The sequence below is a fragment of the Pongo pygmaeus genome, chromosome 16 (genome assembly GCF_028885625.2).
Source record: "Pongo pygmaeus isolate AG05252 chromosome 16, NHGRI_mPonPyg2-v2.0_pri, whole genome shotgun sequence".
Classification (NCBI taxonomy): domain Eukaryota; kingdom Metazoa; phylum Chordata; class Mammalia; order Primates; family Hominidae; genus Pongo; species Pongo pygmaeus.
In genome coordinates, this window is record NC_072389.2 from 95646001 (window position 1) to 95787631 (window position 141631).

General features: G+C 49.9%; 2 protein-coding genes and 1 non-coding gene across 8 annotated transcripts; 2 read left to right on the forward strand and 1 right to left on the reverse strand.

The window, feature by feature from the left end:
• Nucleotides 1-3901: 3901 nt before the first annotated feature.
• On the forward strand, nt 3902-84869 carry ZNF710 (zinc finger protein 710). 6 transcript variants are annotated; one of them, XM_063652933.1, is made up of 6 exons: nt 3902-4402; nt 69760-71245; nt 75735-75926; nt 76772-76946; nt 77279-77339; nt 82343-82449. In XM_063652933.1, the coding sequence occupies exons 2-5, from the start codon at nt 69788-69790 to the stop codon at nt 77305-77307; spliced, it is 1854 nt and encodes a 617-aa protein (XP_063509003.1). In that variant the 5' UTR covers nt 3902-4402; nt 69760-69787; the 3' UTR covers nt 77308-77339; nt 82343-82449. The 6 variants fall into 6 exon arrangements, with proteins under 6 accessions (XP_063509003.1, XP_063509002.1, XP_063509004.1 ...); XM_063652931.1 differs by lacking the exon at nt 77279-77339 and adding an exon at nt 62541-62855 and having other exon boundaries at nt 3904-4402; nt 82343-84869; XM_063652932.1 differs by lacking the exon at nt 82343-82449 and having other exon boundaries at nt 77279-77687.
• On the forward strand, nt 79085-79147 carry LOC129014774 (U7 small nuclear RNA). Its single transcript, XR_008494310.1, has one exon. It is a non-coding gene; the product is annotated as a U7 small nuclear RNA (small nuclear RNA).
• Nucleotides 84870-86631: 1762 nt separating the features above from the next.
• On the reverse strand, nt 86632-105074 carry IDH2 (isocitrate dehydrogenase (NADP(+)) 2). The gene is made up of 11 exons (XM_054450401.2): nt 104812-105074; nt 94124-94215; nt 93059-93224; nt 91175-91335; nt 90946-91089; nt 90080-90216; nt 89753-89904; nt 87929-88041; nt 87655-87752; nt 87470-87562; nt 86632-87007 (listed from the first exon to the last, which is right to left on the reverse strand). Exons 1-11 carry the CDS (start codon nt 104924-104926, stop codon nt 86920-86922), a joined length of 1359 nt encoding a protein of 452 aa, XP_054306376.1. The 5' UTR covers nt 104927-105074; the 3' UTR covers nt 86632-86919.
• Nucleotides 105075-141631: the final 36557 nt, after the last annotated feature.

Below are 141631 nucleotides of genomic sequence, written 5' to 3' on the forward strand. Positions count from 1 at the left end.
TTGCTTGAACCTAGGAGTTCGAGACCAGCCTGGGCAACATAGCGAGACCCAGTCTGTACCAAAAAATAAAAATAAAAAATACAGCCGAGCATGGTGGCACACAAATGTAACCCTAGTTACTTGGGAGGCTGAGGTGGGAAGATGGCTTGAGCCCAGAAGTTCGAGGCTGCAGTGAGCTATGATCATGCCACTGTAATCCAACCTGGGTGACAGAGCAAGACCCTGTATCCAAAGAAGAATGTGGATGTTTACAGACCAGAAGATAATTTATGACATATACCGGGTGAAAGTAGTTGCAATTCAGTAGGTGTAGTGTTATGCCATTTTTGTTAATTTTGTAAAAATAACATGCTTATACATAGTCACCATTTGTTTAATGATATTGACTTTGTACAGTTTTATTATTGTGTGCACTTAAATGTAGCTACTAGGATATAAAATGTCCAAGGATATACACCAAAATATGTCTCTAGATAGGGTTCGTTTTCGAATTCTTTCACAATGAACTTGGGTTGTAAAGAAATAATAGAGGGCCGGGCGCAGTGGCTCATGCCTGTAATCCTAGCACTTTGGGAGGCCAAGGCAGGCAGATCCCCTGAGGTCAGGAGTTTGAGACCAGCCTGGTCAACAGGGCAAAACCCTGTCTCTACTAAAAATAAAAAAAATTAGCTGGGTGTGGTGGCACATGCCTGTAATCCCAGCTACTTGAGAGGCTGAGGCAAGAGAATCGCTTGAACCCAGGAGGCGGAGGTTGCAGTGAGCCAAGATCGTGCCACTGCACTCCAGCATGGGTGACAGAGCGAGACTCCCACTCACAAAAGAAATAATAGAAGTGTAAAATGTTTACAAAGCAGGAACTGGAGCTGTGGTATCTGCCTGGATCCTTGAGGGCATTTGGCTGGTGCCAAGTTCATGTGCAGGTCACTTGGAGAACCAATAATCCAACCAAAGGACTAAGAGGTTTGGGGAGCTTTAAATCACGTTGTGGAGAAGTCAATAATCACCCCCTATCCCTCCCCTGCTCCTCCAGTGCAAACTTCTGTGATTACTTCTCTCTCCTGAGCAAACATAGCCAGGTGCCTGCTCCCAGGGGCCTTCCTGGATTTCATGAGGCCCATCCTCTCCTGATTCCTATTTGTTCCTCAAGCAGGCTACAACTCTGCTGATCAGGCTGGGCCTTGGTAACCAGTCATCAAGCTCTGGTCATGTTCCTGAGAAGCCACCTGGCCATCTTGATCGGATGTGGTGTTCACCAATCCCAGCCACCCACTGGGACACTGGTCATCTTTGAAGGAATGCTTCCCCCTCAGCCAGCTCATCGTGTTTCTGGTGTGGTGAGTCACTCTAGTTTCAGCCCTGAACGTAATCTTATTTCCAGGTCATTGGGGCACTACCCAGTCACTCCCTGATTTGTAGTAATAGTAAATAAAAGCTACCAGGGATTGGTGCTTATGTACCGGACACCATGCTAGGTGTGGGGTTTGAGCCTCACAACAAACTGTGAAGCAGGTATTTTTATCCCTATTTTACACAAAAGTTAGAGAGGTTGACTTGCCCAGGAACATGCAGCAGGTAAGCCTGGGCCCTTAAACTAAGACACTGTCTCTGCAATCCACAGGTCTTCTTACCTGCATTTTATATGTCCCGAAATTAAGTCTAAGTTATTCACTGAAGTTATGTTATTCATTTACATTCATGAAGTTAGCAAGTGGGAGGGGCTAAAATCTGAACATTTCCCTGACACCCTCCCCTTTTTCCCACTTGTGCTCTATCCTCACTCTCCCCCCACCCACTTGTATCCTAAGCTGCAGTAAACACTTCAACTCTTGACAGTTCTAAGAACCTGTAATAATGTGCTGTCTTGCCCTGGGGCCTTTGGACAGACTGTTCTCTGCCATGCATTTGGCTAGCACAGCCTAATCTAGACACAACCTCCTCCAGGAAGCCATACCTGACCACCTTAGTCCAAGCACCCTCTTAGGAGCTTTCTTGGTTCACAAGATCTTGCCTGTATCGCATGGCACTGAGGTTGCCTGTCTTCTTTTCTTGCTCCTTCGCCTGCAAAGCCAAAGGCCAAAGCAAGGACTGCGTCTTGCTGATGATTCGGTCCTTAGCAGCCAGCACCTTAGCCGGCACAGGGTAGGTACTCAGTAAGCATTTGTTAAATGAATGCTTGGCTCTAAGAGCTGCATTCTGCTTTTTTGGAGGATACAGCTTGGGTGTACTAAGTGGGAGGGTGCAAGTGATGACGGAAATGTGGCTTCCCGCAGGACCTGGGCAAAGCCTCTAGGGTCATTGGGGGCTCAGGGTGCTGATGTTAAAAAACCATGGTGTCCTTGTTGAACCAAACTCTCAGGCTACTGTTTTCTCACTCCTAGTCAGAGACAAATGTGTTCTGAGTGACTGGAGTCATAGCTCGGAGCACCAGGAGCTGGTTTAGGGTGGGGCGAGGGGCCGTGGCCTTGGGGCTCTCGTTTCTAAAGGCCCAGGGCTCAGGGCTGGGGGGAGGGGTGAGGAGTGGCAGGTCCTGTCCCCGGGAGGCTGCAGTCACTGGGGGAGAGACAATGGGGCTCAGCATCTGCTCCTCCCTGGGAGAAGGGACCCTTCAGTGAAAAGCCAGGGAGAGCAGGGAAGTGTGGGAGGAATTGATGAGGAGAAGGGGTGGAGCCAAGGAGATGCAGCCGGGAGGAAGGAAGGGAAGGGAAGGAAGGGAAGAGGGAGGGGAGAGGATCCAGGCTTTCCTTCCTCCCGGTGACCTGGTCCTGAGCCGCAGCTTCCCCTGCATTGTTCCCTGCGTTTGCTCTCGGGGCCCACCGAGACCTCAGGTTTCTCCTCCTGGCTGCAGCCCCAGTCCGAGGGCCCGGCATCCAGCAGGTGCTCAATACTTACTTGGGAAAATGAGAAATGTGACCAACTTTGCTCTGGGAACTTTCCCCCGTCTTCTCCCCACTCCTCCGGAGAACCCGAGGACAGAGCAGGTCTTGGGAGCACGCCCGGGCGCCCCATGAATAATTGACCTTTCCTGGCGGCACTGCCCGGCTCTGTCCGAGGGCTCCGGACCCGCCCTGCGTTGGAGTCGAGAAACGGCTCGGAGTGGCGGGTGTCCTGGAGGTTGGAGGCCTGCTGTCCGGCCTGCGCCGGAGCTGGAGCTGGAGGGCGGCGAGGCTGTGCCAAACCCCGCGGCGCCTCAGGGAGCCGAGAGGGACCTGACGGCCGCGCTGCCAGCGACCACGCCTCGGCGCCCCCCAGCAGTGCGCCCCGGGGCCAAGGACCAGGCCCTGGGCTCGGGGACCCCGCCAGCCCGCCGATCCCAGCAGCTGCCCTGAGCCCCTTCTCCACTCGGGCCCTGGCGCTCGGAGCCCGCGCCGCTCCCTCGAGTCAGGCCGTCCAGGGCTCTGCTAACAGCTGTTTAAAGGCTTTTGCTGTTCAGTGCTCTGCGGGGATGTTTGTTCCAAGCCCATCTGCCTACTTTAAAAATACATAAGTGAAGCACACACACCCAGCTTGCCACCTCTGGCTGGGGAGGGGGCGGGCTCGGCGGCCCTCGCTCGCACTTCGGAAGGAACCGGCACCCAGGAGCCGCACCCGTGCCCCCACACCCCCACCGGCTCTCCCCTCCAGAGGACGCCCCTGGCTTCCCTTGAGGGGGGCGGGGCGCAGGGCCCCCGGGCCCCCTTTGTACCGGACAGGGCCGGGCCCCCCATTTCCAAGCGATGTCTGCCTCTCCCCTCTCCCCCGCTTCAGTTAATCTTTGTTCCCCTTTTCTGCTGAGAGGAGAAAAAAAGAGAGAGAAAGAAAGAAAAGAAGGAAAAAAGGCGTGACTTGATTTTCAAACGAAACTCCCACAGCAAACAAAACCCTTTTAGAGAAATAAGAAAGGAGGAAGAAGGAAGAAAAGAGGGAAGAAAAAAACAGGAGAAAGAAAACCCTTCAGGCTTTCAATTCGAGTGGGAGAGCTGAACCGAAAGAAAGAGAAAGAAAGGAAGAAAAATCCTCTGCGGTAGAAAGAGAAAAGAAAACTTGGGCTGACAAGAGGGGGGTGTTGGGGGTGGAAGGAAGTGAGAAAACAAAAGAGAGATAAAAGGGCTGCTTTTCTGTCTCTCTCTTCCTCTGCGAGCTGGCTTAGGAGGAGCTGTTTTGCATCCCTTCACGTCAGCCCTGCCTCATTCCCTTCTTCCAGGGAGGGAGAGAGCGCGAGCGAGAGAGCGAGCGAGAGGAGGGGGGAGAGAGAGAGAGAAAGAGAGGAGCCGGAGGGAGGGCGGCAGGAGCAGGCGGCGGGCGCGCGTGGAGGCGGGCGGCGGGCGCACAGCAGCAGCCCGGGCGGTGGGCAGCCAGGAGCCCCCGGCCCGGCCCGGCCCGGCCCGCCGAGGGCCCCAGCGCAGGAGCCGCGCCCGGACCCAGGGTGAGTGTCCCGCGCGGCCCCCCGCCCCAGCCCCAGCCCCGCAGCCCCGCGCTGCCGGCCGGCGGGGGCGCGGGGGGCGCGGGGGTGGGTCGCTGCGGCCGCGGCCGACCCGCCCCCCGCCTCTCCCTGGGGACGGCCGCGCGCAGGCCCGCGCCGCGCTGCAAACATGTCGTCTTTTCCTTTCACTTCCACATTCCCTCATGCCGGAGAGCTGGAGGGAGAGAGGGAGAGCCGGGGAAAGAGGGAGAGATGGCGTCTGGGGGTGGGGGGGAGGGAGAGGAGGGGGAGGGGGAAGGGAGAGGGAGGGAGCGAGCGAAAGAGGGCGAGAGGGAGGAGAGCGCGCGAATGAGAGAGAGAGAGAGAGAGAGAGAGGCAAAAATGAAAGGAAAGCGTCGCGGCGGCGGCGGCGGCGGCGCGGGAGGCCCGGGAGGCGACGGTGCCGGAGGCTCTCGGGCCCGCACGTGGGTGTCCCGGTGCTGGGTGCGCTCCCCCCACACCCGGCCCGGGACTCAAAGTTTCACCCCCTCGCCGCCCCGCCCCTACGGCTGCCCACAAACTTTATTCTCGGAGCGGGTGGGGTTGCTGCGCGTCCCAGCCGGCCGGGGGTGGGGGAAAGCTGAGCGCGCCGCTGGCGGGGCTGGGGGCGTCCCTGAGGGCCACTGGCCGCCGCACGCTGGGCGCCGCGGGACCTCCGCCCGGACAGCGTCGGGGCGCCGCGGGCCGGGGACCCAGGACCGGCGCTCGCTGGCTGGGGCCGTGGGGGTGGGGGTGGGGGTGGCGGGCGGGGTCCCTACGGCCCGTCTTGAGCCTCCCGCGGCTCAGCCCCCCTTCCTCCTTGTCGCCCTCTCTCCGTCTTCTCGCGGTCATTTTCCTAATTGGATGGAGCTGTGGGGCGTGATCACCGGCGTCAGATCGGGGCCCTCAGGCTACCAGGTGGGCGCGCGGGCTCGGGGACCGACGGGGCAGCCCCAGCCTCCCCACCCTAGGCGCGCAGATCCCGCAGATCCGGCCCTTGGGCCACCGCCCCCTTCACCGCGGACTTGCTAACTAGTGCGTATCGGGTTTTTTTTTTCCAACTTGCCTTTTAAGATGACTTTTATGGGCGCTGCAACTGCTTCCCTCCAGTCTAAGCTGTAGTTTGGAAAGATTTAAGAGGCCAGGGAGGTGCTTGTGTGGATTTTAACCAACCTGAAAGGGTCATTCATGTATCTAGGCTTTGCGAGACGGTTAGGGCAAGGCGTAGCAGTATCCTGGGTGCCTTTTCTTTTTTCTTTTTTTTTTTCTTTTTTTTTTTTTTGATATGGAGTCTTGCTTTGTCGCCCAGACTGGAGTGCAGTGGCGCGATCTCGGCTCACTGCAGCCTCCGCCTCCCGGGTTCAAGCGATTCTCCTGCCTCAGCCTCCCCAGTAGCTGGGACTACAGGCGCACGCACCACGCCCGTTTAATTTTTAATTATTTTTAGGAGAGACGGGGTTTCACCATATTGGCCAGGCTGGTCTCAAACTCCTGACCTCGTGATCCGCCCGCCCCGGCCTCCCTAAGTGCTGGGATCACAAGGACTCTTCGATGTACTCGTCCAGCCGGGTCTGAGAGAGGCCTGGCGGGCAATCCAGTAAGGGACCAACGTCATGGCCCACCCTGGAGCTGCAGGCCGAGTGCCCACCTGCAAAGGGCACCCTGAGCACCTTTCTTGCTGTGCAAAATGGAAACTCCCGGCCGGTATCGACCTGCAGGGTACATAACTAGTCCCTGTGGGCATCTGGGAAATTCACAAAACTCCCCCACAGGTGTGCGGAGAAGGACTTTGTGCTCTTGGGGGTCACTCAGCCAGCTTTGAAACTGCCCTCTCAGTCCTGCATTTGTACACGTGTAAGTAAAACCAGTCAAAGTTCATTTCTGCCAAGTAGAGGGCTGGGGGTCTGTGTCCCTATTGCATCTTCACCAGGGGGCCTAGAGAACCAATGGGGCCACGTGGGAAAAGGGAAGAAGAAAACCGTTCTTAACTCATTAGATAAGAGAGAATGTATTCCTAATGTGATCAAAGCCGATGGGGCGATCTGGTTTTGACTTCTGAAAACCTAGAGTGGCCATTCCTTTCTCATTTGTTTTAAAGAGAATGTTATTTTCTATACTTTCTCAGTGGTTTTATCAGCTGACCCTCAGGCCTGGGTAACTGTGCTGGGTACCTGCCAGTCTCGGAGCAGAACCTCTGATCGGTCATCTGTAGTTCCAGAGAGGTGTCCACCTGGTGCCCCAGTGACCTTCTGGAGCTGGCTTTCCTGCATGAGGGCCATGGGGATAGAGCTGCTTTCTTTTGGGTAGGGGGACTTGGATGTTTGGGTCACATTTTCTTTCTCCAGCCTGGCCTGGTTGCCTGTGTCTTGGTGGAGGGGGCTGCAGTGAGTTGAAGTGGGACCCAGGCTCACTTGCTTGTCTTCTCAGAGCTGATACCTGGGTGAGTCCTCAGCCCACGGTGTGTGGTCAGCGGGCCATTTTTTCAGGGCTTGGGTCATTTCCATTCCAACCAGGCATTTCCTACCAGGGAGACTTATTTTAGGCTCACTGTCTAGAGACAAGGAGACAGACAAGGTCTGGAATGGTTTTTGAGTTGGAGGAAGGGAGACTAATGGGACCACCAGAGATTTTGCACTTCTATTTTAGGTTTGCCTTGTGGCCCAGAGATATTTCTAGCAGAGTTGTGTTTGGAAAGAAGCACAACTTCTTTCTAGAAGGGAGTAAATAAATAAATAAAGGAGGAGTCCAGCGCATCTTGGAGAAGACAAGTGAAGTCAGCTCCCTGGCCCCACCAGTGCTGATGCTTGGCGCAGGCTCATCATCTGGCTTGCTGACCCCTCCCATACCCCTGTTCCTCAGGCCTAGCCAGGGCCTAGCCTAGGGCAGGACTCATTGTGTTGAAATAAGGAATCTGTGAATGTGCTGGGTCTGCTGTTAATGGTGGTTGCTCCGAGCCCTTTGACTTCAAAGCTGGACAAAGGCCTTAGAGATTGTCTGAAAGCAACTGAGGCAGGAAGAAAGCTCTGTACCCAGGATTACCCAGTAAGTGGCAGAGCCAGCACTCAAACCTGAGCTTTCAGAGCCTGTTCCCAGTGCCGTTTCTACAAGGCCACTATCTCTGCTGCTGCTGGGGATCCCGAATCAAGCTCACTTCAAAGAATGTAGCTATGAGAGCATGAAACCGTGGGCTCACGCTGCACACGAGATGGGTAAATGGAGCGCCTCATTTTCCAGATGTGTTACACAAACTATGCTGGAGGATGTGACTGGCCAGTGAGACAACTAGGGGGAACTGGGTGATTCAGGCTGTTTCAACATTGACTTCTTCAAAGTCCAACAATCAGAGAAGCAGTTTAGTCATCGGGATTTTCTCACATCACACCATTTTTTGATCTGGAATGCTTTCTTCGTACTTTGACTTGCATGTGATTTATTTAGGATTGGTCAGGAGAGAAGAAAAGGAATGTAAGGACCCAAGACCTGAACTGATCTCCATCTGTGGGTTAAATGTACTAGAACGTTTGTGAGGGTAGACGTCTTTGCTTTGTTCGTTGCGGAGCCCCTGTGCCTAGAATAGGGTCTGATCTATAGTGGGCCCTCAGTAGATACTTGCTGAATGAATGTACTGGACATTAGGGAAAGGATTTGCCTCCCAGAAGGAACCCATGAATGACACAGGCAGGGACAGGGAGATGATTGATGGGAGCTGCAGAGTTGTGCTTTGAGTCATTGCTTCAAAAAAGCTCCAGACAGGTGAGGCAGGAGGGGGCTGGGAAGAGAGGATCCTGAATGGGGTGGAGCCCCTGGGTGGAGACTTGTGCAAAACAATAGGTTTTTTTAGACTTTTTTTTTTTTTCTTTTTTTGAGATGGAGTCTTGCTCTTTCACCAGGCTGGAGTGCAGTGGCGCGATCTCAGCTCACTGCAACCTTCGCCTCCTGGCTTCAAGTGATTCTCCTGCCTCAGCCTCCTGAGTAGCTGGGACTACAGGCGTGCGCCACTACACCCAGCCTAATTTTTATATTTTTAGTAGAGACGGGGTTTCACCGGGTTGGCCAGGATGGTCTCGATCTCTTGACCTCATGATCCGCCCGCCTCGGCCTCCCAAAGTGCTGGGATTACAGGCGTGAGCCACTGCACCCGGACTAAAACAATAGGTTTTTAATTGGACTCAGGATATAGGGAGAATAATAATAATGTGTCTTAGGCCAGAATTATGCTACGTGCTTTGTGTATTTGTCTCTCTTAGTCCTTGCAGGTGCTGGCTCTTGCATTCTTATCCTCATTTGGCAGAGGAGTTAAATAACTTGTGCAAGGGCACAGAGCTGGTATCTAAACCCAGGCTGTCTAACTTCAAACTTTGCCTCCCAGGAACGATGATGTGGTCATATATCTCTGCCCATGCCAAAGAGTTGGGCGTTCAGCACTTTGGGGTTCCTTGGAAGGACAGCAGCAGAAAAACTAAAGAAGAAATTGTGGGTCTGCAGCAGAGGGAGGCTGGTCAGGGAATGTGCCTGAAGAGGGTTCACCCAGTGAGGCCTATAAGGGAATGCTTATTTTAGGGGCCTAACTGTTCCTCAAGCAGAGTGGCTATTGTGAGGTCAGGGCTGTTTTGCACTTGATAAAGATGTAGGAGATCTTTTTATGGGCAAAGATTGCTTTTCAGCTTAAAGTTTAGTTGGCATATATTTGAAACTAGTGGGAATTTTAAAGCTAAGAAATGTCCTTGTTGGCCTTGATACCACCAGAGGCTGTTTCCCACATGAGTAAACATTACCTGCCTGCTCCAGGATGCTGGCCCAGCCTGTTCCAGACCACAGCAGCTCCTCGTTCATTGGCAGTCTGTGATGTGCTAGACACTGTGCAGGTCCCGTCCTCGTGAAGCTTGCAGTCTCCCTGGGAGGCAGGCATTAAACTAATAATTACACAAATACTCTTTAATTACAGTTGTTATAAATGCTTCAAAGGAAAAAGTACAGAGGCATAGAAGCCAGTAATCATGGAGAGGGGGAGGGGAGGCTTTCCTGAAAAAAGGACATTTAAATAGCCACCTGCAGTGTGGATGAAGAGACTTTAACCAGGGTGGTACAGTTCATTAACCTTGATGTGAACCTTGCGACTCCATATGTGGTCCATGGACCAGCATCAGCGTTACCTGGTAGTGAGTTAGAGATGCAGAGCCCTGGGCTCCTCAGCAAACCTACTGGATCTGCATTTTAATTCACATGCATGGTAATGTCTGTAAAGCACTGATGGACTCAAAAGTACTGAAATGAGAGGTTCTCAGCTTTGCTGGTAGCTCATTGGGTGACGCTGGGAAAGTCACCCGGGGTGACTTCTCTGATCTTTGGCTTTTTCCAGTTTGTGCTGTCTCCCCGCTTGTTGAGGGTGACCCACCCCTGTGTTGCTGTTGATGGAGACCCTGCAGACACTAGTCCATGCTCTGGTCTGACTTCCGTAAGCACTGAAGATGGGCTGAGCCATCAGAGTTTTTGATAAGGATCAGCATAATTCCCTAAAAGCGTGTGGAGCTGCACACAGAGATTGTCTTAAGGTGACCCTGGGAGGATTTGGCCTGAAGCAAGAGAAAAACTGGCAAGGGTCAAAAGGGCTTTGGGGAAGAAAGGTGTAATGTTTCTGCCAAAAGCGGAACCTAAAACGGGGAGAGAGAGGCACCTGCTCAGTAGTTCCATGCATGGGAACATAATACTTTTAAGAATTGCCTCAGAGTTTTATCCCTGAGACCTTCACATCACTATAGAGAATACCAGACGGTTGAAATCGGGGGTCCTGGACTCTAGTAGTGTGTGGGTGGGCTTCGAGGGTCGGGGTACTTGAAACTGTGCAGAAGGTTACATGTGTGCACTTTTCTGGGAAGAGGACCCATAGCTTTCACTGGCCTCAAGGGAGATTGCGGCTCTAAGAATTTATCAAATGCCTTACTGGACTAACCTCACCCAACTCTCTTGTTACACAGCACATACAATATGCCAGGCATAGTTGTAAGCACTTTATACATACTGTTAGCTCATTTAGGTTGAGTACCTTTCTGGAGGTCACAGATCTAGTAAGCCTCAGAGCCAGGATTAGAACCCAGGCACTGGGGTCCCAGAGTCGCTGGTTGCAAAGCCTACCCTAGTAACAGGGCAAGCAGGACTAGGGACGAGCTCTTTTTGGTAGCACAGATGAAGAGGCTTACCCCCACCCCCACTTTATAAGTAAACATCTCCCCAGTTGTTCATGTAAAACATAGAAAGGATTTTCCCAAGGAAGCACCTTGTGAATAGCTCCAGGTTGCCAGGCTAGCCCGTGAAAGCCTGTATCACTATTGGGCCTAACTCATGCTTATTTGCAAAGAAAATAATTAGAAAACAAAACTGCTGCCACACCAAAGGCTAAATTAAAAATTCTAGAATTGGAAAGAAGACACTTGAAGAATTGCACCCTTAAATCAGGGAGGTAAGGTGGCAACAGGAAATTGGGGTAGATTCTGAAAGGGAGGGATTAAAGGATGTTACAGCCAAAGCACAGCCAAATATATGTTGAATCAGCAGCTTCAAAAGGTAAAACAACTGTTTTTTATTACCTACTAATTAATGTGTATAGCTCACAGACCTGACCCTTCCCCCATCCCTAGTGCCTACCCCAAGTACAGAGGCCTTTTGTCTTTTCTCTCATTCATTTTGTGTTATTTGAATTTTTATCCAGTATGTATTATCTTTATTTTATATATATATATATATATATATAGATATATATATGAAGTAAAAGAACTATTAGAAGTGGGTTGGAGGCCGGGCACAGTGGCTCATGCCTGTAATCACAGGACTTTGGGAGGCCCAGGCAGGAGGATCGCTTGAGCCCAGGAGTTTGAGAACAGCCTGGGCAACATAGTGAGACCAAGTTTTGTAAATCAGTCAGTGGCATGTGTAGCTGTAGTCCCAGCTACTTAAGAGACTGAGGTGGGAGGATCACTTGAGCCTAGGAGGTTGAGGCTGCAGTGAGCTGTGATGGCGTCAGTGTACTCCAGCCTGAAAACCCTGTCTCAAAAAAAAAAGAAAAGAAGTGGGTTGGTCTCTTTCGCAATCACCATTGTAAAGGATTTTCTGATATTAAATACATATGCTCTATTGTGTGTTTATTTCTGGGAGAACTAAGAAATCTGTTGGAAATGTGAGGATTTTTAGTGTAGTCGGAAGCTGAGAATAAGTGATCATATTGTGACCCAACTATTTTCCTTTTCTTCTTTCCCTGCCCCCAGCATGTTATGTATATGGAATTGAAATGAAGTTAGAATGGTCACTACAGAAAGCAGGAATGTCCGCCCTCCGCATTTAAATGGGAAACTATAACTTTTGTGATAACTCTTGGTTATGTGTGGTTTTGTCTTCTGGATGGTTCCTGAAATGCCATCCTGGACCCCATCCCATTCTCAGTGGGACAGCAAGGATATGGGCTTCCAGACTGGGAAGGCTGTCCTGCACGTGTTTGGTAAAAGACAATGGCTAAACTTGGGGCACATCAGAATGTCCTCACAAGGACCAAGTCCAAGCTGGCCCCTTGAGAAGCATCAGGTACCCTTTGGAAGCTGGTAGTGCTGGTCAGTTTAATCTCACTCTGTGATGTCTGATACTCGGGCCCTGGGCTCACAAGCCATCACTTCCCATCATGGCTGCATTCTCTAGCTGCAAATCACAAGACCGTTTGTAGACTTGCCATTACCCAGAAGCAGGTCATCTCTGAAACTCAGAACTCTGCCTGTCCTCCCACTACACAGCACTCCTTGAAGCAGCCCTGCCCACCCCTTCCCCAACCTGGGAAATCTGTGCCCACTTCCCTGGTCCATTCCCCATGTGCCCACCATCAGCCCCACTGCTTGTTCCTCTGTGTCCTGCCCTGGCTTCCTCCCTAGGTCTGGGCACCCCACATCTTCCTATGCCTTAATTCTCTACAGCTAAAGTCACACCTCTCTCTCCCTCCCCAACCCCAACCTGTGTCACTTCTCTTTACCCTAGGATTTCACAAAGAAGAGTCCACTCTGTCCTGACTTCCTCTCTCCCCCTCTTCTCCTTGCCAGCTCAACAACAGTGGAGCGTTTCACCCCAGCCCACTCTCACTCCAGCTGGCTCTCCTAGAGGTCCCTGGCCACCTACTCATGCCCAGTGGCCCATCTTATGTGACTTCCTCTTACCTGACTTCTCCATAGCAGTTATTGTCATGAATAGTCTCCTCCACCTTGGGTCTGGCTTATCACTCTGGGTCCTTTCGCTACCTCTCTCATCTGTTTTTTTGTACCATTCTTTCCTCTTGCTATGCCTTGGTGCCTTGGCCACAGTTCATTGCTACTTGCTTACCTACCATGGCTGTGGTTTCAGCCTGTATAGGACTCTTGGCCTATGATCCCTGTCCTCATGTCTCCTGTAGACAGCCTGGGGCTGGATTTCCTTTTGTTTTTAATCTAGTCTGATATCTCTGCTCTTTAACCAGAGAGTTCAAGCCATTTGCATTTGTTATGGTTTTGGAAATAGATGGATTTCTTTTTTTTGAGACAGGGTCTCACTCTGTCACCCAGGCTGGAGTGCAGTGGCGGATCTCAGCTCACTGCAACCTCTGCCTCCTAGGCTCAAGTGATCCTCCCACCTCAGCCTCCCAAGTAGCTGGGACCACAGGCATGCACCACCACAGCTGGCTAATTTTTATTTTTTTTATTTTTTGTAGAGATGGGGTTTTTCCATGTTGCCTAGGCTGGTCTTGAACCCTGAGCTCAGGCTATCCACCTGCCTCGGCCTCCCAAAGTGCTGGGATTACAGTGTGAGCCACCGCACCTGGCCAAAACAGGACACAGATTTCTTTCTACCATCGTATTTGGTGTTTTCTAGGTGTTCTTTTTCTGATTCTTCTGTTCATTCTTTTGAATTGATTGAAAGATTTTTTTCTTTCCTTCAGTCCGTTTTTTCTCTCCTTCAGTCCGTTTTTTCTCTACTGCTTTGAAACTCATATACTCTTTAAAATTTTTTTTATTTTTAGAGAAAGGATCTTGCTCTGTCACCCAGGTGGGAGTGTAGTGGCAGGATCATAGCTTACTGTAACCTTGATTTACTGGGCTCAAGTAATTCTCTTTCCTCAGCCTCCTGAGTAGTTGGTCTTGAATTTGAACTTCTGTTTTTTATTGTTGTTGTTGTTGTTTTTTTTTTGAGACGGAGTCTCACTCTGTTGCCCAGGCTGGAGTGCAATGGTGCAATCTCGACTCACTGCAACCTCTGCCTCCCGGGTTCAAGTGATTCTCCTGCCTCGGCCTCCCAAATAGCTGGGATTACAGGCATGTGCCACCATGCCTGGCTAATCTTTGTATTTTAGTAGAGACAGGGTTTCACCATGTTGCCCAGGCTGGTCTTGAACTCCTGACCTCACATGATCCACCCGCCTCGGCCTCCCAAAGTGCTGGTATTACAGGCATGAGCCACTGTGCCCAGCCTAGCCTCCTGAGTAGTTGGGACTACAGGCACGGAACCACCACTCCTGGCTGGTTTTATTTTTTAGAGGCAGGTTCTGTTTATGTTGCCCAGGCTGGTCTCAAACTCCTGGCCTCAAGCCCTGCTCCTGCCACGGCCTCCCAGAGTGTTGGGATTACAGGTGTGAGCCACCATGCCCGGCCTGAAACGCAGACTGTGTAATGTTCAGTTGGTGTCTATATTTTTTTCAAACAATGTAAAGACCTTAGAATGCTTTATATAAAGTCACCACTGTCCCTCCCCACATTCCATTGTCATACAATGGTTTATGTTTCTGTCTTTAATCCCACAAATTGGACTCTAATTTTAATGTTATATACATTTAATCTTTTGTTTTTATTTTCCACATATTTACCTTTTACTCACATTTTCCCTTTCATCTCAGGTCTTCTTTCTGGGATCAGAACATCATGTGGCAAAGGTCTTTTAGTCATAAGCTTTCAGTGTCCGTTTGGCTGAAATCTTATTTCATCCTTATTCTTTTTTTTTCTTCATCTTTTTTTTAGCCTAGAATATGTATAATAATGGCTTCATCCTTACTCTTAAAAGATAGTTTTGCTGGGTATAAAACATTAGCCTGACCATTATTTTCTCAGTATTTACAGGCATCATTCCACTGTCTTCAGGCTTTCATTGTTGATGTTAAGAAGCTGGGGGCTGGGCGTGGTGGCTCATGCCTGTAACCCCAGCACTTTGGGAGGCCGAGGCAGGTGGATCATGAGGTCAAGAGATTGCAACCATCCTGGCCAACATGGTGAAACCCTGTTTCTACTAAAAATACAAAAATGAGCTGAGTGTGGTGGCGTGTGCCTGTAGTCCCAGCTACTCAGGAGGCTGAGGCAGGAGAATCGCTTGAACCCGGGAGGTGGAGGTTGCAGTGAGCCGAGATGGTGCTACTGCATTCCAGCCTGGCAACAGAGGGAGACTCCGTCTCAAAAAAAAAGAAAAAAAGAAAAAAGTTGGTAGCCCAAGTATTGTTCCCTTAGGTAAATTCTTCTCTGTGGGTGTTTTGTGTGTGCATTTTTTTTTTTCTTTTTTTTGTAGTCTTGCTCTGTCTCCCAGGCTGGAGTGCAGTGGCACAATCTCGGCTCACTGCAAGCTCTGCCCCCCGGGTTCATGCCATTCCCCTGGACTACAGGCACCCGCCACCACACCCAGCTGATTTTTTGTATTTTTAGTAGAGACGGGGTTTCACTGTGTTAGCCAGGATAGTCTCGATCCCCCGACCTCGTGATCCACCTGCCTCGGCCTCCCAAAGTGCTGGGATTACAGGCATGAGCCTCCATGCCTGGCCAACTTTTTCATTTTTAATCTTTTTTTATTCCGGGTGTTTTCAGGGTAATTTTTTTTCCATGAACAGAGCAATGAAGGGGTAATTTCTTGTTTTCTAGTTCACTAATTCTCTCTTTAGTTGTCTTTAATCCCTGTTTAGCCCTTCACTGAGGTATTTTTAATATCAATATTAGCTCGTAGATTTAATATACCTAATGTGTTTTACTCCATTGCAGTTGTTATTTTTGATGCTCATCCACTGAGCTTGTAATTTGAATGATTATTTTTTTTATTTCTGGGTTTCTATTTTATTATTTTTCAAATGTGCTCGGTCTTTTAAAAAACAATCTCTTACTCCTTGTGTTTTTTAATTCCTCACTTTATTTCTTTAATCATATTAAACACGTTTATTTTGTATTCTGTATCCAATAAATCTAGTATCTAAGGTATTTGCAATTATAGTTGTATTGTTTGATGCTTCTGCTCACTTCCACTCGTGAGGGCGTGTTCCTTAGGTGTTCCGTGATTTTTGCTTTTTGTTTGTTTATTTATTTATTTATTCATTTGAGATGGAGTTTCATTCTTGTTGCCCAGGCTGGAGTGCAGTGGCACAATCTCGGCTCACTGCAACCTCCGCCTCCCGGGTTCAAGTGATTCTCCTGACTCAGCCTCCCGAGGAGCTGGGATTACAGATGTCCACCACCGTGCCTGGCTAAGTTTTGTATTTGTAGTAGAGATGGGGTTTCACCATGTTGGCCAGGCTGGTCTCGGACTTCTGACCTCAAGTGATCTGCCCGCCTTGGCCTCCAGAAGTGCTTGTATTACAGGTGTGACTGCTGTGCCTGGCCAGGTGTTGTGTAATTTTTTTATTGCAAGCTTATGTTTATTAGGATTCTATCTGTGAGAATTCTTTGAGGTATAGGATGAGAGTACCTTCTTTCAGGGAGGATGTGTGTTTCCTTCTGCTAGGTACCTGAAGGACCTACAGATGGATTCATTTCTCTATAATTCTTAGCTTGCAGTTTTGACAACCAGAACCTAAACCCACATAAGAGCCTGCCAATGACCACAGATTCTCAGAGGAACCTTTTTTTTTAAAACTCCACCCACAGCTAACACTAAGATTACTTCCTTCCTGAATATATATCACCAGACACTCTCTTTTGTCCCATTGTCGCTTTATTGCCAAATGCCTTCTCTCAATTTTTGGTCAAAGTCCTAATCATTTCAGGCCCAATTTAAAACTCGGTATCTCCTGAGCCTTCCCCACACCATATGTTGCAAAATTATCTGGTCTTTCCACATTCACAGGCCACTGTTGCATTACCTATTAGTCTGAGTATACGCGTTCGGACCCCACACTGGATTCTGAGCTTTTTGAAAGCACAGAGCTGTATCATTTATTTCTGGAGCCCCAGTCCCTGGCTCACTGTTACACAGAATAGTTGTTTCATAGATATTTATTGATCAAATAGAATTTATGGCAAAACCAATACTTCTCTTCTTTTTAAATAGTAACAGAAAAAAAAATCACAAGCCCAAGCACCCCCTGGTCTTGGACAAAGCCAATTTACCTCTTTGGATCTCAGTATCCTTAGCTGTAAAATGAAAGGATGCTCTGAGGTCTCTACTTGTTCTAAGACACTGAGATCCAATGCAGCTGTGTGGCTGTCAGTCACAATACCATGGATCAACTCTTGACTCACAAATTGAATGAAGGGATGGGAGGGCTGTGGTGAGAAAGAGTGTAAGAATTCTGAGGTAACTGGGCATGAGTTGGAAGAGAGGAAGGAGAAGGGACTTCAAGATAGGTTAATATAAAATAAAGATGGCAGAACCAGGCATGATGGTGTGTCCCTATAATCCCAGCTACGCTGGAGGCTGAGATGGGAGGATCAGTTGTACCCGGGAGTTTGAATCCAGGCTGGGAAACATAGTGAGACCCTATCTCTTAAAAAAAAAAAAAAAAAAAGATGGCATTTAAAAAATTATGACCTGGTTTAACTAGATGGCCATCTAAAAAATGAACACATTAAAACAAAATAAATTTCAGTTGGGTTAAAGATGGTAAATATTTTAAAAAATGAACTTGGAGGAAGTACTTTCTAAGAATGACTTGAAACCCAGAAGTCATAAGAGAAAAAATTAATATATTTGACCCTATGCAAGTAAAAAATTTCTTTGTGGCAGAATCCATCATAAAATCAAAGGAGTCTCCCAGTTCTCAAAATTGGGAAAGCATTTTTGCAACACATATCATGGAGCTCATTTCCTTAATATCTAAAGAGTTCCTACAAATCATTAAGAAAAAGACCATCAACCGAATTTTTTTTTTTTTTTTTGAGATGGAGTTTTGCTCTTGTTGCCCAGGCTGAGGTACAATGGCGCGATCTTGCCTCACCGCAGCCTCTGTCTCCCAGGTTCAGGCGATTCTCCTGAGTAGCTGGAATTACAGGCATGCGCCACTACCCCAGCTAATTTTGTATTTTTAGTAGAGATGGGGTTTCTCCATGTTGGTCAAGCTGGTCTTGAACTCTCGACCTCAGGTGATCCACCTGCCTCAGCCTCCCAAAGTGCTGGGATTACAGGCGTGAGCCACCGCGCCCGGTCCATCCACCAAATTTTTAAAGCAGGCTAAAAACACGGACAGTTCACAGAAAAGGTTCTGAACCATCTGAGAATGTGAGAGCCCACTAGCAATGAGAGAAACACAAGTTTTCTGTGGAGATGTGATGGTGGGGAACAGATGCTCTCATAGTTGTTGATAGAAGTGTAAATCAGTGCAACTTTTATGGAGGAAATTCTGGGAATATTTATTAAAATTAAAAGTGCACGAGCAATTCCACTTTTGGAAATTTCTCTTAACAGATAAATTGTACACGTGTGAAATGATGCATTTTTCAAGATAGTTAATTGCATCATTGCTTGTAAAAGGAAAAGAGAAAGGGAACAGCCAGAATGTCCGTCACTAGAGAACTGGTAAATAAATTATCCTGCCACCATACAATGCAATTCTTTTTTTGTTTTTTTTGAGACGGGGTCTTGCTCTTGTCATCCAGGCTGGAGTGCAGTGGCACAGTCACAGCCCACTGCAGCCTCGACCTCCCAGGCTTAAGCGATCCTCCCACCTCAGCTTCCCAGGTAGCTGGGAACACAGGCGCATGCCCGTAAATACTGAGAAAACCCACCCAGCTAATTTTTAAATTTTTTGTAGAGACAAGGTCTCACTATATTGCCCAGGCTGGTCTCAAACTCCTGGACTCAAGCAATCCTCCCGCTTCAGCCTCTGAAAGTGTTGGGATTACAGGTGTGAGTCACCACGCCCAATGCCATAGGATGCAATTCTGTGCAGTTGTAATAAAGAATGGACACGCCCTAGGTACCAATGTACACTATGTACCAACTAAGACATTTTAAGTGAGAAAGAGAGGGATAGAATGCCTGCTTATGCAGTAGCTCTGCAAGGATATCTAGGAGGCTGGTAACAGTGGTTTCCCACAGTCAGGGCAGACTTTTCATGGTGTATCTTTTTCTGTATTTTGAATCTTGTACCTTGTGCACATACTACCTAATAATTTTTTTAAAGAAGGAAAAAAGATGGGTAGAAAGAAAGGAGGGTAGGCGGAGGTGGGGAAGAAGGCTTTCACCTTTGCCCTGCATTTTCACATAGATGATTTCAGTTAATACTCTCCAGAAGCTGGTGCAAGGTTATCATTTTTAGACCAAGAAACTGAAGCTCAGAAGTCTGAAATGACTTGCCCAAGTTCATGGAGAGAATTAGCCTTGGAACCTGGCATTGAATTCAGTCCTGACTCCGAGCCATTGGGCTCATCTCTGTCAGTTTTCTTTTCTTGCTCTCTTATATTTATTTTATTTTTTTGAGACAGAGTCTCACTCTGTCACCCACGCTAGAATGCAGTGGTACAATCATAGCTCACTGCAGCCTCAAACTCCTGGGCTCAAGTGATCCTCCTGCCTCGGCCTCCCAAGTAGCTGGGACTTGGCATGTACCATCATACCTGGCTCATTTTTAAATTTTTTGTAGAGGTGGGGTCTGTGCTGGTCTCAAACTAATGGCCTCAGTGATTCTTCCACCTTGGCTTCCCAACGTGCTGGGATTACAGGCGTGAGCCACTGTGCCTGGCCTCTTGTTTTTTTTGACCAACATTTCATTGGTCAAGGACAAATGGCCGTACACCATAGCCTAGACCCATCTCTGCAAAGGGAGTGACTGTAAAGAAACTTCCACTCCTGTCTCTGCAGCTGGCTTTTGCCTACGGGGCAAAAGCTCAGGCAGTAGGTGGTGAAGGCAAGCCCAGAGCCCAGCCAGCCACATCAGACACTTCGAGGAGGATTACGGATTGGCTCTGCAGTCCTGCCTTTGAAGTTCCCAGCTTTTATCAGAATGTCTGAACCTTAGCGTTATTTCAAGGGAGCTTTTCTTTCTGTATGTAAACTGGCCTCAGGTAGGTGCCAGCTGCTGCCAGGTGCCGAGGGAGCATTTCCTGGCCCCCTAAGCTGGTGCGTTCACTTTGTTTTATGGCAGGGAACTTTTTAGGGGTAAAGGCACTTGGTACTTGGAAGATTCTGGGAGAATAACTTTTTAAATATATTTTTTCTATTCAGAAGTGCCATTGGATGGCATCTCTTTCATTAAAGGGAGGGAGAGGTGCATTTTTATTATTTGTTTCCCAGAACTACCTGTGCTGTTTTTCAAAGTAGGGTATTGACTGCTTCCTCCTTGCTGATGAGAAATGCTGTATGGAGAACAAAGCTGAAAGTGTTGGCCATATATAATACGAGGCTGTAATTTACAGCCTATAGCTTCACCAGGGGAAGAATTTGATGTCTTTAAGAGATACAAAATCATCCAGCTCCAGCTGTCCTTGTGTGTGGTGACATATTTATTTTCTAACTTGGAGTCATCATTCTTTAAGAAAGAGGCAGGGTCCTTTTGTGTTGAGGAGTGCTCTCGGGGGTAGGAAGTTTTCGGGATCTGTGGACCTGAGCGGGCATGTCCAACATCCTGTCACTATACTGCTTGCCATCTTACAAGGGATGCATCCTAATGACCCACCCTGTCCACTTTTGTTTGGTTACTTGGTAGGAGTGTCTTGAACAGCATGGTGCTGTTCCTGTGTAAAGTTTATACTCATCAGTGCCCAGTTGTTTGCAGAATTCGAGAATGGATGGGAAGCACCCAGGAAACGGTTCCCAAATGGACGCATTTTGATATTTGAAATAGACTTTAAAGCTTTTGGCTTTTGATCATAAAGGGACGGGCAACATTGAGACACCTCCCCACTGCTCCTCAGGTTTTCCTGGTGCTTGAATAATTAAGGCCATGCCCTATGGAATCTCCTTCCTTGGGCTCCAGGGCATCTCTCTTAGCAAAGGCTAGCTTCTCACTCACAGTGTGCTGTGAGTGCTCTGGACATCCTACCCAGCATTCTGCTCCATCATCTTCTTGTGTTCTGTCTCCCCCTCCAGAAAAATTTCTGTGTAACATCAGCTGTGTTCTTTTGCTTCAATTACAGAGCTTGTTAGAATTTCTCTTCCAAATCCCTGTTTTGGGACTTTTCTTTTCTTTTCTTTTTTATGAAATGGAGTCTTGCTCTGTCACCCAGACTGGAGGATAGTGGCGTGATCTTGACTCACTGCAACCTCCGCCTCCCAGGTTCAAGCGGTTCGCCTGCCTCAGCCTCCCGAATAGCTGGGATCACAGGCGTGTGCCACCACAGCCAGCTACTTTTTGTATTTTTAGTAGAGCCGGGGTTTCACCATGTTGGCAGGCTGGTCTTGAACTCCTGACTTCAGGTGATCCGCCCACCGTGGCCTCCCAAAGTGCTGAGATTACAGGCGGGAGCCAGCGCGCCCAGCTGGGGTTTTTCTACTGTGGTTGTAAAAATTCATTTCTTGTCGCCATCTAGATTAACAAATCTCAGGTTAGGAACTGGCCTTTTTTCCCCTCCTCTTTGAATTCACTGTCTAAAGAAATGGCCATTGCCCTTTCCCTAAACCAGGACAGAGGTCATGTCTGCTTTGCCTTTTTGCACCTTGGCCCCTGCCTGCCCCTCACCTCCCCACTCCAGCTACAGTGACTGGAAGGGCCCACACAAGAAAGCTGGGCCCTGGATCTTCATGAACGTTGCTGGAGGATGTGTCTCCCTGCTGGTGGCTCTCATTCTTCCTGTGCTCAGTAGGGCCTTCTGGAGGATTCTAATTTCCCTGTCCTGGAAGCCACCTTGAAAATATTCTTAAATATTCTTAGGTGGATTTAAGATGTCTCTGTCTAGTGTTTTTTTGTTTTTGTTTTTGTTTTTGTTTTTTAATCCAGCTCAGATTTGAATGCCCAAGGAATGAACAGTCTCTTGGATCTTGTATCTCTTCCTTTTGTTTTTTAGAAAATAGCTTTTATTGATTTTTTTTCTTGCTACAAAGAGGTTGATGATTATTGCAGAAAATTTAGGGACTATAAGTAGGCAAAAAAGATAAAAACCACCTATAATTATTAATATTTTAGTATATTGTACAGCCCCCCCCAGAATATTTTTCAATTTAAAAAGATGAGATCATACTGTTCGTACCATCTTATTACTTTTTTCTTTCTTTTTTTTTTTTGCTTTTACTTTACAACATGTGATTAAAATTTCCATCAGGTTAAGCAGCCTCCGTCAAGTCACTTTAAAGGGTTGTATAGTTCTTTTGAACAGATGGACTATCATTTATTTAACCAATCTCCTACATTTAGCTTGTTTCCTCTGTTTCTGTCTTGTAAAGAATGCTGTGGTAAACATCCTTGGGTATATTTGCCCACAGACTTGGTTATTTCCTTGGGATACATCTCCAGAAGAGAATCACTGGGCCAAGGACACATTCTAAAGGCTGTTCGTCTAGATGGGTAAATTGCCCCCAGACACATTGTATCTGGGCAGATAGAGAATTTGGATTCTGTATCTGGGCAGATACAGAATTTGGATTCTAACAGAATCCAAACAGAATTTGGATTCTGTTTAGCCAAATACTAACTCCCATTCTTTTAAACATGGTTGTGAGTCTTTCAGACCTCTGTTTCCTAATGTTTCTCACAGGTCATACAGGTTGGCTGAGAGTAAATGGCAAGGAAGGGCCTGACAGACTCCGGGCACAGCTGACCTAGGAAAGGGAGTCTGTCATCCTGGCCCCTCGCTTTACAATGGGAGTGCGAGGGCTGGGCCCAGAGACCCTGTCTTGCCTCCCGTGACCCCAGGAAGCTGCAGGCCTGTGGCTCCCCAGGGTAACCTTCTCTGGTACCAGCCTCTAGGGTGCCCAGGGCAAAGAGCTGGCTTTGAGGATTCCAGAGTCTGTCAGAGAACTTAGGCTGGTCTTTCTTCCAAGAGAATGCTCCTAAACAAACATCCTGCCCTAATCCAGAGACTAGGTTGGTGCTTATGGGGGGCGGTGAGTGGGGGAGCTGAGGATTTCCTGTGCAGGCCTCAGACTCTGGCCCAGGAGTCCAGGCCAAAGAAGTGCCTCTGCCCAGACTTTCAGCCCCTTGAAGCCCAGTTCTTCGTCATCACTTGGTGGGGGGAACAGAGGGAAGTTTGATGGAATTACTGAGGAAGTAGCATTTACGTGGTCTAAATCGGACCTTCCTGTTCCCACTGCTGACCGGCTCTTCCTCCTTTTCCGCTGTCTTCCTCCTGCGTGACAGCGCATTTTTCATGGGGCCTCTGGGGCCCTTCCTGTGGGCTGAGCTTCTTTCTTCCCTTTTCTCTCCTGCCAGGACCTAGACTGGTGCCCACCTTCAGGACTGGGCACATCCAGGCACCTCACTGCTCCTTCCCTCCTCCAGCTCTGCTCCCAACCCCCAGGCCGGGCTGTCCCAGCTGAGGCCCAAGCCCAGCCCACCCTTTCTTCTCAGTTTTGCCAAGAAGGCCATGGGGGCTGGTGGAGGCCCGAGCTGCCTCCCCCCCGGGAGACACAGCATGCCAGCTGCTGCCCGGATGGGTTACAAAAAACAAAAACACAAACCCCAGCCCCTTGAGATGAGGGACGTTTCGGTTTCTGTGAACCTGACGACTCATGTGTGTTGGAAATGAGAGGCGCAGGTTGGGAGAAGGAGGCTGCATGTTTCCCCTGGGGTGGGCTTTGTTTAAATTTTAATATGCTCTTCCTTTTTCTCAAAGTGCCAGCAACGGCTCCCAGCTCCTTTGTCATTTTAGCCCCGTTATCTGTCTGGGGATGAGATCTCTTATCTGCCCAGTCCTCCCTCTCCTCCCTGAATGGCGGGTCCCCCACCTGCCTCCCCGCAACTTGTGACAGTGTTACAGATCTCGTTCTGCAACCTTAAATTCAGACGAAACTTGTCACTTTGCTTCTTTAATCGATTAAGATTTGGGGAAAGCAGGGGTCCATTCGTGATAGTGTTGGACCCACCAAGGGCATGAGTAGTGGGCAACTTTGGACTCCTGTGAGAGAGGGTGTGGCACCCCACCCTTAGCAGCCTGGGGGACGTCAGCTGCAAGGGTGAGGGTTTCAGCTCTGGGTTCCTTGCCACGGAGTCAAACGTTTTCTCCAGTGTGTGTTCAGACTTCTGACCTGGCCCCGCCTTAGCCTTGGGGAGCTCTCTCAACTGCGTCCTTTGTTGGATGGAAACTGCATTAGACACAGAAACACAGAGTTGCTCTTTTCCCCACAGGCAGGTGCAGATCTGAAAGAGCCCCACTGAAGCAGCTCAGAGGCAAGGGGAGGACCTCATCCTTAAGTCACAGGACTCAGGATTAGAGGACCCATGGCTTTCAGCCTCAGCTCGCCATCTCCTAGACCTGATGACCCACAGCCTCCCCGAGCCTTGGTTTCACAGCCTGTGAAATGGGTTCATGAGCCCACTTTTCATAGCTATGCTGTGTGTTTGTATATAACCCATGGTTATCACTATTACCTGTGGACCGTGGTGCCATGAAGTCAGGAGAGAGGCCTGCACCATCCTGAATCCTCTGTTCTCTGAAAAATCTCCCTTTGTTCTCTCTTACTTCCTTCATTCAATCAGCAAACATTTACCAACTACCTACCATGTGCTAAACTCTGTCATATTAAGGTGAATGGCATGGTCTCTCTCCCCAGTGAGCCCCCAGTCCAGAAGGGGTACTAGATATTGCGTATAGACACAAAAGCACAGGAAGTTAGCTCTTCGAATGTGCTGGGGGAAGGGGGCTGCAGGGAAGACTGCTTGGTGGAGGTGGTGTCTAGCTGAGTCCTAGCAGACAAAGGAGGCATGGGGGACCAAGCGTGGTGGCTCACACCTGTAATCCCAGCACTTTGGGAGGCCGAGGCAGGCAGATCACCTGAGGTCAGAAGTTCAAGACCAGGTGAACATAGCAAAACCCGTCTCTACTAAAAATACAAAAATTAGCCGGGCATGGTGGCGCATGCCTGTAAGTCCCAGCTACTTGGGAGGCTGAGGCAGGAGAATCGCTTGAACCAGGGAGGCGGAGGTTGCAGTGAGCCGAGATGGAGCCACTGTACTTCAGGCTGGGTTACAGAGCGAGACTCTGTCTCAAAAAACAAAACAAGGCTGGGTGCAGTGGCTCACGCCTGTAATCCCAGAACTTTGGGAGTCCGAGGCGGGAGAATCACGAGGTCAGGAGTTCAACACCAGCCTGACCAATATGGTGAAACACCATCTCTACTAAAAATACAAAAATTAGCCAGGTGTGGTGGTGCATGCCTGTAATCCCAGCTACTCGGGAGGCCGAGGAAAGAGAATCGCTTGAACCTGGGAGGCGGAGGTTGCAGTGAGCCAAGATTGCGCCACTGCACTCCAGCCTGGGGGACAGAGTGAGACTCCGTCTCAAAAAAACAAAACTAAACTAAAAGGAGGCATGGGGGACTCAAACATGCAAAGGCAGCAAGGGACACACTTGAGGAGTCTGAGGGGGATTGTGGATGAGTGGCAGAAGATGAGCCTGCAGGTATAGGTGGGGACCAACTGAGAATGTGTCAAAAGGCTCGGGCTTCATCCTGAGGCCTGGGAGGCCACTAGTGGGTTCTGAGCAAAGAAACAATATGGCGGATCACTCTGGCATAAGCTGGGAGACTTGGGGCTTGTGTTGTTAAATCCCTATGGGGAAATCCCTTTGGAGAGGTTGACCTGAGAGATGAGAAACCCCTCAGAGGAATACATATGGCACTTTTACTTGAATTCCTTTTCATTTTGCCTAGAATTTCTGCTTTGCACCAGCTGTTTACATATAATTTACAAAAGTACATTAATGGGCTTGGTTGTGTTTCTGAAAACTCACTGAGAAGTAACCCCAAGTAAAATTTTTCCACTGGGGCATGTTCTTCATACATATTTATAGTTACTGAATCCATTTAAGAATGTAGAAAGCTCTTTTGGAATGTTGCAGGAGTACACGACATCTTCAGGTTGGGTTTTCCCCAGTCCTGGCAAGGGGAAGAGAAGGAGAATTAATGTCTGTCAAGTAGCTGCTATAGGCCAGACACTGATCTAGATTCTTTGAATTCAGTGACCCACTGAGAAATAGCATTCCTCTCCCCATTTTACAGACAGGGAAACTGAGGCTTATGAAAGTGGCTGCTTTCCCAAGGCCTCACACCTATAAGGAGTGGTAGTGGGTTTTGAACCCAGATGCGACGAGTCCAAAGCTCACATTCCATGCATTGAATCACTCTGCCACCCAGCTCCTAAGACCTGCTAGAAAATTAAAGCAGGAGCTACAGAGGTGGGTGAGCCACTGGAGAGCCTGGCGGCTTCTAGATAAAAATCAGAGCTAAAACACCGGCTCATTTCCATTCTCCCTGCACAAGTTCTTCTGCTGGCTGACAAACTGGAAGCCAGCCCTTCTTTGGGTAGCACTCTTCCAGAGTGATAGCTGCAAGCTCTTGGCTACATTCTGAGTTGGAGGTTCAGCCCACTGCATGGAGCAGCAGGTAGGAAGTTGGTGCCTGTAGGTGGCATCAAATTGAACATAAACATATTTGCAGGTGAACCAGGCGTGGTGGCTCATGCCTGTAATCCCTGTGACTCAGGTGGCTGAGGCAGGAAGATCCCTTAAGCCCAAGAGTTCAAGGCTGCAGTGAACCATGATCACACCACTGCACACCAGCCTGGGTGACAGAGGGAGACCCCAACTCTATTAAAAGCAAAATAAAACAAAACAATGCTTGGCCAGGCATGGTGGCTCACACCTGTAATCCCAGCACTTTGGGAGGCCAAGGCAGGTATATCATTGAGCTCAGAAGTTCGAGACCAGTCTAGGCAACATGGCAAAACCCAGTCTCTACCAAAAATACAAAAAAAATTAGCTGGACATGCTGGCATACACCTGTAGTCCCAGCTACTCGGGAGGCTAAGATAGGCGGATCACTTGAGCCTGGGAGGTGGAGGTTGCAGTGAGCCGAGATCATGCCACTGCACTGCAGTCTGGGTGACAGAGTGAGACCTTCAAAAAAAAAGCATGCTTGCAGATGACAACCCAGAACACCCAGCCATGGAGTAGGGATGGGGCAAGGGCCACGTTTATAGAGAAAGGTTGTCTGTGGCTCTTTTGCCACACAATGCAACCCTCCTTCCCACCCCTTATCTAAGCCATGCCCAGGCGGCAAGCATTCCCAGAAAACAAGATGCTCCACTGGGGCACTGGGCATCCCAGTATCTCTGCCCATCACTGCAGTTCTTTGGCCCATGCCGTATTTCATTGGCCATCTTAACACATTCCCCCCAGAAAAGGGCACCCCGGTCAGGATGCTCTTCCCCTGACTTTCTAAGAGTGTCTTCCTCCCTCTGACTCCTATGGACCCAGACCCCACCAGACTATGTTGGGGGTGGGAGGATCATTGGATGCCAGTTGAGAGAGCTGATGGCCCCCCACCTGTGCTGCTTCCTCCCGTCTGGTCCAGAGGATTCAGATCCATGAGAATGGGCAGCAGAGAAACAGAGGAGGAAGACCCCAGTGCAAGATGACTCCCAGTAATGGCAGTAGATGTGTGGGAAAGGGAGTGCAGGTGGCTGCAAGGCCGTGGCGCCTGGGCAGTGCGTTCGCCCGTTGCCTGCTGGTGAAATGATGGTTCCCCCAGGAACTACTCTGTCGGTGGCTTCCTTGCCATGCCCCCTCTTCCTCTCATACTTTATCATCTCTGCTGCCTCTCCCTCCACCTCCATCCTTGCTTTCTTCTGAGGGTGGGCAGGTGGCTCTCCCTGCTAGATCAGGCTGCTCCATCTCCCTGGAGTTTTTGGCCACCTCCTCTCCAGAGCTGCCGGTGTTGGGGTGGGTGGCAGGAACCAATAGAACATCCAAGGTGAACATCGGCCACCCTTTCCATTAGCAAAGGCCCGCACCGGGGATTTGGCCAGAGTTCCTCTGAATTCACTTTGTCTCTGGCAGTTGACCTTGGGTTGAAAATGCAGTTTTTTGAGTGGGCTTTAGAGATCATGCTGAGGAAGAATGAAAATAGCCTGCATGGTTGTGTTGCTGTGGTTGGATTTCACTGGCTGTTTTTCATATACCTGTCTTTTCCCTGTGAGAGAAAACTCAGCCATGACAGTAAGCGGGGGAAGCTCATTTGGGAGAAGGGGACGTGGAGGGATGAGGGCAGTTCTCCGGGGCACCCCTGAGAATGAATTTCCTCCTCCAGAGCCAAGGTGACTGGGTCCCTCACAGGGCCAATGTCTTCAGGCATCAACACTCTTTTGGGTCTAAATCCAATTATTCCTCAAGTTCTTCTTGGTGGCTTCCTTCACTCTCTTGCCAGGGGGAGCTTTGCAGAAATACTGTTCCAACAGCAGAGCATGTCTGTGACCATACCTTGGGCAAATACATATTTAAAGAAATCTTATTATTAAAATAGTCAACCTTATGGTTTATGTAGAAAATCTGATAAACACAGACAAGGGTAAAGACAGTACAAATTGCTCCATAATCTCACAAGCTGGAAATTACCAACACCATTTAGTACTTTTGTGTATTTCCTCACAGCCTTTTTCATTGCATATATGTAAATACACTGTATTTTAAACATGGTTACAAGCACATTGAACTTTATATCATTTTTCTTTTTCATTTGACATAACATTATGGCAAACAAAAACTTTAAAAAAGCACATGGGCTTTACAAGTGAGCATATGCTTTGCAAACATTTCTGTCAGCTACCAGTAACCAACTGCAAAAACTCATATTCTACCCAAAACAGAAATTGTGCCAGTCGGGGAGTCCTTTGATCACCATGCAGTAAACCTCGCCAAAATATTGTAAATTTAAACAAACTAAAACCCAACCACTTGAAAAAATTTAAAGCACTTAAACTGCTATTGGTTCAAGGAAGAAATAAAGAATGTACTGACAAATATTTAGAAAGCATTGAAAACTAGAATGCCACATACCCAAACCTATGGGAGACAACTGGCACTATTCTCATAGCCTTAAATGCTTTTATTATTAAAAAGGGAGAGAGAAAAGGCAAATAAACTAAACATTCAGCCTGAGTGCGTAGGAAAAAAAAAGAATAAAAACAGCTCCTAAGGAAAATGAGAGGGGAAAAAATAGTAAAGATAAAGGCGGAAATAAATGAATTAAGAAACAGAAACACAGAGAAATTAGCAAACATATCCAAGAGCTGATTCTGTTTTTAAACAAACAGTAAAGTAGACTAACCCCTGGCAATTCTATTTGAGAAATAAAAGGGAGAAATGAAAAAAAAACAACGAAAAAAACAAAAACAACAACAACAACAAAAACAAGAGAATGAGAAAGGGGACATTGCAATAGATACAGAGGAGATTTTAAAATAATAGAAATTTATGCACAATCATAGGCATAATTTCAAAATCTCAATTAAATGCATGCTTTTCTGAAAAGATATATGTTGCTAATTGAGAAAAAATTTTCAATCCTTATCGAAGCATTGCCCCTCTACCCACCAAAGACACTGGTCCCAAGTGTTTTTGCTAGTTAATTATTTTGAATTTGATAATACTGATAATGCTAAGCTGTTCCATAGCTTAGCAAAAGATGGAGAGCTCTCCAATTCATTCTACAAAGCAAAATAAACCTGATATTAAGCATGGCAAAGAGACTATTTTGAAGCATGAAAATGCTGGGTAGGAAATAGAATTCAATAATATATTAAACAAGTCATCCACCATAACCCAGTGGGGCAGGAGGAAAGAATAGTCAATATTAGGAAAGCTTAATATAGTAACTACGTCATGCTAATGCATTAAAGAAGTAAAACCGTATTGTTTCCAATATGTGCTGGGGAAAAATGATTAAATTGAACAACCATGTCTACCTAATCAATACAGCAAAAAAAGGAACAGAGCGTGCATTCTTAGCATAATAAAAAATATCTATATCAAATCAATAACCAATTCTATAATTAACTTAAACACTAGAGGCATTCTTGTGGAAACCAGTAACAAAATAAGGAGGTCTGCCATCACCATCACTATTTAACATTGCTTTTAACACTCTAGGCAATATGATAATACTGAAACAGAAACATATAAATATTATAAAGAAGGAGTAAAAGTATTAAATAACAGGAAGTACAATTTACCCTCTGCCAAATCTTAGGCTAGGGGTTGATTTCCAAAGTTTAGAACCAATAGCAAAAGACATCAAAAAATTCAACAGATTTGACTACCTTAAAAAATTGTAACTTCTTTTTCTTCTTCTTCTTCTTTTTTTTTTTTTTTTTGGAGACAGAGTCTTGCTCTGTTGCCCAGGCTAGAGTACAGTGGCGAGATCTCAGCTCACTGCAACATCCACCTCCTGTGTTCAAGCGATTCTCCTGCCTCAGCCTCCCCAAGTAGCTGCGATCACAGGCATGCGCCACCAACCCAGCTAATTCTTGTATTTTTAGTAGAGACGGGGTTTCACCATGTTGGTCAGGCTCGTCTCAATCTCCTGACCTTAAATGATCCACCTGCCTCGGCCTCCCAAAGTGCTGGGATTATAGACATGAGCCATGTGCCCAGCCATTGATATTTTTATTCTACCAAGATCCTATATAGATTAGTTTTTAAAAATCAAGATTTAAACTTGAAGGCCTTGCTCATGCCTGTAATACTAGCACTTTGGGAGGCCAAGGCAGGCTGATCATTTGAAGCCAGGAGTTCAAAACCAGCCTGGCCAACATGGCAAAACCCTGTCTCTACTAAAAATACAAAAATTAGCTGGATGTGGTGATGCATGCCAATAGTCCCACCTGCTCGGGAGGCTGAGGCATGAGAAGCACTTGAACCTGGGAGGTTGCAGTTAGCCAAGATTGTGCCACTGTACTCTAGCCTTGGTGACGGAGTGAGACACTGTCTCGGAAAAAAAAAAAAAAAAAAGATTTAAACCTGAAGACAATATACACAGACAATATAATTAGCAAACAAATGCCCGACCTAAAGAAAACGCCGAATGGTAAGCTCCATGAGGCTAGGAACCAGGTCAGTTCTGCGTAACAGATACTATATTGAGTTAATATTTGTTGACTCTATTGAATTAATATTTGTTGAAGAAATTAATGAATGCAGTACAAGTTTTGAAAGTATACCATTTTTAACTTTTTAAATTAGAAGAGTTTTAAAAAGATTTTATTATGAAAGAATTTCAACTATTGAGAAAAATTAAAAGAATATAACAGTAAATACCCATACACCAATGGCTGAGATATAATAGATGTTAACATTTGCCATATTTGCTTCATCTGCACAGGTATATATATTTTTTCCTGAACCATTTTGAAGAAAGTTACAGAGCACACATCATTTCTCCCTTCAATACTTCCGCATACAAATCCTCAGTCACCCAGAACTTAGCAATCTGAATGCAGGGTATGGGAAGCTGCTGCACTGGGCTCCAAGAGTGTCTCTGCAGATTGTCCCAGTCCTTGAGAAGGTATTTAGGAGTCACCGACATGACCTTCTGATATGTATGAGAAAAGAAAACATGCATTTATTGTGTATCATGCCCTGTGCTGAGAGTTTACCAATGGCCTCCTGTTTAAATCCTTTTTACAATTCTGCCCATATTACGGGAAATTGAGGTTCAGAGAGGTTAAGTAACTTGCCCCAGTTGACACAGTGTCATTATTCACCAAGTCCCTTCTGACACCATCAGATTACATAACATTTGCCTCTTCCCTTTATCTTCTCTGTGCATGAATGCATGGAGGTGATTTGTTGGGCAGTGTGGACAGACTGGAAGCAATCTCAATGTCCTCCAGTGCAAGAATTGGCAGGCAAATGGGGATCTGTGTGAATGGTGTGACTATGAACATGGGTGATCGATTACAGACATGCAAAATGGAAAATTGCTTGTGGCATCCAGGTAAGGGAAAACAAGTAGGACACCAGACTGTAGACACTGTGATCAAAACCATATGAAAAACACATGCATGAAGAGGACCGGGAAGAAATACACAAGAAGTGGTTGCATTAGGGTGAGAAGGAGTATTCATGTTTTTCTCATCCATCTTTTTCAAACCTTTTGTAATGGGTGGTTTTATTAATTTTATAATGGAAAATGTTAATTTTAAAGCAATTTATTTACAGTTTAGTAAGCTCATGGCAGGGAAAGGCTGTGCTCTGTTTATTACTGTTACTTTTTGCCAATGCCTGTTCCCATGCCTGGCAATTATAGAGATAATAAATGTGGGTGTGGAACGAGTGCCCACTGGGAAACCTCTCAGAGGACTTTGACCCGGGAACATATTTGCACAGGGTTTCCCTCAGCTGGGGAAGGTTTCTCTGGGAGAGCACCAGCCAGGTGTGTGTCATGGGATATATTTACAGGGTGGTGAGCTCTCCTGGTCCAACCAAAAAGGCCCCAGCAAGGTATAGGGGCCATTCTGGCCATTTGACATCACCAGGGCAGTTAGTGCTGATACAAACCACAAAGAATGAACAAACTCCAACTCAAACGGGAATGGATTTTATGTCATTCTGGGACTTTCAAACTTGATAATAGACCAAGCATGGTGGCTCACACATGGAATCCCAGCACTTTGGGAAACCAAGGTGGGAGGATCGCTTGCGGCCAGGAGATTGAGACCAGCCTGGGAAAGGTAGCAAGACCCAGTCTCTACAAAAAAATGTTTTGTTTTGTTTTGTTTTTGAGACAGAGTCTCAACTCTGTCATCTAGGCTGGAGTGCAGTGGTGTGATCTTGGCTCACTGCAACCTCCACCTCCTGGGTTCCAGTGATTCTCCTGCCTCAGCCTCCCGAGTAGCTGGGATTACAGGCACACGCCACCATGCCCGGCTAATTTTTTTATTTTTAGTAGAGATGGGGTTTCACCGTGTTGGCCAGGCTGGTCTCAAACTCCTGACCTTAGGTGATCCACCCACCTCGGCCTCCCAAAGTGCTGGGATTACAGGCGTGACCCACCGTGCCTGGCCAAAAAACTTTTTAGTAATTAAAAAGATTGAGCTTGATAATCACAATCATATGAGCAGTTATTAAGTGCCAGCCTAAGTGCATTTACAGACATTCTTATTTAGTTTTCACAACAGCCATTAGCATTAGCTATCAGCCAGGCACAGTGGCTCACACCTGCAATCCCAACACTGGGAGGCTGAGGCGGATGGATCGCCTGAGGTCAGGAGTTCGAGACCAGCCGGGCCAACATGGTGAAACCCCGTCTCTACTAAAAATACAAAATTAGCCGGATGTGGTGGTGCACACCTGTGATCCCAGCTATTTGGGAGGCTGAGGCAGGAAAATCGCTGGAACCTGGGAGGCAGAGGTTGCAGTGAGCCAATATCACGCCATTGCATTCCAGCCTGGGCAACAAGAGCGAAACTCCATCTCAAAAAAAAAGAAAGAAAGAAAGAATTAGGTATCAGCTCCATTTTATAGATGAGGAAACTGAGGCACAGAGGAAGGAGGGATGGGTTTCAGGGCCGGTCTTGGTTTTGCCAAGAACTTGACTTTCAGCAAATCGTAAGCCTTCTGGGCTTTCATTTCCTTGTCTCTGAATGATACAGCTGGCAGGAGTTGAGTGCTTATCATGTGCCAGGCCCTGGCCAAACACTCTGAACATGTGCACACAGAGTGTGTGTTAACCAGTGGGGGAGGAGGCACCAAGCAGGCCCATCTGGGTGGGAATATGAAGCCACCTTCCCAACGGGGCAGTCACATATGCCCAGCAGGAAAGGGCTGTATCAGTGCTGCAAAGAGGGTCATTTCAGATTTAAAAAAAAAAAAAATTGGCTGGGCGCAGTGGCTCATGCCTGTAATCCCAGCACTTTGGGAGGCCGAGGCAGGCGGATCTTGAGGTCAGGAGTTTGAGACCATCCTGGCTAACACGGTGAAACCCCGTCTCTACTAAAAAAAAATACAAAAAATTAGCCGGGCCTGGTGGCAGGCGCCTGTAGTCCCACCTACTCAGGAGGCTGAGGCAGGAGAATGGTGTGAACCCAGGAGGTGGAGCTTGCAGTGATCCGAGATCGCACCACTGCACTCCAGCCTGGGTGACAGAGCGAGACTCCGTCTCAAAAACAAAAACAAAAATTGCTTAATGGATTCTTTGGTAACAAATGGTTACCAACAAACACAAAATGGCCTTTTCTTTTTCTTTCTTTAAATAAACATTTGAATTGGAGGCTTAGGCTCATCTCAAGAGGTTGTGGACCCGACAGTTGGTGGTGATGGGTTTTGTTTATAAATGAGAATGATAGTTGTGAGTTTAATCCAACACATTGATTGAAGTGAATGAAAAAGAACACATAAGCTGTGTGAATATAGTGACTAATCATAGACTCTAGGGATTGAAATGTACGCTGGGGGGATCCAGGATGCAGCATCACCCGGGAGCTTATTATTAATAGAAACAAAGTATCTCTCACAGCATCCTAGACCTGCTGAACCAGAATCTGCATTTTAGCAAGATCCCCGGGTGATTCCTCAGCACATTTGAGAAGCAGTGCTCTCATTTGTCCTGTCTCCTTTGAGGAAATCAGAAGACTAGAGAGGTTAAGTGAGGACACACAGGAAGTTCTAAAAAACTGTAACTCTGGTCTCTCAACACCAGGTCTTTGCACAGCCCCTGCCCCATGGGAGAAACCCAGTTGGTTTTGTTTTTGCTTGTTTTGCATTCCCAAGACCAAATCTCGTGAGCCACTGGTCATAGCCCATCTCTCTTGTTTTCATGCAGCGGGGGTATCTTCAGTGGCCACGTCATCTCTTACTCTCTGTTGGGGAGCTTGTTAAAATGCAGTTGCCTGGGTCCAGCCCCAAATCCACTGGATCTGGGTAGGTGAGAACCAAGTGCCTGCACCTTAAAATACCCTCAGGTATTCCTAGGTGCCAGTGTTGTTACGGCCAGCTTGGGCCAACTATGAACTGTTACCGTGGCCTTTTATTCTAAAATTAAACCTGCAGATGCTTGGGCTAGTATAAACTAAAGCCCATTTTCATCTGAAGGAAGCCATCTAGCTACTAACATTATATTGTGTACTGAGTATTGACTGTGAATTTCTGTTTTTTTGAGACGGAGTCTCGCTCTGTCACCCAGGCTGGAGTGCAGTGGCGCGATCTCAGCTCACTGCAACCTCTGGCTCCTGGGTTGAAGCAATTCTCTTGCCCTCAGCCTCCCGAGTAGTTGGGATTACAGGCGCCTGCCATCACGCCTAGCTAATTTTTGTATTTTCAGTAGAGACAGAGTTTTGCCATATTGGCCAGGCTGGTCTCGAGCTCCCAACCTCAGGTGATCCTCCCACCTCGGCCTCCCAAAGGGCTGTGATTATAGGCGTGAGCCACTGGGTCCAGCCACTGTGAATTTCTCATTAACAGAACATTCTCTTTAAACCTTAGCTCCATGGAACTCAGCAGATCACATGTGGTTGAATGTAAATTCCAGGACATTTAAATGTATTATTTTCTATTTTTAAGAGAGAGGAGAGGCAGACTGGATGAACTTGGAAAATTAAATGGCCCCCAAAAAGTAACAATTAAGAATGTGTGTTTGGGGCCAGGCACGGTGGCTCATGCCTGCAATCCCAGCACTTTGGGAGGCCTAGGCAGGAGGATCACTTGAGGTCAGGAGTTCGAGACCAGCCTGGCCAACATGGCAAAACCCCATCTCTACTAAAAATACAAAAATTAGCCGGACATGGTGGTGGGCACCTGTAATCCCAGGTACTTGGGAAGCTGAGGCAGGAGAATTGCTTGAACCCAGGAGGCAGAAGTTGCAGTGAGCTGAGATTGTGCTACTGCACTCCAGCCTGGGCAAGAGTGAGATTCCATCTCAAAAAAAAAAAAAAAAAGAATATGTGTTTGGCCTGTATAGTCTTAGCTATTTGGGAGGCTAAAGCAAGAGGATTCCTTGAGTCCAGGAGTTCAAGGCCAGCGTGGACAACATAGCAAGAACTTGTCTCTAAAAAAAGAAAAAAAAAAGTGAGTGTTTGAAATTTGAGGCTCTGTGACTAGAATTTTCACTTAAGAGGAAATATATTTCTGCATTTAAAATTCTTTAATTTATGAACATTCTTGTGTATTCTTAGGCTAGTGCCCCACAAAAGTATGGGCCATGCACCAGTGCTGTTCTGCACAATGTTAACCAACCAAGAGGAGGAGCTAAACATAGAAAATGGGATTGGTGTTTAGAAACTTCTGTAGTTTGACATTGGCAGGATGACATCCAAATGGGCGATTGGTGGCTTCATCTCGAACAATGTGTGGGCCAGGGTGGGCACCGTTGACCCCACGTGGCAGGACTCAGGACTAAACTGCCTGTTGATGTTAGATCTGAGGGGGATTAAGGATTAAGATGAATCAAACTGACCTTTCACTACAGAGTTTGAGAAGCACTGGGGATGTTAAAGGTGGGAAAAGTTTGCAGCGGGAGGTGTGCTTTTAAGCTTAGGAAGTGGAAAGCAGGAGAAGAGTTGGACAGGCAGAAGTCTTCTCGCTCCCACTTCACCCTCGAGATCCCAACAGGCCAGTTCAGGCAGAAAGGGGTTGGTTCCTAGGCTAGCCGGCTACTCCACGTTGAGCCTTCTGCCTTGTCCCATATGTTCCTTTTTCCTGTTTTTTTAGAGACAGGTTCTCACTCTGTTGCCCAGGCTGGAGTGCAGTGTCTGTTCACAGGCATGATCATAGTTCACTGCAGCCTTGACCTCCTGGGCCCGAGCGATCCTCCCAACTCAGCCTCCCAAGTAGCTGGGACCATAGGCATTCGCTACCATGCCCAGCTTGTCCCGTAGACTTGGTTTGACTCTGGTCACAGAGCCTGTGGAGAAATTCCTTGATTCAAGGCAGAGCAATGTGGTTTAAGAGATGGCCTTCTGAGTCCTGCCTGGCCTGGGTATGGAAACATGGGCGCTACCAGCTGTGCAAGCTTGGCCCACTGACTTTCTTTCTTTGCCCCTCAGAGTTTTAGAAAATGGGAATGGCTGGATGCGGTGGCTCATGCCTGTAATCCCAGCACTTTTGGAGGCCGAGGCAGGCAGATCACTTGAGGTCAGGAGTTCAAGACCAGCTTGGCCAACATGGTGAAACCCTGTCTTTACTAAAAGTACAAAAATTAGCTGGGCATGGTAGCACCTGTAGTCCTAGCTACTCAGGAGGCTGAGGTGGGAGAATCGCTTGAACCCAGGAGGCGGAGGTTGCAGTGAGCTGAGATTGCACCATTGTACTCCAGCCTGGGTGACAGAGTGAGACTCTGTCTCAAAAAAAGAAAACAGGTGAATGACAGTCACTCCTGGAGGGGTTCTTCTGCCAGATATAAACAAGATATCACATGCAAGAGGGTCCACACACGGTCTGCACTCAGGAAAGGGAGGAATTCTTTGTGTTGTTTTGTCTATGTTATTTGAAAAAGTGGATTGCATTGTGGGTCCCCAGGAAGTTGCCAGCTGTCCTTCATGTTTCCACATTCGTGTGTGTGTGTGTGTGTGTGTGTGTGTGTGTGTGTTCTGTGCCTGTGGTGGTGGTGGCCATGGTGTCGGCAGCAGCAGGGTTGTCAGGAAACAACCATCGGTTTCCTGCTGATTAACTCAGTTCCTGGAGGGCCCTCCCTAGCAGCGGGGGAAGCCTGGCAGCTTGGCTGGGGCTCCTCCGGCCTCTGCCTCACCCGCCTGCTCTTCTCACCCCTTCTGAGAGGCCCGCCTGCCCTCCTGCTACCCTAGGGCCCAGGACACCCTTGCAGGCCTTCTGAGCCTTCTTTGTTCTGGCCATGGGTGGGGCACCCAGCTCCACCTGCCTCAGGTTTTGCCTGCAGGTGCATTTCCTTTGCACACCTGGCACCTGTTGGGGACTTAGACCTCTTCCACATCGCCCCAAGGTCGGCCGAAGAGATTTGGATCTTTTGAGTTGCAAGCCCTTAGAAACTATGCTGTCAGGGCCCTCTGTTCACTCAGAGAAAGAGGCTTGATGGCAGGGACCCCAGGGCTTCCCTGCTGGTAGTAAGGGTGTCTGGAGGGCCTCTGCCTTCCGTCATCAGAAGGAGGTTCTAGCAAGGGAAAGAGGCCCGTATAGTACTGGGATTTTGGATCCCTTGAGTGAAGGACCAGGCAGAGAAGGGGAGCACTGCTGGAGGATATGGGGGGCTGGGCCAGGCTGGGCACAGGCACATGGCCATGGTGATTGGCTGCATCTGCCTCATCACTTCACGTGGGGACTTGGCAACCACACAGTGTCCCTGGAGCATGGTGTGGGGGCTGAGACATGAGGCGGTGGTCTTGGTCTCAAACACCTCAGCTTCCGGCTGCTGGGTGTCAGTGACTCTCTGTGGCTTCCTGCCCTGGCTCAGCATTGGCCGTCCGGCCCCTGCAGCAGTGACATCTCCACTCTGGACCCATGAGCCCATCAGCTCTTGGGTGTGGACAGGTTTGCACAGTTGCCCCTGCTGCCTCTGCAGTGAGCTGGCTGCGGAAGGCAGGACTCCCAGGGCTAGGAGGGTATTAGCAGGCTGGCTTTCGGGCCTCAGCACCATCGTGCTTCTTATGTGCTGGGACAGGATCAGGACCATGTTGTGCCTAACATCCGGCAGACCCTGCTAGCTTCTTAAATGATGACACTTGCCAGCACTCACATATCTCATCTGAGTTAGGCCGGGCTCTCTAGCTGGGGTGGGAAGCCCCGCACTTCCTAATACCTGGTGGCTGAGTCAACAACACGGGGACGTGTATTTGGATAGTAAATAGCGATCAGCAGCGGAGCCAGCTCACTGCCTTCCTGCACCCGCCTTCTAGCAAAAATGTCCTCTGGAAAGGTCAGCCAGGACTGGCTACATAATTTTGAGGGCCAGGTGTAAAATGAAAATGCAGGCCCGTTTAAAAATTAGTAAAATTTAAAGAACAGCAGAGCACGAAACCAAATGTGAGCCGTGAGGCCCCGGACAGTGGCACCATTGCATGCCCCCAAGGCAGCCTGGAGTCAGCATTTCCCAGCCTTGTGAAGTCCTGATGCTTCCAAGGGTGGCGGGATTAGGTCCTCTTTGGTAGAAGAGCTGCTTGGCATCCTGAGACACACTCGCCCCATCCAGCCCCACAAGCAGCTTTCTCAAGAGCTGGAGTGAGTTCCACTTCGAAGCGCAAGCACTTCGCCTTCTCCTTTTTGTTCTTCTCTACCCTGTTTGCTTCTTTCTTTGTGAACTCAGAAAGCTTTGAGACTCCCCTCCCATTCCTCCTTCCTTCCCCTCCACTCTTGCCGCCCGCCCCCCACCCCCTCCACCTCTGTTTCTCTCTCCCTCTTTCCCTTGCTTTTATCTGAGGGAACCCCTTCACAGGTTTGCTGTATAACATTTCTCTTCCATTCACTTGGCGCCGTTCAATTTTAATGTTCCTTTGAATGACACCAGGCGAGTGCTCCTTGGGTTTCCGAAGCCTCTCTCTGAAGTGGCTGGAGCCAGCGTCTTCCCCACCGAGGGACGTCCCTTCAGTGGCCTCTGGCTCTGTCCAGATGGTCTCTCCCCATTGGGAGCCTGGAATGAATTCTCATTGTGAGCATTCATCACTCACCACCTCCTCCCCACATTCAGCTGTCAGTCCTACTGGCCGCAGTGGAAAGAAAGCCTGCTCCATTATTTCTAGTGACAGACCTGGCCATCATTCCCAAGGTCTGTGGCTCCCATGCAGGCCTCGAGCTGGGGGTGGGGCGGGGCATGGGAAAGGGTTAAATAGATAAGCCCAAGACACAGTCCTGGCCCCCCTCGTCCTCTTCACACAGGAACCAGAAGGGTCTTCAGCAGCATGCACGGGATCATGTTACTTCCTGTCTTCCCATGCCTGAGAATGGCATCCAGACGTGGCCTTCAAGGCTCTGTCTGCCTCGGTGACCCCATCTCCAGCCACTGTTCCCAGTTCACGTCAGGGAATTCTCTGGCCCTCCTGGAGAGGCAGCCCAGGTTGCTAAAGAGGCACTTCAAGCACATTTCAAAGAATGCAAGAATTCTGGAGAGGTGGAGAGCAGGAGAATAGCACAAGCAGGAGCCAGCTCCAGGGTCAGGCTGGAGATGGGAGGTCGGGCATGGTGGGGAGGACGGGAAGCGGGGCTGGGTTCAAAGCCTGGCTCAGCTTGGAGGACCTGGCAGGGGCTCGGGGTGGGGGTGGAGTGTCTCAATCCTGGTGCACACTGGAGGCATTCGAAGGGCTTTTAAAAATTATCAGAGTTGTTCCAGGTTCATTCCCCGGGTGGCCCACACACTGTTTTTAAGTTTAGCTCTCCAACCCTTCTTCGTGGTCCTCCCCTCCCCTTGGAAGAAAGTCCCTGGTCCAGCCTGGGTGTTGGCATTGGCATTTGCCCTCCCAGGGCCACTGGGACTGGGAATCCCCAGGAGGGCTTTAGAAAGTGTCAGGAACCACTCCGTGCACTGGGGCTTTTCTACACTGATGGGAAGGCTGCCTTGCTCAGTCAGCCCCAGGCCCCTGGACAGAAGGAACTAGGGGAGCACTAAGCACAGGTGTCCCTAGAGAGTCAGCTGGAAGGGACCTAGTTCAGAAGAGGAAACTGAGTCTCAGTCACCAGCGAGTACCACCACCGGTGGTACTCAGAGCTTGGGTAGTAGAGCTTGGGCTTTTCAGCCTTGGACACCACTGGCTAGGGTGGAGTGAGGGCTGAGCTGGAACGCTTCTGAGGAAATGATCTCTGACCCGAGCATGCCACAATTATGAGAGCATCTTCAGCACTCATAAGCATCGCAGGCTGGATCCCTTTCTCTGACCTTTGGATGTGGGGTGCCAGAATCTGTGCTTGGGAGGCCGGGCTTCTGCCCTCAAAGAACTCCGGATCTCGAGGGAGCAGTGGGCCTAAGCATAGAGTATTCTAATACGGTCGCTAGGCTTCCAGAGCTGTAAGAAACAGGCTTGAGCAGGGAGAGACGAATTCCCCGAGGGAGGCCTTGATAAGGAGGTGAAGAGGCAAGTGAGGGTCTGGTGTCTACTCCCCTTTAACCACAGGCCTGGACTTCCAGCCAGGGTGCTGTACCAAAGTGAGTGCTGGGGCCGATAAGTGGTGCCCAGGTACTGATTTCCCCTCGACCCTCAGTCGGCTGGGCTGGGTGGGTCTGTGGATGGTTTGGACCAGCCTTGCCCGATGACCCCAGTGTATGGTCCAAATATGATTTTCTATGTGTGCCATGCAGATCAGGAACACTGTAGCAGGCTCCTCTCTCTATCACCAGTGCATCACTTTTATCATGGAGCAGGTTGGGAAACAAGCCAAAGGCTGGCCCCACAGACACAAAGAATAAGTCACAACTCACCCACGTGGTGTTTTTCCTCCTAACTCTTTAGTTTGAAATTTTCAAACTTGACAGAAAAGTTAAGAACCGTCTTCCAGATTCACTCATTGTTGCCATTTTGCCACGTTTTCTTTATCTCACTCTCTTTCACATGGTTTTGCTGAGTCATTTGAAAGTGAGTTGCAGACAGCCCACCGTTGAGTACGTCAGCAGGTATCTTTCAGGAGTGTGGACTTCCCCATTTGCAATCACGGTGCCATCATCACACCTAAGAAATTACCACTGTCCAATAATATCCAATCTACAACCCATTCATATTTCCCCAGTTGAACTCCAAAAATGTTTTTGTATGGCTGTTTTCCTGATCCAAAAATCTTCATGCATTACATTTGGGTGTTACGTTTCTTTACCTTCTTTTAATCTAGAACAGCCCCCCTGCTCTGTGTGTGTGTGTGTGTGTGTGTGTGTGTGTGTGTGTGTGTGTGTGTGTGTGACATTGGCTTTGAAGAGTCCAGGAAGGCCAGCTCTGTTACACAATAGATTTGTGTAATCGAATATGTTCAGGTTAAGTTTGCATAGTTTCAAAGCTCACCTGATAATTGCTTCATTGTGTCCAGGAAAGTCCTAAGGCAGAGAGGCTATCTCTTTGGCTGTCTGTCCCTGTGTGAGTTGTGGGGTATCTTGTCCAGCCACCCAGAAAAAGCAATGGCTTTGGTAACATGACATGTTATGTATAAAATACTTCCTGCCAGGGGAGGTGGCTCACGCCTAGAATCTCAGCACTTTGGGAGGCCAAGGGGGGTGGATCACTTGAGGCCAGGAGTTCAAGACCAGCCTGGCCAACATAGTGAAACCCCATCTCTACTAAAAATACAAAAATTAGCCAGGTGTGGTGGCAGGCGTCTGTAACCCCAGCTCCTCGGGAGGCTGAGGCAGGAGAATCGCTTGAACCCAGGAGGTGGAGGTTGCAGTGAGCTGAGATCCTGCCACTGCACTCCAGCCTGGGTGGCAGAGCGAGACTGTCTCAAAAAAAAAAGAAAAGTGCTTCGGATGTGTAAAGATGATTTCACCTGATGACTTCACTGGCAGGGCAGATGTTCTCTTCATTTTGTGGGTGGGATTCTGAGAGGTTGAGGCCACGCCCAGGTCCACTATCTTAGGCAAAAATGGACCAGAGCCCTGCCTTGTGACCCACCATGGGGCTCTCTGCAGTGACAGCTGGGAGTCTTGCCCCACGATTGGATGACAGGTGGTCTCACCTCATTTCACTCCTGGATCCAACACATGCTTGGCTGAGTGCTCAACCAAGTATTGAATGTAATCTAATACAGTCCAATCCATCTTGATGACTGCAAGTCATGATTGGGAGCCCTTGGTGCTGAGCTGAGGTATGGAGGTGTCCAAGCTGCTTGCCCCACCCCTAATGGCCCCAAACTGTCACTGGGTCATTTTCAGCCTGCACCCTAGCCAGCCACCATCGTAGCCTCCAGCAGCGAGTGGCACCTCTTTCACGTCCTTGGGTTTCCTCTGCATCTGCCGTGGTCTGGGAAACTGGATAACCACGCTTGTTAGAACTGAGTCCAAAGCCTCCAAGCAAGGTGCACTGTCCCATAGAGAGAAAAGTGCCTGGGACACCAAAGTCCCCTCTTCGAGTCACCCACATCTGTTTCATTCTGGACTCTCAACTTTTTGATATGCTCTGCAATTCTCTAGTCTTTTGGGGGAAATTTGAGGTGGCCAGAGAAGAGATCTCTGGACAAGTGTAATCTTGCTGTCACATATTAGGAAAGACCATAATGTACAGCAGAGGTGCCTGGGGAGGAAACAGTCAGCTCGCGGGTGAGAGCCAGAGCCCGGGGGCACTTTGTGCATGGTGGCCATACTGCTGGATGACCGTGCCAGCTTGGGCTGTGGTTTGGTGAGGTCACCCAGGCCTCAGGCCTGTGCACTGTGGCCACTGCCTCCTCTGCACGTAGATCATGCCGCCTTTGTTGGGGAAGTCGTGTCTGAGGATCTGGTACCCAGATCCCCCAGTCTCCAGGGAGGTGTCTTTAGTGCTCCGGATGGGGTTGTTAAAGCCACATGTGAACACTCCGCAGATTTTCCCTGCAAGGTACAAGCCCTCCAGCCTCTTCCACCCAAATGTGTCACCTTGGGCAGCAGCTCCCTGAATTCTGTTCTTTCTTGAAGGAATTTCTGTTCTCATCAATTCATAAGCCCAGTGCCCCTCTGTTTCTTGGCTCAATGCTCTGGGGAGTTCACAGTGATCCCGATTTGACTTAACAGTGACTCCTTTACCAAGCCTTTTTTGCTTGTTTGCTTGCTTTTAATTTTGTTTTTTTATCAGAGTAATATATGCATCTTTTTTTACATCAAACAATACTGATGGGCTTCTAGTGCTAAAGCAGCAGGCCCCGCCCCACCTCGCTCCCCAACTCCAGCCCTCCAGCTAGTTAACCATTTGCAAACTGCTTACTTCCTCCTTCCTGTTATTTACCTCCATGTTCTGAAATAATATGTTACTCTGATGATTTCTTGATTTATCAATTTTGGACATTATCTTTTGCCTCCATATTGTTGCAAGTAAGGACTCATCTCTCCACCACCCTATCATTCCTCCTCCTCCTCTCTTAGTATTATCATTAGGTCGCAATTTTGGGTTAAGCCCACAGTATAAATACTATTCACTGCTAAACATGGCACTGAACTACGATTACTTCTTTAAAAAAAGAGTTCATTATTGTTTCTGTTGTTCTCACTGCATTACTTTTCTCTGTGCTTCTGATTCCTCCTAATACACCAACAGATTAGGAAAACATCTATTGGATGTTTATCTATTGATTCACTCATCAATTCTATTTTTTTTCTAGACATCTAGGTATCTTGCCAGTTAAATTCTGTTCTTTTCTTTTTGTTTGTTTGTCTGTTTGGTTGGTTTTTAGAGATAGGGTCTCACTCTGTCACCCAAGCTAGAATGCAGCAGCATGATCACAGCTCCAACATCTGCGCTCAAGTGATCTTCCCACCTCAGCCTCCAGAGCAGCTAAGACTACCAGCATGCACCACCATGCTTGGCTATTTTTTTTATTTTTCGTAGAGGTAGGGTCTCACTATATTGCTTAGGCTAGTGTCAAACTCCCAGGCTCAAGCGATCCTCCTCCCTTGGGCTCTCAAAAGTGCTGGGATTATAGGTGTGAGCCACTGGGCCTGGCCACCAGTGAAATTCTTTATATCTTTTTCAAAACAAATGAAAATTTTGTTCACTGTAATATATTAAAATAACTCCATGCCACCTCCTCTGAAAGAACTTCCCTGAACCTCCAGCCTCTCTAAGGCTGCCCCTCCTCTGTTCTTGTTCTAACGCAGCCTTTACACACCAAATTAAAATTGCCTGTTTTCTTGCCTGTTGCTCTCACAACACCATAAGTTCTTAAGGGCAGGACCGAGTCTTGTGCACTGCTATCTCCCTAGGAATGCACAGGAGCTGGCTGGCACATGGTAGGTGCTCAACAAATATTTGTGGGATTTGCCTTTGTCAAATGGAAGCACAACGGTGATTTTCTAGGCTGCTGGTGGCTAGGTTAAATATCTGCCACGTCTCTTTTTTTTTATTTTTTATTTTTATTTTTATTTTTTTTTGAGATAGAGTTTTGCTCTGTTGCCCAGGCTTGAGTGCAGTGGCATGATCTCAGCTCACTGCAATCACTGCATCCCAGGTTCAAGTGATTCTCCTGCCTCAGCCTCCCAGGTAGCTGGGATTACAGGCGCCCACTACCACGTCTGGCTTATTTTTGTATTTTAGTAGAGACAGGGTTTCATCATATTGGCCAGGCTGGCTCGAACTCCTGACCTCAGGTGATCCAGCCGCCTCAGCCTTCCAAAGTGCTGGGATTACAGGCGAGAGCCACCGCGCCCGGCCCCTGTGCCTCTTTGTATTTGCCATGCCCTCCCTTCTCTCCAGCCTCCTTGCTGGGTTCGGAGGCCCTCCTGGGGCCTGTTCCAGCGAAATAACAGCCTTTTCCAGTTTAAGATGGAAAGGAAGAGTTTTCTTTCCCTGATCCATTGTGTCTCCCCCCTACCCCCTCCAGGCAGCATTAGGTTGGCCCCAAGCACCTCAGGGCTCCGGACTGGTCCTTGTCGCTTTATAATCCCAGCCCACACCACTGAGCTCCACACAGACTGAGCGCTCAATAGATGAGTAAGGTTGAGACTCGCTCAATCAATCAATCAATAAACCAATCAGTCTTCCTCCACTCAGCCTCTCTGCTCCCAGGCGTTTCTCATTATCTAGCGTTTGGATGATCAGAAGGTAAAAGGAGCCGCTGCGTAAAGGTGACCCCATTTCAGGTTTCGTCATGACTCGCTAGGTACTGAGAGATAGCAGGAGAAGGGAAGACAAAGAAGGGGGACGGGGAACACTCACCTGTGATCGCAGAGGGACATTTTGGGAGACACTCGGTCACTAGACTGAGGGCTGTGTGTGGGCATTTGCCGGCACGATCTGGTGTGTAACTGAGGCCCAACCAGGAAGGACAGGAAATCTAAATCCAGGTTAGGGCACGTATATTGCGTGCAGTCTTTGGGTCTTGGCTAACTCAGGAAGATGCTGGTCTGCAGTGACCCGTGATGTGAGAACGCGCCTCAACGTCCAAAGAGGCCCTCCCTCGTGAGTGACATAGACCCAACAGCTAGTAGCCTGTAAAAAGAGCCAACCCACCCGCTCACCGTCCTGGAGTGAGGGCCCAGCCTGAGCAGGCGGCGGGCTTCCTTGGAGCAGTCCCTCGAGGGGACAGCCCATCCCAGGGCTGACTCAGAATGCCTTTCACCCCACACATCCACCGGGGACCGAGCACCTCCCGTGTGCAGGCAGCCGGAGAACCGGGTGGACACGGCCCAGGCAGAGTGAGTTGCCACGGCTTTCACCTCCAGCCAGAGCAGCTGCCTCACTGAGAACCCCCTCATCTGCCCCGCTACCTGGTTAAGGGCCCGAGGGCTCTCATAGAGACCTGCGGGCACCCAGAGGTCCGAGCTGCCTTTGGAGACTGAGCCTTGTGCGCAGCATCACAGGCCAGGGCTGTCTCCCTTGGTTCACCCAGGACCCTATGGGAGGAGGCCACAGCCAGGTGGCCAGGGCAGGGAGCAGCCGACCCTGTAATAAAGCTGATGGCTGCCGGCCTGTGGCGCCCCTGGAGAGGGAGCAACTCCCCTTGGGGGTGTAGCCTGTTTTGGGGAAGCCTTTACAGCAGCTCTTTGATGTTTCTCCAGTGGAACTGAATTTATTTTTTGTACTTTTAGGAATTAACTTGCAGTGCTCAGCCTCTCCCTCCCCAGAAAGGAGAGAAGGAGAAAAGAAGAAAGGGTTTGCATTGTCACCGTGATTGGCACCGCCTGTGAATGAGGGGTCACTGCTTCAGGCTGCTCCTTTTCAAGCAGGCCTTTCTCCCCTGCATGCTGCATTCATGCTAGAACATTCTTTCTTTCAAAGCTTCTGTCTTTCTCTCCCCCGCCCTTTGTGTCTCTGCCTTCCTTCCCTTCACTTTTGCCTTTCATTCCGAGCCCTCACCACCTCCCTCGGGCTTCACTCTCTTCTCCCTCTCTTTTTTCCCCTTTTTCTTCTTCTATTCAGTTCCTTTTTTTTCCCTCTTGCCTCTCTCTCTCTCTTTTAAATTTCTTTCTTCTTTTTCCTTTTGAATAGTGCTTCTGTTTTCAAGGGAAGAGACCAGTAGAGAAGTGGGTTTATTTGAGGAAGGGAGAATATGTTTTTTCTCCATTGCTCTAAATGTGTAAAACAACAACAACAACAACAAAAAACCTGTTGAAGACACTGTTTTCTTTTAGGCTCCTGCTTTAAAGAGGGAAGAATGTTTGGGGGTCTCCACCAGCCGTAGGGACCTGTTCGTCACACAAGAGGAGTCCTGAGTGGGTCAGCAGGGATAGGTGACTGAAGGCCTGGGGTGGGACTGGCAGGATCTAGACATGGCCTTGGGATCCTTCCTTTCTGCCTGGCCCAATATGGGGCTCGAGATGAGGGTGAAGGCAGAGGTGGATGTGGTCCCACGGGCCTCCCCACTCTGGTGGAGCCTGGTGTCGCCATTCCCTGCCAAGGCGGGGCTAGGTGGCGTCCGTGTGAACATGACGCAGGGGCTGAGTGTGAGGAAGGGGGCCGGTCCACACGACACAAGCTGGACCAGTGGCTGAGCTGGATAGCCCTCACCAAATAAGGGGCCTGCCACCTTGGGTTTGGCAGCCTGTGTTGACACATCCTTTGTGACAGGGACGCATGTGTCCCACGCATCAGAGGGCTTTTAAAATGTCACCTGGGAGCTATAGAGAATTTTCACTCTGGTTTTCCTAAATTATCCAAACAGAACAGTTTGGTTCTTTCCCTGTAGGCCTCTTTATTTTTCTTTAAACCTGTGGAAACGAACCTCCTCTGAGAGCCGACATACGCTTGTCAATCAGGCATGTGTGTGTGCCTGGTTAGCACATTTACTTTACCTGTTAAGCAGTGGCTCCTCTCCTGTGTGCGTGGGTCAGTGGATAGCACCGCAGCAAGGCCAGCACTTTCTACATCCCCAGGGGCCACCAGTCGCTGTGGCCTGAGGAGTAAAGGTGGCCCTGCCTACTCTTGAGGTGTGTTTATACCTGTGTAGGCCAAACCCCTGCACTGTGTCACACCTCCACGTTACAATCACTGCTCCCTCCTCCGGAGTGCCTTTCTTCTGTTAGTCCGCCTGCTGAACTCCTACACAACCTACAAAACCTCGCTCAGGTGTCACCTCCCCCTTTGACTCCCCCACATAAGACTTAATCACATCTCCCTTTATCCACCTTCTGGGAGTTGTATGTCATAGCTATCAACTCACTAAGGTAATCATCCATTTACTGTGGCTGCTGGAGGGCGGAGACTGTTGTCTTCATCTCTCTAGCTCCTAGGAGAATGGTGTGCTGTCCATGTTTGCCAGGCAGAAAAGCCTTGCAAAACCTCAGTCACTCTACAGTGACCTCAGAGCTTGAGCCTGGTCAACTGGAACAGCAGAAAGAAGCTGGAAATGGCGGATGGCTTCAAGGACGTGAGCCGTGGAGAGGTTAGACAGTGATGGCTGACAGGTTTGCCGTAGGAACCGTTGCGGACCTGGGTAAGGGTGCAGCTCTAGTGAGGTCAACACTGAGGTGAGTGCAGAAGCCATGAGAGATGGTTTCTCTGAGGGAGCCCACTCAGGCCATGGCCTGAGCCCAGGGGCCGCTGGGATGCAGGAGGCCAGGGAGTGGTGGTGGTGCGTGGCCTGTGAGCCCAGAGAGGGTTGTGTGGCTGCTGCCAGATGAGGAGGAGGCCCAGCTCAAAGCTCCTGTGTTTGGCAAAGGGCTGCCACCTTCCAGAGGACAGTTGAGCTCTGGTGGAGGGGAGAGATATGATAGAGTAGAGCTTGAGGAGGTGATGGAGGACATAGATCTGGCCCCAGTTTAGGGGGTGGAGAGAAAACAAGAAATTGGACATTGCCAGGGTTGCAGCGGGCCGTGGTGCAGGCAGGGAAACTAAGCGTGCATGAAAGCTTTGAGCTGGAGGCCAGAGAGGGAAGAGATGCGAGGGAGCAGGGGCCAGGTCTCTTCAGGAGGACCTACTGCATGTCTGGGCACATTTCTGCCCTGCAGAAGGGGCACATCAGGCAGCGGGCCTGGAAGACCCTGGATACCTCCTCAGAGCACAGAAGAAGTGACCTGGTCACACTCTGGGTCCCCCAGGGCCACAGAGAAAGCTTGTGGGGCTCCCATCCAGCCAGGGTTCCCAGGGGCCCCAGGAAAAGCCATGGTCTCTGGGGGGACACAGGGCTCTCTGCAGGAGGAAGCTGCCTCTGGGAGGGAGCCCTGAGATGTCAGTGGCCTGGGCTATGTGAGATGAGGGCTCCAGGCCCAGGTGTGCTGGCACAAGCCATCAGGCCTGGAGGTGTGGCCGGCAGGACCCTCCCAAGGCAGAACCCTGTGTGCCCTTCCTCCTGCGCACCCAGCTCAGTGCCCGGCCCATAGTAGGCGCTTCATGAATGTTTGCTGAAGTGTGAATTGCATGTGTCGTTAGCAGATGTAGAGTGGAAACAGTACAGCTCACAGCCAAGTGCTGTGTGAATTGTAAGGCCTCATGCAAAGGGGAGTCCTATCCCTGCCCCGCAGAGCACAGGGCCTCAGGGAAGGGGCCATATCCTCCCCAAGAAGACTAGAGGAGGGTGGAGGAGGGCGGAGGGACAAGTCAGTGCCAGGTATGGTGGGCAGCAGGAGAAGGAAGGGCTAGTGACCAAGCCAGACACCCAGACGGGTGGGGACAATGAGCCCATTCATCAGTAGTGACCAGACCCAGGTAGAGGAAGAGTGTCAGTTGGATGTGGAAATGAGGGAGGTGGATCTGAAGCCCCGTGATATGGTGCTGAGCCCCTACTACGTGCAAGTTGGGTGCTAACACCCACTTCCCAGTAGGAGGGTCTGGGGCTCCAAAAGGGTTGGGAAAAAGGCTGTCCTCGCTCTGAGTCTGGGTGACCAAGACAAGATGAGCTGTGGGAAAAGGTAGCAGGGAGTCTGCTTATCTAGGGACATTTGGGATTTATGCTCCAGGAAAGGGATCAAAATGGCTTTGGGGCAGGCACCACAGAGATCTGAGCCTGGGCCCAGGGGAGGAGGCCACCATTGCTCTTCCTGGCCCCACCTGCTTCTCAGGATACTGCTGGCAACCCGGAAGCTGCCAGGGCAGGCCTGCAAGGCCATCAGGTTTTTCTGGTTTGGGCAAGAACATCTCCTTACACCCATTAAGATGCCCACCCACAGCCACGCTGGCCTAGAGATGAAAGAGGTTTTGGGGGCGGGTGGGGACAGGACGAGGGTCCGAGTTTGTGAACAGGCTTTAGAGGCAGGCATGTTTCTGGGGCCCCAGTTTCCCAGGTGGCAGGGGACCTAGCAGTCAATTCTCCCCTAAGAACTGGCATCAAGGAGTCCAGCTCCTCCAGTAACTACTGTGTGGCCCCAGGCGAGCTGCTGAATGCTAATAATAGCAGCAAACACCACAGGCGTGCCAGGTTCTGCTTTCAGCACTTTACATACTTTAACTGGTAAGGCAGGTGCTCTTGGTACCACCCCACTTTAGTAAGGAGAAAGAGTCATGCCGTTGGGAAGTAGCAGAGGATGCAAACTCAGGCCTTCAACTCTAGAGTCTGGATCTAAACCAGTGCTTCGAAACCTGGTGGGGTTTTTTTAAAGTCCATTTCTAAGCTTCACAGACTAATACTTTATCAACCTGGCTCAGATGTCACAGCGTTGTCACATTGCTATACAAGTTTCTTTTCTTTTTCTTTTTCTTCTTTTTTTTTTTTTTTTTTTTTTTTTGAGACAGAGTCTTGCTCTGTCTCCAGGCTGGGGTGTAGTGGTGCCATCTCAGCTCACTGCAACCTCCAACTCCCGGGTTCAAATGATTCTCCTGCCTCAGCCTCCAAGTAGCTGGGACTACAGGCATGCACCACCGTGTCCGGCTAATTTTTGTATTTTTTCTAGTAGAGGCGCCATTTCACCATGTTGACCAGGCTGGTCTTGTACTCCTGACCTCAAATGATCCACCCATTTCAGCCTCCCAAAATGCTGGGATTACAGGCATGAGCCACTGTGCCCAGCCAAGTTTCTAAGGCTACACTTATCTATTTGGAAGCAGTCCCAGAGCTCGAGGGTCGTGCTGTAAGGAGCAATGTTCTAAAGCTATTAACCATTCTGTGCCTCAGTTTCCATATTTGTAAAACAGGGTGATGGCACCAGTACCAACCATAGGCTGCAGTCAGCATTAAATGACACACTGTGCTGAAAGTTGGCCCAGGTTGTCACTGTCACTCTCAGGGCAGCCAGCCAGTCTGTGAACGTCGGGTTTTGCCATTGGGAATAAGAGCCCACAAAGGTGCTGCCCATTCAGATGCCAGTGCAGAACCTGGCAGGGAGCACCCCATGACTTCATGCCTGGGAAGGGCTTTGTAAACTGTAGAGGGCTGTGGCTGTGTGAGCAGGCCTGCTCATTCTCTTGCCCAGCCTGTCTTTCTGAGTCCCAGAAGATCTTGTGTTTCCTTCTTCACTTTGGCACCCAGAGCTGGGGGCATTTGGAGGACAGAACCCACCAAGGCTCCCAGGGTCAGGCCCTGAGTGCTTCAGAGCCAGGACGCAGCCCAGCCCGTCCTTGCGTCAGCACAGGGAGGAGGGTGACTTGCCTCCTGGCTGTGCACGTGTGAGTGTGTGTGGGCTTCACACAAGAAGCTTCTGGGCGTTTTGGTTTCAGGTGTCGGGGCCAGCACGGGGCAGGGTGGGGGTCCCATTCTTGGACCTGGCCCTTCCCTCTGACCCATCTGAGCTGCATTTGTTTGCTGAGGCGTGGGTCATTCCAGCTGGCAGGAGTGTGATCTCAGAAAGAGATTATCTACACTCTGGTGAGGAGAGTTGGATCTTGTACTTCATTTAGGAATGTGGTCTTCTGAGCTACCTGGATGAGTTGTAAAATTTCAGAAAAGAGGTAGCATCTGTGACGAGACTTCTAGAGGCCCACAGAAGATGACTTCCCGCCTCTCCAGGGTCCTCCTCAGATCCTGGGGCCCAAGGGACCCTCACAGCCCCACAGGCACTGGGGTTGAGACTGCCCATTTCCGGGCAACCCAGGGGCTCCCATGTGGACCAAGGACTTGAGCTGGAACCTTCCTTGGGACCGGGTCCATTCCCAGCATCTCTGTCCTTCTTTACACCTGATTTCATTACTTTTTCCAAGGGTTCGTCCTCTCCCCACTCTTTCATGGGATTTAGATATTTTTAGTGGTAGTGAGAACATGTCAAATATTTAGGGGCCCTGGGTGACTCATATTGTATGTGTACGTGTATTGTGGTGTAAAGGCTAAAACTGACCATTTATCAGAAGCCAGCCCCCAGTTCCAGGTATATCCCTTTGCATTACCTTATTGAATCTTCTCCACCATCCTGTGGGGAAGGCAGCTGTTATCCCCATTTTGCAGTTGAGAAAACAGAGGCCCTGAGAGATGAAGCAACTTGCCCAACACAGTACAGGGAGGAGGTGATCAGGCCAATTCTAGAGCTTCCCATTGCTGAGGGGCCCCACCCTGCCTCCATGGCCTGGCCGGAGGGGCCTCAACCCCACAGGCACTCACACCGCAGGCAGAGGGAGCGGAAACCCTCACACCACTAGTCACGGCCAGCCATTCGCTTGTTTTATAATCATCCCCTCTACGAAAGTCACTGTCACCCTTGGGTCACACACATGCATTTGAATTCCAGCATCTGGGACACACAGCCCAGAGCCTACCACCCTGCGGACAGGGCTTCCAAGCTCCTACAGGTCATCCTCTGTGATCCAGATCCAAGAGGAAACTAGTTCCTGCTCTGGGCTGAGCTGACCACTTTGGGTGCCCTCCCCTCTGACATCCATGGTCCTGCCCTCGAGACCCTCTTCCATCTCTCCTTCCCAGGCCCCACTGCCCTCTGGTTCTCCTCCCGCCTCTCCTCTACCCAGCAGCCAACAGGCCACCTTGGCCTCCTCCTTTGTGAGCTCCTAGTAATGTGGAGACCCAGGAGCTCCGGGCTGGGATGCCCATCGTGTGGCTCCCGCCTTCTCTGAACCTCTTATCTGAGGCGTGCATCTCCCTCCGCAGCGCGACTGCAGGGTCAAGTGTGGGTACCCGGGCTTCCACCCCTTGCATAGGTCCTACCCCTCAGCTCACTGCATGAAAGTATCATTGTTGGGTGACTGAGGAAGGCATGGCTTTGCGCGCTGCTCCTGCCTGCCTCTGATGATAGCCTGTGTGGACGGCCGCATGTGTCTGATGTCTGCGTGTGTACACTATCAGCTGATACGTTGCACCAGCTGTCCCTCCCCCCAGGAGATACACGAAGGCATTACATGAATGAGAGAGGCATTCTTTACTCCTCCTGGCATAAATCCGTACTCGAGCTGGGTGTGTGGGTGACTGCAAAATAAATGTTGATTACAGTAGTGGCTTCGGGAGACAGCTGCTGCCAGGGGCTCTGCTGGCATGGAGGCCCAGGGAGGAGTCATAACACTGCCATGAGAACGGAGAGGGCTTGTGCCCAGGCCATACTCTTCACCTGCCCTCAGACCTCAGCACCTTCCCTACCTCCTGTGCTTCTGTCCGCTTTCCCTTCCCTTCTCCATCCCATGCTTCCAGCCTGGGCAGGCCCTCCTCTCTGGCTGGGTCTACGGGGGAAGGAGTCTTCCTAACCAGCTTCTCCCTTCTCTAGGCCTCCCCGGACCCCTCCACCCAGCCTTTGGGTAATAAACACCACAGATCATCCTCATTTGTCTAACGGGCTCAGTTAAACCCCCTAACAACTCCAGGAAGTGAGAACCATTATCTCATGCCACAGATGAGGAGACTGAGGCACACACAGACCAAGGTGTGAGTGATGGGGCCAGACTGCAGTCTGACCCTGCGGCCCATGCCTTGAGTTTATCGCCTCCCAAAGTGCCCATTTATATGGAAGAACATTCCTGATCCCTTGTTTGTTTGTTTTTTTAAGCACATTTATTTACTGCTTATTTCCTATCTGATATTTCCCACTACTGTTTTGTGGTTCTTAATCTTGTCTCTAGCCAAATTGTGAGGTCCTGAGACCGGTGATGTTTGTGCCTCACCAGCACCCAGCATCAGCCTGGCCGGATGATAGGAACAATAATAATAGCAATCGCACAGGCCGGGGCGCTGTGGCTGACGCCTGTAATCCCAGCACTTTGGGAGGCCGAGGTGGGCAGATCACTTGAGGTCAAGAGTTGGAGACCAACCTGGCCAACATGGTGAAACCCCATCTCTACTAAAAATACAAAAATTAGCCGGGTGTGGTGACACATGCCTGTAGTCCCAGCTACTTGGGAGGCTGAGGCAGGAGAATCGCTTGAACCCGGGAGGCGGAGGTTGCAGTGAGCCAAGATCTCGCCACTGCACTCCAGCCTGGGTGACACAGCCAGACTCCGTCTCAAAAAAAAAAAAAATTAGCAGTCACTCCCAGTAACTGGGTCCCTACTATGCATCAGCCCTTATGAAACACATCATTTCCCTTATCTCCTTTATCTTAAAAGCACAGGCAGACGAGGTGCAGTGGTTCACGCCTGTAATCCCAGCACTTTGGGAGGCCGAGGTGGGCAGATCACCTGAGGTCAGGAGTTCAAGACCAGCCTGGCCAACATGGCAAAACCCCGCCACTACTAAAAATACAAAAATTAGCTGGGTGTGGTGGTGGGTGCCTGTAATCCCAATTATTTGGGAGGCCGAGGCAGGAGAATCGCTTGAACCGAGGAGGCAGAGGTTGCAGTGAGCTGAGATGGCGCCACTACACTCCAGCCTTGGTGACAGAGTGAGACTTCATCTCAAAATAATAATAATAATAATAATAATTAATTAATTAATAAAAGCAGAGGCATTTAAGTTAGACCCAACTCCACTTATTCTCTGGTGTACCTGGTGACAATGGGCAAATCGCTCAACTCCTATGCCTTGGTTTCCTCCTCTGTAAATAGGTTTTGTTGTCAAGATTCTGTGCTGTATAAAAATGATCTCAACAGGCACAACTCCAGGCTGAAAGGAAGGGCGCAGTGATTAGACCCTTCTCCTGTCACTATACAGACAAGGAAACCAAATCCCAGGGAGGTTGAGACACTTGCCTGAGGGTGTACAGCTCCTAAGTGGCAGAGCTGGGGGTGGAGGACAGGTCTGCTGGACTGAGAACCATGTATCCCTCCCTTCTACCACCTGCAGAGGAAGGGGCTGTCCTTCCCCTTTCCCCCCCACCTCTGCTGCTTCTCATCTCCCCCTCCTCGGACCTTGCTCCTGCGGCCCAGGAGGTGCTGAGCCAGCCTTTTAGTGAAGGACTACCAATACCATGTCCTCCTCCCTGGCCCGATCCCTGGCGAAGCAACACTTCTCACCCGCAGCCAGACACTCACACAGCTCGAGGGCTCCTGAAGACCTAGGGCCCCTTTCTTCATCCCCACGTGACTTTTTTTTTTCGCAGAGGACTTGATCCCATTTTCCACCAGTGCATCTCTTCCCTTGGTCACTTTGAGATGCCACAGCCATCATCGGTTTGCTTCATTTTCTGCAGTCAATCTCCATTCCCAGATCTTTGTTTCTCCTGTCATTTCTGATCACTTGAGATTAAAAACAGCAATGGAGAAGCCAGGAGGAGGCTGAGCTAAGGAGGACTTGGAGTGATGTGCCCTCACTCCTCCCAGGAACACAGGAAGAAGAGGAGTAAATGGGGAAGAATGTGATTATAATCGGCTCCAATCCTGCCTTTATCCCTTACCTGCTCTGTGACGTAGACAAATCACAGCTTCTCTAAGCCTCAGTTTGCTCATCTGTAAGATGAAAATTAAAACGTCTATCTTGGGCCGGGTTCGGTGGCTCACGCCTGTAATCCCAGCACTTTGGGAGGCCGAGGTGAGCAGATCATCTGAAGTCAGGAGTTCGAGACCAGCCTGGCCAACATGGTGAAACCCCATTTCTACTAAAAATACAAAAAAAACTAGCCGGGCATGTTGGCGCATGCCTGTAATTCCAGCTACTCAGGAGGCTGAGGCAGGGGAATCGCTTGAACTGGGGAGGCGGAGGTTGTGGTGAGCTGAGATGGCGCCACTGCACTCCAGCCTGGGCGACAGAGAGAGACTCTGCCTCAAAAAATAATAATCATTAAAATAAAATAAAATAAAATAAAATAAAATGTCTATCTCCCTGGGACAGCCTGCCCCTGTGCCTGGTCCATAATATGAGCTCAGTAAATGATGGCTGAAAAGAAATTAGAAAGAGCTGGCAACCTTTCATTCTGCCTTAAACTTGGGGCACAGAGACACGGGTGGGAAAGCCCATGAATTTTGCTTCCTTTACTCAGAGGCAATTTAGAAACATAGAAGAGTGAATTTTGGAGAATTGGTGAATCTCACCATCCTGTTTGGAGTGAGGGAGCTGGGCACCCTGAGCATTTGCTGGGTGCCTCAGCCTGGGACCAGGCCCTGTGTCTCATTTGCACAAGGCAAGGTAGGGCCTGAAGAGGCAGCATGGGGCGGTGAATGGTTGGGTTTCCCTGGACAGCAGTGAATTCCTTTTTTTTTTTTTTGAGACACGGTCTCACTCTGCCACCCGGGCTGGAGTGCAGTGGTGTGATCACAGCTCACTGCAACCTTGACCTCCCAGACTCAAGCCATCCTCCCACTCAGCCCCCTGAGTAGCTGGTACTACAGGCACGTGCCATCATGGCCTGTTAATATTTTGTAGAAATGGGGTTTCACAGTGTTGCCCAGGGTGGTCTCAAACTCCTGAGGTCAAATGATCCTCCCTCCTTGGCCTCCCAAAGTGCTGGGATTATAGGTGTGAGCCACCGCGCCAGTCAGCAGTGAATTCCTGCCTGGGGCTGGTCATGGGGGATTTCTGCACTGGCTTACCCCCTGCTCTAGGTCCTGCCCTTGCTTCATCCTGAGGGGGTCGCCGGCTTCTCCCCTACCCTCACCTCAGGGAAGCAGGGCCAGGCTATCTGGGATGCCTCCTCCCAGGGAGCACCCCCAACACACACTTCCCACCCATGTGTTTTCTTCCGCCCTTCCCTAGGTGAGGTCAATAGAGAAGCTTCCCTGTGGCAGTCAGGGGTCCACTCTGGGGTTTGTCTCCTCCCTCGTAGCCCCTGTGGGGAGTCTGACTCTTAGAGATGACCCGAGAGAGAGGAGGCCGGGACTGATATGGAGAAGCCCTGGCTGATGGAATGGGGTTTCTTTTTCCCTCCTGTCTTCCTTCTTTTCTTTTGTATTTTTAAGCAAGAGATAAATAAATGTCACCCTGAGATGACAAGAGAACATTGAAGGAGATAAAAGGAGAGTAAAAGGGAGCGAGAGAGCAGAGGCAAAGGACAGAGGGGGATTTGGACTGTACACTGAGATGAGGGGAGAGATGAAAGAGGGAAGAAAGAGATGAGATGGGAAGGCAGGACCGAGTGGCAGAGCGGAGGATGGGGTTGCCACGGAAACCGAAGGAGGGGAGGAATGGAGGGAGAGGAAGACGGGATGGAGAAGGCGGAGGGCTTGGTGCAGGAGGGGTCTGAGGCGAGGCTTGGTGAGGAGGAAGGGAAGCCATGAGGGGCTCCCAGGTGTGAATTAGGCCCTGGTGTGGGAAAACAGGTTGGCAGGGGAGGAAGACAAGACCCAGAAAGCCCATCCCTGAGATCTGAGGTGAAGAGGGCTGGGTCTCGGCCCTGGGCCCACCCAGCTGGGGCCTGCTCTATCCTGCCTGCAGGGGACTGCCTCAGTTTGCACGTCTGTATAATGGAAATGGTACGCCCCATCCCAGAGGACTGCCCCAATGGCTAGAAATGGTGTGCTTTCATCCCAGGCCCTGATGAAGTTCAAGCACAGTGAATGGTCCTATTGTTACTTCCTTTGATTCTTATCTTTGTCCCCTTGAACTTGTGAGCTGAAGTTTTGTCTGTTTTTCCCATTACATGAAGCTGGTGATCTCTGGGTCCAGGATAGTGTACTTGTTTGGGGGACAGATGTACTTCTTTGCTTCTGGACTTGGAGGAAAGATGTGGAGCCCTCTGGAAACATGAGGCCTGCTGTCCCTCCCCCTCGGAACAGGAACTGGCCCTAAAGCTCAGGGAAAAGAGGCAGGCAGGGTCTATCTGGCTGCTGTCCAAAGCTGGGCTCGGCAAGGGGCCTCTTTTTTCTTTGCCCTTGAATATGGGTATTCTCAAAAGGGCAACAATTTATTCTATCTGTGTACTCTGCTAGGGTTGCAGTGGTGAGCAAACAGGCAAGGTCTCTGCCCTTGGAGAATGTAATCTAACTGGGATGCCAGAATCTAACTGGGATGGTAGCTATTAGGCAAGTAATTCTATAAATAAATAAATAATTAACAAATCATTTAAAGTTACAATAAGGTCCAGGAAGGAAAAGTATGAAATTTGAGATTGCACAGGACCTGGGGTCTAGACCTGGTCAGGGTGGGGCAGGGGGTCAGGAAAAGCTTCCTGAGGAAATGATACCTAGGCTGAAAGCTGAAGGGAGAGGAATGAGGAAGAGCATTCCAGGTAGGGGACAGCATGTGTGAAGAGGCCGTGTGCAGGCGAGGTCTATTAAAGAACATCAATGAAGTGCATGTGGCTTCACATGGAGGGAGGGGACAGCAGCACGCTGTGGACTTGTCATGGAGGCAGGGACCAACCAGGCAAGTTCTGGAGGCCCTTGGTGAGATGTTTGGGCTTGATTGCAAGAGCAATGGGAGGTGACTGGGATGTGGAGCAGGTGGGATGTCATGACCGATTGGTACAAGCATAAGGCTTGCTTCAGTCTTCTCTCTTTTGACTGACCATTAGCATCCTAGGACAAGGGACAGCTACGTGGCAGAACTCTTGAGAGCTCAAAACATTTCCTGCAGGTGGGGTGAATGGTGGAAATTCCTTGCCCCATACGATCTCCTGTGCACACCTTCACGGCCCCCAGACAGTAGAAGGCAAACACCCTGGTGGGAGAGCCTGAGTTGTGGGGTGACCCCCATGTTTGACATGGATGGAAGGAAACACGAGGAGTCAAGAGCTGCACAGGGACGGTGGCTCGTGCCTGTAATCCCAGCACTTTGGGAGGCCGAGGCAGGCGGATCACCTGAGGTCAGGAGTTCAAGACCAGCCTGGGAAACATGGTGAAACCCCGTGTCTACTAAAAAAATACAAAAATTAGCCAGGCATGGTGGTGCACACCTGTAATCCTAGCTATTTGGGAGGCTGAGGCAGGAGAATCGCTTGAACCAGGAGGTGGAGGTTGCAGTGGGCCAAGATCACACCACTACATTCCAGCCTGGGCGACAGAGCAAGACTCCATCTTAAAAAAAAAAAAAAAAAAAAAAAAAAAGGCCAGGTGCAGTGGCTCACACCTATAATCCCAGCACTTTGGGAGGCCGAGGCGGGTGGATCACCTGAGGTCGGGAGTTCAAGACCAGCCTGACCAACATGGAGAAACCCCGTCTCTACTAAAAATACAAAAAAAATTAGCTGGGCCGTGGTGGCGCATGCCTGCAATCCCAGCTATCTGGAGGCTGAGGCAGGAGAATTGATTGAATCCGGAAGGCGGAGGTTGCGGTGAGCCAAGATCACACCATTGCACTCCAGCCTAGGCAACAAGAGCGAAACTCCGTCTCAAAAAAAAAAAAAAAGAGCTCCAGATTAGTCCTCACTGAGGGGTAGGGGCCTTGGGGTCTTGGTTTCCATATCTGTAAAATTATGGCATTGGACAGGAGGGTCCCCAAAGTTCCTTTCAGCCCTGCCGGTGAAGATTCCAAGACCCACAGCCAAAGTGGCTGAAGCAAAGGGTCTTCAGCAAGGCCACCATCCTGCCATGGGAGAGCCAAGCGTCCCTCCTTTGCAGTAAAGAAGCACGCATGCGTTTACTGGGCATGTGAGCTGCGAGGCGGGAGGATCAGGCCCATGGCTTCTGGGATCCTGGTGTCTTCAGATCATAGGCGGCGCATTACTCCTGTACTTAGCATCAAAGAGAAGCTACCATGTGCTTTTTATGCAGCTCTGCAGGCAGCTCAGCATTTGCCCATAGTAATTTGTGCAGCAGACGCCCTGTTAGTTTAGGCAGGCTCGTTTCTATAAGACCCAGAGGCCCACCCAACTCACCTCAGGGATAAGGGGGGTTGATTGGCAGCGAGGGTCCCCCAGGCTAGGGGCAGGGGCCGGGCACCATCCAGAATCCCGCTGCCTTCTGGGATCAGCGTTCCCTTGGGCTCTCCTCAGACACCCACCCCGCCACCCCCACTTGCCCAAGCTCTCTGCCCCTTCGTGTTCTGGCCTCAGTCTACCCCATGGCGCTCCTTTGTGTGTTCTTTGCACATCTGCTCCTGTGGCTGATGGACTGAGGCTCAATGCAGAGCCATGTTTTCAAGAGAGGAAACTTTGGCCCAAGTTCTTTCAGGGGATGGGGAGGGCCAGGCCATAGGTCTGGGCCCAGCTTCTGTATGAACTGCCCTAGATGGTGGGAGTATGCTATGCTTGGAGGCCCAGGGCTGGAAGTGGGGCAGCTGCCATTAACGGAAGGCAAGGAAGAAGGCACCTGGGGTGGGGAGGGGCCTCCCGCTTGATTCACCAGGCAAGACCAGGTCACCGAGAGTATGCGTCAACTGTTGCTAATTAACTTCGAGAGGCTAGGCGTGGTGGCTCACACCTGTAATCCCAGCACTTTGGGAGGCCAAGCTGGGTGGATCACTTGAGCCCAGGAGTTTGAGACCAGCCTGGGTAACATGGTGAAACATCATGTCTACTAAAAAATCCAAAAATGAGCCAGGTGTGGTGGTACGCTCCTGTAGTCCCAGCTACTCGGGAGACTGAGGCACGAGAATCGCTTGAACCCAGAAGGTGGAGGTTGCAGTGAGCTGAGATCGTGCCACTGCACTCCAGCCTGGGTGACAGAGCAAGACTAAATAATAATAATAATAATAATAATTTGGAGAATCAGAATCACTTGAGAAGCCTCTAGAAAATCCCATGTCCAGGCCCTGAACCCAGAGATTCTGGTTTAACTGGTCTAGAATGAGACCCCGGTATTGGCATTCTAATCAAACGATACCAGTTCTGGAACTCTGTGGACCCAGGGTCTCTGTCTTCACAAGAGTTTGTGTCTGAAAAGTCACATCAAAATAGTTCATGCCTCGCCATGGGGGCTTCACCCCTCATTTCCTTGGGTTTTAGGGTACTGTGACCTCTTAGAAGAGGGAGATCCTCACACAGGGGCCACCCTGTGGCAGTCAGGCCCACCTCAGCCCTCAGCTTATAGAAGCAGAGGCGTGGCTCCCAGGTCAGGTGTAGGTGCAGCTGGGCCTGGGGGATGGATCAAGAGAGCAAGGGTTGTCAGAGCAGGCCCTGTGGGAGGGGCTTTCTCACCTGGGAGGGCGTCAGGTGAAAAAGCACTCAGAGCTCCTGGGCCTGAGCTCCTGGGGACTCTGCCATTAGGGGAAGGCAAGGAAGAAGGCACCTGGGGTGGGGAGGGCCCTCTGGCTTGATTCACCAGACAAGGTCAGGTCACTGAGAGTGTGCGTCTGCTCTTGCTAACTAATTTGGAGAGGCCCTTCCCTATGCTGACTGGAGACCATCCCAGTGAGGAGGCAGGACTGTCCTGGGAGTGAGGTGCTCAGAGAAGAGCAAAGCCTTGGTAGAACTCTCAGGCAAGAGCTTCCCTCTCCATCTCACCACATTCAGTCTTGGTCCCTTGGTGACTGTCAGCTTCCTTCTCTTCCCTTTTCTGTACCCTGGTGTCTTTCTCTAGAGACACTCCCCTGCTGAGCCCCCTCTGTTCCTCTGCAGTCACTGTCCTGTGGGTGGCCTGGCTGTGGGGGGAGATGATCCACAGTGTGATTGTATCAGTCAGGGTTCTAGAGAGAAATAGAACCAGTAGGAGACACTATATATATATATATATATACACACACACACACACACACACACACACACAAACACGCACACACGTACACAGAGAGGTCTCTTTTAAGGAATTGGCTCCTGTGATTGTGGGGGCTGGCAAGTCCAAAATCTGCAGGGCAGACCCGGGGGCTGGAAACTCAGGCAAGATTCATATGTTACAGTCTCAAGGCAGAATTCTTTCTCTGGGAAACCTCAATGTTTACCCTTAAGGCCTTCAACTGATTGTTTGATGCCCACTCACATTATGGAGGGTCATCTGCTTTTCTTAAAGTCAACCGATTGTAAATGTGAGTCACATCTGTAAGATACCTTCATATCAACATCTAGCTTAGCCAGGCACACAGCTGGGCACCATAGCTTAGCCAAGATGACGCATAAGATTTACCATCACAGTGATGGTCTCGGGCTGGGAGAGGGTCCTCATCCTGCCCTCATGTACTTCAAGGGAGGCAGTGCCTGCACTAAATCCTCAAAGATGATGGGAAATTCACCCAGTTCGAGGGAAGGGCAGTCCTTGCAGGGGAATCAGCCTGTGCAGAGGCCCCGAGGTAGGAAACATCGGTGAGTGGGGGGCAGACGGGCAGTGGAGCCTGCCTGGGGGCCATCTTGGGCAGCAAATGAAGGCATGGGCAGTGCATCCCACCTACCAAAAGGCTGTGGGGGCCGCGGGGCTGGAGACCTGCATTCTAGTCCTTGCTCCCCCACCGTCTCACTGCGTGACCTTGGACCATTCCCTTCCCCTCCCTGGGCCTCAGTTTCCTTATCTGTTAACAGGGCCGGGTACGGTGCGCATCACGGTGGTTTGTGGGTTGGTGGCCCTGTGTCAGGGGCCCAGCCACTCTTGACTCCCAGAGGTGGGGCTCAGTGAATCTGTCCACAGAGAAAGGGGAAGGAAGGCAGAGACAGGATCCCAGGAGGAAGAGACTCTCGAGCTTCCCCTGCCCCTCCCCCGTGCCGGCGGCAGCTCCCTGGGCCTCTGGCTCCTGAGGCCTGTGGGCTGGGCAGAAGTGAGACTGTGGCAAGGGGCCCCGAGGCACAGGCCTCCCAGCTCTCGCTTCCTCTTCCCTTCTGCGCATGTGAGCAGAGTTTCCCTTGAAGCCTCCTGTGAGGAGGACAACAGGGGAAACCAAGAGGCTGGTTTCCTTAGGCGGTGAAATCCCATGCATGTTTTTCACAGCGGTGTACAGGCCTGGAACTTCCTCTTCTCCTCCTGCCTGGTTACCTGTCCCGCCCACTCCAGCTTCAGCCTCTCCAGTCCCAGGGCCCTGGACTCCGAGGGGCAAAAGGCCCAGAGCCACATCCTGGAGGGCTTGAATGCCAGACCCAGGGTCAGGAGCCCCCTCCCCGCTCTTGCTCTGTTGGGTCCTGAACTGCCTCCACGGAACCCAGTCCTCAGTCCTGTCCCCACCCCGCCTCCATACTACAGCCCCCGCCTCCCAGAGATCCTGGTGCTTCGTGTGGACTGAGCTTAACGCAAGTCAACTCCCCAAGGGTGAGAACTTTAATTTGCCCCTTCTATCTACCCACAAGCAAGCACCTAATAGGTGCTTAGTAAATATGCATTAAATCAGTGGCTGAAGCCTGGCACAGTGGCTTAGGCCTGTCATCCCAGCACTTTGGGGGGCCAAGGTGAGATCGCTTGACCCCAGAAGTTCAAGACCAGCCTGGGCAACTTAGCAAGACTCCACCTCTACAAAAACAATGTAAAATTAGACAGGTATGGTGGCACATGCCTTTAGTCCCACCTACTTGGGAGGCTGAGGCAGGAGGATCGCCTGAGCCCAGGAGTTTGAGGCTGCAGTGAACTATGATGGCACCACTGCACTCCAGCCTGGACAACAGAGGAAGACCCATCTCTTAAAAAAATAAAAAGTCAGGCCAGGCGCAGTAGCTCATGCCTGTAATCCCAGCTCTTTGGGAGGCCAAGGTGGGTGGATCACCTGAGGTCAGGAGTTCGAGACCAGCCTGGCCAACATGGTGAACACCTTGTCTCTACTAAAAATATAAAAAATTAGCCGAGCATGGTGGTGGGCGCCTGTAATCCCAGCTACTTTGGAGGCTAGGCAGGAGAATTGCTTGAACCCAGGAGGCAGAGGTTGCAGTGATCCAGTATCGCTCCACTGCACTCCAGCCTGAGCAACAGAGTGAGACTCTGTCTCAAAAAATAAATAAATCAATAAAAAGTCAGAGGTTCAGCTGCAGGACTGGAGACTGCAGTCTCTGAGCAACCTGGTGATTGAAGGCCAAGATGAGGGAGCCAACAGGCAAGCCTGCCTTCCAGGATAAGTTCGAGGCACTGCTGAGGCTGTGTCAGGGAGTACGGGTTCACGGGACCCTCAGGAAATAGTCATCAAATTACATTGATCACGGGTGCTTGGTGATGTCCCAAGCCTGGCCTGGCAGAAGCCCCAGACCTCTGTCTATTGGTTGTTTTTGTTTGTTTGCTTGCTTGCTTTTTCTTTATTTCTATACTTTTTTTTGTTTTGTTTTTTGAGACAGGGTTTCACTCCTGTCACCCAGGCTAGAGTGCAGTGGCGTGATCTCAGCTCACTGCAACTTCCGCCTCCCGGGCTCAAGCGATTCTCCTGCCTCAGCCTCCCAAATATCTGGGGCTACAGGCACGCCACCACACTTAGCTAATTTTTGCATTTTTTTGCAGAGACGAGAGCTCATCACGTTACCCAGGCTGGTCACAAACTCCTGAGCTCGTGATCCACCTGCCTCGGCCTCCCAAGGTGCTGGGATTACAGGTGTGAGCCACCGCGCCCACCCTTCAGTTGGTGTTTGAGATCCCCCTGGTGGTGGGAATTAGTCAAAGAGTGTCCAGGTGGCCACAAGGTCCTGTTGGTTCTTCCTTCAGAAAATGGCTCCTGTCGTGCCAGACCAGGTTTTGGGTGTCTTCACCCACTCTGCCCTGAGATCTGTGTCCCAGGGGACACCAGCCACCCTGATCCCACCCGACCCTCCTCTGCTCCTAGAGTGATGGGGTCCCCATGAGAGGAAAGGAGCACTGTTGTGAGCAGTGTGGGATGAGAGGAGGTACTGTCACAGCTTGGGGAAGGGACCCTGGTAACCGGCAGGTAGGTCAATAGTTCGCCCGCCTCCGCATTCCAAGTAGGCTCTTGTGCCCATTTTACAGATCAGGAAATGGAGACAGGTGGAGGAGCCAGGTGACTTGCCCAGCCTTTACAGGACCCATGGGGCAAAGCCATAGGTGAAGTCACAGTGAGAGATTCCAGAGCTCTGAGGAGACTGCGTCCCCCGCTTGGGTGGGGAAGGTCCCCTGCCGGCCCCCAGACGATGAGTCTTTGTTCCCTCCCCAGGGGCTGGCCTGGCCCTCAGGCCTGGGAGGTTGAGGTGCCGAGCCCTGGGAAATAGGGCAGTCCTGGGCTTCCGGTGTCACTGCACGCCCCTCCCCCTCCCGCCTTTGTTTCTTGGCCTCCACAGCCTCATTCTCTCTCCCTCCCCCTCACTCAGGCTCCTCCTCTGCCCCCCCTTCCCTGTCTCTTCATTTCTTCTCTCCCTCTCCCTTTCTCTCTCTCTGATATGTCCTCCCTTCCCCCACTCCCAGCACAACTACAATCAGGCAGCTCATCTGTGTCTCTATTTCCCCGCCTTTCACATTGACTTTCTCCCCACCCTGGGGACCGAGGGCATCCTGGTGGGAGGCCACGCCACATGCCAGCCGGTGGACGCCCCTCATCTTGCCAGCCTGGGGCAGTCTGAGCTCCCCTTTCTCCTGGACATGGGGGGAGCTTTTGTTCTGAGTCCTCAGCACAAGTGGTGGGAGAGGCCCTGCTCTAAGAAGGGAGGGGCCACAGTGGGGCCCCAGCCGGATGACAGAGGGGCCTTGGGTTGGGTGGGGAGGCAGCCCTGGCACACAGGTGACACACACCTGGCAGGCTCTCTTCCTGCCCTGGACGGCCCTGTGCCAGGACATAAACAGAAGGGTTTAGCCTGGGAGATGGAACCAGAGCGGGTGAGGAGACACGAGCCACAATGCTGGCCCAGGAGGAGGGAGAACAGAGTGATACCGGGCCTCCCCACTCCTCATTTCCGTGTGTGATAGGCAGGCAGAACACACATGCGAAACGCAGGTAAATTAGATTCCCTCCTCAGCAGAGCCCCTTCTGCATACACACACGCACGCATGCACACACACACAGCCTGCCTGGCTGCCCCAGCGAACAAGACAACATGGACACAGGGCCTGCCCCCATAAGCCCCGCAAAGACAGCATTATAGGGTGGTGTGTGTTCTACTCAGCCAAGTCTCCAGGCCAATGTAAAAGAAAGCATGGGGCCAACTGCCCAGGTGGGCGGTGGCTCAATGAAGACTTCTAGTAGAAGGAGAGACCCCAGTTCCCCCAGCTGGCTGGGGCCCTGGACCAGCCAGCCAGGAAGCAGCCCGAGGCTTCATGTTGCAGTTTGCCTAGGTCTTGCCTATGTGCCCCTGCTGGCCTGTGGTGACCCAGGACAGCTCCTGAGAACTGAGGAGCCCGGCTCGGGTGTGACCTCCGCGGGTGCATAGCTGCAGGAGCACAGAAGGGACCCAGCTGTGGGGCCACACGGGCCTGGCTGCAGACCCAGCTCCCCCTTCACTGATGGGGCATGAGATGGGGAGCGCATTACCCCACCCCTGCCCACCGGGTTGTTCCATGTATTAAATGGCTCACTGGGGACCTCGTGAGTCTCTGTAATGAGAAGCTGTTGGTCTTCCGTGGTGTTTGTCGTCAGTTGTTGGCAGCTCTCTGTGCCCCTGCCCTGCCCCGACTTAGGCACAAACCCTCAGGAACAAGGACTCTGGGTTAGTCCCTTTTTCTACAGCCAAGCACAGGCTCCTGACACAGACGCACCTTCTCAAGTCCAAACTACCTGTTCATATGGGAAGGGGTTTGCTTCTGGTGTCCTGGTGTGACTATAAGGAGTGGCCCCTTGTAGAAGGGGGCCCGGTATGGACGGTCAGCTCCATGGTTACCCTTGCTGTGGGGAACCACACTTCAGCTCCCACGGGCAGTTCGTTGGCTGACGTTTTTGCCCTCTCCTCACCTCTAAAGCAGTGTTAACTGTTTCCTTATGCCCGCACCCTTGAGGTTGGCGGGAGGGGGCTGATTCCTGGTATTAGGCTGCAGGGGAAAGGAGAGGGAAGGGAACTAACGACACTGACATCCTCATCTCACTGTCCCATGAGTCAGGAGCCTTTTCCCCCCCATAGAGATGAGAATCACCTGATGTCATATGGCTAGTAGACGGCAGGGCCTGGAATTGAACTCAGCATCCAGGGCCAAGGGGGAAGCACTGGCTTGGCCATTGACGCTTAGTTCCTCCTTCTTGCTGGTCCTGCCTTTGGGGAAGTTTACAAAAACTGCTGAACACATCATTTGCCCAAACCCCACAACAGACAGGAGGGTTGCCACTGGGGGCTGTGTCAGACGGACTGTCGCGACAGGAGGCAGCCATGCTCCTCAGCGTGCTCTGCAAACCTGACAGTGGCTGGAGGGCACTGGGGGTGGCTGTGGTGGGCCCCAAGGGTCAGGACCCCTGCCTCATTCACCTTGCTGTCTCCAAGCACAAGCCCTAACCCATAGCAGGGATTTAGTGGCTATTTATTGTACAAATGAATGAATGAGTTCTCAGTCTCTAGTGGTTGTCCTCAGAATCACTTAAGCTTTGCTGAATTTGGGGCCCAAGAATGGAAACATCTCTTGGCTCTGTGGCTTTTTTCAGAAAAGCCTTCTCCCAGAGATCTGGGCAGATAATAATGGTTCTTTTTTTCTTCCTTTGAGACAGAGTCTCACTGTGACGCCCAGGCTGGAATGCAATGGCGCAATCTCTGCTCACTGCAACTTCTGCCTCCCGGGTTCAAGTGATTCTCCTGCCTCAGACTCCCAAGCAGCTGGGATTACAGGCACCCACCACCACGCCCGGCTAATTTTTGTATTTTTAGTAGAGATGAGGGTTCACCATATTGGCCAGGCTGGTCTCGAACTCCTCACCTCAAGTGATCCACCCGCCTCAGCCTCGCAAAGTGCTGGGATTACAGGTGTGAGCCACCATGCCCCCGCCAACAGTGATTCTTTACAGTTGGTTAGGGCCTTATAATGAACCAAGCTGCTTCACCTGTGTTAGGACCCTGGGCTCTCACAACCCTTCCATGGGTGAGTGTTTTCATCCCCGTTTTTCAGATAGGGAAACTGAGCCACTGGCATGACTTTGCTTAGTCACTTGCAAGTGACTGAGCTGGCACTCGAGGTCCTCGCTGACTGCATTTCCCAGCAGCTGGACATTGGGGTGGGGTGTGGTGGTTTGGAAGCAGGTTTAGCCCCTCCAGCCTATTCCAGATGCACCCTGACCCCCAGGCTGAGGTTTCCTTCTATCTGATCCCTTCCATGAGAGCCTCACTCTAAGCTTAATAGCTTAATCTTTGGTGTCCGTTTCAAGGAGGCTAAATTCCTGTCTGGAGTATTTTTAGCCGTCCTCAGGAAGGGGAAGCTCCGCTGGCCGCTGGGGGGAGGGGGACGCCTTGCCCGGAGCCGGTTTCCTGAGGAAGGGCCGCCGACCGTGTACCTGACCGTGGCCCTGGGAGAGGCTGGTAGTTGGTCCGTTGGGAGCCCTGGGAGCAGAGCAGGCGAGAGTCGCCCCAGTAATGCCATCCCCCCTCCTCTGATGTGCCAGGTGTTGAACCAGGGCAAGGGGTATAGGCCCAGGAGGAGGTCGCCACCCCCTACGGGCACACTGCCTGGCGTGCTGCAGTCCTTGGAAGCCTGGAGAGGGCACGAGGGCAGGCCGGGAGAGCTGGGAAGGCCCCAGGAGCAGGTGGACCTCGAGCCACGCCTCGGAGGCTGGTTGGCGGAGCAGGGGTCAGCGGGGTTGGGAAAAGGCCGCCCCAGGTGGGAAGACCCATGGGTTCAAAGACCGGCCTCCACAGAGGGCTCACGGAGCAGGTGCCTCCATATGTGGCTGGAGCCCCCAGCGAGGGAAGAGGCCGCTGTGCTGGGGGATTGTACCTGGGCACGTGGGCACATTGGCACTATTTAGAAGATCATGTTAGGGGCAGGTTCAGTGGCTCATGTCTATAATCCTAGCATTTCGGGGGGCTGAGGCAGGAGGATCACTTCAGTGCTGGAGGTTGAGGCTGCAATGAGCCATGATTGTGTCACAGTAGCCTGGGTAACAGAGCAAGACCCTATCTCTAATCAAAAAGAAAAAAAAAACCTGTTAGATGAGAGGCTATGAATGTGAACTTGGGAGCCTGTTTGAGCATTCAATTCGGATAGTGGTCTCAAACATGTTAGCTGTCAAGGAGCCCTTCTTTCAAATCAGATCTGACATGGAACTCCAATGTATAAAATCAGATAAAAGTGATATTTTTATCAGTATAAATTTAGATATTTAAATGTATAACATTTAGCTAATCAAGAAAAACAACAACCGGTTGTGATAGATTGCAGATGTTTAGCATCGGGGCTGACAAGTGATAGCCAGTGTTTGAGATTGGCCTCAGCACCTAATTTATTTTTTTATGTTGTGTTTTTTTGCCATACGTTCTCATTCATACAGCGGCGTCATTACAAATAATGACAGTTAACACCTCACCGCACAGTCCCAAGGTCTGTGCAAATTAATTACTTTGGCAACAAAGCCAGTGGGGCTACTGAATGTGTTAGAATGTGGCACATATTACATTTGAGTAGGTGGGCCTTTTAAAATCAGTTTTTAAATAGTGGAATCTTTATTTTTTGCATTTTTGAATCCGATTTTTAAGGATTTTTTTTTTTTTTTTTTTCTGAGACAGAGTCTGACTTTGCTGCCCAGGCTGGAGTGCAGTGGCGCGATCTCGGCTCACTGCAACCTCCGCCTCCCAGGTTCAAGCGATTCTCCTGCCTCAGCCTCCTACAGCTGGGATTACAGGTGCCGGCCACCACGCCCAGCTAATTTTGTATTTTTAGTAGAGACAGGATTTCACCATGTTGGCCAGGCTGGTCTCAAACTCCTGACCTCAGGTGATCTGCCCATCTTGGCCTCCCAAAGTGCTGGGATTACAGATGTGAGCCACCATGCCCAGCCTTTTTAAGGAATTCTTGAAGGACCTGTAGAACACAATTTGAGAACCACTGAGGAAATCCCACCTCCCTGTTGTACAGATGGGAAGACTGAGGCCAGCAAGGGGGCAGAGCTTACCCAGGATCCCCCAGGGAGATGGAGGAGATGGTCAGATACACAGCGGGAATCACTGCTTCCTATAATAACAAGTGTGCCCTGTTCCCAAGGCAGGAGCAGAAAAGACATCAGGGCCACACACACCCAAAATCAGCCAAGCCCTTGTCCGTGCTGTGTCTGTTGTCTGTCTGTGCAGCAGTAAGCCAGCAATATTAACCTTCCCTTCTCCACCCACAGTGATGCCCTCCTAGCTAGCCGTCACGGGATGGAGGGCTTCATGGACTCAGGGACACAGACGGACGCCGTGGTGGTACTGTCCTTGGCTCAGGCCGCCGTGCTTGGCCTGGTCTCCGAAAATGAGCTCTTTGGAGCTACCATAAGCGCCGAGGCCTTCTACCCAGACCTGGGGCCCGAGCTTTCAGGGACAGCCATGGGAGAGCCTGGGCCACCAGGCCCTGACGTCTACCAGCTGGCCTGCAACGGGAGGGCCTTGGAGGAGCCGGCAGAGGAGGAGGTGCTGGAGGTGGAGGCAGCCTTTGAGAAGCACACCCGGCGGAAGACACGGCCACCTGTGCGGCTGGTGCCCAAGGTCAAGTTCGAGAAGGTGGAGGAGGAGGACCAGGAGGTCTATGAGGTTTCCGTGCCGGGTGACGACAAGGACGCAGGGCCAGCAGAAGCCCCCGCCGAGGCGGCCAGTGGTGGCTGCGACGCCCTGGTGCAGAGCAGCGCCGTCAAGATGATCGACCTCAGCGCCTTCAGCCGCAAGCCCCGAACGCTCCGGCATCTGCCCCGAACCCCGAGGCCAGAGCTGGACGTGGCCCCATATGACCCTCACTTCCCAGCCGCGGCCCGGGATGGCTTCCCCGAGCCCAGCATGGCGCTGCCTGGGCCAGAGGCCTTGCCCACAGAGTGTGGGTTCGAGCCACCCCACCTGGCCCCCCTGAGTGACCCTGAGGCCCCCAGCATGGAGTCCCCAGAGCCTGTCAAGCCGGAACAGGGCTTCGTGTGGCAGGAGGCCAGCGAGTTCGAGGCTGACACGGCGGGTTCGACCGTGGAACGCCACAAGAAGGCCCAGCTGGATCGGCTGGACATCAACGTGCAGATCGATGACTCCTATCTGGTGGAGGCGGGCGACCGCCAGAAGCGCTGGCAGTGCCGCATGTGCGAGAAGTCCTACACGTCCAAGTACAACCTGGTGACTCACATCCTGGGCCACAACGGCATCAAGCCACACTCGTGCCCACACTGCAGCAAGCTCTTCAAGCAGCCCAGCCACCTGCAGACGCACCTGCTGACACACCAGGGCACCCGGCCCCACAAGTGCCAGGTATGCCACAAGGCCTTCACGCAGACCAGCCACCTCAAGCGCCACATGCTGCTGCACTCGGAGGTCAAGCCCTACAGCTGCCACTTCTGCGGCCGTGGCTTCGCCTACCCCAGCGAGCTCAAGGCCCACGAAGTGAAGCATGAGAGTGGCCGCTGCCATGTCTGCGTCGAGTGCGGCCTGGACTTCTCCACCCTGACCCAGCTCAAGCGCCACCTGGCCTCCCACCAGGGCCCCACCCTCTACCAGTGCCTCGAGTGTGACAAGTCCTTCCACTACCGCAGCCAGTTGCAGAACCACATGCTCAAGCACCAGAACGTGCGACCCTTCGTGTGCACTGAATGCGGCATGGAGTTCAGCCAGATCCACCACCTCAAGCAGCACTCCCTCACCCACAAGGTAAGGCCGTTCCCAGGGCCTGGGGATCTGCCTGCCCCTCCTGCCACTTTTTCATCCAGTACTTTCCAGAGTCCCAGATGGGACCATTTAGGTGGTCTCCTAGTTTTATCATTACATACTTATTTTGATGAGTATTAGAAATCAGTTAGTATTAGAAACTAATTGAAATTAGTTTTTTAAGTAGTAAAGCTTTACGCATTCAAAAACATGTATTTAGCCGGACACAATGGCTCATGCCTGTAATCCCAGCACTTTGGGAGGCCAAGACAGGCAGATTGCTTGAGTCCTAGAGTTTGAGACCAGCCTGGGCAAAATAATGAGACCCCATCGCTACAAAAAAATTTAAACATGGCCAGGCGTGATGGCTCATGCCTGTAATCCCAGCACTTTGGGAGGCCAAGGTGGGCAGATCACCTGAGGTCAGGAGTTCAAGACCAGCCTCGCCAATGTGGTGAAACCCTGTCTCTACTAAAAATACAAAAATTAGCCGGGTGTAGTGGCGGATGCCTGTAGTCCCAGCTACTTGGGAGGCTGAGGGAAGAGAACCGCTTGAACCCAGAAGGTGGAGGTTGCTGTCAGCCAAGACCGCACCATTGCACTCCAGCCTGGGCAACAGGAGCGAAACTCCGTCTCAAAAAAAAAAAAAAAAAAAAAATTTTAAACATTAGTTGGGTGTGGTGGCACACACCTGTAGTCCCAGCTACTTGGAAGGCTAAGGTGGGAGGAACACCTGAGCCTGAGAGGCTGAGGTTGCAGTGAGCTGAAATCACGATACTGCACTTCAGCCTGGGCAACCAGACTGAGACCCTGTCTCCAAAAAAAAAAAAAAAAAAAAAAAACAACAAAAATCATTTTTAGAACCCCTGCAAGACCCAAGGAACACAGTTTGAGCATCACTGAAGCAGCTTACCCTCTCTATTTTCTAGATGGGAGGCCAGAGGCCAGGATGCAACGGGGAGGCATCCTGGCTCAGTGGTCAGAAGTACAGAGGGTGTCCTTTGTTCCTTGTCATTACAAAAGCGAATCAAAACCTGTGACTTCCCTTTAAGAACAGGCTAAATATATTTAATTTTCAAAGCAGAGAAGATGTAAGGAAAAATATTTGTTATGGAAAAGTACAGGTAGTTCTAGAATATGGCTAAACTAGGCACAGTGGCTGGGGAAGGCAGAAATTGAGCAGCACTTTCTAATCTACCATGTCCCTAAACCCAGCCTTGACCCTTACTCCCCTGCCATCCATGCCCTGCCTTCAGCCACTAGCCTCCCCGCTTTTCAGCCAACATCACCTCCTCTGAGAAGTCCTCATATCCGGGTAGGTGGAATGAGGCCCCTCGGGTCCCACAATCCCACTCTGGTACTTGGCTGCCCCATGGTTTCCACCGAAATCCCACCAACTTTACCCTTCAAAGCTGAATGTACATAGAGCTTCCTCTCCCCATAACGGTGGCCTATGAGTGACTCCAGGTCAAACTTGTGACCCTGTCTCTCACAGTAGACACTATAGGGAGTTGGGGAGCTGTTAACACCCTGCCAGGCCTAGAAACCAGCAATTTGTAGGTTTCATTGCAGAGGCTCCTCCAGTCAACTGCTAGTAGCTGCCTAAAATGTAATGTCAAGAAAGAGTCTAGCCAGGCATGGCGCTGCACACCTGTAGTCCCAGCTACTCAGGAGGCTGAGGTGGGAAGTTTGCTCGAACCCGGGAGTTTGAGGCTATGATTGCTCCTATTAATAGCCACTGCACTCTAGCCTGGGCAACACAGCAAGACTTTTTTTTTTTTTTTAAGAAAAAAAAAGGAAGAATTCTGGGCTGGATGCAATGGCTCACACCTGTAATCCCAACACTTTGGGAGGCTGAGGCAGGAGAATCACTTGAGCCCAGGAGTTTGAGACCAGCTTGGCCAACATAGTGAAACCCTGGCTGTACTAAAAATATTTTTTAAAAATAGCTGAGTGTGGCGGTGTGCACCTGTAGTCCCAGCTTGAACCCAGGAGGCAGAGATTCCAGTGAGCCGAGATCACACCACCGTGCTCCAGCCCAGGTGACAGAGCAAGGCTCTATCTCAAAAAAAAGAAAAAAATCAAAAAATTAGCCAGGCATGGTGGTACACACCTGTGGTCCAGCTACACCTGAGACTGAAGTAGGAGGATCACTTGAGCCCAGGAGGTCAAGGCTGCAGTGAGCTGTGATTGCACCTCTGCACTCCAGCCTGGGCAACAGAGCAAGACTCTGTCTCCAAAAAGAGAAAAGGATTCTGAAACTGAATCTAGGCTTGGCAGTAAAACCCTATGATTGATTGTTAATGTCTGCAAGGAGTGACTGTGCAGGGTGACAGCACATATGCTATATATTTGCCATCTTTCTCCTCTACTAGGGGACTTAAAAATCCCAAGTCCAGGGCCCGGCACAGTGGCTCACACCTGTAATCCCAGCACTTTAGGAGGCCGAGGCAGGCAGATCACAAGGTCAGGAGTTGGAGGCCAGCCTGGCCAACGTGGCAAAACCCCGTCTCTACTAAAAATACAAAAACTAGTTGGGCGTGGTGGTGGGCGCCTGTAGTCCCAGCTACTCGGGAGGCTGAGGCAGGAGAATTGCTTGAACCCGGGAGGCAGAGGTTGCAGTGAGCCAAGATCGTGCCGCTATACTCTAGCCTGGGCAACAAAAGCAAGACTCCGTCTCAAAAAAAAAAAAAAATCCCAAGTCCACAGAGTGTTAATACTGTGAAGAAAAGCTGAAAGCAAAAACCAAAGGCTAATAAAACTGAAAATGTCCCTATTATCAGCCTAAATTTGTAAAATGTGCACATCATGTGTTTATAAAATAAACTCCTGAATGGCAGGGCCCCCTGGTGGTCATACACATCTGTGATGTGTCAAGAGGGGGTATACAACACAAGACACAGTCCCTGCTGCTAAGAGACATAGACACGGGAATCATTAAGTTATAATACAAAGTTTTTATACCAAACAAGCAGTTAAGACAGCAGCTGTGACCACAGACACATGTCCCATTGGGTTCCTACTAAATTACTAAGTCATCAAAAAGAAAACAGCTCCCAATTTAAAAAAAAACTCTTTTATTTATTTATTTTTACTTTTTTTTTTTTTTTTGAGATGGAGTCTTACTCTGTCACCCAAGCTGGAGTGCAGTGGCGTGATCTCGGCTCACTGCAACCTCCGCCTCCTGGGTTTAAGCAATTCTCCTGCCTCAGCCTCCTGAGTAGCTGGGATTACAGGCGCATACCACGCTCAGCTAATTTTTGTATTTTTAGTAGAGATAGGGTTTCATCATGTTGTCCAGCCTGGTCTCAAACTCCTGACCTTGTGATCTGCCCACCTTAGCCTCCCAAAGTGCTGGGATTACAGGCATGAGCCACCGTGCCTGGCCTTTTTCAAATTTTATAGATAGGGTCTTGCTATGTTGTCCACACTAGTCTTGAATTCCTGGTCTCAGGTGATCCTCTTGCCTCAGCCTCCCAAAATGCTGGGATTACAGGTGTGAGCCACTGCGCCCAGCCCAGCTCCCAGCTTTTATCCTAATTTTCCTCCATGGATAATAAATTGGACCCCTTTGCACACAACACCCTGTCCTGCTCTGGGAGTGACCTCCAAACCGTAGAAAAGAAAGTTCACAGTCCAAACCAGTGGGTTTTCTCCTGGAATCCACGTCTCCTGGGGGGGTGAACAGCCCGAAGTCCATCAATGATAAGAATCATCTGGGGGCCCTGTTGAGAATAAAAATTCCTGGGTCCATCCCAGGCCCCATGAATTAGACCCTCCAGGGAGCGGCCTGCAAGGCTGTATGTTGGATAAGAACTACAGGTGGCTATTATCACCAGGGAAGTTAGGAAAACACTTTCAAGAGGTCAGTGGATAGGCTCCGGGAGTTTGAGACCCTTCGAAATTCTACATAGACCTAAGTACCATTTTGGGAGGGGTGTCCATAGCTTTAATCATATTATCAAAAGGGTCTGTGAACCAAAAACGCCACCAAGAGACAGCACGGAGGATAAAAACACATACGCGTGGCCTTGATCTGATGAAACGGTCCACAGACAGCGTGCAGACCCTGTGTCTTCTTGACCCCAGGCCCCTGCCGCCTAGTGTGGTACTGGCTTGGAGCAGGTGCCCGGTAAATGGTTGTTGAATGAATGAATGAATGAGCACACGTTTGCCTTCGTGCACTAGTACAGACCTTATGTACACATCCACCCTGGGGGCAGGAGACAGAAGTATCTGGATCGTTACAGTAAGGCACAGCCTATTTCTATCTATTACTGAAAGGCTTCCTGGAGTAAGTGGCTCTGCCCCAGCATTCTTCGGTGGTTTTAAACAAGTGTTACCTATTTTGGAATACCCTCAAAAAGAGACATTTCCCAGAAAGTGTGCCTTTGTGATGCTATGGCCCTGCACCTACCCAGCTCCCCACCAAGGGTCACTGCCAGAGGCTGTGCCCATTGTGTGGCCCTGACCATCACCCCCCACCCCACAGGGCGTGAAGGAGTTCAAGTGCGAGGTGTGTGGCCGGGAGTTCACCCTACAGGCGAACATGAAGCGGCACATGCTGATCCACACCAGCGTCCGGCCCTACCAGTGCCACATCTGCTTCAAGACCTTTGTGCAGAAGCAGACCCTCAAGACCCACATGATTGTACACTCACCCGTGAAGCCATTCAAATGCAAGGTACCAGGCCGTCAGGCCTCGGGGCTGGGACCTCCCCAAGGGTGGCCTGGAATCAGCATGCCTGTAGCAGCTGTGGCCCACCAAGCGCCGGCCTGGCCAGTGCGGGCAAGAGGAGCCCCGGCTGGGTGAAACTTAGCCTGGGCTTTGGGGCTTGGGAGGGCAGGTGGGGATTCAGATCCTGAAAGCTGCTGAAGTTGGGTTTTTCTGAGAGCTGGGGAGGGAGTGAAGGGCACGGTGCAGCCACAGAGAAAGGACCCCAGCCTGAGGGCTTAGTGCAGCTAGAGATCCAAGCCCTGGGTTTCTGATAACTCCGGCTCAGAGAAAGTGGGGCAGACCCACAGGAGCAGTGACCCGCAATGGATGGCTTGTGTCCCTGTCTCTCGGGTGTCTGGGGTCACACGGAAAAGCATAAAGAGAGAACTGTCCATAAAGAACAGGATTCTGGGCCAGGCATGGTGGTGCATGCCTGTAATCCCAGCATTTTGGGAGGCTGAGGTGGGTGGATCATTTGTGGTAAGGAGTTCGAGACCAGCCTAGCCAATGTGGTGAAACCTCTTCTCTACTAAACATACAAAAAATTAGCCGGGCGTGGTGGCATGTGCCTGTAGTCCCAGCTACTCGGGAGACTAAGGCAGGAGAATCGCTTGAACCCAGGAGGCAGAAATTGCAGTGAGCCGAGATCACGCCACTGCACTCCAGCCTGGGCGACAGAGTGAGAGTCTGTCTCAATAAAAAAAAAAAAAAAAAGAATAGGATTCTGGCCCAGCCATAGAGGTGGGACTGGGCTGGGGTCCGGGGAAAGCAGGTTCTGCACAGGCTCAGGACACCGGGTTGATGTGTTCTAGGTGTGCGGGAAGTCCTTCAACCGCATGTACAACCTGCTGGGCCACATGCACCTGCATGCGGGCAGCAAGCCCTTCAAGTGCCCCTACTGCTCCAGCAAGTTTAATCTCAAGGGCAACCTGAGCCGGCACATGAAGGTCAAGCATGGCGTCATGGACATCGGCCTGGACAGCCAAGGTGGGTGGGCCAAGCGCAATGGACAGAGCAGGAATGATATCAACATGGCGCACTCAGGAGCCTCCTGCCCAGTTAGAGGAGTGGGGAGGCTGGCCAAGGCTGAGACTTCACTGGGGTGGGCTCAGGTCTGGAGAGGGGCGGACCCTGGAGGGCCATGATGACAATAACAATGGGATATTTATGTCTTCTTCAAAGGACTTAAATGAGCTCACGTAAACAATATAATAAAAATCATAACTAACATTTATTGAGTGCTAACTGTGTGCCAGGCCTTTATTAACTCATGTGATCCTCAAAGTGAGGTTGGCTCTGTTATTATCATCGTTTTACAGATGCAGAAACTGAAGAACAGAGAAGTTAGGTAGCTCATGCAAGATGACAACACAGCAGGAGGTGACAGACACTTTATTTCGTTACCGTGAGATAATATTTCAAATAAGCGGATGGGAAAGAAAGTTAAAAAGGGGAAAAAATGGCAGCTAGAAAGATAAGGGAGAGCCAGGGTGAGGTCCCAACTCCAAGTACACCATGGGAGGTCTTAGGGAAGGGACATGCAGAGGGGAGATCTGAGCTTCCCAGCAACCAAGGCAAAAAAGTGTCAATCAGTCACACTCTTCACAAGTGCCTGCCAGAGACTATAACCCACATACTCATGAAAGGGCCAGATGGGCCTGACGTTAAGATCTGGGAGAAATTTTAGGAGAGGATCCTACACCTCAGCAGTTCATAGAAGTTTCAGAGGCTGTCAGAAAACATCCCAAGCGTTAGCGGTAGCCTTTCCCTCCAGCAGTGGTCAGTACTTAAAGCATTTCTGTTGGGTGACAGCAAAGCTGTTAGCCTCTCTGGCCTCATGGTGGGGAGGGACTGCTGTGGAGACTCCACAGGAAGGAGGGAGCCGACAGCGCTACAGGGAGGCTCCTTCTACAGTTTGGAGCTATTTCTGGTGCTCTCTGGCTGGACATGAGGGCTCACCCCTATAATCCTGGCATTTTGGGAGGCCGAGGCAGGAGGATCACTTAAGGCCAGGAGTTTGATACCAAACCAGGCAACATAGTGAGACCTGGTCTCTAAAAAAATATTTTTCAATTAGCTGGGTGTGGTGGCGTGTGCCTATAGTCTCAGCTACTTGGGAGGCTAAGGCAGGAAGATCACTTGAGCCCAGGAGTTCAAGGCTGCAGTGAACTGTGATCGGACCACGGCACTCCAGCCTGGGTGGCAAAGCAAGACCCTATCGCCAAATAATAATAATAATAAAGAAATTCTGGTGTGCCTCTGAGTCATACCAGCTGGGAACATGCTTTGGCAGTAACCAGGTGAGCTGACTTGCCACGTGGGATTATTTACTGGAATGCAGTCAGGCACGCAGGAACAGCTGCGGTAGCCTTAACTCTGATTTTGGAACAGCTGACCAGTGAATGGCCTGGGTTTTCTGGCAGAAACAGGTATCTCCGTTGTTTTGTTTTGTTTTTCAGTTGTCTATTAAGGTTGCTTCCAGTAGATGAGAATGAAACCCCGTCGGCTGCTCTTGGTAGCTCCTTGCTACTCAAAATGTGGTAGGAGGATGAGCAGCGTCGGCCCCACCTGGGATCTTGCTGGCCTCTCAGCTCCACCCACACCTGCTGAGTCAGACTCTACACTTCAAAAAGGTCTCTGGGCCATTTGTTGCACAGTCAAGTTTGAGACCCACTGGACCAGACTAGTGCCTCAGAGTCTCCTGGAGGGCTTGTTGAAACAAAGTTCTGGCCCTACTCCCAGAGTTTCTGATTCAGTAGATCTGGGGTGGGGTCTGAGACACTGCCTCTCCCACAAGTTCCCAGTTCTTAGCAAAGGGGCTGCTGGTTCAGGGACCTCATGTTGAGAACCTTTGATCCAGACTGCAGAGGGCTGGCTGGCACATCAGCTGCATGCTGGGAGTCACCTGAGGAATGTTTTAAATGCTGTTGCCTGAGTTTGGACCTGAGGTTCAAATGTAAGTGATCTGGAATGTGGCCTGGGATCAGGATTTTTGTAAAGCACTTGGGGTGTGCAGTAGATTTTGAGAGCTGTATTCTAGTGGATCTGCCCTGTTGCTAACCCACCAGAAGGAACCAGAGCAGAACATGCCCTTTAGGAAATAACTGGGACCATGAAGAGACTGTCAATGTTACAGCTCTTTTAGAATTTGTTAGGCTGGGTGTACTGGCTCACGCCTATAATCCCAACACTTTGGGAGGCAAATCCCAAGGTGGGCAGATCACCTGAGGTTGGGAGTTCGAGACCAGCCTGGCTAACATGATGAAACCCCGTCTCTACTAAAAATACAAAAATTAGCTGGGCGTGTTGGCACATGCGTGTAATCCCAGCTACTCGGGAGGCTGAGGCAGGAGAATCACTTGAACCTGGGAGGCAGAGGTTGCAGTGAGCCGAGATCGTGTCACTGCACTCCAGCCTGGGTGACAGAGTGAGACTTTGACTCAAAAAAAAAAAAAAAAAAGAATTTGTTTAGCAGGTTTTCCGGTTTTTACCAGAAATCGCCCCACCCCCACCCCACCACCCAAACAAGATTTTTTAAAAAGACTGTCTCTGTACAGCTTGTTCCTAGGGGTGGTTAAGGCACAACCTCTTTCTATATGAGCTCAGTCACCAGGGATGCTTAGAATTGCTCTATTCCTGGCCGTACCAGATGACAGAATGAAGCGATTGGCCCTGGAACGACTGGGCTCCAGGTTCCCACCTCCCGCATACAGCCTTGGTCTGGGAAGCCCAGGCTTGATGCGTATGCAGAAGGAAGGCAGCATACGTTCTAGACAACGATCTAGTAACTATGGGGCTGTCATTTGGGGAGGTGGATCAATGTCCTTATAAAAAATGCTACAGACTATTCTCTGGGGCCCACAGGACAGGACCAATAGACTTGATAAACAAAATGGGGACAGTGTACAGAGATCCACAAGTAGAAATTTTCCCAAGGTGCTTTATTTTATTTATTTATTTATTTATTTGAGACGGAGTCTCGCTCTGTCGCCCAGGCTGGAGTGCAGTGGCGCAATCTCGGCTCACTGCAAGCTCCACCTCCTGGGTTCACGCCATTCTCCTGCCTCAGCCTCCCAAGTAGCAGGGACTACAGGCACCCGCCACCACGCCTGGCTAATTTTTTTGTATTTTTAGTAGAGACGGGGTTTCGCCGTGTTAGCCAGGATGGTCTTGATCTCCTGACCTCGTGGTCCGCCCGCCTTGGCCTCCCAAAGTGCTGGGATTACAGGCGTGAGCCACTGCGCCCGGCCCCCAAGGTGCTTTATTTAGCTTGTTTTTAAAAGCAGCTGTGTAACGTGAGGATGTGGCACTAGGACTGAGGGAAGAAACAGCCCAAATCTATAAGATATGGGTCAAGTGACCTTGTTTTATAAAGTCCGGAAGACTCACAGTGTGTTAGATGCTACAGGCAGAAGTAACAGATACCCATTCAGACTGGCCTAAACAATAAGGAAATCGATTAAGAAATGGCTCAAGGCCGGGTGTGGTAGTGCACACCTATCGTCCCAGCTACTCGGGAGGCTGAGTTGGGAGGATCGCTTTGAGTTTGAGGCTGCAGTGAGCCATGATTGCACCACTGCACTCCAGCCTTGGCAATAGAGCAAGACCTTGTCAAAAAAAGAAAGAAAAGAAATGGGGCCAGGCGCAGTGGCTCACACCTGTAATCTCAGCACTTTGAGAGGCCGAGGCAGGCAGATCACCTGAGATTGGGAGTGCGAGACCAGCCTGACCAACATGGAGAAACCCCGTCTCTACTAAAAATACAAAAAAAATTAGCCGGGTATGGTGGCGCATGCCTGTAATCTCAGCTACTTGGGAGGCTGAGGCAGGAGAATTGCTTGACCCCGGGAGGCGGAGGTTGCGATGAGCCAAGATTGCGCCATTGCCCTCCAGCCTGGGCAACAAGAGTGAAACTCGGTCTCAAAAAAAAAAAAAAAAAAGAAAAGAAATGGTTCAAAGTCTAGGCCCTCTTCAGAGCTGGCTGATTCAGCTTGCCAACAGTGACATCAGGGTGAGGCTTCCTCTGTCCACAGCATTAGCTGCGAATATCCTCATGGTCACAAGATGGCTGCCAGTGGCCGTCAGGGTGTGTGCTTCCTTGTTCACATCCAATGGAAGAGTGACAGCCTGCTCCCCTTAGCTCTCTGACACCAATGAGAAGGTGCTAAGAACTTACTAGCAGGCCTTTCCTCATGACCCACTCAACAGGATTGGGTCACATGCCTATTCCTGAACCACTAATTGGGAAGGGATGGGATTACTCTTAGACCAGTGGTTCTCAACTGAGCGTGAGTTTGTCTTCCAGGTGACATTTGGCCACGTTTAGAGACATTTATGGTTGTCACAACTGGGGTGATGCTACTGGCATCTCATGGGTAGAGGCCAGGGATGCTGTTAAACATCCTACAATGCACAGGACAGCCGCACAGCAAAGAATTATGGCCCTAAGTGCCAAGGTTGAGAAAGCCTGCCTTAGACCTGTCAGGGCTGCCCCCAGCCTGGGGTCTGTTTCCCCCAAAACACACACATCTCAGCAGACAGGGCCAGAATGCACTTTGCGGGGCAGCCACAGCCCCTGCCAGCCTCCCAGGTCCCCCAGATCCTACCCTGGGCTTCCCCTGTAAGAGCTTTATAATGAGATTTCAATTTTATAAAATTACAAGGGGCCTCTTAAGAGTTTTTGCCTGACATATCTTTATGAACCTACCGTGAGTGTTTGTCTGTCCCTAGAGAGCCAGGCCCAAGGATACCAATGGCTAGAACCAATAGAAAAGCACAGATGCTGGCAGGAGGCCAGAGGAGGAACAGCCTCCTCCAGCAGTTTAAGGCAGAGCAGCACAGTGGCTCAGAATAACAGCATGTGCTGGGTGACCTTTGGCAGTTGATTGACCTCTCTAAACCTCAGCCTTTTGAGGTGCTAAATGGCGTTGTTGTGACTGTTGGATGAGGCGAGGCCTGTGAAGTGGCTGGCATGCAGCAGGTACTAATAAGTGTTGCAAAGGTGATGTCATGCAGGCAGCTTCCCGTGGCCAACGAGAAACATTGCAGAGAAGGAATAAGTAGGGCTTAGTGACTTTGACGGGTCAATGAAGGAATGGCCCAAAGAAGACTTCAAGGCCAGGCCTGCAGTTCTCCACCACAAGGGCCCTCACTGATAGCATCCACTCCCCCACACTCAGCTTTGGGGCCTAGGTCTGGTGACCCAGCTAGAAGCCACAGGACCCTGAGGCGTCCGAGGGTGGGAAAGCTGAGAGGCAGCTGAGACTCCTGGAGGCCGTGACTGGGAAGCCCTCTCTTTAGAAAGGCCATCAGCTTCCTGCGTGGGGGTGACTGGCTCCTCCCGAGAGACGGCAGCCAGGTCTGACTGTGCCCCTCTCTTACAGACCCCATGATGGAGCTGACAGGCACTGACCCTTCAGAGCTCGACGGCCAGCAGGAGATGGAGGACTTTGAGGAGAATGCCTACAGCTATGCGAGCGTGGACAGCAGCGCCGAGGCCAGTGTCCTCACTGAACAGGCCATGAAAGAGATGGCCTACTACAACGTGCTATAGCGCAAGCTGGGCCACCCCTAACGGGGGCCAGGGGGCCAGGGCATGGGGGTGAGACCCATGGGCTGCAGGCTGCACCTCCTGCAGCCGAGAAACAAGCTACTGCCCCACTGTTCTGAGCCCTCCCTCCCCGAGTCATTTGCACCACTAGGGACCTTTAGACCAAATGGAGACTGTACTACTGGCCCCGGCTGTGAGCCAGCACAGGCCCAGGCATCCCAGCAAGGGAAGGAGAACACACGAGGCCCAGATCTGGGTCTCCCTGGCCTGCTTCCGTGGGGAGTGGGAGAAGTGGGGCCACTGGGGACAGGTCACAAGGGCACTGGCCCTCGGGGTCTCTCCAGGCCCAGCAGAGCTCTTCAGGGGTCCTGACACTGGAAGAAGAGACCACTTGAGCCATGTCTTTTTCGTGGCCAACTCCTGCCTCTAAGGATGTCTGAGCTCCCCTCTGGCCAGTACTGCCCACCCCTACCTTGTCCAGGCCCCCTTCCCTGCCCTGTCGACGGACCGCCAGGCAGGGCACTCTGCCTTCTACCTCCCGGGGTCTCCCATGCGCTCCTCAAGCCAGGTGTGCATGTGGCCCTGGCCCTGGCCTGCAGGACAGCTGGGGGGCGCCCAGCCTGCAGAAGACCCCTGTCCTACATCTCTTTCTGGAAGTGGGTGTCCCTAAAGTGGATTGCAACACATGTCATCCACTTCGACCCTAGCTGGAGCGCCTCACCAGGGGGCCCCCACTAGGAACAAAGCCAGGACAGGCCCCGCGTCAGGCACACACTAACAAAACAAGAAGCATGGGGCAGGGCAGGGCGGAGTGAGGGCATCACGGGGGACCAAGAAGCGCTGTTCTTGGGGGAGGCCCAGGACCACCTGTCGGGGAGGGGGACCGCAGTCATTTCTTATTCCTCAGTGTCCACCTTGCGACGGGGATAGCCACGAGTCAGCAGCTTCCCGGAAAGAGCAACGTATTTTAAAAAGGAAAGTAAAGCCCACAGAGGGAAATCAAGGGTTTTTTTGAGCAAAGGGGGTCTTCTGAAGGTAACTTATTATTTTTTTCTTTCCAACTGTGTGTCACCTATGACCTTTTCTGATGGAGATGCATTTTCTTTTTCCAAGCGTAAGCTTCCTCGTGTGCTGTGCGTGCTTCCTACCCACCCACCCCGAGCAGCCTGGCCAGGCAGGACTGGGGCTCCATGGGGACTGTCACCCTGGCCCTGGAGGTGCAGCCGCTGGCAGCAGCCTCAGCAGGCTGGGGTGGGAGGCAGGAGAAGGCAGAGCTGGGAAGCCCTCCACCCCTGCCTGGCTCCTGCAATCGCTGACTTGCTCCGTCCCATGTCCCATCTTCGGCTGTCAGGGCTGCTGACTCTGCTCAGCCAACAGCTAGCTCCCTCGCTCGCCTGCTCTCTTCCCCTCTGTTCCCACGCCAGCTCCTGCCCCTGGAACCAGAGACGACAGGCCCAGGGCAGTGAAATAGCACATTCAGGAACTCTAGGGCACCCGGACCCCCGCCCACTTGCCTCCTGAGGCCTCAGTGGGGAGGGGCAAGCAGGGGTCTTCCCCAAAGGCACAGATGAAGCCACTAGCTTCAGCCTAGAAACCCGGAGAAGGGAACAGCCTGGGGTGGGAGGAACCAATCTGCAGCGCAGCCACCCCCAAGGCTGGATCCTTAAGTGAAGGACCAAGCCAGGCCTCAGGGTGACTGTGATCAGGACTGGGGTGGACAAGGTGGCCCAAGTATGGCTTCCAGACCCCGAAGCCCCACGACCTCCCAGGTGCCCGCCATGATGACCCTCAGGTGGCAGTGACCCCGTCACTGTATAAGACATTTTCTCCTGCTGAGCAGAAGGCATCATCCCCTGCAACTACCTCTTCCCACGTCTTTCTCCCCTGGTACCAAAAAGAACCCTGTACCTCCTCCTCCCTCCTGCCAGTGCAGTGGCCTTGGTCTTGGACACTGAAGGGAGAAGGTCTGGCCCCCAGGGTGGGGCTCTCCTTTCCCTCCCCCAGCCCCGCCGTCAGCACTGGCCCTCCGTGAGGTTCGATACTTGAACGCCCCCTGCCCTGTGCCTTGGACCTGGGCAAAGCTAGGAGGAGGAAACAGCACAACTCACAGTTTGAGCTGGGGGGTGGTCTCGGCAAAGGCTCCTGTCTGTACCCCTCCCTAACCTTCTCAAAAGAGGTGCACAGCCTCTCGGGTGACTTGGAAACTCCTGGACAAATTCCATTCTAACTTATTTTGACATGTATACAAACCAACTGTTTAGAGATTCCACTTGTGCAAAGCCCTACTGTGTTTTTATGTTCCTGTTTAAAAGAGAAGTTTACTTAGCAATAATTATAAATAAATGAATATTCTTTAGTGAGGTGACTGCAAATGCTTCTTTCCCCAGCTCTTGGGGACCTGGCCCTCACTCCCAGCAGGAACTCCCAGCAAAACTTCCCAGCCCCACACAGCAGGGCTGCACTCTCCAGGGCCCGGGGGAGGCTGAGACCATCCTCTGCACTAAAATGGCCCCCTGCAGAGCCAGGCGCCTACAGCCAGCTGCCCCGGGCCCAAGAGAGTGGTGTGGGCCACGGCCCCTGTATTCCCACCACTTGCAGAGAAAAGCTGCTTCCCCTCCCTACCCACCCACACGGTTTCAGGAAAGAAGCCAGCTCCCGATGCCAGGCTGGGCTTCCGAGGCTGCATTCTGCAGAGCTGCCAGCCCTGTGCTGGTGACAGGCAAGAAGAGGCAGGAAGCCTTGAGCTTCCTCCCAGGGGCTGGGCCTGCTGGAGCCAGCAGTCCACATTTCTTCTTATAGCTCTGAGAGTTTCAGGGCATTACTCAGGAAAAGGAAGCGGGGGGTCACCAGTGTGGATGGAGGGCTACACCCTTCCAAAGCCACTCAGTCTACCGCAATGGTCGGGTTTCAGGAGCCATAGGATTCCCCCCAGTATTCAGGAAAGGGACTTTGTAAGACGGGGTTTTGAGAGATGGGGTCTCACTCTGTTACTCAGGCTGGAGTACAGTGGTACAATCATAGCTCACTACAGTTTCAAACTCCCAGGCCCAAGTGATCCTCCCACCTTGGCCTCCCAAAGTGCTGGGACTGTAGGCAGGAGCCACCACACCTGGCGAGGACTTTATGAAGATGCTACAACTCTTCTCCAGGACATTTTAACACGAAAAAGTAGAAGCTTTGCAGAACTTACTATGCAGAGGACAGTTCTTTTGATTATATGTAGCTTTAGAGCAACTTTTATTTTTACTTTTTACATGGGGCTAAAGAACTTGCATAGAGCAATTTTTTTTTTTTTGAGACAGAGTCTTGCTCTGTCACCCAGGCTGGAGTGTAGTGGTACAATCTCGGCTCACTGCAACCTCCGCCTCCCAGGTTCAAGCCATTTTCCTGCCTCAGCCTCCCGAGTAGCTGGGACTACAGGTGCGCATCACCACGCCTGGCTAATTTTTGTATTTTGAGTAGAGATGGGGTTTCACCATGTTGGCCAGGCTGGTCTCGAACTCCTGGCCTCAAGTGATCCACCCACCTCAGCCTCCCAAAGTACGGGGATTACAGGCGTGTGCCACTGTGCCCGGCCAAGAACAATTTTTCACAAGCTTACTTTTCTAGTTTTGCCAATGCATGGTGAAAGTGAACCCACGCCTGGGAACCGCAGGCCTAGACAATGCGGGGCTCTCGTTCACACACACCCAAGCGCCGCCAAACTCAGGCAGCCTTGGAAAGGAGAAGTGTGAGGCAGGTGTGGGTAGGACCTGTTTTTAGTACCTAGAAAAAGGCTAAGAAAGTGGTCTGGCGATGTTTAGAAGGTTAAAACCAACGAAGAAAAAAATCAATGACAACCTATCAGCAACTGATTGACTCTCAGAATGGAGAACTGGACACAGAAACTGGATCATGCTAGAAAATTCCAGGGAACCCACAGGCCTGTGCCCTGAGTGTCCAAGAGCTCCGCAGTGGGACCCTGTGGAATGCGGGATCCCAGGGCTGCCTGGTCCCTTCCCCGCGGTGGCAGCCCCTTCCTGAGGTACTCTGGTCTGCCCCATGGGAACCTGCCAGCTCTAGCAGGGCCTCTGCCTCAGGGTCCCACTACCTCCTCCCCTCAGGGACAAACACAGCAGACAGTTTTGTGAAGAGCTTTTTAGTAGCTAAATATGGCACCATGTGTTCCAAGGGCAATATAAATTACAGTATGCAAAACATACTGACTGGCTGAGGTAAAACACACTGCTCCTGCCTCACGTCACCATGAGGGGAAACACACATATGCTTCTAAAAACATCTCGCTTATAAAAAAACATCCCCTAGAAAGGCCTCCAGAGAGGGGCTGTGAGGCTCACCCTCTGCCGCGCTCAGGAGGACCCGCCGGCTCGGCCCTGGCCCATCCACTGCAGCCATGGGTGGCGCCTCCCCCTACTGCCTGCCCAGGGCTCTGTCCAGGTTGCTCTTGATGGTGTCGAGGAAGTCCGTGGTGTTCAGGAAGTGCTCGTTCAGCTTCACACTGCAGAGAGAGCACCACTCACATCAGGGGCGGCTCTAGGCCTTGCCAAGGCCATCAGCCAGGCCCTTCCAGGGAATGGCCTGAGCTTGGGCATCAGAACAGCCATCTCCTGCCACCCAGGCTACAGGCCAGAGGCCAGCTATAGCCTCCTACCATGAGGCCACCGAGATTCGGCAGGCACCCGCAGCATCTGTCTTTCCAGGTAACTGCTCTCCTGAGAGAAGCTGGGAGAGGGGTGTGGGCAGGGTCGGAAGGAGCTCTGAGTAGCCAGCCTCAGGGATGAGGAGGAACTCACTAGACCTGGTCTGCAGAGGCTGGCCTGAGCAGTCTCTCAGGGCTGTGGACATGTCCTGCCGCAGGCCCCCTGGCAGCTAAGCTGACTCATGAGGGGGACTTTAGGAGGGGTCCCCTGGCTTCCTCCCATGTGGCCCCAGGGTCTGCCTACCACCCCAGGCCACGCACTTGCTGAGGCCGTGAATGCAGCCCGCCAGGTCCTTGGTCATGGCTCCACTCTCCACCGTTTCCACGCACACTTTCTCCAGCGTCTGGGCAAACCTACGGGGATGGGGCAGAATGAGACCCCATCTGTGCAAGGGCAGGATCCAGAGCCTGTCCTGGGCAGCTCCGGCCTCTCCCTCCGTGCTCACCTGATGAGGTCTTGGTTTCCATCCAGCTTCCCCCGGTGCTCCAGGCCGCGTGTCCAGGCAAAGATGCTGGCGATGGGGTTGGTGCTGGTGGGCCGGCCCTGGGGACGGGGGTTGCAGGGGGATCAAGAGACGAGCCAGCTAGCGAGGAGGCTGCCCAGATACAGCTGCCCGCCCCTGGACTCGTGGATCAGGCTCATCCTTCCAGCCCTCAGCCCAGTGGGCTTCGGGCCCCTGGGGTAGAGGGGCATTGTGAGGCCCCATGCCCTGCACTCACCTTCTGGTGCTCCCGATAGTGGCGGGTGACGGTCCCATGAGCGGCCTCAGCCTCAATTGTCTTCCCATCAGGGCAGACCAGGACGGACGTCATCAGGCCAAGGGAGCCAAAGCCTGGAGGGTAGAAAGCCTTTCTCTCAGGGCCTCGCCTCTGCTGGGGCCACCCAGCTGAGCCCTGCTGCCCTCTACAACCCAATATTGTAGCTGTCATAGTTTGTGGCTCTACTCAGCCTCCCCCAGTTGCAACTGGGAGGACAGGGACCATTCCAGGCCTCTTCACCCTGCTGTGGGTCTCCAGGGCCCAGCACAGGGCTGGAGGGCACTGGAGGGTGGCTATCACCAGCACATTAACATCCATCTGTGTCACCAGCTCCGGGCGCCCCACAGCCTGTGGCCCACAGGGCCCAAGACCCCACAGAGTCCTGTGGTCCCCCACAGCCTGCCACCCAGCCTGGCTCATGACCCAGAGGCACATTCAAGGAAAACAATAAAGCTGTGGTCAGCTACTTCCCAACAATCACTTTTGCAGCTGCTCTCTTAGGACACTTTCAAGTTTTTTGATTAATTTCTGAATGTTCCCAAATCCACATGTCAACTCCAGCAAACTTTTCTATTGTCAAGGACTCCAGGGCTTCAAAGGCACCCCCATGACACCAAAATAAGGATTGAAGAAAGAAAACGTGGACAACATCTACAGGAAAATGCTTTGTCTACGAATTCTAAGAATTTTGGCTGTGAGCAATCCCTTCTCCATTTTACCTGCACCTTCACACCATTCCTTAGACACTTAAGGTTAATTTTCATGCCTCTGCCTCATCTGCTATGGCGTTTCATCCTTCTATCCTAGATAGGAATTGTTCTGGTGAGAGGATCCCCACTGAACTTTCCAAAGTAAACCCAAAGATTTACACAAAGTAACAAGACTCTGCTTTTCATCAGAACCTGTCCTGGGCTTCCCTTTTCCCCGTACCAGGAGCTGCCCTGGTAAGCTTAGGTTTCTCTTTCACTCTCTATGTCCTGCCTGTTTCCCACGCCTACCACCTTTCCTGCCCTTGTTCCCAACACAATTGGCCCATTTCTCGCTGTTCTTCTTTAATGGTCTCACCTATTTTTTTTTTTTTTTTCGGAGATGGAGTTTCACCCTTGTTGCCCAGGCTGGAGTGCAATGGCGCAATCTCGGCTCACTGCAACCTACACCTCCTGGGTTCAAGAGATTCTCCTGCCTCAGCCTCTCAAGTAGCTGGGATTACAGGTGCCCACCACCGCGCCCGCCTCCACGCCCGGCTAATTTTTTTTGCGTTTTTAGTAGAGACGGGGTTTCACCATGTTGGCCAAGCTGGTCTCAAACTCCTGACCTCATCACCTATACTTTTTACTGCAATCTGATGTCTTTTAGGACACCCTAGGGCTTGGAGGTTTGCAGGCTTCCCTGACATTCTCTTCCATCCATTAGGTTCACTATGCAAAATGCATTTGCTGTAGTTTAAAGAACCTCCAGTCCTGCTTGATCCCATTTTCCTACTGGAACCAAAGAGTCATGAGGCTCCATCATGGACTGGAGCAACCTTAGGGCTGACAACCTAGCCCTGGAGTTCCTGTACCCTCCTTTCTCTCTAAGAGCAGCCTCAGTCATACATCAGTCCAAACCTAATTTGTGATCCTCTCTAACTCAGATGCCAGGGAGCTCCTGCCCCCTGCTGTCCACAGAGGACCCTGCAATGAGTCCTGCTCCACTAGAGTTTTCTGCCAAAAAGGTCTGAAAATCCCTCCAGCCAGAGAAGACCAACAGTCCACCCCCACAGGGAGCAGCGTCCTCCCGGCGTACCCTGGGCCAGGATGTCTGACTGCACATCTCCGTCATAGTTCTTGCAGGCCCACACAAAGCCGCCCGAAGACTTCAGGACCTGAGCCACCATGTCGTCAATGAGCCGGTGCTCATACCAGATCTTATTCTTGTCGAAGTCGGTCTTATAGTGCCTGGGAGTAAAAAGGTCTGTTATGGGGAGAGGGCAGAAGGCTGACAGGTTGGGGATCCGTCCCTGAGCCTCGGAGCTGAGCCAAATGCACTCTAATAGCGACCTTCCCAGGGTAGGATGGGAACAGCATGGGGGGAAGGGAAGAAAGGCCACAGAGTACATGGATGAGGCTTTACTTGTCAAAGATCTCCTGGAAGATGTCCTTGAAACGCCCATCGTAGGCTTTCAGTATGGTGTTCTTGGTGCTCATGTACAGCGGCCATTTCTTCTGGATGGCATACTGGAAGCAGCTGTGCGCAAAACCCGAGATGGACTGCAGGGGGAAGAGACAGGGCCCTGGCGTGGTGCCCTAGCCTGGCGATTGCCGACAACCTCCCACCTCCCAGGGCAAGGCCCAGATCTCCAGGAACGGTACCCCGCCGCCCACGCGACTGTTTAACACCAGCCTCCGTGCAGTGAACACGATGTTTCTGCTGGCCCACCTCTCCCTCTCAACTTCCCAGGGGCAAGGGGCCCCTCAATTTTGCTTTGGAAAGCACCGCCTTTTCCCCAGTTCTTAGACTATGTGGCTGGGGCAGGGCTAATTCCCAGGCCTAGCGCTGGGGTTGACAGTGTGTCCCTGGCTTATCCCCAGGGCCTCTGTGATTGGCTTAGAGGTGGTCATGTGACTCAGCCTGGCATTGGCGCTGGAACCTTCTGAGGCATTCTCTTCTGATAGGGTAGCCAAGCAGGCAGGAGGACGTCTGGAGCTGTTCGTGGCCATTTCTTTTCTTTTCTTTTTCTTTTTTTTTTTTTTTTTTTTCAAGAGATGGGGTCTCACTGTTGCCCAGGCTGGTCTCAAACTTCTGGTTTTAAGCAATCCTGCCTTGGCCTCCCAAAGTGCTGGATTACAAGTGTGAGCCACCATGCCCAGCCCTGGTGGCCATTTCTGCCTCTTTGCGGCCTAAGAATGAGGCCATTACAGAAGAAAGGAAAGCCACGAGACAGAGATGAAGAGACAAGCTGGGAGAGGAGGGGCCCAGGATGCCCGAGCCAGCCTCACCTCGTCGGTGTTGTACATGCCCACGCCCACGCCGCCTGCGGGGAAGTTGTACACTTCCCACTCCTTCACACCGCTGCCGTCTTTTGGGGTGAAGACCATTTTGAACGTGCCGGCCCGGTCTGCCACAAAGTCTGTGGCCTTGTACTGCAGAGACAAGAGGATGGCTAGGCCAGGAGCTGCGGTCGGAGGGTGCCCAGGTCAGTGGATCCCCTCTCCCACCCTGGCGTACCTGGTCGCCATGGGCGTGCCTGCCTATGGTGATGGGCTTGGTCCAGCCAGGGACTAGGCGTGGGATGTTTTTGCAGATGATGGGCTCCCGGAAGACAGTCCCCCCCAGGATGTTCCGGATAGTTCCATTGGGACTTTTCCACATCTTCTTCAGCTTGAACTCTGTGAGGACAGAGATAATAGTGGTCCCACTGCAGCCGCCACCTTTCAACCAGAATTTGAACCCCAAGCAACAACACAGCCAGACGGGGGTCCTAAAATTCTTCATGAGGAAGGCAGTAGAGTCTAGAGTGCAAATGTGTGTGGGCTCTGGAGTCTGCCAATTTTTTTTTTTTTTTTTTGAGACGGAGTTTTGCTCCTATTGCCCAGGCTGGAGTGCAATGGCGCGATCTCGGCTCACTACAACCTCCGCCTCCCGGGTTCAAGTGGTTCTCCTGCCTCAGCCTCCCGAGCAGCTGGAATTACAGGTATGTGACACCACACCCAGCTAATTTTGTATTTTTAGGAGAGATGGGGTTTCTCCATGTTGGTTAGGCTGGTCTCGACCTCCCAACCTCAGGTGATCCGCCCGCCTCAGCCTCCCAAAGTGCTGGGATTACAGGTGTGAGCCACCACGCCCGGCAAGTCTGCCAGTTTTAACGGTGAGGCTTACAAAAGTGGCTCAACCAAAGCTGTAAAAAAAAATTACTGGAAAAATAACTAGCCTAAGTGTTGTCGTGAGGACTAAATGAGCTCGTGTGTAAAGGGCCTAGAACGGTGCCCAGTCCATGCTAAGTGCTCTGTTGGCCATCATGATTCCCACATCACACATGGAGGGAGTACAGCCCAGGGGAAGGGCTTGTCTGATGAAGCCTGACAACACACTGCCCACTCCACATGCTCCGGTCCTGGCCCCAATGCCGCCCCAGTTCCTAAGGCTGTGACCCTCTCCTGCCTTGTCCATAAATGGGGATACACAACTCCCAAGGTTCAGGTGAAATGAAGAGCTCAGCACTCAAATGATCCCAGTGCTGTGGGCCAGGCATGACCTGCAGGACAGGGGCAGGCCTGGGGAGTTTGCAGATGTATCTCGAGTACTTTCCGCCAGCTCCCTCCAACTGTGGAAAGTAGGAAGAGAGAGCTCAGAAAACTCCTCAACCATCCTTTCTCAAATTATCCAAACCTGGCTCCTCTGCACACACACTGCTGTCACTTCATGGAACCCTCGAGAGCGGCCCCAATAGCCAAGGACCAGAAGCCAGTCCAGGCCTGGTGGGGGCACCTCTCAGTGACCCTGCATGACCGTGGGGACAGAGGCAGACCTGCAAGTCCAAACCAGTGGCAGGAGGGCAACAGCGATGTTCCCCAGAGGCTGCTGAGGCTCTGAAGGACACAGGCCTTACACACAGCACTCCTCTGCACAATCTCTCTGCACACCTGCCTGCAAGACTGTCCACACCAGAATGGACTACTGCCCAAAGAAGCCATCCTTACTGTGACCACATCAGCATTACCTTCCTCCTCCTCCTCCTCAGCCATGTCACCGATGACACCTACCACTGTCAGAGCCAGAGTGCAGCAGAAACACCACTGGCCTGGGAGATGGAAGACGTGGATTCTGTTCTCAGCTCTGCTGTGCCCTAACCGTGGAACCTGAGGCCAGCCCCTTACCCACGCCTGCCCCAGCCTCATCAAAGGTGACCTCTGAGGCCCCACTGTCCACTAGGCACACACAGGGAGACTGGCCTCAGGTGCAGTTGGCCTCAGGAAAGCCCCAGCTCTGGAGCCTCCCAACCTCCCAGTCCCGAAATGAGTGACATGGCCAACTGCCCCACCCCAAGTCTGGAGAGGCCGGTGGGAGAAGCCTGTGACCCTCCCTGGCCCGCCCACCTCCACACCCTCGCACCTTCCACACGGGCCTCATCAGGGGTGATGGTGGCACACTTGACAGCCACACTGTACTTCTGGGTGGCCAGTGCAGAATCAGTGGTGACCTGGTCATCGGTCTGGTCACGGTTTGGGAGCCCGAGGTCAAAATACTTTAGCTGGATGTCCACGTGGGGCAGGATGAGCTGGGGACAGAGGGCCAGAGCAAGGCGTCACCCCAGTGACTCAGGGATATGACAACAAAGGGCAGGATGAGAAGTCTGCAGGCCATGGCAGGGGACAGTCAGTCAGAACAGGGACGAGTGAAGGCCAGTGGAGGGGCGCAACAGAAAGCTGGAGTCAGCCATTTCTCAGTAGGGCCTGGCCAGAGCTGGCAGAGGCTGGGGCTCTGGAGAGAGGTTGGCAGGCCAGGCCACAGCCTTTCAGAGGGTTCTTCCCCCATTGTGCCTATCTGCCCCCCTCACATGGCCCATCAACTCAGCCAAACCCCAACCCCAAGTACATCTAGATTTCTCTATACAACTGGTTTCCTCTACTCCTCAAGTGCTTTGACATCTTACAGTCGGAAGTGACAGTTCTCAACCTTTGTCCCATGAACGCACACACAGTGTGAGGCCTTCCCAAAGACTACATGCTCTCCTGGACATACATAGACCACGGCAACTTTGAAGAAGCCAAGCAGCCACTCTGGGACCCCTTTGCCATGGTGGCTCGTCACAGCTGCAGGCTGGGTCACTGCCCTGCACACCAGCCCTGTTCCCCTTTCACTCCTTTTCAAGAAGTGAGGCAGAATGTAGGGGATCAAGATGGAAATGATACAGGATTAACCTTAAAGCTGCTCAAAGTTGACAGAACGTGTGGGATTTGGCACCAGCACAACACAGACTGCTGGGGACAGGCCCCCGCCTGATGACTTCTGAACAATTAGCGGACCAGATGTGAAAGAAGGGTAGACAGATGGGGAGAAACAGAGCTGCTGCTGCCCACCAGGACAACAGGGGGTCCTAGAGACCTGCAGTCCAGAAGACCCTGTGGGACAGAACACTCCCACCTGGAGAGCCGCCCACTTCGGGAGGGGCACTACCTTCTCCTTGATGAACTGCCAGATGATACGGGTCATCTCATCACCATCCATCTCCACCACGGGCTTCGCCACCTTGATCCTTCTGTCGGCATCTAGAAGCAGGGACACACAGCGCATCATGCCCCTGGGGAGGCTGGAGGGGGGCCCTCTCCTCCCGGCCAGGCCCGCCCTTCACCAGGAGATGGTGGCAGAAAGCCAGGGCTCCAGCTGCCCGGTGTCCACTCCCCCGTCTGCAAATCAGCTCCCTCACTGCTTAGAGTAGCGGTCCCCAACTCCCAGGCCGTGGACTAGTACTGTGGGCTCTGGAGAGAGGTCAGCAGACCAGGCCACAGCCTTTAGTGCAGGTCCATGGACTGTTAGGAACTGGGCCACACAGCAGGAGGAGAGCTGCAGGGGAGTGAGCACTACCACCTGAGCTCATGCCTGGGAACTGTGCACACGAGGGATCTAGGTTGCGTGCTCCTTATGAGAATCTAATGCCTGATGATCTGTCACTGTCTCCCAGCACCTCCAGATGGGGCTGTCTAGTTGCAGGAAAACAAGCTCAGGCCCACCCCCTCAGATTGTACATTATGGTGAGCTATATAATTTTTTCATTATATATTACAATGTAATAATAATAGAAATAAAGTGCACAATAAATGTAATGCACTTGACTCATCCCAAAACCATCCCTGCTGCCCACCACCCTGCCACCCGTGGAAAAACTGTCTTCCATGAAACTGGCCCCTGGTACCAAAAAGTTTGGGAACTGCTGGTTTAGAGCACCTGGATCCATCCATCCTTACTTACTTCCTTTCCTTTCTTTCCTTCCTTTCCTTCCTTCCCTTCCTTCCTCCCTTTCTCTCTCTCTCTCTTTCTCTCTCTTTCTTGGCAGGGTCCTGCTCCGTTGGTCAGGCTGAAATGCACTGATGCCATCATAGTTTACTGCAGCATTGACCTCCTGGTCTCAAGTGATCCTCTGACCTCAGCCTCCCACGTAGCTGGGACTACAGGCGCATGCCACCACACCCAGCTATTTTTAATTTTTTTTTTCTGAGACGAAGTTTCGCTATTGTCCCCCAGGGTGGAGTGCAATGGCATGATCTCAGCCCACTGCAACCTCCACCTCCCGAGTTCAAGTGGTTCTCGGGCCTCAGCCTCCCAAGTAGCTGGGATTTCAGGTGTGCACCACCACACCTGGCTAATTTTTTGTACTTTTAGTAGAGACAGGGTTTCACCATGTTGGCCAGGCTGGTCTCAAACTCCTGACCTCAAGTGATCCACCTGCCTCGACTCCCACAAAGTGCTGGGATTACAGGCATGAGCCACTGCACCAGCCTAATTTTTAAATTTTTTTGTAGAGATGGAGTCCCACCCTGTTGCCCAGGCAGGCTGGACTCCCCACCCCACTCCCACTTTAATCTGGCTAGGTAGAACTACCCAAAAACATGCCCAGCCCACCAGTGGCCAAGAGGGTGGGGGCCAGTCTGGCCGGTAAGACCCTCTCCCCCGGAGTATGAAGGCAAAGGAGATCAACACAAAGAACGCCGGCTAGCTGCAGCTGCCTCATCCAGCACCAAATCAGCAGGAGGTTGTCCAGGGGCTCCTGCCATCCAGTTCCTAAGGAGGGCCCCGGTCCTCTTTTATGTATTTATTTATTGTTTAGAGTCAGGGTCTCTTTATCTATGTTGCCCAGGCCAGGCTCAGACTCCGGGGCTCAAGCAATCCTTGCACCTCAGCCTCCTTAGTAGCTGGGGCTACAGGCCCATGCCTAGATACTTCTTTTGTCCAAGACTTAGTTGTTTACAGTTTTCCCTGCAATTCTATAAGCTACCCTGTGTAGCTCATAATAAAATCCTCTCCAAGTTAACCAGTCACTAACTTTGTCTGTTGCTTGCGACCCAAGAGCCCTTAACTAACTTGCGGTGATAACGGAAATAGTATAAATAGGTATTGAGTGCCTACTATGTGCCTCACAGTGTACCAGTGCTGTACAATGTGACTCCATTTAATCCCAAAAACAACCCCAAGGAGGTATCATTACCTCCATTTTATTTATTTATTTATTTTATTTATTTACTTATTTATTTTTTTAGACAGAGTCTTTGGTCTGTCACCCAGGCTGGAATGCAATGGCGTGATCTCGGCTCACTGCAACCTCCGCCTTCCAGGTTCAAGCGATTCTGCTGTCTCAGCTTCCCGAGTAGCTGGGATTACAGGCACACGCCACCAGGCCCAGCTAATTTTTGCATTTTTAGTAGAGACGGGGTTTTGCCATGTTGGCCAGGCTGGTCTCGAACTCCTAACCTCAGGTGACCCACCCACCTTGGCCTCCCAAAGTGCTGGGATTACAGGCGTGAGCCACCACGCCTGACAATTATCTCCATTTTAAATGTGGAAAACTGAGGCTCAGAGAGGTTAACGGCTTACTGCCCAAGGTTACAGAGCTTGAAAACAGCAGAGCCACGAGGACTCTGACCCTATTCAACAGGAAGGACAGGCTTACAGCACCTGCGAATGGAACTCAGAACCCTTGATCCCAGCCGACGCAGGTCGGTCAGTCCTATCAGAGAAGCATCAAAGGACTCAATGAGGGGCTGATCAGAGGTCCAGGGAGACAATGGAGGGTAGGGGCAGGGGATGCTACTGAAGGAGAGTCTGACTCACAGGAAAACCCAACAGTCTGGGAAGTGAATTTCAAAGAAAACTCAGAACTGGCCACCTAACAATGAATCAGTACAGCTGCCTTGGACAAGGCTTGTTGAACCTCAGCCTGCAGCAGACAGGGGCACTGGGGCACCAGCCTGTTCCTCTGCCCACAGCCTGGGAAGAAGCAGCAACTGCAGAGCAGGGAACAAGATCTAATAAAACTTCAGTCACAGGGAAATCTCACCAGCTCAGCTGAGAGCTGTGCCCTTCCCCCAAAGCAGCACTCCTCAGCCTCACTTACAGCCCAATTACTCTTGTGTTACACACAGTCCTTAGAGAGGTAGTGCTCTGTCTTCAGCTCCACTCTAGATTAGACACAGCAAATCAGGTGAAGGGAAGAGAATGTTTATTTGAAAACACTGGGTTGGGGCTGGGTGTAATGGCTCACGCCTGTAATCCTAGCACTTTGGGAGGCTGAGGCAGGTGGATCACTCAAGGTAAGGAGTTCAAGACCAGCCTGGCCAACATGGTGAAACCCCATGTCTACTAAAAATAGAAAAATTAGTCGGGCGTGGTGGCATGTGCCTGTAATCCCAGCTACCGAGGAGGCTGAGGCAGGAGAATCGCTTGAACCCGGGAGGTGGAGGTTGTAGTGAGCTAAGATCACACCACTGCACTCCAGCCTGGGCAACAGAGCGAGACTCCATCTCAAAAAAAAAAAAAAAAAAAAAAAACTGGGTCGGAAGAACTGGCAAGGGACAGAATACCTGTGAAAAGCAGGCCTAGAAACCACCTCGGCACATTTAAAACAAAAGTGATTAAAGCCTAACAGACCTCAAACAACTCACTTTCCAAAGATATGCAAAGAGTTTGTTTTTTTTTAAATCTAAAAATAATCTTAGAGATCATTTAGGGGGAATAATGAGACTCAGAGAGTGTGGTCTGCATCAGAGGCAAGATAGAACCCAGGTCCCTGACCCAAATGCAGTCTCTGGAAGACCCGTGGGTCAGATGTACAGAAGCAGAACACAAACACAGCCTTGGACTATTCCATTCCCTAGAGAACAAAAGGTGGCTGGCTGCTGGCTCTACTGCCTTTCCCAAGACGCGATGGGGATTTTGAACCCAATCTACAATATTCCTTCACTTTTCTCTGAAGCTTGAGTGGAAAGAGCTGCAGAACCTGCAGAAAGTCTGTTGAGCTGTTGCAGAGCTAGTTTAGTTCTGGGGAGCATCTCCTATGAGTTAATTTGAGGACAGCTAATCAAATTTGTTAAAAAAAAAAATGAACTATCATAATCAGGAGCCCTAAGGAGAGACTCACTTGGGGCCAGTTCTACAGGTTTCAGCCTCAGCCTGGGCTCCACGGTTGAGCTTCAGGCAGGCATGGCTAGGAGAGTTCAAGGTCAAGATCAAAGACCTGGTGTATCAAACCCTCAGAGACCACGGGACCTGCTTATTTACTCACCAGCAAGTGCTAACTAAGCACTTACCCAGTACCCCACTGGGATACTGAAATGCCTAAAACACAACAGTGCCTGCCCTGAGGCAGTGAATGTGGAAGGGGAAACCTACAGGTAACAGAGAGAGAGCAAGCAGGGCTGTCACCAAAGTCAGGAGTGCCCAGGCCTCCCTGGAAGCAAACATCCCAGGGGAGCTGAGAACAGCAACATGAGCCAAGACCAGCAGAGACTTGTTCTGCTTGTTCCAGGTAGTGGTTCTTAAAAAAATCTTAATCGGTGACCAAGTTTTAAAAATCAGTAAATCTCAACAATAAAACAAATAACTCAATGTTAAAATGGACAGAAGACTGGCTGGGCACCGTGGCTCACGCCTGTAATCCCAGCACTTTGGGAGGCTGAGGAGGGCAGATCACTTGAGGTCAGGAGTTCGAGACCAGCCTGGCCACAATGGTGAAACTCTGTCTCTACTAAAAATAGAAAAAAAATTAGCCTGGTGTGGCGACACACACCTGTAGTCCCAGCTATTTGGGAGGCTGAGGCAGGAGAATTGCTTGAACCCAGGAGGTGGAGGCTGCAGTGAGCAGAGATCACACCACTGCACTCCAGCCTGGGTAACAGGAAGACTCCATCTCAAAAGAAATAAATAAATATAATGGACAAAAAAATACACATTTCAAGTCCAAAGATGATATACAAATGGCCAACAAGCACATGAAAAGATGCTCAACATCACTAATCATCAGGGAAATGCAAATCAAAACCATAATGAGATATCACCCCACTATCCCCTCACAACCACTAAGATAGCTACTATCAGGAAAAAAAAAAACAGAAAATAAAGTGCTAGCAAGGATGTGGAGAAACTGGAACTCTTGTGCCCTGTTGCTGGGAATGTGAAATGGTGGAGCTGCTGTGGAAAACAGTATGGGTGTTCCTCAGCTAAAAGAAAAAGAATCACTGCCGGGCGCGGTGGCTCGCGCCTGTAATCCCAGCACTTTGGGAGGCTGAGGCGGGTAGATCACGAAGTCAGAAGATCGAGACCATCCTGGCTAACACAGTGAAACCCCGACTCTACTAAAAATACAAAAAATTAGCCAGGCATGGTGGCAGGCGCCTGTAGTCCCAGCTACTCGGGAGGCTGAGGCAGGAGAATGGCATGAACCCGGGAGGCAGAGCTTGCAGTGAGCCGAGATCGCGCCACTGCACTCCAGCATGGGCGACAGAGAGCAAGACTCTGTCTCAAAAAAAAAGAAAAGAAAAAAAAAGAAAAAGATTTACTATATGATCCAGCAATTCTGCTTCTGGATATACATCCAAAAATATTGAAAGTGGGGTCTGAAAGAGATATATGTATGCCCACATTCATAGCAGCAATGTTCACAATAGCAAAAAGTAGAAGCAACCCACGTGTCCATCACAGATGAATGGATAAAGACAATGTGATACAGTCCCCCCTTATCCAAGGTTTTATTTCCATGACGTCAGTTACCTGTGGTGTCAGTTACCCACAGTCAACCATAGTCTGAAAATAGGTGAGTACAGTACAGTAAGATATTTTAAGAGATCACATTCATGTAACTTTCATTACAGTATATTGCTATAATTGTTCTATTTATTACTAGTTATTATTGCTAATCTCTTACTGTTCCTAATTCATAAATTAAACTTTATCATAGATCTGTATGTACAGGAAAAAACAGTATCTACAGGCCTTGCAGTTTCAGGTATCCACTGGGGGTCTTGAAATGCATCCTCCAAGGATAAGGGGGACTACTGTATCTACATACAATATGATTCAGCCTTGAAAAGGAGGGAAATTCTGACACCTGCTACAAAGTGGATGAACCTGGGGAGCATTATGGTAAGTGAAATAAACCAGTCACAAAAGACAAATACTATATGCTTCTACTTACATGAGGTACCTAGAATAGTCAAATTCATAGAAACAGAAAGTAAAAACGTGGTTGCCAGGGACGGGGGACGGGAAATGGGGAGGTATTGTTTAATGGGTAGAGAGTTTCAGTTTTGCCTTTTTTTTTGTTTTTTTGAGAGTTTCAGTTTTGCAAGGTGACAAACTTCTGGTGATGGATGGTGGTAATGTTTGCACAACAGTGTGAATGTACTTAACAATACTGTACACTGAAAAATGACTAAGATGGTAAGTTTTATACATTTTTTACCAAAATAATAAAAATTTAAACCAGTCAAAAAAAAATCAGGAGATTTTATATAAAAATCTAGAAATGCAGCAGGCACTCACTCATGGCAAGGATGGGCTGGGCTGAGGGCGGCCTCTCCCTTCATTCCATGACAGCCAAGTGCCCTCCAGTGTGGCCCAGGGCACTGGAGTTTGAGACCCCTGTCTGCTGTTCAGCCTGTGTGGTGGAGATACAGCCATGGTCTGCCCTTCTCTGGGAGATAAGTGGTGACAAGCTACCTGAAATACACAGAGCAGCAGCTAGGCCTCCCTGAAAACCTCCGAAGTGACAGCCACCACGAATCTTCAGCTGATGCATTGCACAAACACTGTCCTCTTGGCGAGAGTGCAGGATGGAATTACACCAGTCACCAGAGGCACGTTAGGCCGACTCTCCTCCCTGTCTGGGGCTCCTAGCACCCAATACCAAGTAAGGATTTCAAAACACATCCCTGGCTTCTTGCTGCTCCCAGCAGGAGGCTAGAGGTCCAGCCACATGCAGCCAGCCCCAGGTATAACTGCTCCCTCCACATTCCTACCCATGCTCTCAGCAGAGGCTGCTCAGTCAGCATGTCCCAGCAAAGGATCAGAGAGTGGGGAAAGGTTCCAATTCCTGGGGGCTCAAGATGGCAGGACAGCAATTTTGTATATTTTATGTATGTATGTATTTATTGAGACAGAGTCTCACTCTGTCGCCCACACTGGAGGGCAGTGGCATGATCTCGGCTCACTGCAAGCTCCACCTCCTGGGTTCAAGCAATTCTCCTGCCTCAGCCTCCTGAGTAGCTGGGACTACAGGCGCCTGCCACCACACCCAGCTAATTTTTGTATTTTTAGTAGCGACCGGGTTTCACCATGGTGGCCAGGCAGGTCTCGAACTCCTGGCCCCAAGTGATCTGCCCGCTTTGGCCTCCCAAAGTCCTGGGAGCCACCGCACCCGGCCAGAACAGCCATTTTGGAACAAACTCTAGTAGTTTCCTTGGTGTCATCCTTCATTCCTTCCCTTCTCTCACATCCACATCCAAACCACCAAAACCAGAAGCCACCCTCAGACAAGCCCATCCTTGCCATGAGTGAGTGCCTGCTGCGTATCTAGATTTTTATGTAAAATCCCCTGAATTGGAAGCTTTCCCCACTACTGGCTCTTCCTTCAAAATATATCCAGAATCCAACCACTTCTTCACCATCCCCAGCGCCACCATCCAGGTCCAAGCCATCATCCTCTCTTGCCAGGTCCCTGAAGCTAGAATGCTCCTGATAAGATGGAAATCAGATAATGACACTCCTCTCAAAACCCTGCGAAGTAAAAGCCAAAGCTCTCAAAAATGGCCTGTGAGCCCTCTACAGACCCCACTGCCGAACCTCATCCCGTCACTCCACCTGGTGCCTGCTGAGCCAGCCTTCGCATCATCCTCTCTGCTCTTCCATCATGCCCTTGGCACCTGCAAGTCCCTCTTCCCCAATACCGAAAATGGCCTGCTTCCTCCCCTCCTCAGCGATTCCTTCAGTGAGGACTTTTCTGGCTGCCCTATACAAACTTTTGTGCACACACCTTTCTTGCCTGTTTCTCCTTAGCTCTTCTCTTTTTCTGGGGGGAAGGGGGAGGCAGGGTCTTGCTTTGTCACCCAGGCTAGAGTGCAGTGGCACAATCATACCTCACTGCAGCCTTGACCTCCTGGGCTCAAGTGATCCTCCTGAGTAGCTAAGATTACAGACATGCACCATTGTGCCTGGCTAATTTTATTTTTTATTTTTGTAGAGACGGGGTCTCACTATATTGCCCAGGCTGGTCTGGAGCTCCCAGCCTCAAGCAATCCTCCCACCTCAGCCCCCCAAAGTGCTGGGATTACAGGTGTGAGCCACAGTGCCTGGCCTTCCTTAGCTCTTGTACCCATATATCACACTAGTCAACGTCTATCTTGCTTACTGTCTGCCCCCTCCCACATCAGAATTTGAGCTCCTAAGGGTTTTGAAAGAGTCTGCTGGTTTTATTCCCAGCTCTATTCCCAGCACCCGGCATGGTGTCTGGCACAAAGTAGGAGTATACTACTTCTGTCAAAGACATAAATAAAGGTCAAGTTGAAGTCAACTCCATCTGTGGTCAGGGCTGCCCTGCCCTCACCTTCTGTTTCACTGAATGTGCTTCCTCCCCTCTCACCCATCTGGTATGCATTGCCACACAGGGGCCAGTGAGTTCTTACCAGCAGCCTGCACCAGATGTACACGGGTGGCATCTCTCCCCAGCAATGGGCCCCATGCCCTGAAGAAGCTTACAACCTACAGTGTACTAATATTTGCAATCTGCTGGTATTTTTAACATGGGTTTACAGAGTATAAACCCCAGGGAAGGCCACAGACCATGGCTTCCAGTAATCCGAGAGCAGTTTCCAGCACCTCATACCCTGAATGGAACCAGCCCAAGGGCCCTCAACTTCACACAGAAGATCTGGGAGCAGGCCTCAGCCACTCCAAAGAGGCTTTTCCTCAGTACCTACTAGGCCTAAACACAATCACCCAAATCAGCTCTGGCAGGGCAGCTAGGGCCTCATCTGACGTGGCAGAAAGATCTGCACACTTAAGGGGCAAGAATTAAGAAGTTTCTGGGTTAGGAGTGGAGTAAAGGAAGGCTAGATAAGTAATTCTCCCACTGAACCGTTCATAGAACTGGTCCCCACTGCCCCAGGCTCTAACTTACCAGAAACATCACCAGCAGTCGCTGGAAGCCTACAGCGTTGCAAAATAGGAAAAGATGCGTGCAGGAATTACCAGGCAGCAAAGACACGGGGCTCTTTTAGCCCAAAAATATTCTTTCCTTGTCATCAAGGGGAATGCCAAGTATTCTGTCTCCAGCTGCGTTGCCAGGTAACAAGCTGGCAGAGTCGCAACTGTATAGTCTGATGTCCAACTCAAACACCAAGCAATTTCCCCATTCATAACCAACCCACATGGGGCCTTCTAGAAGGACCCGCAACTGACTGCTTTTTCTGTATCCAAATTCAGGACCCTCAAAAGGGGCTTTGTGTTCCTGTTTGTGTGTGTTTTTCAGGTTGTTTTTCTTTTTTTTTACCATCAAGGCAGAAAAAAGGGAGAATTAAAGAATGTAGCTAACTTCCGCCATATTTTTGCTGAAGCTGGTGTGCTATATGGGAATCTTTGGGTCCTGGGGCACTTGGAACCTGCGAGTTGTTGGGCAGATCCCTGAGGCAGATTCCCAGAGGTACAAAAGCAGACATGCCCCTTTCTCCTTGGCAGGGGAGGTAGGACTGGGGCCCAAGCCTCCCTACCCCCCAGCTCTAGTCAGCTGCTCCCACAATCCGGTTAACCATTACCTCCTCTGGCCAGGTCAGGGCCGGCGGGCCCCATCCCCTCTTCCTCACTCTCCTGGCTCACTGCGAGGTGCTCCTGGCCAGATTAGGATAGGGGTTTCCATGGCAACAGGCATTAGACAGGGCCAAGGGACCTACATTGTTCCCTGCCTTTTGTAGCTGTGTTGGGTAGCCAGGGTGAGGGGGCAGGCCGATGCCCACACGCCAGGCGAGGCAGCCTGCGTTGGTAACTGAGGCTCGGGCTAAGTCTTGCTTACTACGACCCGACTACTGTCTTCTCTCCTAAGCAGGGAGCTAAGGGTACCCAGAAGCCGTGGGAACGATTCCGCAAAGTGACATTTTGCGCGGGCTGCCAGGTCTCTGCGGCGAGTGAGCCAGGCAGGGAGGGCATGTGCCTGCCAAGGCAGGTCAAGTCAAGGGGAGGCCCCAGGATGGAGCCTCAAGTGCAGCGATGAAGGCGAAGGGGTGGGGGTGGGGTGGGGGTGGGGGCGGCCAAACAAAAGGGGAAAATTAAAAAGGACGCTCCTCCAGCTGTCGTGTAAAAGGCTCCAAAAATAGCTGACGTGGGCCTGGTATCAGCGCGCGCCTGGCTGAAAAGGAAGGGGAAGTGCATGTCTCCCGCCTCCCAGCCTTTGTCTGAGCAGGGGCCGCGCCACGACCCTCCCTCTCGCCAGGAGAGCGCGCGGGATGCTCCAGCCCCCCACGGGTGCTCGTCTCGTTCCAGGGGCGCAGGGCGGGCAGGCCACCCTTCGGGTCCGGGACACTCTCAGGACCCCCTCCCGAAATACCTAGGGGCGCGCGGCAGCCCCGAGCCCCCGCCCGCGCAGAACTGGCCGTCGCCCGGGCCACCAGTTGCCACCGTCCCTCAAATCCCCACCCCAGCGCCTGGCACGGCCGGGAAGCGCCGGGCGGGGAAGCGCGGAGCGAAGCTGTCCCCCGGCCCTTTGTGCGCCTGACCCCGCCGTCCCCGGGCTGCGGGCTGGCGGAACTTGCTCCCCGGCCCCAGCCTGGGAAGCCGCCACGTCGCATCTGGGGGCGCGCGCCTGCCTGGACCCTCCGCGCGGCACTCACAGTGGCGCCGCGGCTGCTCTTGCGAGGTGGGGGCTGTCAGGGCCGCCGGCGCCCAGGCCGGCCGCGAGCCTGAGGCTCTGCAGAGCGAGCGCACGACCCGCAGGTAGCCGGCCATCCCAAGCAGGAGAGCGAACAAGCAGGGCGGGAGAGGTCCGAGCGCGCGCCGCTCCTCCCGGCTGCCTGACCGCGGGCTAACGCTGGGCCTGGCGGGCGCGGGCCGCGCGGACACCACCGGGGCGGGGCTGCCGGGCCCGCCGCCCCATTGGGCCTTGCCGGGGAGGAGGCGGGGCCAGGGTCGCCGACGCGTCCAGCGTCCCGCGGGAGTAGGGACCCGACGGCCAGGCCCGGCTGGTTCTTCTCTGGGCGCCGCTGAAATCCCGGCTCCGCAGGAGCTACAGGCGTGAGACCCACCGGGACCCGCGAGCGGGATCAGGGCTGGGGGATTAGCAGAGCCGCTTGCGAGGCTGACCCTCTCCAGCATGCCCCATGTAAACCTGGATGTCAGTTTCTGACGCTTTAGCTTAAACTCAAAGGTCAATCTGAGCGAACTCTTGCTTCCCTCGCCTGCCGGGCTGAACCCCAAGGCGCATTAGCCCAGTGCGACTGCTTCATTCTTGAGCTAAGACCACCGGCGGCGTCTGCGCCTCCACGAGTCCGCTGTAAGGTCCAGCTGGTGTAGAGAGAGTTGAAATCTCACTTTGGGCCGGGCGCGGTGGCTCACGCCTGTAATCCTAGAACTTTTGGGAGGTCGAGGCAGGCGGATCACTTGAAGTCAGGAGTTCGAGACCAGCCTGGCTAACATAATGAAACCCCTGTCTCTAGTAAAAATACAAAAAAATAGCCGGGCATGGTGGTGCGCGCCTGTAATCCCAGCTATTCAGGAGGCTGAGGCGGGAGAATCACTTGAACCTGAGAGGCAGAGATTGCAGTGAGCTGAGATCATGCCACTGTACTCCAGCCTGGGCAACAGGCGAGACTCCGTCTCAAAAAAAAAAAAAAAAAAAAACCACGAAAAAAGAAATATGATTGGACCAGAAGGCCAATAACCTGAGTGGGGAAACCCAGCAAGTCCTGTCCGTGTAGATTCTTCTTGGCCTCTCTCTGCAGCATTCCTTCCTTCTGAGTACGGGGCAGGACTCTCTCTGGGATGGAGGGGTCTTAGGACCTGCAAGCAAACAAGGTAGGTCAGATAATTTATGGCCAGTTTTTACCCAGAAATGTGTGGGAGAAAGTTAGAGTAATATTTTTGGGTTCGATGTCTGGCTTTGGGGAAGAAGGGCTCTGGTTTCTATGACCTGCCTTGAGGAAGAAGGATTCCAGTTTCTATGGCTGGCCTCGGAGGAGAGTGAGGGGCCAAAGACGGGAGGGAGGGAGAGGGTCAGAGAGAGCTGCTCCTGAGGACTGCATTTTGGGGTATTGTTTTCTGAGACCCTAGAGTAGTCAAACAGTCACAGTAGAAACAGTTCCATTTTTGCCTGTTTGCATACAAAAGATGGGTTGGTTGGTTTGTTTGTTTTAATTAAAAATAGAGATGGGGGGATCTCACTATGTTGCCCAGGCTGGTCTCCAGCTCCTAAGCTTAAATGATCCTCCCACTCGGCCTCCCAAAGCACTGGGATTACAGGTGTGAGCCACTGCACCTGGCCACAAAAGACAGTTGTAATTGATTCTGCCACAAACAAAGTTTCTCTCTTCATGTGTTTTCTTAAACTAAGACACCAGCTGAGGGCTGGGTTTTATTTGGAAAAACATGACCTCTTTCCCTTCTCTGCTTTCCCAGTCACGCTAATTCACTCCAAATAGGAGCAACCTTTCTCTTCTGTGTTCTCAGCCCTCCCCTCCACTGCCTCACAGTCAACATTGCCAGGTGGAGCTGGGCCAGGAAGGTGACCTTCAACTAGTGACTTCAAAGCTCCCCTCACCAAGTCCTAGCCGGCAGAGCTACTACTCTGGCCCTGGGATTCAGAAGGCTGAGCCCAAGGGAGGGCTGCTTTTGGGCCCCCCAGAGTCTGAGGCCTCTGTCAAAGGCCTGGTCTTGGGCCAGCTTGTGCCAGAAAGATCCCTTATCCCTTGGACTCTGTTCAGAATTCTGTTGCTCCAGACACAAGTAGAGACCATGGAAGCCTCTGGCATTTGGCTTTCCTGCCAACCTGGTATTATTAGGTGCCTGGATCTCAATGTCCACACCTGTAAACTGGAAGACTGGACCCCTGAAGATCCTTCTGGTCCAAACAATCAGACTTATGTATGTCAACCACCCACACCGCCACCTCTGAAATGGTGGTAATGAAATTGCTGCCTCCCTACCCCCACCAAGGACTTGCCCCTTCCTCTGCATGTTGGACTCGTATCTCAGAGGCCTGGCCAGAGGCAGCACTGTAGGTGTGTTCCAGAGTCTGGTCTTTGCCTGCTGAGGGATCAGAGGGGGAGCACTTGTGTTCCTTGTAAGCACAGCAGCAGCTGGAGGCAATTGAGGCAAAATCTTTAAACTGCTTCTAACTGCCTGCCTCCCAGGGCCCCAGCTCCATGCCAGCCTTTGCCATATATCCCTGTTTGGTGAGGCAGCTGATGCCAGCTCCATTTGGCTCGTAGAGGTTACCACACTTGCTCAATGTCACACTACTGGGAAGTAGTAAAACTCCAGTTCAAATCAACATACCTGGCCCATATTCCATTACTGTTTTTTTGTTTTTTCCAAGACAGGGTCTCACTCTTGCCCAGGCTGGAGTGCAATGGTATGATCACGGCTCCCTGAACCCTCGACCTCCCGGGCTCAAGTGATCCTCCCACCTTAGCCTCCTCAGTAGCTTGGACAACAAGAACATGCCACCATACCTGGCCAATTTTTTTTCTATTACTTTTTTAAGGAGAAAGAGGGAGAAACCACAGCCCCTATTTATTGCGCTGGTCTGGAATTCCTGGTGATGGTAACTATTAGCCCTGAAAGCTGCTGCAGAGAAAGATGGTGTTTAAAGGAAAGGGGCTCAGATCCTCCCATTTGGGGTCAGTGGAATTGAAAATTTCCACCCCTCCACGTTTTCAATCAAACCCCAATTTGTCATTGAATTTAGGTCACGTGCAAGTTCCCTGTGGATGCACAAAAATTTGTATCACTCCATCCCCACCCTCTGGGAGCCAGACACACATGTATACAATCACCATAAACCCAGGCACAAGAGGAAAGTGTCTGCTGGGCGTGGTGGCTCACATCTGTAATCCCAGCACTTTGGGAGGCCAAGGCAAACTCCTTGAGCTCAGGAGTTTGAGACCAGCTTGGGCAGCAGAGTGAGACCTTAATCTCTATTTAAAAAGAAAGAAAGTGTCCCAAGAGGAGTGTAGATGACTCTTGAAGCATCTGGCAAGCACAAAAGCACCTCGGATGCAGGGGCCGCTGGAGAGCCTGGGGGAGGAGCATCCATCTAGCTGCCTCTTCAAAGAGCTCTAAGGTCTGGGGGGAGGCCGGACAGGACAGCTGGGAGGGGTCAGGGACTCACATTTCTTTTTCTTTTTTCTTTGGAGACAGAGTCTTGCTCTGTTGCCCAGGCTGGTGTGTAGTGGCAGGACTCAGCTCACTGCAACCTCTGCCTCCCAGGTTCAAGCAATTCTCCTGTCTCAGCCTCTCAAGTAGCTGGGATTACAGGTACGCGCCACCATGCCCAGCTACTTTTTGTATTTTGAGTAGAGATGGGGGTTTCACCATGTTGGCCAGGCTGGTCTTGAACTCCTGACTTCAGGTGATCAGCCCGCCTCGGCCTCCCAAAGTGCTGGGATTATAGGCATGAGCCACTGCGCCCAGCCTCCTTTTTTTTTTTTTGAGATGGAGTCTTGCTCTGTTGCCCAGGCTGGAGTGCAGCAGTGTGATCTCGGCTCAGTGCAACCTCTGCCTCCCAGGCTCAAGTGATTCTCTTGCTTCAGTCTCCCAAGTAGCTGGAATTACAGGCACAAGCCACCGTGCCAGCCTTTTTCTTTCTTTCTTTTTTTTTTTTTTTTTTTTGAGACAGGGTCTCACTCTGTTGCCCAGGTTGGAGTGCAATGGTGCAGTGGTGCAATCTCGGCTCACTGCAGCCTCGACCTCCCGGGCCCAAGCAATCCTCCCGCCTCAGCTTCCCGAGTAGCTGGGACTACAGGTGCATGCCTGGCTAATTTTTGTATTTTTTGTAGAGACAGGGTTTCAGCATGTTTCCCAGGCTGTTCTGGAACTCCTGGGCTCAAGTGATCCTCCCACCTTGGTCTCCCAAAGTGCTGGCATTACAGGAGTGAATCCTATGGGGACTCACATTTCATCCAGCCAACATTCCAGGGCATTCGTTTTGTGGTGTGCAATAGGCAGACAGTAACATTTGGCAACAGTGGTGAGAGGGTATTGGGATAGAGCCTGGGGAAGGGAGACAAGAGTTCCGGAGCTAGGCCTGACACAGGGTGCTGGCGGAACCCCCAAGAGAGGCAGGACTCCAGAGATGGTGTAGAGGAGATAGAATCAGCAGGAATTGTAGCTGGTTTGACATGGGGCATGGCCGAGGGAGGAGTCAGAGTGACTCAGACTTCCATCCCTGGGGCTGGAAGAATGGCACAGCCATTATTAGAAATCGGAGAATAGGAGGAGGAGAGAGTTGTGGGAGAGGCGTTGACAGCAGAGCTATTTATGGTCATCTCCAAACTTATTTCCCTGCCAGCTGTCTGTGCCCCCTCCCCCACCCAATCTGCCCTACCTGCTGCTTCCAGCACCGTCCTCCTAAAGCCCAGTCCTGAGCAGCTACTCCACAGCTCAGATACCCACAGGAGCTTCCCACGCCATACACAATCAACTCTGAGCAGCTTCTAACAGTCCATGGCCTCCACCTCCCTCTCCTCTCTTCTCTTCTGCTATTTCCCCCTCCCCAGGATCCCTAAATGTAGCATTCTCCTGAATTGTCACTGCCTCGGTGCCCTTGCGTTGTCCCCTCCCTCCACCAAACAGGTTCTCTACTGCCCACAGCCGGACCCAGCTCACACTTGGTGGCTGCTATGGACTGAATGTTTTTTTGTTTTGTTTTTTTCTCTCTTTTTTTTTTTGAGATGGAGTCTCACTTTGTCGCCCAGTCTGGAGTGCAGTGGCATGATCTCAGTTCACTATGACCTCCACCTCCCAGGTTCAAGCAATTCTCCTGCCTCAGCCTCCTGAGTAGCTGAGATTACAGGTCTGCGCCATCATGCCCAGGTAGTTTTTATTTTTATTTATTTATTTATTTATTTTGAGATGGACTCTTGCTCTGTTGCCAGGCTGGAGTGCAGTGGTGCCATCTCGGCTCACTGCAACCTCTGCCTCCTGGGTTCAAGCGATTCTCCTGCCTCAGCCTCCCGAGTAGCTGGGACTATAGGCACCCGCCACCACACCTGGCTTTTGTGTTTTTAGTGGAGATGGGGTTTCACCATGTTGGCCAGGATGGTCTCGATCTCTTGACCTTGTGATCCACCTGCCTCGGCCTCCCAAAGTGCTGGGATTACAGGCTTGAGGCACTGCGCCCAGCCTTAGTTTTTGTATTTTTAATTCTCAAGGTTTCACCATGTTGGCCAGGTTGGTCTTGAACTCCTGACCTCAAGCGATCCTCCCACCTCGGCCTCCCAAAGTGCTGGGATTACAGGCGTGAGCCACCGTGCCTGGCCTGGACTGAATGTTTGTGTCCTCCAAAATTCATATGCTGAAGCCCTAAGCCAGTGTGATGGTGTTTGGAGGCAGGGTCTCTGGGAGGTAATTACGTCATACCTTCATGAATGGGATTAGTGCCCTTGTAAAAAGAGACAGGTGAGAGACGATCTCTCTCTGCCATGTGAGGTCATAATCAGGAAGAGGGCCGTCACCAGGAACCGAATCAACCAGCACCTTGATCTTGGACTTTTTAGACTCCAGAACCAACAGAAAAAAAAATCTGTTGTTTACTTTATATGTTATGTTATGTTATGTTATGTTATTTTTTTGAGACGGAGTCTCATTCTGTCGTCCAGGCTGGAGTGCAGTGGCACAATCTCGACTCACTGCAACCTCCGCCTACTGGGTTCAAGTGATTCTCCTATCTCAGCCTCCTGAGTAGCTGGGATTACAGGTGCACACCACCACGCCTGGCTAATTTTTGTATTTTTAGTAGAGACGGGGTTTCACCATATTGATCAGGCTGGTTTCAAACTCCTGACCTCAGGTGATCCGCCCACCTCGGCCTCCCAAAGTGCTGAGATTACAGGCATGAGCCACCGTGCCCAACCAATTATGTTGTTTAAACCACCCAATCTGTGATATTTTTGTTGTAGCATCCTGAACTAAGACAGTGGCCAAGTCCAAGCCCACCTTCACAAGCCTGCACCAAGGGTAGGGGGCTGCAGGGACAACAGCATTCATTTACCTGGGGGGTATCCAACCCCCCAGACCCCTCCAATAAAAGAGCACAAAATCTATTCTGATTTTAGCTTTGGAAAATGGACATCAATGGGGTTCAGAAGCAAATTTGAAAGATTTTGAAATACTATTTAATTTCTTGAAATTTTATCTCATCACTTAAGTTAATCCTAAGAATTCCTAATATTAATAAAACTAGAGAGCCAAGAGCCATTCTCAGTGGCACACACCTGTAATCCCAGCTACTTGGGAGGCTGAGGCAGGAGGATTGCTTGAGCCCAGGAGTTTGAGGCCAGCCTGGGCAACATAGCTTAATCCAAGTAAAAACCAGAGAGCCCGAGTTGGGGCCACGGGAAATGATTAAAAGTCATTAAAAAGAACCAGGTGCTGGCCAGGAGGGGTGGCTCACACCTGTAATCCCAGCACTTTGGGAGGCCAAGGCGGGTGGATCACAAGGTCAAGAGATCAAGACCATCCTGGCCAACATGGTAAAACCCATCTCTAGTAAAACAAAACAAAACAAAAAAAAAACTAGCCAGGTGTGGTGGTGAGTGCCTGTAGTCCCAGCTACTTGGGAGGCTAAGGCAGGAGAATAACTTGAACCTGGGAGGCAGAGGTTGCAGTGAGCCGAGATTGCTCCATTGCACTCCAGCCTGTTGACAGAGCAAGACTCCATCTCGAAAAAAAAAAAAAAAAGAACCAGTTGCATCATTATCATGTTGCAGCAGATTCCTAGAGTATACAGATTTCATCCAATTTGCAGAAATAATTTATATGATTCAAGGTCTCATTGCCTGGGCAAGTCAGTTAACCTCTCTGAGCCTCAGTTTCCTCATCTGCAAAATGTGGATAATAACAGCACCTACTCCTAGGGTAATTCTGAGAATTAAATGAACTCATGCAGATAAAATGCTTAGAATGGTGCCTGGCACACACTGAGGGGATCTGCTGCTAGTGATGTTAATATTATCAGATCATTCACATCTACAATGCAACAGTTTTTTGTTGGTGGTGGTGGTTTTGTTTTGTTTTGTTTTGTTTTATTTTGTTTTGAGACAGAGTCTTGCTCTGTCACCCAGGCTGGAGTGCAATGGCATGCTTTCAGCTCACTGCAACCTCCACCTCCCAGGTTCAACCAATTCTCCTGTCTCAGCCTCCCGAGTAGCTGGGATTACAGGCATGCACCACTATGCCAGGCTAATTTTTTGTATTTTTTTTGGGGTCTAGCCATGTTGGCCAGGCTGCTCTCGAACTCCTGACCTCAAGTGATCTGCCCACCTTGGCCTCCCACAGTGCTGAGATTACAGGTGTGAGCCACTGCACCTGGCCTACATGGCACCAGTTTACTGAGCCCCTATGACATGCCAGTCCTGACCCGGGAATGGACAAGAGGGCATATTCCTTTCCTGAGAGGACCTCAATCCACTGAGAAACATGGGGAAATGAATGTGTCAACAGATATTTCAAAACAGTGGATTGGCCAGGCACGATGGCTCATGCCTGTAATCCCAGCATTAAAGGAGGTCAAGAAGGAAGGACCGTTTGAGGCCAGGAGGTTGATACTGCAGCCAAATTTGTGTCACCACACTCCAGCCTAGGTGACAAAGTAAGGCCCTGTCTCAAAAAAGAAGAAGAAAAGAAAGAATGAAAGAGAGAGAGAGGGAGGGAGGGAGGGAGGGAGGAAGGAAGGAAGGAAAAGGGGAAGAGGAAGGAAATGTAATGGTAGTTACATGTTATTACATTGTCAAAACCCCTAGAACTGTACAACACAATGAATGAACCTTAATGTAAACTATGGACTATAGTTAATAATAATATATCAATATTTTTTCATCGATTGTAATAAGTATAACAAGGGTAAAATATTAATAGGAGAGACTATGAAGGATGGGCTAGGGTAGTAGGATGGGTATATAGAACCCTAGGTATTACTTTGCTCAATTAGTCTGTAAATCTAAAACTGTACCATTAATAAAAAACAAAGTATTAATTATTTTTCATACTTTTTTTCAAAAGGCATTAACAATAATCTAATGATGCAGGGCATTCCTTTTGAGCAAGGAAAGAAGAAGGTAAAATGATTTAAATAGTTACCCCTGTGAGATTTTGATTTGTGGTATGTTTCTGAAGTGTTGGACAAGGGGTGAGGGTGTTGGATTTGAGACATAGAATGATGCCAGGCATGGTGGCTCTCACACCTGAAATCCCAGCACTTTGGGAGGACAAGGTGGGAGGATTGGTTGAGGCCAGGTGTTTGAGACCAGCCTGGACAACGCAGCAAGATCCTGTCTCTAAAAAAAATAATACTTTAATTTAATTCAACATAAAAAAATAAAAAGAATGGGCAGAGTGCGGTGGCTCATGCCTGTAATCCCAGCACTTTGGGAGGCTGAGGCAGGCGGATCACATGAGGTCAGGAGTTCAAGACCAGCCTGGCCAACATGGCGAAACCCCATCTCTACTAAAAGTACAAAAATTAGCTGGGTGTGGTAGCGGGCAACTGTAATCCCAGCTACTCGGGAGGCTGAGGCAGGAGAATCGCTTGAACCTGGGAGGCAGAGGTTGCCGTGAGCCAAGATCGCACAACTGCCCTCCAGCCTGGGCAAAAGAGTGAAACTCTGTCTCAAAACATAATAATAGGCCGGGCGTGGTGGCTCACGCCTGTAATCCCAGCACTTTGGGAGGCCAAGGTGGGCAGATCACGAGGTCAGGAGATCGAGACCATCCTGGCTAATACGGTGAAACCCCGTCTCTACAAAAAATACAAAAAATTAGCCGGGCGTGGTGGTGGATGCCTGTAGTCCTAGCTACTTGGGAGGCTGAGGCAGGAGAACGGCATGAGCCCGGGAGGTGGAGCTTGCAGTGAGCCGAGATTGCGACACTGCACTCCAGCCTGGGCGACAGAGCGAGACTCCGTCTCAAAAAAATAATAATAATAATAACAAGAAATAAAAATAAATTAATTAAAAGAATGGAATAAAACATAAGGAAGACATCAAAAAAAAAAAAAAGAATAAGATAGGTCAATATTTGCTGACATCAAAAGATGTTCTGTGTGCCAGGTGTGATGGCTCACGCCTGTAATCCCAGCACTTTGGGAGGCCGAGGAGGGTAGATTGCTTGAGTCCAGGAGTTTGAGACCAGCCTGGGCAAAATGGTGAAATCTAGTCTCTACAAAAAATACAGAAATTAGCTGGGCATGGTGGAATGCACCTGTGGTCCCAGCTACTCGGGAGACTGAGGTGAGAGGATCACTTGAACCCAGAGACAGAGGTAATAGTGAGCTGAGATCGCACCATTGCACTACAGCCTGGGCGACAGAGTGAGAGAGTGAGACCCTGTCTCAAAAAAACAAACAAAAAAAAGTTACGTGATAAAATAAATAAAAGGAGAAAATTGCAGAGAAGTAACCATATGTACACACACACACACACGAAAAATTGAAGGCACTTAAGCCAAAGAGTATGAGGGAGGGGTGGGATTATGCAAGACTCTCATTTCTACTTTATACAATTCTGTGGGGTTTGAATGGCATGTAACAAGCATCTATTACTTTTATAACCAGAAAAAAAACAATTGATATATTGTTTATTTTAAAAACAAACAGACACAGCCAGTCTCAGTAGCACATGCCTGTAATTCCAGCTACTCGGGAGGTGGGAGGATCACCTGAGCCTGGGAGGCAGAGGTTGCAGTGAGCCGAGATCATACCACTGCACTCCAGCCTGGGCAACAGAGTGAGACCCTGTCTAAAAAAAAAAAAAAGAATGGATTTAAATGTAATACAGTACAAAATACTCATTGTTTCAAATTCTATCTTGCAAGTAACTTTTAAGAGACTATCACTTGTGCATTTTGTTACAGAAAATGAGTGCAGTCAGTTCTCTGTATCCAAAGGGGTCTGCATCCATGGATTCAACTAACCATGGATGAAGAATATTCAGACAAAAGATTGCTTCTGTATCAAACATGTACAGACTCTTTTTCCTTATCATTATTTCCTAAACAATACAGTATAACAACTATACATCTATTTACATTGTATTACATATTATAAATAATCTAGAGATGATTTAAAGTATACAGACAGGGCTGGATGAGGTGGCTGATGCCTGTAATCCCAGCACTTTGGGAGGCCGAGGTGGGCGGATCACCTGAGGTCAGGAGTTTAACACCAGCCTGGCCAACATGGTGAAACCCCGTCTCTACAAAAATACAAAAACTAGCCAGGCATGATGGTGGGTGCCTGTAATTCCAGCTACTTGGGAGGCTGAGGTGGGAGAATCACTTGAGCCCAGGAGGCGGAGGTTGCAGTGAGCTGAGATCCTGCCACTGCACTCCAGCCTGGGCGACAGAGCAAGACTCTGTCTCTAAATAAATAAATAAATAAAGTATACAGACAGATATTTGTTGGTCATATGTAAGTACTACACTATTTTATATCAGGGACTTGAGCATCCTGAGATTTTGGTATCCACAGGAAGTTTTGGAACAATCCTCTGTGGATACCAAGGGATGGTTATATTCTCAATAACTGAAAAAAACTATGAAATACTCACCCCCCTCCCTTCCTTTTGCAGCTGTGTGAGGCTGGGTTTTCTTCATACACTTCAACCCAAACAGCATAATAGCAACACGAATGCAGAAGCAGCTATGAGAATCCAGCTACTTTCATTAAGTCAGATATTGAGAGAATTGCAAAAATGTAAACAATGCAATTCTTCTCATGAAGTTTTTTTTGGAAACTGTAGTTATTTTTAAATAAATAAATATTTCTTTTCTTTTTTTTTTTTTTTTTTTGAGATGCAGTCTCCCTCTGTCGCCAGGCTGGAGTGCAATGGCGCGATTTCGGCTCACTGCAACCTCTGCCTCCCAGGTTCAAGCGATTCTCCTGCCTCAGCCTCCCAAGTAGCTGGGACTACAGGCGTGTCCCACCATGTCCAGCTAATTTTTATACTTTTAGTAGAGACGGGATTTCACCATGTTGGCCAGGATGGTCTCAATCTTTTGACCTCGTGATCCGCCCATCTCGGCCTCCCAAAGTGCTGGGATTACAGGCGTGAGCCACCGCATCCGGCCTAAATAAATATTTGTAAAACATATTCATTTCTAACTTTTAACTCAGTAAATATGGTTATATATAACCCATAAATGCAAAACCTCTTTGGAATCCTCAGAAACAATGTATGTAAAAGAATGCCAATAAAACCACCTCTGCAAAAATTGTAACAGTGAGAGAAATATAATATAACTGACTTCATCTTGCTTCTAACCTCACAAGCTAACTGCCCTTGCTCATTCCTGGGCATAGGCCAAGCTAAGTGTGGGAAGAATTTTGTTTATAGTTTAACCTTAAAGCAAAGATTAGCCTGGCGCAGTGGCTCATGCCTGTAATCTAAGTACTTTGGGAGGCTGAGGCTGGAGGATCACTTGAAGCCAGGGGTTTGAGACTAGCCTGGGCAACAGAGTGAGACCCTGTTTCTACAAAAAAAAAAAAAAAGAGAGAGAGAGAGAGAAAAGAAAGAAAAGAAAAGAAGGATGATAATAATCCTTTCCCAAAACTAACCCCCATCATGTCTGGGACTGAAACTGCCTTTGTAAAGCTAATGAAAGACCTCGAATTTAGAATCATGGGAGGGGTCTGAATTATGCTAACCTGTAAGCATACTTGCTCTTCTATAATCACTTACTGCTCAGCAGCCATATAGATTTGTAACTGCTGGAGGTCACAAGATTTGCAACTTCCCGAGTTGTTCCTGTAGATAACATCACTATTGTAAACCTAAGGCTGGTCTGAGATATTTTCACACTTTTGCATTCTGGCGAACCAACTGACTTCACTCAGACCCATGACCCACACCAAGGGACTGACTCCACCAGTCTTGTGACCCCACCCAGAAACTGACTCAGCACACCAAACAGTTTAAACATTCCTATTATTTCATACCCAGCCAATCAGCAGCATCAATTCCTTAGTTCCCTGACCGTCAAATTGTCCTTAAAAGCCCTAGCCTCTGAGTTCTTGATGAGATGGATTTGAGAAACACTCTGGTCCTCTTTGCTCAGCACCCTATGATTATTAAACTCTTTCTCTACTGCAACACCTTCTGTTTCAACATATTGGCTTTTTCTGTGTGGCAAGGAAGAAGAACCTGTTGGGTGGTAACACCGAAATAAAAACATTTGAGAATAATTATACTAGAAGAGAGTAATTGCATCTCAACAAAAATGGAGGCCGCATTATCACACACAAGATATTTAATATTTATACATGTCAAAAGACAAAATTACAATAAATTTATAATAAAGATCTCAATTGCCTTTATGTGTGATTCTAGAATCAGGCAACACTTTATTCCATAAAACAGAATAAGTGTTATAGTGAGCTGAGCAGAGAAGGTTGGCTTTTTTTTTCTTGAGACACGGTCTCTGTCACCCAGGCTGGAGTGCAGTGACACAATCACAGCTCACTGAAACCTCAATCTCCTGGGATCAAGTGATCCTCCCACCTCAGCCTCCCCAGTAGCTGGGACCACAGGCATGCAATACCATGCCTGGATGATTTTTTTGTTCTTGTTAGAGATGAGGTCTTACTATGTTGCACAGGCTGGTCTTGAACTCCTGAGCTTAGGCAATCCTCCTGCCTCAGCCTCCCAAAGTGCTGGAATTACAGGCATGAGCCACCACACCTGGCCATGGAGATTGGCCCTATAGACAGAGAAGGGCTGAAGAAAGCAGAAACAAAGAACAAGGAGTGCATTACAGTTGAACCTTCAACAACACAGGTTTGGACTGTGCACTTCATTTATTTGTAGATATTCTTCTTTTTTTTTTCTTTTTCTTTTATTTTGAGACTGAATCTCGCCCAGGCTGGATTGCAGTGGTGCAATCTCAGCTCACTGCAACCTCCGCCTCCCACGTTCAAGTGAATCTTGAACTAATTCAAGAGAATCGCTTGAACCTGGGAGGTGGAGGTTGCAGTGAGCTGAGATTGCACCATTGCACTCCAGCCTGGGCGACAGAGCAAGACTCCATCTCTAAATAAATAAATTCATTAAAATAAAATCAAATTACTGTTTCTTGTAAGGCAGGGAAAGGAAGACAGAACAAAATAAAAATAACTGATTAGTTAACAGCAGATTATTTTAGGCTACTTTTTTTGTGTAAGGACTTTATTATATCAATTAAAGATTTAAACAGGTCTGTTCAGGAAATCCGCTATCTCTTCCTTCTGATTTTTTCAAAGGTCAACCAACAACTTAGTGTGGGTGTGGTGAAAATGGAACTGTAGCATGGGTGACTCCATTTTGATTTTCAGTCTGGTCTGTTAGGGCCTAGCACAGGAACTTTGTCCAGAATAATGGGCTCCTATAATTTTTATTTAATATACTGTATAATATATAGTCCATGTTAAGTTTTCCCAAATTGTCCCAATAATTAATGTAAGCATATTTTTAAATTACAAATACATAGGATTTAGGAGCTCTCTTTTTGATAGTGATTTTATATTTTATTGCACTAGGTCTTGCTAAAGAAAAAATGATTCATGATGCTTGTTAAAGATGGCAAGGCAGGTTTTATCCAAGGTGAGCTATGGTGATAGGTATAGGGACCACTGTGATGGGGTCTTGTAGTGGGGGAGAGAGTGGACTCAACTCCAATTCCAACAAGGACAAGTGGGGATCTATAACCAAGGAGTGGGGGGTTGGGTGTCAGTGGATGGAAAACTACTAAAAAGAAACATCGAGGATAAAAGGGCTTCTGTTCTGGCTAAACTAACTGATAGCATTATAGCTGAAGGCAGGCCAGGGTGATCAGATATCAAGGGGGGTCAGATACCAAGGTTGGGGCCTGCCTTCCTGCCTGCCTGCCTGCCTTCCTGCCTTCCTTCTTCCTTTCCTTTCCTTTTCCTTTTCTTTCTCTCTCTCTTTCTCTCTTTCTCCTTCTTTCCTTCCTTCCTTCCTTCTTTCTTTCTTTCTCTTTCTCTCTTTCTCTTTCTTTCTTTCTTTCTTTTTTATTGAGACAGGGTCTCACTCTATCACCCAGACACGTTCTTGGCTCACTGCAGCCTCGACCACCTGGACTCAGGCGATCCTCCTGCCTCAGCCTCCGAGTTGCTGGGACCACAGGCATGCGTCCTAATTTTTTTGTATTTCTTGTAGAGATGGGTTTTCGCCATGTTGCCCAGGCTGATCCACCCACCTTGGCCTCCCAAAGTGCTAGGATTACAGGCGCAAGCCACCATGCCTGGCCTACATTTTGTTAAACTGACTTAGCTGGTCATTTGCTCAAACTGGATTCTACAAAGATAGAGAGGGAAGCCCGAGGTCAGGCCTATGGAGGCGGAGGACTCAGAGGACGCTGACTGAAGTTTTGGCCAAAGGGAAGTCTTTGTTAGTTTATAATTTGTCCTCTTTGACATGTATTGACTCTTCTTTGGTGGTCCAACGTGTGGTCAAATGTGTAAGTTCCAGGTGTTTTTGTTTTGTTGTTGTTTGACATAAGGTCTCACTCTATCACCCAGGCTGGAGTGCGGTGGCATGATCTTGGCTCACTGCAGCCTCGACCACCTGGATCCAGGTGATCCTCCCACCTCCGCCTCCCAAAGTGCTGGGATTACAGGCATGAGCCACTGCACCTGGCCTTTGTTTGTGTTTTAAGAGATAGAGCCTTGCTATGTTGCCCAGGCTGGACTTGAATTCCTGGGCTCAATTAATCTTCCTGCCTCAGCCTCCCAAGTGGCTGGGACTACAGGTTCATACCACCACACCCAGTCCTAGGTATTCTTTTATTTATTTTTTTTTTTATTTTATTATTATTATTATTTTTTTTTTCTGAGATGGAGTCTCACTCTGTCACCGAGGCTAGAGTGCAGTGGCGCGATCTCGGCTCACTGCAACCTCTGCCTCCCAGGTTAAAGTGATTCTCCTGCCTCAGTCTCTGAGTAGCTGGGATTACAGGCATGTGCCACCATGCCTGGCTAATTTTTGTATTTTTACTAGAGACGGGGTTTGGCTACTTTGGCCAGGCTAGTCTCGAACTGATGACCTCAGGTGATCTGCCCATCTCAGCCTCCCGAAGTGCTGGGATTACAGGCGTGAGCCACCGCGTCCGGCCCTAGGTATTCTTTTTGTTGTTGTTATTGATTTGTTTTGTTTTTTAGCAGAGACAAGGTCTTGCTATGTTGTCCAGGCTGGTCTTGAACTCTTGGACTCAAGCAATCCTCCCACTTCAGCCTCCCAAAGTGTTAGGATTACAGGTGTGAGCCACTACACCCAATCTTTTCTGATTTTTTTTTTTTTTTTGGCGGGGGGAGATGCATTAGAGTGCAGTGATATGATCACAGCTCATCGCAGCCTTGACCTCCTGGGCTCAAGCAATCCTTCCACCTCAGCCTCCCAAGTAGCGCCACTGAAATCTATGTTCTTATAAGTTTTTATAAGCTATTTGTTTCTAAGAGAGGTGTTAAGGCTGTCCAGTGTGATTGTGGATGTGTTCATTTCTCTTGGTAATTCCATCAATTTGTGCTATATATATTTTGAAGTTTTCTTAAGTGTTATGCTCATACCTGTTATATTTTTCTAGTAAATTACTCCTTTTATCATTAAATAATGATTCTCTTTATACCTAATCTTGCTTTTTGCCTTAAGATTTATTTTGAACTATTGTATATTGCTACACCAGCTTTACTTTGGTTCGTATTTGCCTGATACAACTTTTTTCATGCCTTTTACTTTTAATTTTTTATGTTACATATTTTATGTGTATCCACACATAGCTGAGTTTTGGTTTTGTAACATACTTTGAAAGTTTCTGTCTTTTTTTTTTTTTTTTTTTTTGAGACAGAGTGTTGCTCTGTTGCCCAGGCTGGCGTGCAGTGGCACAAACTCGGCTCACTGCAACCTCCGCCTCCCAGGTTCAAGTCATTCTCCTGCCTCAGCCTCCCCAGTAGCTGAGATTACAGGTACGAACCACTAGGCCCAGCTAATTTTTGTAGTTTTAGTAGAGATGGGGTTTCACTTTGTTGGCCAGGCTAGCCTCAAACTCCTGACTTCGTGATCTGCCTACCTCGGCCTCCCAAAGTGCTGGGATTATAGGCGTGAACCACCGTGCCCAGCTGAAAGTCTTTGTCTTTTCCAAACATATTTACACTGTTCACATTTATGGAGATTGCTGAATATTTTTTACATTTCTATCACTTTATTTTGCACTTTCTATTTGCCATGCTTTTCTTTTGCTTATCTATGTATTTATTTATTTTAGAGACAAGGTCTCACTCTGTTGGCCAGGTTGGAGTGCAGTGGTGTGACCATAGCTCATTGCAACTTCAAGCTTCTAGGTCAAGGGAATCCTCCCACCTCAGGCTCCCAAGTAGTTGGGACTATTTGCCCATGTTACCACGCCTGGCCTTCTTTTGCTTCTTTTCACATCCTTTTAAGGTTTCTATAGGATCAGTCAAGATTTCTTTATTCTCCTCTACCTCCCTTACTGGTATGGAAATGATATGTTCTATTTCTACCTGTTTAGAAATTAAATTCAGACGTGGGAACCCACATCTATAATCTCAGCACTTTGGGAAACTGAGGCAGGAGGATCACTTGAAGCCAGGAGTTTGAGATCAGCCTGGGCAACGTAGCAAGACCCTGTCTCTACCAAAATTGAAAAACAACTAGCCAGATGTGATGGCACACACCTGTAGCTACTCAGGAGGCTGAGGCAGGGGGATCCCTTGAGCTCAGGTCAAGGCGGCAGTAAACCATGATCACACCACTGCACTCTAGCCTGTGTGGCAGAGCAAGACCCTGTATCAGAAAGAAAAAAAGAAAAAGAAAGAGAGAGAGAGAGAAGGAAAGAAGGAAAGAAAAGGAAAGAAAGAAAGAAAGAGAGAAAGAGGGAGGGAGGGAGGAAAGGAAAGAAGGAAAGAAGGAAGGGAAGGAGAAAGAAAAGAAAAAGGGAAAGGGAAGGGAAGGAAAAATTAAATTCTTGACTTTACAAAGTTTAAAACTCATCATTTTATTTATCCTTCTTAAAAATGAGAAACTTAGATTATTTCTCTCCAATTCTCCCATCTTTCATGTTATTAGTCCATAATATTTTAGTTCCAGTGGGAGTTCTAAGCCTCCTCATTTTTTTTTTCAAGTAGATTTATAAACATGTTTGCACCTTTCTTTCTTTTGTCATAGAGACAGGGGTCTTCCTATGTTGCCCAGGCTGGTCTCGAACTCCTCGGTTCAAGGGATCTTCCCACCTCAGCTTCCCAAAAGTGCTGGGATTACAGGTGTGAGCCACCCAGCCATGCCAGTTTCTTTACTCAGCATTGTGTCTTGAATTTCACTCCTGCCTCCTGGATTCAATTTCCTAATAACTGAAAGGTGTCATTCAACAGGTCTTTTAACAAAATTCTGTGAGTAATTAAGCTTCTCTGTTTCAACTTGTTTTATTTTATTCTCACTGCTAAGGTCTAAATGTCTCACAGAATTCATGTATTAAAATTTAATGGCTGGGCCAGGCGTGGTGGCTCATGCCTGTAATCCCAGCACTTTGGGAGGCCGAGGCAGGCAGATTATTTGAGGTCAGGAGTTCAAGACCAGCCTGGCCAACATGGCAAAACCCTGTTTCTACTAAAGATACAAAAAAAATTAGCCAGGAGTCATGGTGTGCACCTGTAATCTCAGGTACTCTGGAAGCTAAGGCAGGAGAATCACTTGAACCCGCGAGGCGGAGGTTGCAGTGAGCCGAGATCCTGCCACTGCACTCTAGCCTGGTCAACAGAGCAAGACTCCATCTCAAAAAAAAAAAAAAAAATCAGTGGCCAATGAGATGGTATTAAGAGGTGAGGCCCTAAAGGCTGAGACAGGAGAATCGCTTGAACCTGGGAGGCAGAGGTTGCAGTGAGCCAAGATCATGCCACTGTACTCCAGGCTGGGCAACAGAGCAAGACTCCATCTCAAAAAAAAAAAGAAAACATAACTTTACCCGCACGCCAGAAACCGTCCTTAAGTGCTGTCTTAGACATTATTTTTCCACATTCCCCAAAGTTCACTACTACTATCCTAACTTCTACTAAAATGACTGATTTTGCTCATTTTTATTTTTATGTAAATAAAATCACACAGTATATACTCTGTTGTGTCTTTCTCAACATTACATTGTAAAATTCATTCATGTTTTTGCATGTAGCTGTAATTTACTAATTCCGTTGCTATCTAAAATTGCATTTTATGAACCTGCCATAATTTATTTCTACTATTTGCATTCTACTATTGATGAACATCAGGTGTTTACAGTTTGGGGCTATTACTAATGATGCTTCTATGAATGTTCTTACACTTCTGTACATATATACGAAATTCTGCGGAATAATACTTAGGAGTGAATTACTGGGTCATGGGACATACACATACATATATAAAGTGTTCAGCTTTAATAGACACTGCCAACTTTTCAAATTGATTGTCCAATTTATATTTCTACCAGCAAAGTATGAGAGTTTCAGTTTCTCTACAGCACTGATAACAGTTAGCATTGTCATTCTGTGTCCAGAATTGGTGGGTTCTTGGTCTCACTGACTTCAAGAATGAAGCCGTGGACCCTCACCGTGAGTGTTACAGCTCTTAAGGCGGCGCGTCTGGAGTTTGGTTTCTTCTGATGTTTGGATGTGTTCGGAGTTTCTTCTTTCTGGGGGGTTCATGGTCTCGCTGGCCCAGGAGTGAAGCTGCAGACCTTCGCGGTGACTGTTACAGCTCTTAAGACGGTGCGTCTGGAGTTGTTCGTTCCTCCTGGTGGGCGCGTGGTCTCGCTGGCTTCAGGAGTGAAGCTGCAGACTTTCGCGTTGAGTGTTACAGCTGGACCCGAAGAGTGAGCAGCAGCAAGAGTTATTGCAAAGAGTGAAAGCACAAAGCTTCCACAGTGTGGAAGGGCACCCCAGCATGTTGCCACCGCTGGCTCAGGCAGCCTGCTTTTATTCTCTTATCTGGCCCCACCCACATCCTGCTGATTGGGTAGAGCCCAGTGGTCTGTTTTGACAGGGTGCTGATTGGTGCATTTACAATCCATGAGCTAGACACAAAGGTTCTCCACCTCCCCAGTAGATTAACTAGAAACAGAGTATGGACACAAAGGTTCTCCAAGGCCCCACCAGAGCAGCTAGATACAGAGTGTTGATTGGTGCACTCACAAACCCTGAGCTAAACACAGGGTGCGGATTGGTGTATTTACAATCTCTGAGCTAGACATAAAGGTTCTCCAAGGCCCCACCAGAGTAGCTAGATACAGAGTGTCGATTGGTGCATTCACAAACCCTGAGCTAGACACAGGGTGCTGATTGGTGTGTTTACAAACCTTAAGCTAGATACAGAGTACTGATTGGTGTATTTGCAATCCCTGAGCTAGATATAAAGGTTCTCCACGTCCCCACCAGACTCAGGAGCCCAGCTGGCTTCACCCAGTGGATCCCACACCGGGGTTGCAGGTGGAGCTGCCTGCCAGTCCCGCGCCATGCGCTCCCACTCCTCAGCCCTTGGGTGGTCAATGAGACTGGGCGCCCTGGAGCAGGGGGCGGTGCTCGTCGGGGAGGCTCCGGCTGCATGGGAGCCCACGGGGGCGGGAGAAAGCTCAGACATGGCGGGCTGCAGTCCCGAGGCCTGCCCCGCGGGAAGGCAGCTAAGGCTCGGCAAGAAATCAAGCGCAGCGCCGGTGGGCTGGCACTGCTGGGGGACCCAGTACACCCTCCGCAGCCGCTGGCCCGGGTGCTAAGTCCCTCATTGCCCGGGGCCGGCAGGGCCTGCCGGCTGCTCCGAGTGCGGGGCCCGCCAAGCCCACGCCCACCCGGAACTCCAGCTGGCAAGCAAGCGCCGCACACAGCCCCGGTTCCTGCTCGCGCCTCTCCCTCCACACCTCCCTGCAAGCTGGGGGAGTGGGCTCCGTTCTTGGCCAGCCCAGAAAGGGGCTCCCACAGTGCAGCGGTGGGCTGAAGGGCTCCTCAAGTGCCGCCAAAGTGGGAGCCCAGGCAGAGGAGGCGCCGAGAGCGAGCGAGGGCTGTGAGGACTGCCAGCATGCTGTCACCTCTCAATTCTTTTCAGCTTTAGTTATTCTGGTGGGTATAGTGGGAGCTCAGTGCGATTTTTAAATTGCATTTCCCTAGGGACTAATGAGATTGAGATCCTTTTCATATGCTTATTAGCCATTTGGATATTCTCTTGTGAAGCGTCTGTTTCAAATCTTTTGCCTATTTTTCCATTGGCTTTTCTGCTTGTTTGTGATTCGTAGGAGTTCAATATACGTTTTTTTTCTTTTTCTTTTTTTGAAGGAGTCTCGCTCTGTTACCTAGGCTGGAGTGCAGTGGTGCGATCTCGGCTCACTGCAACCTCTGCCTCTCAGGTTCAAGCAATTCTCTCGCCTCAGCCTCCCGAGTAGCTGGGATTACAGATGTGCACCACCACCGCCAGCTAGTTTTTGTATTTTTAATAGAGACGGGGTTTTGCCATGTCGGCCAGGCTGGTTTTGAACTCCTGACCTCAGGTAATCTGCCTGCCTCGGCCTCCCGAGTGCTGGGATTACAGGCATAAGCCTGTAATAAGTGCTGGGATTACAGGCGTAAGCCACCATGTCCAGCCTTGATATACATTTTGATATGAGTCTCCTTATTTATTTATTTATTTTGAGACAGAGTCTTGCTCTGTCACCCAGGCTGGAGTACAGTGGCGTAATCTCAGTTCACTGCAACCTCCATCTCTTGGGTTCAAGTAATTCTCCTGCCTCAGCCTCCCAAGTAGTTGGAATTACAGGCACACACAACCATGCCCAGCTAATTTTTTTTTTTTTTTTTTTTTTGGTAGAGATAGGGTTTCACCATGTTGGTCAGGCTGGTCTCGAACTCCTAACCTCAAGTGACCCACCTGCCTTGGCCTCCCAAAGTGCTGGGATTACAGGTGGAGCCACCACGCCCAGAGTCTCCTTTTTGGATGTATGTGTTGCAAATGTCCTCTTACTCAATGGCTTGCTTTATTTTTTTAACACATCTTTCGATGCACAAAAACTCTTAATTTTAAGGTAGTCCAACTTACTGTCCTGAGAAAAGAAAAATAGCTCAGAACAGTCTGAGTATGTGAGGTATACAAAATAGATCAGGCCCAGAGAGACTTGAGTATGGGACTTCAGTCACAGCTCCCCAGGCCCTCCCACATTCATGCCTGGGGCAACTGTTTAAAGGCTTTTTTTTCTTTTTTTCCTTATCTGTTATCTTCATGTCCTGGAATTTCTGATACAAAAAAACAATGGATAGCCAATCAATAGCTTACATTATTTTAATGTAAATTCTTGGTAGACCATTTAGGGACTGCTTCTCCTTTTTTCCTTTAAAAACCCATCTGTAACTACTGCTAATTGGAGCATTTATTCAGGGCAACTTGAATCTGTACTCCCAGGTTGCAGTCCTCAACTTGGCCCAAATAAACTCTCTATTTGTATAAATGATTTTCCCTCAGTTTCTTCCTCTAGGTCAACATATCTTTTGTTTGTTTGTTTGTTTGTTTGTTTTTTGAGATGGAGTCTTACTCTGTTGCCCAGGCTGGAGTGCAGTGGCATGATCTCAGCTCACTGCAACCTCTGCCTCCCAGGTTCAAGTGATTCTCCTGTCTCAGCCTCCAGAATAGCTGGAATTACAGGCATTTGTCACCACACCCAGCTAATTTTTATATTTTTAGTAGAGACAGGGTTTCACCATGTTGGCCAGGCTGGTCTCAAACTCCTGACCTCAGGCGATCCACCTGTCTTGGCCTCCCAAAGTGCTGGGATTACAGGTGTGAGCCACCACGCTCCGTCAACATATCTTTTATGTTTATTATTTCTATGTCCTATGTAATAAATCTTTTCCTATCCCAAGATTGTGAAAGTATTCTCCTATAGTATCTTCTAGAAGACTTATGCCTTTTTCAAAACTCCTATAGGCCGGGCACGGTGGCTCACACCTGTAATCCCAACACTTTGGAAGGCCAAGGCGGGCGGATCACGAGGTCAGGAGATCGAGACCATCCTAGCTAACACAGTGGAACCCCATCTGTACTAAAAACACAAAAAATTAGCCAGGCATGGTGGCATGCACCTGAAGTCCCAGCTACTTGGGAGGCTGAGGCAGGAGAATCGCTTGAACCCGGGAGGTGGAGCTTGCAGTGAGCCAAGATTTCACCATTGCACTCCAGCCTGGGTGACAGAGTGAGACTCTGTCTCAAAACAAACGAACAAACAAACAAAAAACTCCTATAGTATGTTCCTAAAGTACAGAAGCTTTAGGCTTTTTTAAAGCTTTTACAATGATACCTATAATTAATCTAGAATTGATTTTTATCCACCCTGATTTCAGGTATGTTTAAATGTGAAAAACAATGTGTTCTCAAGAATTGATAAAATAGTTATTTTTTTAGCCCTCATTTGTTACTTAATACTTTAGGGCATTTTTCTCTGCCATTAAATATTCTTCTACAACATATTCTTAAATTGTAAATTGGCAAATTACCATTGTATATGCTTATGGGTTACAAAGTGATGTTATGGGCTGGGCACCAGTAACTTCAGCACTTTGGGAGGCCAAGGTAGGAGGACTGCTTGAGTTCAGGAGTTCAAGACTAGCCTGGGCAATATTGTGAAACCCCCATCTCTTAAAAAAATAAAACAAAAACCAAAGTGATGTTATGATTTATGAATACAATGTAGAAAAATTAAATCAAGCTAATTAACACATCTGTTACCTCAAATTCTTATAATTTTTGTAGTGAGAACATTTGAAATTTACACTTAGTGACTTTGAAATGTATAGCACATTATTATTTACTGTATTCACCATGCTGTGCGATATATCTCAAAGAAAAAACTTACTCCTCCGGTCTAATTGAGGATTTGTACCCTTTGACTATCATTTCTCCCGAGGTTTTTTTTTTTTTTACTAGCAGCCTAATAGTCCATCATATTCCTCTCCCTGGAGCAGGGGCTCTGGAATCAGTCAGGTTAATATTCTGTCCTCACCACTTAGGAACTATGTAACTTTTACCTTTTTTTTTTTTTTGAGACGGAGTTTCACTCTCGTTGCCCAGGCTGGAATGCAATGGCGTGATCTTGGCTCACCACAACCTCCGCCTCCCAGGTTCAAATGATTTCCTGCCTCAGCCTCCTGAGTAGCTGGGATTACAGGCATGCACCACCACGCTTGGCTAATTTTGTATTTTTAGGAGAGACGAGGTTTCTCCATGTTGGTCAGGCTGGTCTCGAACTCTTGACCTCAGGTGATCTGCCCGCCTCGGCCTCCCAAAGTGCTGGGATTACAGGCATGAGCCACCACACCTGGCTGAACTATGTAACTTTTGACAAGAATTTTACTCTCTAGGCTTTAGCTCTTATGGGAGATGGCCAGTTCTTGAACTGAGTTAGTTTCATAGTTGGATCTCAACCCCTAATTGATTGAGTTAGAAGCCCTACATCAACTGAAATAGTGGATCATTAACTCTAGAACAGTCTTATTTACTCATAAAAGTCTCCTAAAGACCTAGGATAGGCCACATTTTGAGAGTCCACAGTTTTATTGTCTGTGACTAAGAACAATAAAACTACATGAAGCAATGCCCTGTGGTGTTTGAAAGCTGTAGTCAGGGTTGGCAGCATGGAGTGGCAACTGAACCACTTAATTAATGCCCTTATCAGATGATCAGATTATTGTTTATCAGTAGAGCTAGTGGTTGAGGCCTCCAACCTTGTCCTAGCTGGTTGCCTTGGGAGAGTTTCCAGACTTCTCTGTGGCTCACTTTATCATCATCTGTAAAATGGGTAGAGTAACAGCTTAGTACCAACCTCATAGTAATGTGCTGGTTAAAATATACTCAGCTGGCTGGGTGCGGTGGCTCACACCTGTAATCCCAGCACTTTGGGAGGCCAAGACGGGTAGATCACCTGAGGTCAGTAGTTCGAGACCAGCATGGCCAACATGGTGAAACCCCGTCTCTACTAAAAATACAAAAATTAGCCAAGCGTAGTGATGCACACCTGTGATCCCAGCTACTCAGGAGGCTGAGGCAGAAGAATCGCTTGAACCCAGGAGGTGGAGGTTGCAGTGAGCTGAGATAGCACCATTGCACTCCAGCCTGGGCAACAAGAGCGAAACTCCGTCTCAAAAAATAATAATAATAAATAAATAATACTCAGCTGGCCAGGTGTGGTGGCTCATGCCTATAATCCCAGCACTTTGGGAGGCCAAGGAGGGTGGATCACTTGAGCTCGGCAGTTCAAGACCAGCCTGGCCAACATGGTGAAACCTCTTCTCTACTAAAAATATTAAAATTAGCCTGGCATGGTGCCATGTGCCTGTAATCGCAGCTACTAGGGAGGCTGAGGCAGGGAAATTGCTTGAACTTGGGAGGTGGAGGTTGCAGTGAGCTGAGATCGCACGACTGCACTGCAGTCCAGCCTGGGCGGCAGAATACAACTATGTCTCAAAAAAAAAAAAAAAAAAAAAAACCTCAGCTGAAGATGGACGCAACATGTGATAAGTGATGAAGAATGGCCACCATCATTCTCTTCTCTGGCCGGCGTAGGACTAGTGAGATCGGGGCGTGTAAGGTAGCTCACTCAGATATTGGATTAGGGAGACCAAAAAAACTGCAGTGGAACTCAGGCCCTGTTCATCTGGGGCAGATGGCTAATACTGAAACTCACAGGAAATGGCTAACAACAAACTTCCTAGAAATCAGTTTGTTTGGGCCGGGTGCATTGGCTCATGTCTGTAATCCCAGCACTTTGCAAGGCCAGGGTTGGTGGATCACATGCAGTCAGGAGTTCAAGACCAGCCTGGCCAACATGCTGAAACCCCATCTGTATTAAAAAATACAAAAATTAGCCAGGGATGGTGGCACGTGCCTGTAATCCCAGCTACTTGGTGGGCTAAGGCAGGAGAATCACTTGAACCCAGGAGGCGGAGGTTGCAGTGAGCCAAAACAGCTCCACTGCCCTCCAGCCTGGGTGACAGAGCAAGATTCCGTCTCAGGGGGAAAAAAAAGAAAGAAATCAGTTTGTCCAATGAGGTGCTGGTAAATGTTTAACAACCAGCTCCAGTGGGGTGTGTGTGTGCGTGCGTGTGTGTGTGTGTGTGTGTTTGCTGACTTGTAGCATTTGCTGATTTCGGTAGTGTAAATATTTCCACCATGGCCAATTTCAAACTACCAACACAGCATCACTGAACAGAGTTGCATATTTCCATCTATAATATTTCCACCATATAGATGTAACAGACACAAATGTCCTCCAATGCATAGATACTAGTAAAATATAGTAAAATAATTAGAAAGTGATGAGTTTGAGTCTTTTAGTATAATCATAAGTTTATATAACTTAATTTTTAATAATGGCGGTGTGTAACAACTGGCTTGCAAAATTCTTGAGAATTTAACAGTTGGCTCTCATGAGCCTATACAAGCTGGCTCCAGACACCACTCCAGCCACCCCACATCTCCTTTTGGATCTTGTGGAGTATAGCCCAGGACGTGGCAACTGCACAAGTGCTCAGGGCAGTTTCAATATCCTTCTTAGGGACTCCTTCCTCTAGCAATTGTGTCCCACTCCCGGAGGACACAGCCCCGGAGGTGACCTTTTCCCTTCCAGGCTCCAAGCTGTTTAACATTCTTATCCACCAGCACCTCCCCCCACTGCAGGGTGGCTATTTCAGGAATGCCGGGACACGCACGTAGGGCATCCTGGCCAGCCACTTGCTGGCCAGCCACTTGCCGAATGCACCCTGTCAGATGCTCACAAGGTCATCCAGATGGCTAGAAAGAGAGCAGCAGCCTTACGAAGGGGCTGCCTGCTCCTAGGCTCACAGCCCCTTGATACCTGCATTCTCGAATTAGGAATGCCTTGGCAAACAGACCCTAGAAGTCCACTGTCCTTGTGTATTTCAAAACCTGGATACAAACTACCATTTCTTAGTTTAATCTCACTTCTGCCCATTGCTTCTCTACCCCTGCAAGTGACAACAGACAGTCATAAATAATGTTGGCAACTTAACGCATGGAGTGCTTGCTCTAGAATTATCCTACTTAATCCTCATAACAACCCTATGAAGTAGGTACTATTTTTATCCCAGTTCTGTAGATGAGAAGTCCAAGACTTGGGGTGGTATATTAACTTGCCCACAGTCATATAGAAGGACTGTCTGGGGAACCCAAGTGTCTTAATCAGTGTTTTTTCTTTTTCTTTTTTTTTTTTTTTTGATACGGAGTTTTGCTCTTGTTGCCCAGGCTGGAGTGCAATGATGCAATCTTAGCTCACTGCAACCTCCACCTCCCAGATTCAAGTGATTCTCCAGCCTCAGCCTCTCAAGTAGCTGGAATTATAGGTACCCGCTACCATGCCCAGCTAATTTTTGTATTTTTATTTTATATTAGTTTATTTTATTTTATGTTATTTTATTTTGAGACAGAGTCTCACTCTGTTGCCCAGGCTGGAGTGCAGTGGCGTGATCTTGGCCCACTGCAAGCTCCACCTCCCAGGTTCACGCCATTCTCCTGCCTCAGCCTCCCAAGTAGCTGGGACTACAGGCGCCTGCCACCACGCCTGGCTAATTTTTCGTATTTTTAGTAGAGACGGGATTTCACCAAGTTAGCCAGGATGGTCTTGATCTCCAGACCTCGTGATCTGCCTGCCTCGGCCTCCCAAAGTGCTGGGATTACAGGTGAGCCACCGCGCCCGGCCAAATTTTTGTATTTTTAGTAGAGACAGAGTTTCACCATGTTGGCCAGGCTGGTCTCAAACTCCTGACCTCAACCTCAGGTGATCTACCTACCTCAGCCTCCCAAAGTGTTGGGATTACAGGCATGAGCCACCGTGCCTGGCCTTTTTTTTTTTTTTTTAGATGGAGTTTTCGCTCTTGTTGCCCAGGCTGGAGTGCAGCGTCGCGATCTTGGCTCACTGCAATCTCTGCCTCCCAGGTTCAAGCAGTTCTCCTGCTTCATCCTCCTAAGTGGCTGGGATTACAGGCACACACCACCGCACCCGGCTATTTTTTTTGTATTTTTAGTAGAGATGGGGTTTCACCATGTTGGCCAGGCTGGTCTCAAACTCCTGACCTTGTGATCCGCCCACCTCAGACCCCCAAAGTACTGGGATTACAGGCGGGAGCCTCTGCGCCCGGCCTATCAGTGTTTTTTCTTTTTCCCTCAACTGTCTTCATTTACACAGTATCCTTGTTTCACACGTGATTATTTTGCATCTTTGACATGTTGCTTATTACTAAACGTTCTCAGCACAGAGGCAGTGGTAGAAGCCATGAGTCTCATAAGTTTGCTGAAGGAGAGAGTGTGCTATGAGGAGGGATCATTGACAAGACCCTGGAGGACACAAGGACCTAAGAGCCCCTAAGAGGAGACAGAGAAGGTGCTGTCCCACAAAGTGTGAGATGTCCCAGGAGAGAGGTGTCCAGGGGATGACTGTGAGGGGGCAGCTCCAAAGTGGACAAGTAAATGAGCACTGGACGGTGTCCCAGGGATCTGGCAATCAAGAGGCCATCAGTGACCCAGGCAGGGTCTGTTTCTTCATTTCTTTGCCAATGGTTGAGGAGGCTGTAGCAGGGAAGGCAGGAGACCCAATAGGTGGGTGGAGGAAAGGCAGGGAGGTCGCAAAGTAGGGCCAGCCAGTGTAGACTTCCCTTCCAAGAAGGAGAAAGAGGGAGAGAGACACTAGGTGGAAGGAGGGCTTTTGGGATTTGGGTTTTAGTTTTAGTTTTTTGTTTTTGTTTTTGTTTTTTAAAAAACACAGTTTCGGCCGGGCGCGGTGGCTCACACCTGTAATCCCAACACTTTGGGACGCCAAGGTGGGCAGATCACGAGGTCAGGAGATCAAGACTACCCTGGCCAACATGGTGAAACCCCGTCTCTACTAAAATAAAATAAAAAAATTAGCCAGGAGTGGTGGCGCACGCCTGTAGTCCCAGCTACTCGGGAAACTGAGGCAGGGGAATTGTTTGAACCCAGGAGGTAGAGGTTGCAGTGAGCCGGTATCCCGCCACTGCACTCCAGCTTGGCAACAGAGCGAGACTCCATCTCAAAACAAAAACAAAAACAAAACAAACATAAACACAGTTTCACTCTGTCGCCCAGGCTGGGGTGTAGTCGCACCATCTTGGCTCACTGCAACCTCCACCTCCCAGATTCAAGCAATTCTTGTACCTCAGCCTCCCAAGTAGCTGGGATTACAGGCACATGCCACCATGCCTGGCTATTTTTTGTATTAGTAGAGACAGGGTTTCACCATGTTGGCCAGGCTGGTCTCAAACTCCTGACCTCAAACGATCCACCTGCCTCAGCCTCCCACAGTGTTGGGATTACAGGCATGAGCCACGGCGCCCTGCCGAAACTGTGTTTTTTTAAAAACTAAACTAAGGCGCCAGGCCTTAGTTTTAGTTTAGTTTTGTTTTAAGCTGGGAATGCCCTTAGCAAATTTCTATGCTGAGGAAAGGGAGCTAGTAGAGGTGAGGCTGAAGATGCCAGCAAGAGGACAGTGATGGCTGACACCATAGATGTAGGGGGATCCAAGTCCCAGACCAGAGAACACTCCCCTGCCCTCCTGGTTTGGTGGGAGCTAGATGGCTCCTGCCTGGCGGCCTGTATTTTCTCCAAGGAGGAGGCAGAGGGTGAGGGGATGAGTAGTTGGGGGACTGAGGATAGTGGAGGAGGCGTGTAACAGCCAGTCTGAGAGGACAAGAGAAGGGGTTGCCAAGAGAAACAACTGAAATAGGAAGTAATGCAGATGCTTCTCGATTTGCAAGGGGCTACAGCCCCATAAACCCGTTGTATGTGGAAAATACATTTAATGTGGGCAGCACAGCAAATAGTCCCCTGACTGATAATGGTTTGATTTCAGATGTTTCGACTTTATGATGGTGTGAAAGCATTACACTTTCAGTAGAAACCACAACCCCATCGTAAGACATAAGGAGTTCTTTGACTTAGGTTAGGGCTACATCCTAATAAACCAATCATAAAGTTGAAAAATCCAGAATGGAAGCCTTGGAAATCGGAGACCATCTGTACAGGTGCAGTGGGACCATCTCTGCAGGTGTCAGGGCCCCAGCAGCTGAGACTAGAGTTGGCAGATGCTGATTATGAGTTCTGTCTGCAGCCCATAACCTTGTCCATTTTCTCCTTTTTTACTGCTTTTGCCACCAGAGAAAGACACTCTCCCTCCAGGTTCTGGGAACCGCTCACCATGGCCCCCCATTTAAAACTCCATGAGGCTGGGCACAATGGTGCACACCTGTAGTCCTAGCTACACAAGAGGCTCAAGCAGGAGGATGGCTTGAGCCCAGGAGTTCTGGGCTGTAGTGCACTGTGCCAACTGGGTGTCCACACTATATTCAGCATTAATATGGTGACCTCCCAGGAGCGGGGGACCACCAGGTTGCTTAAAGAGGGGTGAACCGACCCAGGTCAGAAATGGAGCAGGTCAAAACTCCTGTGCTGATCAGTAGTGGGATCCTGCCTATGAATAGTCACTACACTCCAACCTGGGCAACATAGTGAGACCCTGCCTCTAAAATAAATAAATAAATAAATAAATAAAATAAAATAAAATAAAATAAAAAAGTCTGGGCGCAGTGACTCACACCTGTCATCCCAGCACTTTGGCCTTTTGACTCTTGGACAACATAGTGGTTTGCCAGGGGCTCCCCAGCCTTTGGCCACAGACTGAAGGCTGCGCTGTGAGATTCCCTACTTTTGCAGTTCTGGGGACTGAGCCTCTACTGGCTTCTTTGTTCCTCAGCTTGCAGGCAGCCTATCATGGGACTTCACTTAGTGATGGTGTGAGTCAATTCTCCTTAATAAACTCCCTTTCGGCCGCGCACGGTGGCTCAAGCCTGTAATCCAGCACTTTGGGAAGCAGAGGCAGGCGGATCACCTGAGGTCAAGGGTTCAAGACCAGCCTGGCCAACATGGTGAAACCCTATCTCTACAGAAATACAGAAATCAGCTGGGCATGATGGTGGGTGCCTGTAATCCCAGCTACTTGGAAGGCTGAGGTGGGAGAATCACTTGAACCCAGGAGGTGGAGGTTGCAGTGAGCTGAGATTGCACCATTGCATTCCAGCCTAGGTGACAGAGTGAGACTCAGTCTCAGAAAAATAAAAAAATAAAACTCTGTTTCATACATACATCTATCCTGTTAGTTCTGTCCCTCTAGAGAACCCTCACTAATCCACTCACTTTCTTAAGATCACTTAACATGCATAGTAACCCCCCATACAGAATAAGGAAGTTAGTCATTTTGCCCAGAACAGAGCAGGACTTCCAGTTCCAGGTCAGTGATTATCCCATTTTGTCACAAGATGTACCACAAGATCTCCTGAGGCTTCCCCTTATTTGATCAAATAGAAAATACACTCTTAGAGGCTGGGCGCAGTGGCTCACGCCTGTAATCCAGCACTTTGGGAGGCAGAAGTGGGTGGGTCACGAGGTCAGGAGTTTGAGACCAGCCTGGCCAACATGGTGAAACCCCATCTCTACTAAAAATATAAAAATTAGCTGGGCGTGGTGGTAGGCACCTGTAATCCCAGCCACATGGGAGGCTGAGACAGGAGAATGGCTTGAACCCGGGAGGCGGAGGTTTCAGTGAGCCAAGATCATGCCATTGCACTCCAGCCCGGGTGACAATGCAAGACTCTGTCTCAAAAAACAAAAAAAGAAAATACATTCTTAGAATTGACCTCCCTGTAGTCAACATAGATGGAATTTATTGCAAGCATTGGTCCCTTTCCCTTGAAAAATATTTGTCTGTTCAATAATTTAGATCTGAGTTTCATTAGGAGGGAAATAGGTTTCCATTCTGATCTATCAGTAGTGGTTGCATAGGAGCCCACCTGGAAAGAGTTCTGCGATCAACTAGTCAGGCCTGCCAAGGGCCAGGCAGTGGGAGAGTTAAAGCTTGTGTGCTAAACATTGTGCAGTCAGCCCTCAGTATCTGTGGGGGATTGGTTCCAGGACCTTCCTTAGGTGCCAAAATCCATACATGCTCAAGTCCCTGATATAAAATGGCATAGTATTTGCATATAACTTACCCACATCTTCCCATATACTTTAAATCTCTAGATTTTACACATAATACATAATACAATCTAAATGCTATGTAAATAGTTGTTATGCTGTATTGTTTGGGAGAGAATGACAAGGAAAAGGATACGTGTTCAGTACAGCACAATGATTTTTTCAATTTTTTCCTTTTTTTTTTTTTTCTGGAGACAGAGTCTCACTCTGTCGCCCAGCCTGGAGTGCAGTGGCACCAACAATAGTTCACTGCAGCCTTGAACTCCTGAGTTGCACCCATTCTCTTACCTCAGCCTGCCAAGTTGTTGAGACTACAGGAATGCACCACCATGCCTGGCTTTTTTTTTTTTTTTTTTTTTGGTAGAGATGGGGTCTTGCTATGTTGCCCACATGGGGTCTTGCTATGTTGCCCAAGCTGGTCTCAAACTCTGGGTCTTAAGCGATCCTCCTGCCTCAGCTTCCTAAAGTGCTGACATTACAGGTGTGAGCCACCGTGCATGACCCTTCAAATATGATTTTTCTGTGCTTGGTTGAGTCCATGGATGCAGAATCCACAGATACGGCACCCACAGATACTTCAGGCCTCTGAGCCCAAGTGAAGCCATCATATCCCTTCTGACCTGCATATATACATCCAGATGGCCTAAAGCAACTGAAGATCCACAAAAGAAGTGAAAATAGCCTTACCTGATGACATTCCACCATGTGATTTGTTCCTGCCTCACCCTAACTGATACAACGTATTCTCCCCCGCCCTTAAGAAGGTACTTTGTGGCCAGGCGTGGTGGCTCAAGCCTGTAATCCCAGCACTTTGGGAGGCCGAGGCAGGTGGATCACAAGGTCAGGAGATCGAGACCATCCTGGCTAACATGGTGAAACCCTGTCTCTACTAAAAATACAAAAAATTAGCCGGGCGTGGTGGCGGGCACCTGTAGTCCCAGCTACTCGGGAGGCTGAGGCAGGAGAATGGCGTGAACCCACGAGGCGGAGCTTGCTGTGTGCCGATATTGCACCACTGCACTCCAGCCTCGGCAACAGAGCAAGACTCTGTCTAAAAAAAAAAAAAAAAAAAAAAAAAAAATTGGGTGAGCAGATCTAGCACCTAAATCTTGGTTTACTTTTTTCTTTTTTATTGAGAGAGGGTCTCACTCTGTCACCCAGGCTGGAGTACAGTGGCAAGATCTCAGCTCACTGCAACCTCCACCTCTCAGGCTCAAGCAATCCTTCCACCTGAGCCTCCTGAGTAGCTGGGACTACAGGCATGCGCCACCATGCCAAGCTAATTTTTGTATTTTTAGTATTTTATAGAAACAGAGAGCAGGATAGTGGTTGCCAGGGCAGAGGGAAGAGGAGGGGAGGATGTTGTTTAACAGGCACAGAGTTTCCATTTTGCAAAATGAAATGAGTTCCATGGATGGATGGTGGTGATGGTTGTACAACAATGTGAATGGGCCAGGCATGGTGCCTCACGCCTATAATCCCAACGCTTTGGGAGGCCAAGGCAGGTGGATCACTTGAGGCCAGGAGTTCAAGACCAGCCTGGTCAACATGGTGAAATTCTGTCTCTACTAAAAATACAAAAATTAACCGGGCATGGTGACGTGAGAATATAATCCCAGCTATATTGGGAAGCTGAGGCATAAGAATTGCTTGAACCCAGGAGGCAGAGCTTGCAGTGAGCTGTCTCCCAGGCTGGGGTGTAGTGGCATCATCTTGGCTCACTGCAACCTCCACCTCCCAGATTCAAGCAATTCTTGTACCTCAGCCTCCCAAGTAGCTGGGATTACAGGCACATGCCACCAGGCCACCGCACTCCAGCCTGGGCGACAGAGCAAGACTCCGTCTCAAAAAAAAAAAAAAAAGAAGGTACTTTGTAATATTCTCCCCCGCCCTTAAGAATGTACTTTGTACACCTATCCCAAACCTATAAGAACTAATGATAATCCCACCACCCTTTGCTAACTCTTTTTTCGGACTCAGCCCGCCTGCACTGAGGTGAAATAAACAGCTTTATTGCTCACACAAAGCCTGTTGCTGGACTCTCTTCACATGGATGCGCGTGACATTTGGTGCTGTGACTTGGATTGGGGGACCTCCCTTGGGAGAACAATCTCCTGTCCTCCTGCTCTTTGCTCCGGGAGAAAGATCCACCTATGACCTTTGGTCCTCAGGCCAGCCCAAGGAACATCTCACCGATTTTAAATCTGGTAAGCAGCCTCTTTTTACTCTCTTCTCCAACCTCTCTCACTATCCCTCAACCTCTTTCCCCTTTCAATCTTGGCGCCATCCTTCAATCTCTCCCTTCTGTTAATTTCAGTTCCTTCCCTTTTCTGGTAGAGACAGAGGAGACACATTTTATCCGTGAACCCAAAACTGCGGCGCCAGTCATCGACTTGGGAAGAGTCTTCCCTTGGTGTTTAATCACTGTGGGGATGCCTGCTTGATTATTCACCCACGTTTCAGAGGTGTCTGATCACCGTGGGGACGCCTGCCTTGATCCTTCACCCTTAGTGACAAGCACCACTTTCCTGGGGGGCAAGCACTCCCCACCCCTTCTCTCCGTGTCTCTACCCTCTCTTTTCTCTGGGCTTGCCTCCTTCACTATGGGCAACCTTCCACCCTCCATTCCTCCTTCTTCTCCCTTAGCCTGGCAAGAACTTAAAACCTCTTCAACTCACACCTGACCTAAAACTTAAACCCCTTATTTTCTTCTGCAATGCCGCTTAACCCCAACACAAACTCGACAATGGTTCCAAATAGCCAGAAAATGGCACTTTTGATTTCTCCATCCTACAAGATCTAGATAATTCTTGTCATAAAATAGGCAAATGGTCTGAGATGCCTGATGTCCAGGCATTCTTTTGCACATCGGTCCCTCCCTAGTCTCTGTTTCCAATGCTACCCATCCCAAATCCTCCTTCTTTCCCTCCCACCTGTCCCCTCAGTCCCAACCCCAAGCGTCACTGAGTCTTTTCAATCTGCCTTTTCTACCGACCCATCTAACCTCTCCCCTCCTCCCCAGACTGCTCCTCCTCAGGTCTTTCCCTGCCAGGCTGAATCAGGCTCCAGTTCTTCCTCAGCCTCCGCTCTCCCATCCTATAATCCTTCTATCACCTCCCCTCCTCACACCCAGTCCAGCTTACAGTTTCGTTCCGCGACAAGCCCTCCCCCACCTGCCCAACAATTTCCTCTTAAAGAGGTGGCTGGAGCTAAAGGCACAGTCAAAGTTAATGCTCCTTTTTTCTTTATCTGACCTGTCCCAAATCAGTTAGCATTTAGGCTCTTTTTCATCAAATATAAAAACCCAGCCCAGTTCATGGCTTGTTTGGCAGCAACCCTGAGACGCTTTACAGCCCTAGACCCTGAAGGGTCAGAAAGCCGTCTTATTCTCAATATACATTTTATTACCCAATCTGCTCCCGACATAAAATAAAGCTCCAAAAGTTAGATTCTGGCCCTCAAACTCCACAACAGGACTTAATTAACCTCACCTTCAAGGTATACAATAATAGAGTAGAGGCAGCCAAGTAGCGACATATTTCTGAGTTGCAATTCCTTGCCTCCACTGTGAGAGAAACCCCAGCCACATCTCCAGCACACAAGAACTTCGAAATGCCTAAGCCGCACATGCCTAAGCTGCAGCGGTCAAGCATTCCTACATGTCCTCCTCCATCAGGACCTTGCTTCAAGTGCCAGAAATCTGGCCACTGGGCCAAGGAATGCCAGCAGCCCGGGATTCCTCCCAAGCCGTGTCCCATCTGTGCAGGGACCCACTGGAAATCAGACTGCCCAGCTTGCCCGGCAGCCACTCTTAGAGCCCCGAAAGCTCTGACCCAAGGCTCTCTGACTGACTCCTTCCCAGATCTTCTCGGCTTAGCTGCTGAAGACTGACACTGCTCAATCACCTCAGAAGCCTTCTGGACCATCACAGACGCTTTGGGTAACTCTTAAAGTGGAGGGTAAGTCAGTCCCCTTCTTAGTCAATATGAAGGCTACACACTCCACTTTGCCTTCTTTTCAAGGGCCTGTTTCCCTTGCCTCCATAACTGTTGTGGGTATTGACAGCCAGGCTTCAAAATCCCTTAAAATTCCCCCATTCTGGTGCCAACTTGGACAACATTCTTTTACGCACTCCTTTTGTTATCCCCACCTGCCCAGTTCCCTTATTAGGCCAAGACACTTTAAATTATCTGCTTCCCTGACTATTCCTAGGCTACAGCCACACCTCATTGCCACCCTTTTCCCCAGTTCAAAGCCTCCTTCGCATCCTCCCCTTGTATCTCCCCACCTTAATCCACAAGTATAGGACACCTCTACTCCCTCCTTAGTGACCGATCATGCACCCCTTACCATCCCATTAAAACCTGATCACCGTTACCCCGCTCAATGCCAATATCCCATCCCACAGCATGCTTTAAAAGGATTGAAGCCTGTTATCACTCACCTGTTACAGCATGGCCTTTTAAAGCCTATAAACTCTCCTTACAATTCCCCTATTTTATCTGTCCAAAAATCGGACAAGTCTTACAAGTTAGTTCAGGATCTGCGCCTTATCAACCAAATTGTTTTGCCTATCCACCCCGTGGTGACAAACTCATATACTCTCCTCCTCGATACCTTCCTCCACAACCCCTCCACAAGCCATTATTCTGTTCTGGATCTCAAACATGCTTTCTTTACTATTCCTTTGCACCCCATCACAGCCTCTCTTCGCTTTCACTTGGACAGACCCTGACACCCATCAGGCTTAGCAAATTTCCTGGGCTGTACTGCCTCAAGTCTTCATAGACAGACCCCATTACTTTAGTCAAACCCAAATTTCTTCCTCATCCATTACCTATCTCAGCATAATTCTTCATGAAACCACACATGCTCTCCCTGCTAATCGTGTCCGGCTAAATCTATCCTCAAGGAAATCACTTCTCGGTGTTCCGTCTGCTATTCTCCTACTCCTCAGGGATTGTTCAGGCCCCTTCCCCTTCCCTACACATCAAGCTCAGGGATTTGCCCCTGCCAAGGACTGGCAAATTGACTTTACTCACATGCCCCGAGTCAGGAAACTAAAATACCTCTTGGTCTGGGTAGACACTTTCACCACATGGGTAGAGGCCTTTCCCACAGGATCTGAGAAGGCCACCACGCTCATTTCTTCCCTTCTGTCAGACATAATTCCTCGGTTTGGCCTTCCCATTGCTATACAGTCCGATACCGGACTGGCCTTTATTAGTCAAATCACCAAGCAGTTTCTCAGGCTCTTGGTATTCAGTAGTAAAACCTTCATACCCCTTACCGTCCTCAATCTTCAGGAAAGGTAAAATGGACTAATAGTCTTTTAAAGACATACCTCACCAAGCTCAGCCTCCAACTTAAAAAGGACTGG

Excerpts from the sequence above, each read along its gene's own strand:
- ZNF710 (XM_063652931.1), top strand. The coding sequence starts at position 69,788 with ATGGAGGGCTTCATGGACTCAGGGACACAGACGGACGCCGTGGTGGTA. Across the intron at positions 75,927-76,771 it reads TGAAGCCATTCAAATGCAAG|GTGTGCGGGAAGTCCTTCAA; the intron begins GTACCAGGCCGT and ends GATGTGTTCTAG. Across the intron at positions 76,947-82,342 it reads CATCGGCCTGGACAGCCAAG|ACCCCATGATGGAGCTGACA; the intron begins GTGGGTGGGCCA and ends CCTCTCTTACAG.
- IDH2 (XM_054450401.2), bottom strand. The coding sequence starts at position 104,926 with ATGGCCGGCTACCTGCGGGTCGTGCGCTCGCTCTGCAGAGCCTCAGGC. Across the intron at positions 91,090-91,174 it reads GGCACGCCCATGGCGACCAG|TACAAGGCCACAGACTTTGT; the intron begins GTACGCCAGGGT and ends TTGTCTCTGCAG. Across the intron at positions 89,905-90,079 it reads TTCCAGGAGATCTTTGACAA|GCACTATAAGACCGACTTCG; the intron begins GTAAAGCCTCAT and ends TTTTACTCCCAG.